General features: G+C 38.0%; 1 protein-coding gene, 1 non-coding gene and 1 pseudogene across 5 annotated transcripts; 2 read left to right on the forward strand and 1 right to left on the reverse strand.

Annotated features, from left to right (window-relative positions):
* Positions 1–21,480: 21,480 nt before the first annotated feature.
* Positions 21,481–84,094, reverse strand: LOC110292441 (small ribosomal subunit protein eS6 pseudogene; annotated as a pseudogene).
* LOC115031069 (U6 spliceosomal RNA) lies at positions 46,266–46,372 on the forward strand. Its single transcript, XR_003836634.1, has one exon. It is a non-coding gene; the product is annotated as a U6 spliceosomal RNA (small nuclear RNA).
* A 29,987-nt stretch (positions 84,095–114,081) lies between the features above and the next one.
* Manea (mannosidase endo-alpha) lies at positions 114,082–136,961 on the forward strand. Of its 4 annotated transcripts, none has more exons than XM_021160722.3 (5): positions 114,082–114,354; positions 120,310–120,891; positions 124,965–125,074; positions 132,179–132,255; positions 133,009–136,961. In XM_021160722.3, the coding sequence occupies exons 2-5, from the start codon at positions 120,348–120,350 to the stop codon at positions 133,664–133,666; spliced, it is 1,389 nt and encodes a 462-aa protein (XP_021016381.1). In that variant the 5' UTR covers positions 114,082–114,354; positions 120,310–120,347; the 3' UTR covers positions 133,667–136,961. The 4 variants fall into 4 exon arrangements, with proteins under 4 accessions (XP_021016381.1, XP_029332286.1, XP_085695574.1 ...); XM_029476426.2 differs by lacking the exon at positions 114,082–114,354 and adding an exon at positions 114,361–114,524; XM_085839448.1 differs by lacking the exon at positions 114,082–114,354 and adding an exon at positions 114,906–115,308.
* Positions 136,962–144,179: the final 7,218 nt, after the last annotated feature.

The raw sequence follows: 144,179 nt of genomic DNA on the forward strand, positions 1-144,179 counted from the left end.
TAGATATGGTAAATCTAATGTTTTACTAGTAGTAAAGAATTTTTGGAAAAACTATAGCATCATGGCGAACTGGCATTGGTTTAGGGAAAGCCAAGAGAATGGCCCATCTCTGTTCACCCATCATACTAGGAACCTGAGACAAGTTCAGCATTGTCAGGATCAGGAGCAGTCCTTGGGAGGTCAGCATCTTCTACACCATCCTTGATTACTATCTTGCAGGTGAGTTGTTCAGCAGCCAAAATGGGTTGTCTTCACTCTGTGGAAAAACACAAACAGCTCCCCTGGATCTTATCAAAATAGGATCCGGGCCTTTCCACAGACGAGATAAGTCATCCTTCCATTTCACCATTTCTTTTGGTCTATCAGGGTCTGAGATATGTCGATCTGCTGCAGAGCGGCCTTGCTCATCAAGATTCAAAAAATTAAGTGTAAAGAGTGCCATAGATAAAGCTACTCTTGGCACTGAGGGCAGAGTCTCATCAACTCCCCCCTTTTGTTTTATAAAATAAGACTTGAGTGTACGATGGGCACGTTCCACAATGTCTTGTCCTTGAGGACTATAAGGAAGGCCAGTCAGGTGAGTGACATCCATTTGATGACAAAATTGCTGAAATTTAGTAGAGGTATATGCTGGCCCATTATCAGTTTTAAGAATTGTGGGCTTGCCCCAAGCACTTCATGCTTCTAAACAGTGCTGTATAATATGAGAGGCTTTCTCCCCTGTTAAAGGTGTAGCAAACATAACACCAGAGCAGGTGTCAATGGAAACATGTAAATATTGATTTCTTCCAAAGGAGGAAATATGAGTGGCATCCATTTGCCAGACCTGTAATGGCCTGATGCCTCGGGGGTTTACCCCTACATGAGGAGTAGGCAGAAATTGACAACAGTTTTGACATTGGGTGACAATGTCACGAGCTTCCTTCCTGGTTAAAGTGAAACGGCAGCTTAATGCTTCAGTCGTCACATGGAAGCATTTATGAAACTCCCTTGCAGCCTCTGCCTGCAAGGACAGAGCAGCAGCCACGATTCTAGTGGCTTTGTCTGCCAAGTCATTTCCATGAGACATGGGGCCAGGAAGGCCAGAATGAGCCCTAACCCTGAGTAATATGCACAAGATGTCTTCTATGTAACAGGGCTGACTGAATTTGCTGAAAAATGTGAGCAAGCTTGCTAGAGGGTCTAATTAAGCCAGCAACTTCAAGCGTATTAACTGCATTAACCACATATAAGGAATCAGATACAATATTGAGCGGTCCCGGAAAAGTTTCAAGGACCTCTAGAACTACCAAACACTCTACAACCTGGGGTGATGTCTCATTATATTGTTTAGATGTTACTTGGCCATTTACTACATATGCACCTATGCCAGATTTGGATCCATCTGTATACACTACTACCCCATCCGGAAGTGGGTGTTTGGCTGTTATTACTGGAAACACTATGGCTTGGCTTAAGGCGAACTGTAAAATTGGATATTTTGGATAATGATTATCAATTTTTCCTGAATAGGAGGCAACCAAGACTGCCCGATCATTAGTTGTTGCTGCCAGGGTTTGAACTTGAGCAGAAGTATAAGTACAATTAGCATATGAGGTTCTTTCCCAAAATGAATAATGGCTGCTTTTATCCCCCGAAGTGCAAGTTGAGCAACTGCATTAGGATAACACTCAATGATTTTTGCAGGGGAAGCATTAGGGTGGATCCACAATAAGGGTCCATTTTGCCACAAGACTGCTGTTGGAAACTGTGCAGTTTTTAATATGCACAATTCAAATGACTCTGACTCATCAATGCGTTGTAATTGAGCATCTTGTAAGGCCATTTCTATCGTTTGTAAAGCTTGACATGCAGCTGGGGTAAGTACTCTGTGGGAGGAGATGTGGGTATCTCTCTCTAATATGTCAAATAAGGGCTTTAATTCTGCTGATGGAATTTTCAAAAATGGTCTTAGCCAATTAATATCTCCTAGCAATTTTTGGAAATCATTCAAGGTATGTAGTTGATCTTTGCGAATCTCTAACTTTTGAGGAACAATTTTGTCAGGATAAATGAGTGACCCTAGGAAGGCTCCCATTTGAGCAACTTGCACCTTTTCAGTGGCCACCTGCAATCCCCATTGCCCTAACGTTTTTATTAATATAGGGTATGCATCTTGCAATAACTGTGAATTTTTATGGCAAATTAGTTTCAGACTGACTCCGCAAGTTCTTTAATCTGTATATACTCCACCAGGACATGAAGGCGTCTGCCATCAGCGCCTTCAAAGACTGGGAATGCTTGCTGCACTTTTCTCTGTTCCTCTTTTGAAATGAATGAGTCTGATACCTCTCCACATAGGACAGAGGTGCACTAGGATCCAGAGGTCGAGGGCCCGGAGACCGCGCAGCGATTTGACATTTGTCTCTAGCTGCTTTTGCTTTCTCTATGTTATTCTGTGACTGATTAGCTCGTCTTTCATCTGATCTTTCTCCCTCATAGCGAGCCACTTCTTCCTCTAAGTCTGTTTCCTCAGAGGAGCTAAATTCCTTATCCGATTCTAAGCTACTGACAGCTAGTGCCTTGAACTCATCTAATGGTGAATAGAGGCTCCTTCCCTTATGTGCCTCCCCAGCTCGATCTCTCTTCTTCTCTCCCTTTCCATCCCTTTTTCTAAGCTCTCCCAGAGCGTTCTGTTCCTTATTTCTCTTTTCCTCGGGCTCAAGGCCCGTGGAAAGGCCTTTATTCTTCAGTGCACCTTGTTTCCTTTCAGCTCTTACTCTCTCTCCCCGCTCTGTCTCTGATAGACTGTCTTGAATTTCGTCCAAAACTTTCTGCCCCACTTCAACTATTTGCTGACAATCCTCATCTGTTAAGCACGATCTCACCAGTTTCCACAATGGCATGGTCCCTGCTTTAAGTTTGCCGTTCTGCTGTTCCCTAACTAGATCTCTTTTCAGTTTGTCCCATGAGGTGACAGTTAATGACCCTGAGCAAGTATACCATGGTGCCACACGGTCTATCTCCCTGACAAATCCCTCTATAGTTTTAGTGGCGATTTTCAGGCCACACTGCTTCAAGACTGGCCATAAGGCTGTTACTACAGAGTGGGAGATTCCCATACTGGTCGCTGTCCAGGCCTGACCGCGACTGAGAACCAGTCAGCAGTACTGGTTGCTGTCCAGGCCTGACTGTGACTGAGAACCAGTCAGCAGTTCCAGCAGTGGAAGCAAAAGGAAACCGAAAGAAAAAGAACAAGTGCTGTGAAAACAATCAAAAGGGCGTCTAACTCTGGAGAAATTTCAAGACTGTATGTACCTTATAGAGCCTTAATTTCCTGCAGTTCTGATTCTGCCCCACAAACGGGGGATCTCCCTTGCACTGGTGTGTTGGTATAAAGTTCCCAGGTTCATTGGCGCCACTTGTCCTGAACTATCATTCTCACCAGCAAGAACATACTCAGACAACCGGAATCTTCTGCAGCAAAAAGCTTTATTGCTTCTTAAGGAGGGAAGACCCAGACCCTGGAAAATGGCATTGCTTATATAGCCCTCAGCCATGGCGTTTCAGCACCTGATGTGGCATGTCAGCTCCTGATTCATTGCTCGCCCATCACCCCATTAGTACGCCCCGGGATGGGCCGTGACTAGGCGTGAGTTCACTCTCGCACCTGTGTACAAGGCTTGTTTACTAGTTAGGCACAGCGGAGGCCAGCGCCATCTTATAATGGTGATTGCTCGCGGCACGGCTCTCCACACTGCTAGATCCAGCAATCCCTCTTCTGGGCATATACCCAGAAGATGTTCCAACTGGTAATAAGGACACATGGTCCACTATGTTCATAGCAGCCCTATTTATAATAGCCAGAAGCTGGAAAGAACCCAGATGTCCCTCAACAGAGGAATGGATACAGAAAATATGATCCATTTACACAATGGAGTACTACTCAGCTATTAAAAACAATGAATTTATGAAATTCTTGGGCAAATGTATGTATCTGGAGGATATCACCCTGAGTGAGGTAACCAAATCACAAAAGAACTCACTTGATATGCACTCGCTGATAAATGGATATTAACCCAGAAACCTTGAATACCCAAGATACAACTTCCAAAACACAAGAAAATCAAGAAGGAATTCATCCTTATATTAAGGAATAAAATATCCATGGAAGGAGTTACAGAGACAAAGTTTGGAGCTAAGAAGAAAGTCTGGACCACCCAGAGACTTCCCCACCCAGGGGTCCATCCTATAATCAGCCACCAAACGCAGACACTATTGCATATGTCAGCAAGATTTGATGAAAGGACCCTGATATAGCAGTCTCCTGTGAGGCCTTGCCAGTGCCTGGCAAATACAGAAGTGGATGCTCACAATCCTCTATAGGATGGAACACAGGGTCCCTATTATAGTAGCTAGAGAAAGAACCCAAGACCTGAAGGGTTCTGCAACCCTATAGGTGGAACAACAATATGAACTAATCAGTACTCCCAGAGCTCATGTCTCTAGCTGCATATGTAGCAGAAGATGGCCCAGTCTGCCCTCCTTGGAAAGAGAGGCCCCTTGTTCTAGCAAACTTTATATGCCTCAGTACAGGGGAATTCCAGGGCCAAGAAATGGGGGTGAGTGTGTAGGGGAGCTGGGTGGGGGAAGGGTATAGGGACATTTGAGATAGCATTTGAAATGTAAATGAAGAAAATATCTAAAAAACAAAATAAATAAATAAATAAATAAAGCAGGCTGAACAATCCACAGAGAGCAAGAAAGTAAGCTCCATATGATCTCTTTATTAACCCCTGGCTCTAGGTTCCTGCTCCTGTAAGAGTTTCTGTCCTATTTTACTCTGAGGATTAACTGTGGTATGGAATTGTAAGCTAAGTTGCTTTGGTCATGGTGTTTTATCACAGTAACTAATAGTAACATTACTAGGATATACTTTGAGGTAAAAATTACTGTATCTTGTCATAACAGAAGAATTTCTAACTCAGTTCTCAGTAAGCAACTGTCAGTGAAGAGGAGAAGAGCTGGATATGGTGGGTCATGCACTTAACACCAGAACTCAAACTTGGTCTCACTTAGGAAAGTCATTGTAAGCTCAAGACCAACCTGGACCCAAGTCAGGCAAGTGAGAGAAATCCTGTTTCAAAGTCCAAGCTACCACAAAACAGTAAAAGTAAATAATTAATAAAAGCAAATAGAGAAAAAGAGAGAAAAAGTTTAAAAACACGCTAAATAAATATGCATTTCAAAGATGTGCAGATTGCTAAGAATTTCTTTCTTTTATTTTGTACACTCTTTTTTAAATATTTTTATTAGTTATTTTCCTCATTTACATTTCCAATGCTATCCCAAAAGTCCCCCATACCCTCCCCCCCCCACTCCCCTACCCACCCACTCCCACTTTTTGGCCCTGGCGTTCCCCTGTACTGGGGCATATAAAGTTTGCAAGTCCAATGGGCCTCTCTTTCCAGTGATGGCCGACTAGGCCATCTTTTGATACATATGCAGCTAGAGTCAAGAGCTCCGGGGTACTGGTTAGTCCATAATGGTGTTCCACCTATAGGGTTGCAGATCCATTTACCTCCTTGGGTACTTTCTCTAGCTCCTCCATTGAATTTCAATATACTAGCATGAGATTACAGATTCAAGTGTGGCACAGAGCTGAAGGAATTGTGTAACTCCATGAGAGAAGATCAAGTATGCTGTTTCCATTGCATCCATCTGCAATTGCATTTTTTTTTTAATGGAAAACCAAGGGAAAGAAATTTCTCAGACTAGTTAACTATGTCATTTATAATATTGGTAATCTTGGAGATGATAGTATACAAAAAACAAATCCATCTAAAATCACATGAAAATTGTTGTTATGGGGAATCAATTCAATAATAAATATTAAAGAAAATTGCTATGCTATTTTGTGTCATATGAAACCATATTATTCCTGTAATTTCTCATTAGGAAATCAGTCAATGTTGAATGTGTGTGTATGTGTGTGTTGGGGTGAGAGGTGAGAGAGAGACAGATGAGGGTTATACCAAACCTAATTTATCATGAACAACTCATTAATAATTGTTGAATGCACTGAACTAAAAGATCCATAGAAATGACTCTATCAGAGAGAATTTGGAGCTCACTTGAGAACGGTGATTAAACTTTCACTTGAAAAGAATCAAAGAAATATATTGAAATTTTCTTTGAAAAGTTTGTATTTTATAGAATAAATAAATGGAATTACTTCATTATATTTGGAAAGTAAGTGTATAAATACATATTATCATATACTTTCATTATCTCAAGAACATGAACAATTATAAGTGGTAAGCAAAATTTCCTTATAGTTTCTATTATATTATTAGTGAAATGAAATGTTTTGAATTCTTGAAAATAATTATGAGATTTAAGATATTGATGGAGAAATTCATTCAGAAATAATAAAAGAAATCTGAGTAATGATATATGCATATATATATAACACAATTATATACCTACATTACATACTATATAACAATTATATTTATAGTTACTATAATATATAATTAATATATTATCAATATATAAATACATAACATATACAATTATATGTATTATATAATAATATATAATTATATAGTATAATACTTTAGAGAAAATTTTTGTACCATATAGTATAGGACATATACTTTGCCATTAAGTAACCAGCAATTCAAGGACACAAATATATTGTTTCTACTTCAAATTGCTGTCTTTCCTGACACTAAGGGTTCATTATAGTCACTCACTCATTAGTGCTCATGGATATTTGCTCCTTCACATCTGTTCTCTATCCTTTAGTAACACATAGAGGGTGACCTGTGGGAACCATACTTATACTTTCTTATTAATTTGCCCTGCTCGATTGTTTTATTTAAAATATATTTTATGCAATATATTTTCATCATATTCTTTCCCACCACCACCATTCTTCCCATATCCTCACCACTATCTTACTAACCTGGCTTCATTTTCATTCTTGCTCTCTCACAAAAATATAAAAATAAAAATATAACAAATCAAAGTCAAAACAATAAAAACAAAACAAAAACACAAAAAGTAATACCATAAATAAAACTCCACGAAATGTGAAAAATATAATAATAATAATAGTAATAATAATAATAATAATAATAATGATAATGATAAAGCCCATGAGTAATGGCAAATTTCTCCTGAATATGAGACCTGCTCTGGAATGATGGCAATATTTCCATTGTTACTCTATTGGAGAAAATTTATTTTCTTTTTCCAGAAAGTATCAATTGTAAGTAGCCTTGGCTGGGGTTGGACTTAGTGTCCTGCCTACATCTTGTAACCTGTGCAGGCCATGTGAGGACAGTTTGATAATCACATCTTATTAAAGGCTGAATGAGCAAAATTCTCTCACTCTTGCATGTGGTCCATTCTCTCGCTGTGTTTAAGCAGCAGAGAACCAAGTGGGAGTTTAAAGAAAACAAAAAGATCAAAGTCAGGAAGGTTTGTGGTTTCTTCATCACTTTCAAAGCGATATCATGCTTGCTAATACTTGAACTACAAACTACTCATAAAAATGTCTTAACAGAGCATGGCAATTATTTTCAAGCTTCAGGTGCTACTGACACATGAAAATTGCTGTAAGCCCTTTATTTCTCTATCCCAAGATGTTTACCTACATTAAACACATCAAGAAATAGTCTATCTTCCAGCTTTTGTTGAAAGCATTTTCAGGTACTTTGAGCTGGGAATCTTTACCTCTATTCCAATTATTCTTAGATTTGGTCTTTTCATTGTGTCCTGAATTTCCTGGATGCTCTGGGATAGGAGTTTTTTACGTTTGAATTTTCTCTTACAGTTGTGTCACAGTATCTTCTACACGTGAGAATCTCTGATCTATCTCTTGTATTCTGTTGGTGGTGCTTACATTTGTAATTCTTGACCTCTTTTCTAGGTTTTCCATTTCCTCGTTTGACTCAATTTTGTTTTCTTTATTGTTTCTATATCCACTTTTAGGTTTTGGACTGCTTTATTCAATTCCTTTACCTGTTTGTGTTTTCCTGTATTTCTTTGCAGGATTTACTTGTTTCCTCTTTAAGGGCTTCTACCTCTTTACCTGTGCTTTTGTGTATTTCTTTCAGTGAGTTATGTATATCCTCCTTAAAGGACACCATTATCCTCATGAGAAAGCAATTTTAGGTCTGCTTCCTGATTTTTCAGGTGTATTGGTATACTCAGGGCTTGCTGTGGTGGGAGAACTAAATTCTGTTGATGCCCACATATGTTGGCTTCTGTTGCTTATGGTCTTGTGCTTGCCTCTCACCATCTGGTTATCTCTGGTGCTTGTTGGTCTGAGTGACTCTGTCTGGAGACTGCCTTTTTTGTCACTGGGTTGTTGCAGGTCTCCCTTTAAGCCTGTAGCCCTGGCTATAGCTATAGCAGAGCATGGGTCCTTCCAACTAGGGACTCTTCAGAGGGGCAGAGAATCTGCTGATCTATTGCCCTGGCTGCAGTAGATCTCCTAGGAAGCCTTCAGACTGTTGAGTCTTCAGAGGAGTAGTCAAGCTGTTGTTCTGTGAGAAGATGTTCTCCAGTGGGGTCTACTGACTTTGGTTTCTTTTACCCTTCTTCAGGAAGGCTTTCAGTCTGTCTGGTGAGTTGCCCTGTGTGCCAGGGCACAAGAGCCTGTAAGAGGTCTTAAGACTGTGGGATCTGTTGTCCAATTGCCTGGTGTACAGTGGAGCCCCTGAGATGCCTTCGAGCTGTAGTGTCTTCAGGAGAGCATACAAGCAGGTGATCGGTTGCTCAGTTGCCCTGTGTATGAAGGTGACCCTGTAGGTAGACCAGTAGCCTCAATTAACCTGGACACCAGAGATTTCTCAAACACTGGACTGCCACACCCACTCCAGTGAAGTCTGCGTGGAAAGCCCAAAAGCTTGGACACAGTCCTGAGGCAAAACGTTTCACAGAAATTTAGTCTCCTGGAGCCTTGGTATCCCATAGCATGAATGCTCCAAACTTGTCCTTGCATTAGTCAGTGAATGGATCTGTGTGCTTTCTTTCAGTATTGTATTATTATAGGTGCCTCTAAGGAATGATTTGTCAAATACCTAAATTAGGTTGAACTTTGCTTCCTGGCCTTCACCAATGTTCTAGGCAGTCCTTGAACTGCCCTTGAGCTTGGAATTTCTTAAGAATGTTACTCATGCAGACAGAATGCTTCCAGTGTTGATAGTTAGTAATCAGGCATCCTGCAGTTTGCTGGATAGGAGCTAGAAATCTCAGGGCTAGTTCAAAATAGTAAACTTAGAATTCTCATTACAGACATGAATGGCAGCCTACATTTCATAATAGTAGAAAGAAGGTGGGTTGTGGTTTAAGGAGGAACTGGAGGATTGTATTATTCATGAAAAGGTTAGTAGAATGGAACTCTCCTATTGCATGATTTTCACTAGGCCCAGAGGAATAGCATCATTAGGTATTTACTACGTGATCCCTGGTGGTGGGTTTAACAATAGACTAGTATTGCACCTGGGCATATCAGCACTTTTTTCTTCTGGCTCCTGTGAATAGCTGATTTTAGGGCTATCTTATCTTGGTTGTGAAATATTGCCTGGCTCCTGCCAGTTTTTATGTATGCATTTTCTCTGTTTTGTGTAAAGGACCATTATGCATCTCGATGTACCTTGGCTGATGTATTGCCTAGCTTTCTTGTTTTTCTTCTGTGTTATAAGTCTGATGCTCGCTTTGAGACATTACATTCAGATATAGCACCCTCTGTGTGTCAGTGTCTGTTTGTCACTTTTTGCCAACTTCTTGCCCACTTGAGTACTGAAACCCTGATTCTCCCTGACAGACTGAGTCCAGTCCATGACACTGGACCACCATACATGCAGCATACACCTGCTGATATGAGACCCCTCAACACATATACAGCACAGGACTGCCAGGTCTGGACTCAGCCAGAGAAGATACACCTAACCCTCAAGAGACTGGAGGCCCCAGGGAGTTTAAAAGTCTGGTGGGGTTAGGGGTTGGGAGTGGGAATATCCTCATGGAGACATGGGAGCTGGGAGGAGGTATGGGATGTGGAACAGTTGGAGGGTGGACTGGGAGGGAAATAAAATCTTGAGTGTAAAATAAAATAAATAAATGATAAAGAGAAAGAAAGAAAGTGTCTATTGTCAATTACACACAGCTTTTCTGCCCTGACAAAAGGAATATAGGAAACAGATATGATTCAACTTCTTGTTTAAGTTTTTTGTTGCATTTGTTTATTTTATTCATATATGTATGTGAAAGCACACATGCACACATAGCATGCATATACACAGGTACATAATTAGGCATGATTGTGGAGGTCAGGTCAGGGAATGACTTTTTTATATTTATCTTTAATATTTTTTACAGTCCAGTCATTAGGCCCATCCTTGTCCACCCTCTGATAGTTCCTCATCCCATTTCTCCTACCCTTGTCTCCAAGAGGATGTCCTCACACCCAACCCCATACCCCCACCAGCCCTCCTCTTTCCCAGGAGCCTCAAGTATCTCAAGGGTTAGTTGCATCTTCTCTCACTGAGGCCAGACAGGCAGTCTTCTGCTGTATATGTGTTGGGGGCCTTGGGCCAGCTAGTGTATGCTGCCTGGTTGTTGGCCCAGTGTCTGAAAGATCTCAGGGGTCCCGGGTAATGGAGACTGCTGATCTTCCTATGGTGAGACCCTCCCCTTCAGCTTCTTCTAGCCTTTACCTAATCCAATCACAGGGGTCTCCGACTTCAGTCCATTGGTTGGGTGTAAGTACCTGCATCTGCATCTGACTCTTTCAGGTGCTTCTTAGAACAACCATGCTAGACCTCTGTCTGTAAGCATACCATAGCATCAGTAATAGTTTCAGGCCTAGGAGCTTTGGCTTGAAATGGATCCCAAGTTTGGGATGACTTTGAGAGTTGACTTTTTTCCCTCTGCCTTATGGTTCCTGGGCATCAAACCAGGTCTGCAAGCAACACATTTCTTCGCAGCAAGCATCATCATTACCTCCTGTGCCACTCTACTGCCCCATACCTCAACTGTATTTTTAATGAATACCATTTTAAATATAAAATGCTTAGATGATTTCCTTCATAGTACTTTACTTATTTTCAGAAAATAAATCAAGAGTTTTACGTAGTCCTTATTAATGTAGAGTCAGGCTATGCATAGACTCTGGTTCACGGCATGCAAGAGTCATTCTTCTCTTGATTACCAATACGTTTCTAAAGCATCAATGCCACTGTTATTTTTGTTTACATTTCTCTTAATTTGAAACTTTTTTACAGACCATCCCACTTGAATTATTTTTTCTCTTTGATCAAATAATTCAAACCCTGCCCCACAATCTGTCATAAACTGGGCTACAATGTAGAATCTTAAATGGTCTTGTGAAGACAACTTTTGTCAGGTGGAGCAAGGCTTTTGATTCTGCACACATATAAAAATAGGAGCTAACCTGAGGAAAACTAATAGGAGACATGTGCACATATAATAAAATAGTTACATATTCTTGCTAAACACAAGGTAGAATAATTTGAAAAGAGGAACTCTCAACTTAGAAAGTGACTCAATAAGACTAACCTGAGGACCAGTCTATAGTACTTTTCCTTAGCTAGTGACTGATGTGGGAAGGACTAGTCCATTGTAGATGTACCATCCCTGGGCAGGTAAAGCTGAAGTACATAGGAAAATCAGCTTAGCAAGCCATCAGGAGCAAGTCAGTAAGCAATATTCTTCCATAGCCTGGGTATCAGCTCATGTCTCTAGGTTCCTTCCCACAGTTTCTGCCCTGACTTCTTTCAGGGATGAAGTATAACATAGGAATTATAAGATGAAATCATCCCTTTCATCTTCAATTTTCTTTTGGTCTTGGCATTTTATTATAGCAGTAAAAACCATAACTAAGACATTATGAAAATTGTTATTAATTACAAAATAAAATACTTAAAGCTGCTTAAATTGTTTATGAATACAACAAAATCCAATCAGAATATAATTTTAATAGAAGTAACTATATCAATGATACATTTTTCAACCTTTATAAAATACGTATCTTTTGAAGACCACTTTTATGATTTTCTAGTATTATGTGTTATTATAGAAATAGAAAAATTAACTCTGAGAAATGTGTTCTGTGTAATTTTCACTGCAAATGGATAAGTGAATGACCTATAAGAATATATTCTGCAATTAAGAATGTACCTAGATAAGAAGCATCTCCCGTTTTAGGAAGGTATACATGACAGTTGCATCCCAGGCTAAAAATTTGACTGATCTTACTCAAAGTGGTATGATAAAACCCCTCCTAAGGATACTGGCATAGTGCTTAAGCATTATTGAATAAATATTAATAAAGAAAACTGCAAAATTTTCGTTAGTTGTGTTGCAAAATGTCTGTTAATTTTCAAAATTTTCTTAAGTGATTTCCTAATCTTAGATGTAGTGGGTCAGTTGCTTGATTGACATCTGTTAGACAATTTCCAGAAAACACCAGTAATCATTTCACATTTCCCTGGTAATTAAGTCAGGACCTAAGTCTTTGGGATGGTATATATCTCAGGTGTTCTTAGGTGAACATTTCTGGAAATATCATCATAGGCATACCCAGAAAGCGTGTTTCTGTCTTTTCTTAGAATCCAGTTAAGTTGACAATAAAGGTTAATGACAGTTGTTCAGAGAGTTTTTGATCCACCAAGTGACACTGGGAAGACACACTATGCCAGAACGTCAATCCAATCACAGGAACTATTACAAACAGTAGCAGCTGCTGAAGCTACTGCTGCTGCCTGGGGAGAGATATTTCAATCAGCACAAAATCCTGACACCTTATAGTAGCTCCAAGGAGACTACAATTTTGTCATGAGAACTGAAGATGATCCTCAGGTCACCTTAACCTCAGAAACACTCCTCTTAATGTCTGTGTAGTTGTCCTAAAAGAAATTAAGGAGGATGTTCATGATTGCCAGTGATGGCTAAAAAAGACAGGTCTAGTCTTATTGGGGAGACTGAATGTTTAAGCAAAAAGGTTTTGGTCATCGACACAGAACAGTGCTTGCATACACATGGCTATAGCAGCAGCCTCCTCTTAGTCTTCTGAAATGACCAGTGCTGCTGCTGAAGCCCCAAGAAAGGATTATACCAATAGATAAAAGCCTGCTGTGGTTTTTATCAGTCAAAGAGAGATAAAATAGTAGTATCCATTCCCCATCATGTCAGCACCAGCATACACAGAATCATCAGCCTCAAAGCAACTCAAGAATCATAAAGAAGCTAGTAACAGAGATTATAGAGAACTGATATTAAAAGACATGTAGAAGGGTTCGTCAGACAAGGTATAGTAGAGAGCTGGGAATATGGGAGACAAAGAACTAAAACAGAACTGAAACTAAAACAAAGGAAGAAGAGGAACTAGGAGGAGAAAGAAGAAAAGGAGGAGGAGGTGTGTAGATGGCAGAGACTGAAGAACAACTCCAGGTACAAGCTGGAGAAGGATTTCGGAGAACAGCCACCAGTTACTTATTCTCTGCAGAGAAGCTCTTAGAGTTTTACAAATGTGGGCTGGGACATGCTCAGAACAGAGTTTAGGAACAGTGGTGAGTTCTGCCCCCTTAAAGTTGTAACAATTAGACCTGCCCAACACCCAAAGTGCAAAGCTACAAGACCAGCAGGTTGATATCCAAAACTCAGAGATGGTCCAGGAAAACTAAGCTCTAAGTTACTAAAAGAAAAGGAGATATATTTTGCCTGATTAACTTCTATCCAAATAAAACCCTGGTATTAGCAGATTATTCTGCACCCTTAGTTTAGTTTCCTTTTTGTTTGTTTTCATTTCAATTCTTTTTTTTTTTTCTGCAGTCACCATCCATACTCTTCTAGTGCTAAACCTGCCACAATATATTTGATACAATGATTCAACCTAACTGTGGTGGGCAGAATGCTAAATGGTTAACCAGGAAATAACTGTACCATTGCTGAGGCTAATGGCAGTAACTGCAGTTACATAAAAGTTTCTATATAACCGAGAAACCAAGGCCAACTCAAAATCCCTCATCAAGGTCCCACAAAAATGTTCAAAAGCCCTTGGCCATTTTCTGCAATGAGGGCAGTAAAGTGAATGTAAATCAAATTGTAAGACCACTGGAGTCGTAAGCAGATGCTAGTACAATAAATTTTTATTATAATTTTATCAGAAAAAGAAAGAAAAGATACAAAATAAAATATTAAGAGAATGTTAGAGCCTTAAAAAAAAACTGACTAATCCACAAAATAATTTCAACTCCTATGGCTCAGTGGGAAGACAGAAAGATTGTAAGAATTAAAGGACCAGTGAAGTTTATTGAAAAACAGGGTTTTCTATATGTAATAGAGAAGATACAACCATGACATCAGACCACTATGGCTACCTAATGAGACGAGAACAATGACAATACCAATTGGCATGCTAAAATGATGGGAAATTTTCTTATTACAGGTTATATACCTAAAGACCACTCAACAGAACCAATGTCTGATTTGAGAGACTGTATAAAGTCTGCCAGTGACAGAAACATTTCTCACAGAACATCGTCAAATGCATTTTACAGGGAGCTTTTAAAGGTAAACAAAACAGAAAAAATACATCCTGATTGGCAGTTTAAGAAAGTAAGGCAAGCATTTTTACCCTAAATTTCTGTGACAGGTTGGATGTTTTCTCAAGGGACATTTCACTGTGGGGAAATGGGAAAAAGCAAGGTCAGTTACAAATTAAACCAAAGATGGCAACAGATGAGACAGGATGGAGGGGCATTGGCCCTATCAGAATAACGCCCCATAATGAAGCTCATGTAGATAATGAATGCAGAGAGAGAAAGAGTTAATAGCAAGCTGAGTAATAATGAATAAGTCTGATGAAAAGAAAGCCAATCCCAGGTGGCCAGCCCAAAACATAGCCATGCAAATGACATTAAATGGACTTATCAGGATATTCTTAGGTGTGTGTGTGTGTGTGAGAGAGAGAGAGAGAGAGAGAGAGAGACAGAGACAGAGACAGAGACAGAGACACAGAGAGAGACAGAGACAGACAGAGACAGAGATAGTAATTAAAGAAGATTAAGTAATGAATTTGAGGAATGGGAGGTCATAGAAGGTGTTGGACAGGGAAAGAGTGAGACCAGAAATAATGGAAATACATTACTCAAGGATGAACTTTTTAAAAACATTAAATGGAAAAAAAAAAAACTGAGCTGTGTGATGGCTTGAGGTCTTATTATCTTTATAGGAAATCCAACTTCATTTTAGGAATGGTGCTCTCCTGAGGCTTGAGAGATTTATCATTTAAGTTAAAGGTAAAGTATGCTCACTACTATCCCTGATTTTGTAATACATTGTGCAATGATTATATGAAACGTATTTATCAGAAATGTTAAGAACCTAATTTTTTGTTATGTCTTTTGTAAGTTTTTGTTTCTAAGTAACATTTTTATCTTTTAGAATTATATAGAAGTTAATTTGATCTCCTCCCATGTCCACACTCACATCCCTCTGTCCAACTTTTAGGTTTTATTTTTCTTATAAAGTCCAGCATGTGAAACTCAAAAGGCCATGAGATAGAGCATGATCTACAATGTGGTAGGCATTAAAGAAAACTGACTTTCTCTCTCAATAGTTATCAAATGCCAATAGTTCCTCATCTAGTTATGAGATTTTATACCCACTTCATATCCTTCAGTGAGAGGGCTTTTTCTTCCTTAAGCTTGTGTAGGTCTCATGTATGTTGTTTTAATCACTTATGAATTTATAGGCATGAATTTTTAAGAGATATGTGTGTCCAGAAATTACTGTTTCTTAGAAGGTATGCCTTGCCTCTGGGCCTTAGAATTCTTCTGCACTCTCTGATTTAAAGACCCAAGTCTTTTGGAGATAAGTTATAATATATATGTTCCATTTATCCCTGAGAAATCTATTCTATTGAACAGTTGAGAATCTCTGGGTTGCGATCTACATCAAGAAGTTATTTTGATGAGGGTTGAGAGATGTGCTATTAGCCATTAGAATTCATTTTAGTACTTTGTCAATTTTAATTATATATATATATATATATATATATATATATATATATATATATATGTAAAATCTTCCCTAGGCCTATGGCCTGTTGAACCAAACCTTCTTGGGCTATTAATACTTCCAGGTAATAGTTCTATTTCATGAGCTCCATCTTCCTACAAATAGAGACTGGCTCAAGTCAGAGAGATAGCAAAGCTAGTTAACAACAGAGATAGCCAGAGGCAATTGCAAGAGAATAAGCAACAGAAACCAATGCCACTTGTCACCATCAGAACCCAGTACAGCTACTACAGCAAGCCCAGGATATACTAACACATCTGAAAAGCAAGATTCTGACCTAAAATCCTATCTCATCAAGATAATACAGAACATTAAGGAGGATATAAACAATTCTCCTAAAGAAATATCGGAGAACACAGGTAAACATGTGAAGGAATTGAACAAAATCATCCAGGATCTAAAAATGGAAATAGGAACAGTAAAGAATTCATAAATGAAGGCAGCCCTGTAAATAGAACACCTAGGAAAGATTTGGGAGTTACAGATTCAAGCATCACCAACAGAACAACAGAATACAGAGAGAGAGAGAGAGAGAGAGAGAGAGAGAGAGAGAGAGAGAGAGAGAGAGAGAGAGAATATCTCAGGCATAAAAGAATCCAAAGAAGATATAAAAACAACAGTCAAAGAAAATGCAAAGTACACAAATCAAAACATCCATAAATCATAAATCAAAACATCCAGCAAATTCAGGACATAGTGAAAAGAGCAAATGTAAGAATAAATAGGTATACAAGAGCGTGAAGAATCCCAATTCAAAGGAAGACAAAACATCATCAACAAAATCATAGAAGAAAACTTCCCTAACCTAAAGAAAACTTCCCTAACCTAAAGAAAGAGATGGCTGTAAATGTACAAGATGCCCATAAAGCAGTAAATAGATTGGACCAGAAAAGAAAATCCCACCACCACATAATAATCAAAACACTAAATACATAGAACAAAGAAAGAATATTAAAAGATGTAAGAGAAAAAGACAAAGTAACATATAAAGGCAGACCTATCAGAATAAGATCAGACTTCTCAACAGAGATGCTAAGAGCCAAAAGATCTTGGACAGATGTCATGCAGACAAAAAAAAAAAAAAAAAAAAAAAAAAAAGAAAAAGAAAAAAAAAAAAGAATGCAAGCCTAGGCTACTATACCCAGCAAAATTCCCAATCACCATAGATGGAGAAACCAAGATTGTCCATGTGAAATCAAATTTAAACAATACATTTCCACTAATCCAGCCATACAGAGGCTATGAGATGAAAAACTCCAATACAAGGAGGAAAACTCTACCCAAGAATAACAAGAAATTTATCATCTCACAACAAAGCCCAAAGAAGAGAATCACACAAATATAATACCAACTCTAACAAGAAAAATAACATTAGCCAACACTCACTGGACTTTAATTGTGCTGAAAACAAAATTACAGAAACAATGACCTTCAAAATAGTCACAAATAATATAAAATATCTTAGTGTAACTCTAACCAAGCAAGTGAAAGTTTTGTATGACAAGAACTTCAAGTTTCTGAAGAAAGGAAAGAAAACCTCAGAAGATGGAAATATCTCCCATAGTCCTGGACCAATAGGAATAATATGGTAAAAATGACTATCTTCTCAAAAGCAATCTGCAGATTCAATGCAATCACCATCAAAATTCCAACTCAATTCTTCACAGAGATAGAAAGAGCAATTCTCAACTTCATATGGAATAACAAAAAAGCCAGGATAGTGAAAATAATTCTCAAAATTAAAAGAACCATCCCTTTGGGTAAGCACTATAAAGTCCCAGATGGTAGGGAAGCAAGAGGTTTACAGGTCCCATTGAGGATGACATTAGCCAAAATAGCCAACAAAGGAGAGGAAAATCCTGTAGAGACCATCTCTAGTATATAAGCATGTTCTCCAGTTGAGGGATGGTGACACCCACCCATCTCAAAAATTTTAACCCAGAATTGTTCCTACCTAAAGGAAATTCAGGGACAAAAATGGAGCAGAGACTGAAGGAAAGGCCATCCAGAAACGGCCCCACCTAGGGATCCAGACAGACTATTATAAACCTTGGATCATTCAGTTCTAAAAGGGGTATCTTTATTGTTCCCCTCACTTTTCAGGAAACCTGATAGAAATGAAGCCAGAAAGAGTTGGAATGGAAGAGAACTGAGGACCCAGAAATAAACCCACACACCTATGGTCACTTGATCTTTGAGAAAGAAGACAAAATCATACAGTGGGGGAAAAAAAAGAAAGTATCCTCAACAAATAGTGCTGCTCTAACTGGCAATTTGCATGTAGAAGAATTCAAATTGATCCATATTTATCTCCTTGTACAAAGGTCAAGTTCAAGTGGATCAAGGATCTCTAAATAAAAGTAGATATACAGAATCTATTAGAATATAAAGTGGGATACAGCCATAAACACATTGGCACAGATTAAAAAAAAAAATCAGAGCTCAGGCTCTGAAATTAACAATTGACAAATGGCACCTCATGAAACTGAAAAGCTTCTGTAAGGCAAGGGATATTGTCAATAGGCAAAATGCAACCTACATATTTAGAAAAGATCTTTACCAACTGTATATCAGCTAGAGGGCTCATATCTAAAATATTTAAAGAACTCAAGAAATTAGACTACAAAATTCCAAATTACCCAATTAAAAAATGGAGTACAGAGCTAAACAGAGAATTCTCAACAGAGAAATCTCAAATGGCTGAGAAGCTTTTAAAGAAAAGCTCAGCATCCATAATCATCAGGGAAATTCAAATCAAAATGACCCTGAAATTCCACCTTACACCAGTCATAGTGGTTAAGATCAAAACATTTGAAAACAGATATTGGTGAGGATTTAGAGAAAAAGGAACACTTCTCATTGCTAATGGGACTGCAAGTTGGTACAACCTCTTTGGAAATCAATCTCATGGTTCCTCAGAAAATTGTTCATTTTTCTACCTGAAAACCTAGCTATACCACTCCTGGTGAATACTCAAAAGATGCTCTACTGTATCACAGGGGCATGTGCTCCACTATGTTCATAGCAGCCTTATTCAAAGTATCCAGAGACAGGAAACAACCCAGATGTCCCCCAATGGAAGAATGGGTACAGAAAATAGATTATATCTACAGAATGGAACACTCACTTTTTAGCTATTAAAAATGAAGACTTCATGAATTTTGCAGGCAAATTGATGGAACTAAAAAATATCGTTCTGAGTGAGGTAATACAAACCCAAAAGGACATAAAAAGGTTGTATTCACTAATAAGTGGATATTAGTCCAAAGGCTCAGAATACTCATGGTACAACTCATAGACCATATGAAGCTAACAAGAAAGAAGGCCAAAGTGTGGATTCTTTAATCCCACTTAGAATCAGGAAGAAAGTAATCTCTGGAGACAAAGGGAGGGAGGGGTCTGGGTGGGTGAGGGAAGGGGAAGTGAAAAAGGAGGAGCAGGATCTGGTATGGGAGACGACAAAAGAGAAGTCCAGAGGGCCAGGAGTATGAATAGAAATATTTAGCAATGGGGTTTGGGAATGTCCCAAATATCAGGGATGGGAGAGGCTCCTAGAACCCAACAGGAATGAAATTAGATGAAATGCCCAATAGTGGGGAGATAGAATCTGGTGAGACCACCTCCAGTGGATAGACATGGCCTTCAGTTGAGAGACGGGACCATCCACTCATCTCAATTTTTTTAACCTAGAATTGTTCCTGTCTACAGGAAATGCAGGGAAAAAATAATGGATGTAAGACTGAAGGAAAGGCCATCCAGAGAATTCTCCACTTAGGGATCCATGCCATTCACAGGCCATCCATGGACTACACCACCTTGGGATTCATCCCACCCACAGACACCAAACCCTGACATTACTGCTGGTGCCAAAATGTGGTTGCAGACAGTAGCCTGGTCTGCCTGTTCTCTGAGAGGCTCTGCCAGCATCAAAGACAGATTCAGACACTTACAGGCAGCTATTGGACTGAGCCCTGGGACCCCAATGCAAGAGTTAGGGGAGCGACTGAAGGAGCTGAAGGGGATTGCAACCTTGTAGGAAGAACACCAGTATCAACAAACCAGACCTCTCAAAGCTCCTAGAGACTAAACCACCAACCAAAGAGTATATATGTGCCAGTTCATATCTCCAACTCCCTATGTAGCAGGGGACGTCCTTATTTGGCAATAGTGGGATGGGAGGTACATGGTCCTCTGAAGTCTTGATGCCCCAGGGAAGGGGGATGCTACAGGAGTGAGACAGAATGGGTAGGTAGGTGGGAGAGCGTCCTCTTAGAGGCAAAGGAGAAGGTGATAGGGTGGGGGTTCATGGAAAGGAGACAACATTTGAAACATAAATAAATAAAATAATTTAAAAATACAGAATAAGTTTTTATTTCGATCCCAGGTGTAAGATATGGGGTTGCTTTAGATTGTCCACAGCAGCTGACTATGATTTTGTATTTCAGGGCCATGATTTTTCCAGATCAAGATAGTTTTTACAAGTGTATAATAATTAGAATTATGTGGATTCTGGAAAGGATATGTAAATGCTAGAGCCCCTAGAGAGGCACAGCTGCTGCTGCTGCTGCTGCTGCTGTTTGTGGTGGTTGTTAGTTGCTGTCGTTGTGACTTGTTTTGGTGTGTTAAGTGGTTATGTGTAAAGAAATGAGAAGTTGGATATCCTGGCTATGAAGATCAAACTTGCATCAAGGAACTTGGTGTCCCTAATCAGGAAGAAGTAGCCTGATGTTAATCGATACCCCCATTCCTCTTGAGCCTTCTTTCCCTTCTACCTAGTGTTAGAAGGTTGGAAGGGTGGAATAAGAGTGGAGAAGGGTAGAGGTAAAAGAAACTCACAAAGAAGCCAAAAATTCAATTACATTAGTGAGTCCACTGCTGGGTGAAATTGATCATTACTTTTCCCTCCCAGAATTGTGCCTAAACTGCCAGGAGCTAGCCCCAGAAGTGAACAGCTCCAGAGAGGAGGTAAGGATGAGGCAAGGCTAACTTTTGAGTGAGACAAGAGAACAGGGATGGATGCTTTGCAACACTGATTAGCAATCAAAAATTTCTTTATACATATTTCAAAAATATTCATGATTTCAAGAAATACAGATCATATTGTTTTGTCATGGGCATACTAGGAACATATGCCCAGAGTTACTGGTTAGGTACAGAGAGCTTAGATTTTTATTATCATCAACCCATTATCCCTATTCCTAAAATTCTACAAATCATTTCAGCTTAAGTAAGCTTAATATAATATAATAGCATATATTATAATAGGCTGGTAGCATTTTGTAGTTTCAGGATGTCTAGATAGAAAATAGATAAAATCTGAGTCAGTCCAGGTGAATCACCCTGATTTCTTTTCGAGATTATTTATTTGTTACTCTTAAAGACTTATTTTTGACTGAACTCAGAGTTAGAAGTAGAAGCTTTCACCCTCAGTCAGGACACCCAATGTCTCATGGCAATCTGGTTCTGACATTTTTCTTTGGCTTCCCTCATTCTCATGGCCAAACAGTTAGCATACTCTGCAGCTTCCTCCTGGTTTTTCTTACTATGTTGTTTCCTCAGAGCATTATGTCCACATTTGTGTTTCAGGGCATGTGGAGTAACAAGATGCTGAATATTGGGTGCTTTGGATCTGGGCTTCTTATCTTCTTTGTTTAATGGCATTCTGACAACATAATGGCCAAGATCATCTTCTTCAGAGAGAATTAAAACCTTTCAGATTTTACTAACTCTTTTAGGTCCCAACAGGCAAGGCACAGTAATAACTTTCAGTCCAGGAATATCCTGCTCTCCTTTTTTTTCCCACAATAACCAAGTTTAGAACACTCAGACTGGCACTCACAATGTATCCGTAAACAGAGTTGCACTTTCTCTCTCCAGTTCTCCTTGGAATATAACAAGAATGCACCTTACTCACCAGCAGGCACATGCTGCCATGGGTCAAAACGCCTTGCTTCATGGAAAAACCTTGTATGTTATTCCCACCACTGATCTGGACCACATAACTCTTCCACTCCTCACCCAGAGCATCAGTAGCTACTTCTACGGCCATGGACTTCTCATAGAATATATGGTGATGTATGGTACTTGCATTCATAGTCTACTTCAGTGAGTTTCTGACAGCCAGTAGCAATGAAAGAGATATTTAACTCCACAGTAAATCACCCCGATTTAAGCAGTATACTATTAACTTTTAATGGTCAATCATATTACTCAGAAACTAGCTTAGGCCTGAGAACTTTCTTGGGCTAAGGAGCCATTGTAAATGTTATTCAATGTAATATTTATATTTATAATCTTATGAAAATGTGTTTAAGAAAAGAATTAATTTTGTTCCTAAGGGAAATAATGTTATAACAATCTGATGTAAACCAATCTTTTCAAGAATGACAAATTCTAATACCTTATTATATTAATATAAAGATACATGTAATTATATTATTATAATCATTCTAGCTTTTGTTGCTGAGTTCTTATTAAGTGCTTAATAGGTATAACATTGTATCTTGTACTCTATAATTCTAAGAAATTCTAAATACACTATAAAAGGAACTCTGTGCTCTGATCTGCTGTCATTTCTCCTATTCTGCTGAATTTTATCAGCCTTCTCCTAGTTCATACTATTCTAATTATTTTGTTTCATGAATTTGTTTAGGGGCAGATAGTAATCTCCAAGGCACAGAGAAGACTTCCATGCAGGGTCAACTGAAATTACTTCCTTGAAAGCAGGAGTAGTACTTTCAGGACTTTCTCAGGGGAATACAGAAACAATTTTCTCAGAAAAGCCATGGGTTAATCATTATACTAACAGCCTCCCACCCCAAGAGTGTAACACACAGACACAAACTGGAAGTAAAGGGAATGATTGCATCATGTGACTCAGCTTTGCCACTACTTCATTAAACAGCTATGCTGGCTTCATGACTTTCATTTCCCTAGGAAATGGCTGTGTCATACAGCACCTTCCAGCACTGTGAAAGCTAACTGGTGAGAATGAAGCTTTCGGGTGGATGTCAGGTTGATTTCTTCATGTTTTGTGACTTATGTGTGACTTACCTTCAACAATTTGTCTTACCATTATGTTTTAGAAGGTAACGAAGAATGTTGGCAACAGCCTATGATGTTTGTGGGAGGGTTCTGTGGAAAGTCATTGGTCAACAACTCAAAAGGAGATGACTCATTCCCACCTCTATTTTTTGTTGTTGTTGTTGTTAGCTTATGGTATATCTGATGGCATGGTTGGAATATCACACCACTCCTCATTGTAGGGTAACACCTTAAAACTCATTTTATATGTGTTTATACATTTCTCAAAGGCTGGATAACATAACATTCTGTAAATGTACTTTATTTAAATTATCTGCTATCTTAGATACTTTTCTATTGCTCTGAAAAAAATCCCACCATATCCAAGGCAACATATTTAATAAAAAAGATAAAATGTTTATTGGACTTAAGAGTTCCAGAGTGTTAAAGTCTATAAAGACCAAATATTGTGACAGGAACAGCTGATAGTTCACATTTTAATTAGTAAGTAGAAAACACACTGAAAGTGGGACTCAAGTCTCTGGAGGGTTAGGGGCATCTTCTCTCACTGAAGCCAGACTAGGCAATCCTCTGCTGTATAAATGGTGGGGGTCTCATACAAGCTATTATATGCTGCCTGGTTGGTGGTCCAGTGTCTGAGAGATCTTGGGCGTCCAGTTTAATTGAGGCTGCTAGTCTGCCTATAGTGTTGCCCTCCTCTAGCCTTACCCTAATTCAGCCACAGGGATTCCAGACTTCAGTCCATTGGTTGGGTGTAAGTATCTGCATCTGTCTCAGTCAGCTGCTTCTTGAGCCTATCCTTGCTTTGTGTCCTAATATGTAGCTGATCTTGGAGAAAGTGTCATATGCTATAAAGCAGTGTAGTCTTCAGTGTTTGAGTGGAATGATCTGTAAATGTCTGTTAGATCCATTTGATTTATGGTGTTATTTAGCTACAGAGTCCTTCTATTTAGTTTATTTCAGGTTGACCTATCTATTAGTGAGTTTGGAGTATTTAAGTCACCTGACCTGTCAGGAATCTATGTGTTTAGAACTGAATATGTGTTTTGGTTTGGTTTTTATGAAATTGTGTGTTCATGTGTTTCTTCCATAAATGTTTATAATTGAAACATTCTAAAGCCAGGAGATATTGAGATGTATTACTTCAATAAGTGGCAATGTAGATGCATTTAGACATTAGAAAATGTCAATTTCTCATTAATTATGAAATATACTTTACCCACCATGGCTTATGGACAATTATGTTTGTGTGTCATATTACAAAATCTAGATAATAAAAAATAATATTAAAGTGATAGAGCAAAACATAGATTGACAAGGAAAATTACACTTTCTTTGACGTATAATCACATATGTTATTATAAATATAATTTTACATAAATTTATGAATGTTATGTGCACATTGTATGAGTTATCTTTGAATACCTGAGCGAATATTTTGAAGGGGAAAAACATTTATTTTGCCTCATGAGTTCAGCAATTTTAGCTTACCATGGTGAGGAAGTCCTAGAAAAGATGAGCTGCTCATCTTACATTAGTCAAGAGCAAGGGAAGCAATATGGGAAGGGATAGAGCAAGTTATAGCCCCAAGGACATGGCCCAGTGACCTATCACTTCCAACTAAGCTACCTCCAATCTTTTACGGCTCCTAATAATAAATCATAAATCCAATGAAGAATTGATCCACTGACTAGGTCAGAGCCTTTATGATCTGTTTCTTTCTCCTAAGCCCATCAGGTGATAATCAAGCCCCATGTGCATGAATCTGTGAGAGGTGTTTCAGATTTAAGTGGTAGTGAAAATGTAAAACCTTCATGAGAGAAGGGCTATCATCAAGCTGACATATTAGAACTGCTTCCAAAAGCCTTTAGATTCTCACAAGTCTTTTCCTAGGAAATATCATCTAATATACCTAAGGAATATTTTGCCTTCCTCATTTGTTCTGTGAATTACAACACCTGCCTTAGTGTGAGGGACTGTGATCTGGACTAGAAATAATGTTTACATGTGTTATTTTTACCATAAAATATTTATGGAAAGCAGAAGCTATGGTTCCCGTGTGTTGATATAACCTACACATCTGTTCTTTTATCTGTGGTGACCATAAATAAACAAACAGGTGTGGATGCCAAAAAAAAAAAAAAAAAAAAAAAAAAAAGCCTCCTCATTTCATAGCTATATCCTTGGGCAACTGCTAAGCTGAAGTGACAGTGAAATAAGAATGCTCTGCCTGCTACATTAATTCTCTTACTCCTTCCTTCCATCCTCAGAAAACATAATCCAGTTCTCTCTCTTTGTCCACTAGGAATGTGCTCTAGAGTATTCCTCCTCCACTATTGCACAGCATAGATGCATGCTGGTATAGTATTTGCATATAACTGGCACATCTCCTTACAACTTTTAAATATCTATAGATTAATTATTCACCTAATGCTCAGTTATGTATTGGATAGGAGATGTTAACAAAAGACAAAACAGACTGCTCATGTTCAGTGCAGGGCAGTAGTTTAGTAAAAAGTATTATTCACCACAGCATTCTATAGATCTGAAAGCTTTGGAGGTTTAAGAATTTTATGCCAAAACCTGTCTGAATTTGATTTCTAGAGCCATCATACTCTTAATCAAAGCATTGATGCTAGATAAAGGTTTCAATAATGGGCTTGGCTTTCAAACTCTGGAGCCAAACCCTGAGTTACAGGAAATTAAGCAGGATAAGGTTGAAGAAAGATTCTGATGAGAAAGGGATGCCTGGGTGACTGTGGTGCATGGATGAAGCCCCTAGGAAATTGACAAAATGCAGAATTTGAATTATATCTGAGGATGGCAACTAAAAATATAATTTTAAAAGAGTGAAATAGGTAGACTATTTCTAGGTGAGTATTAAGGCAAGGTCTAAAAAGAGAAGAAACAGTGTATTTTCTCAAAAGCTTTACTGGCTCATTCTCACGAGTTGGAAAACAGACAAGTCCTCCGTCTCTGCTGGCTTTGCCCTTAATAAATCTCATGAGATACACTTCTTTTTAACCAGCCTGAATGAGTTTAAACCATAATATTGTTAGAGAATGTTTTTAAGTGCTGCTTCAGTATTCTAAATTTATTCATTGTATAGGTTGAAGAAAATAGTGATTATTGAATTGAAAGCTAAGATATTTTGCCTTTTCTTCAAAGAAAGTTCTACAGCCATGTTGTTTGTTTAAAGACTATCCTAGGGTTAGTGAAAGGAAGGTTTGTTTATAAGTAGTGATATATAATGTGTGGAGAAAGTCAACAGTAGTAATAGGTTATAATTAGAGATAAATTGGAAAACGATCAAGGTCTGAATCAAGCTCCAAGTTGTAATATAATGAGAAGGGAGCACAGTGGTCCTCCAGTTTTTAGTAAATTCTTAAGTAGAAAGGATAGGAAATGAGAAACAAAGGCCCTGTCTTCATTGAATGTGGGCGACATCTGCCCCTCAGCAAGCTTTAGAGGGATGTTCTGACTAAGGTGGTTCTTTCAGTCCTCTTTGGCCAGTGAGAGAGTCAAACACAAGGTGTGATATTTCCTCTGATACTCAGCAGAGGAAATGTATCAGACTTGGCAAAACCCCACTAAATCTTTTTGCAGACTTTAAGTATGCTGGACCCTCAGAAGTAAAGCTGTTTGTATCCACACCCAGGTACATAAGAAACTGACTCCTCGTATCTTTAAAAACTTGGTTACTGCCCTCTGTGAGAATCTAATTTTTTATAATCTTTTACTGGTATAATCAAGAAATATGTCTGAGAAGTTTAAGAACTCAAGACAGGAAAATCCATCCATTAAAATATCAAAAGCTTCCTGAATTATAACAGAGACTCCTGGGGCATGTAGCTGATAGCTTCCTTCCTTGAAGCATGTAAACAGTAATTTAGGGGGAGGGACAATGACTTGTGGTTACTGAGCAGTAAGGAGCATGTTCCCTGCTCCAAGGTAAAGGCTTGTGTTTTTCATTAATGTATGCAAACCAGTGTCACTTAAAACCAATTCTACTATAGCTGTGGTGTTGTGAACCCCACAGGTGAGCAAGAATCCACAATTTCCCAGGAGCTTTAATAATCACTCTTGGCATTAAAAATGTATAGCATATGGGTAAAGAATGATTTAGTTAAGAAATTGTATTATAATAAAAATCAATATTATTGCAAGAAGACCTACCTTTATCTTAACATATTATGAATCCCTTATAATACTAACAAGTAGTTCATGTTACTAGCATTCCATTAATACCTCATACTAAAAGATGCAACAATGTATAGGCTAATAATATGATCCTCAAAATGAATACATTTTTTGGGCTGGAGAGATGGCTCAGTGGTTAAGAGCACTGACTGCTCTTCCAGAGATCCTGAGTTCAATTCCCAGTAACCACATGGTGGCTCACAGCCATCTGTAATGGGATCTGATGCCCTGTTCTGGTGTGTCTGAAGATGAATACATTTTTTTAATCCCAAATTGATTTTAACTTCAAGGAGATGGAAAAGCTTATAAAAATTAAACACATCTGCATAGCTCTAGTAACTTTAAAATATACAAGTGATAATTTCTCATGGGGAAAATGTGCTACTAATAAAAAAACACAAAAGTATGTGAAGTAGGGTGTGTAAAATTAAATTATTGGAGGAACAAACTACCTATGCTTCATTGAATAGGACATATTTGCCCTGAAACAATAATTGAGTTATTCTTCCCTGTTTATAATATATTAGCTATGTATCTGGAGTGAGGAGAATCATTGAATATTTTAGGAAAATTTCTTTTGAAAATAGTTACTTTAGATCGTGGGGTTGAAATTACAAGAAATAATTTGACATTAACTTCATCTGACATGGGCTTCTTAGAAAAATGCCCAGCTACCAAAAATACTCTTCCCTTAGAATAAAAGCTAAATAAGGTGAGGTTTTTCTGTAATGTTTAGTCAGCACCAAGTTAGGAAAGCTATAAATTGGCAATGAGATCATATCCCAGTGGACATATGGAGTAATAGAATTGCAAAAATGTGTAACCTGTACTGTGTCAAGGTGATCCATACACCTGAAAATCTCATTGATGCAAATCAAATGTGCATGTGGAAAGCCAAACAAAAAAGACTGTATACTTTACAGTTACTGAGAAAAAATATTTGCTTTCTGTGCATATCTTAGTGCTAAACAGATATTGGAACTCATTAAAACGTATCCTTGTCTCCTGAGTCACATTATCAGCTTCAATCTGGAATCATACTCAAACCAGAAAGTATTTCTAACACATTAAGAAGCACATTATTTAGTCATTTATAGCTTTTTACCTTAAAAGTTTTCTTAATGATATGCTAGGAGTAGTTTTCTAAAAATAAGTATGTTAGAGTTGAAGAGATGCTGATACACATCATTAATCACACAACTCGTGTCAGAGGCAGACAGGACTTTATGAATTCCAGGCCAGTCTACTTAGTGACACACTATCTCAAACATAAAATAAATAAAATACCCAGAAGGCTAGCCCCCGAGTACTGGTCAGCTTTGAATGGTCAGAATCTGTGCATTCCAAGTTCAAACATGTTTTATGACTTCACTGCTGTGAAACTGTGTTGAAGACCGAGTAAGTAGGCCCTTACTCTCCCAATGACATCATCTGTGTCTACCTAACATGTTTGTCTCCTTTGAATCCCCATGAAAGTTTTAAACTTTATTGTTTAAATATGCTTTAGTTTTTTATAAGTTTTAATTTCATTGCATTCTTTCCCACTTTACATGAAACACCCCACCAACTGGAGAATTTTATCCAAAGTTTTACAAATTCAGGTTACTCTCCTTGCACTGCATTTCCCATCTTCTCTCCATCATAGTATCTGCTTGATTATCACATTCTCTTCAAGTGTCACCTTTGAATAATGGACTCATTACGCTGTGGTTCCTGTAAGTAAAAGCTGGGTGCACATTTTTATTGCATGCAGCTGCTCAGAGTTTCTTCAAAGCACCTTATACCACTTTACATTATCACTCTCCCAAGATCAGGGGGAGTCTCTGGCAAGAGAGAAAAAAATCAGGTCTAGAAAAATATGCTACATACATGAATAAACTTATCTGTGCACTTCCAAAAAAATCATCTAGATGGACTTGAAGGGAGTGGTTAAGATATTTGATTCCAGATCCCAATTTCCAATTAAGAATTAAAATTTTTCATATCTATACCTATACTATATAGATTTTCATATCATATCTATAGCATAGTAGAGAGATTACAACATGATTTTCTAATCAATTTTTTTAAATAATAGGTTCCTGTTTTCTCAGGCTTAAACTTTAAAAATTTTAATGAAAATTTTGTAATCCTTAGATTGGGTTCAATAGTCAGTTGATATTGCAGAATTTTCAAAACGTATTCAGCATAAAGCCAGTAAAAGTAAAGTGTTTATGTGATCATTTAGTTAATATGTGTTTAGTGTGTTTGTGTGAGAAAGAGAGACAGATACAGAGAGAGAGAGAGAGAGAGAGAGAGAATCTTGCAAATGTTTACTTTAGGGATAGAACTTAGGGGCTTCAGGCATATTAGGCAATCATATCAACAGAGCAGTGTCCCGAGATTAATTTCTAAACGTGGATAAAGATCCTCATTTCAAATGCTAGATTCGGCTACCTCTGCTTGATCAGGTCCTTGTTCCATAAGTCTTGAGTATATTCCAACAAAATATTGTCTAATACTTAATTTTGAGGCTATATCAAACTTTTCCTGTTAGAGGCATTCTGTGGAGATATATCAGTGTCCTCTTTTCTCATAAAAGCATTGACTTTTCTCAGTGATGTCTCCTTTTTGTTTTTAATATAGCAAGTAATTCAATTGCCTTTATAGAGTTTCCCTGGACAAATATCTCAAGAGGGTCTTTGGTCTCCTCATCTACTGATTCTCACCATACCGCAAAATGAGATTTACCAACAACTCATCAGATAGCCAATAACAGCCGTACTTTCATTGCCTGTGCCTTAAATAGATTTTTTTTTCAGTTATGCTAAACTCACCCTTGGGAAGGTAGATGTTTTTCATTATGATGTCTATTTGAGAAATGTGTAGCTCTGTCTGAGACATTCAATTCAGACTACTGGTACTCTAAGGAATGGAGTTTCCCAACTAAAAACTAGAGATCATTGCTCTAAACTTTCTGTCTTATGGAACAATTTTAGAGTTGGTAATAGTAGACTTTTTTTCTATCAAAAAAGTTATTTCTTTTCTAATCTAACCCTTATTACTGGCCTTGGTGATATAAGGAGGGAGCTGGTATTTGACATTAGCTTCTATGTTCTGGCCTCTCTGTTAGTTTACAGCAATAGCAATATCTTGTTCTGTCTAACAGATTCTACAAGGAAGGTGTTATTTTCTTCACTTTGCAAAGAAAAGTCATTTACTGAAGACCACATTTCTGTTAAATGTCACAACTCAGGCTCCATCAGGCAGTCCTAAAGCTCATGCTTCCTCTAACAGAAAATTCCTCCTTCCGTATAGTACTATGCACAAATACCTCCTTCAATATGGTACTATGTATAAAAAGTAAAATATTCAGAAATAATTGACATATCATTTTTATGAGATATTTTTTGCATTTACATTTCAAATGCTATCCCAAAAGTCCCCTATTCCCTCCCCCCACCCTTCTCCCCTTCCCACTCACTCCCACTTCTTGGTCCTGGCATTACCCTATACTGGGCATATAAAGTTTGCTAGAACAAGGGGCCTCTCTTCCCAATGATGACTGACTAAGCCATCTTCTGCTACATATGCAGCTAGAGACACAAGCTCTGGGGGTACTAGTTAGTTCATATTGTTGTTCCACCTATAGGGTTGCAGACCCCTTTAGCTCTTGGGTTCTTTCTCTAACTCCTATATTGGGGGCCCTGTGTTCCATCCTATACATGACTGTGAGCATCCACTTTGGTATTTTCCAGACCCTGGCAAAGCCTCACAGGGGACAGCTATATCAGGGTCCCTTCAGCAAAATATTGCTGGCAGTGTTCTTCTGTATTTCTTCAAGTGAGTTATTAATTTCCTTCTTACAATCTTCTACCACCATTATGAGATATGATTTTAAATCCACATCTTGCTTTTCAGGTGTGTTGGGGTATCCAGGACTTGTTGTGCTGGGCATACTGAGTTCTGATGATGCCCAGTGTTCTTGGTTTCTGTTAGTAAGATTCTTATGTTTGCCTTTTGCCATCTGGAAATCTTTGGTGTTAATGTTCAAGCTGTCTCTGGTTGGAGCTTGATCCTCTTGTCATTCTGTTAGCCTCTGTCAGCACTCCTGGGAGTCCAACTCTCACCTGAGTTCCAGTGGTCAGAGCACTCTCTGCAGGCAAGCTCTCCTTGCAGGCAGGTGTCCAGCAGTCTGGAGTTCTAATCAACCTCCTGAGTTCTGGGGTCAGAACCCTCCCTGTAGGTCAACTCTCCTCTGGCAAGGAAGGTTTGCGTCTCAGCTCTACCTCCTGGCTGAGGATGAAGGCCCGATGGGACCCTGACCAAGAAGTTCTGTTGCTTCTATCGCCAATGTGCTCTCAGGTCATCAGGAGGTCCTGGGTGTGCTAGCGGTCCTGTGGAGTGGAGAGGCCTCTGGTGGCCTAGATGCTCTCGGCTGGGTTCATGAAGAAGATGGCGGGGCTGGTCCCCACCTGAATGGATCCCAGCCTCTGGTCCGGTGGGGTTCCCTTGTTCCTGTTCTTACTGGCACAAGACATTAAGGTCTGTATCTCCAATTGTTCACTCTGCAGAGTCCTAAATGCAGGATTTTGGTATTGTTATTTCTGTTGCCCATTACTGGATTGTCTAATTTGGTAATATTTGTCTTTCTTCTACTTCCTGAAGGCAATTTAAGAGATATATCAGGTGCTGTCTGACTGCTGATTGTTTGTAATAAAGATCTGACAGCCAGGAAGCTGGGGCAGGGAGTACAAAGGCAGACCTTCCAGACAGAGAGGAGAGTGAGACAAGGGAGGCAAGCTGAATGAGAAGCTTGAAGCTGACACTGAAGGGAACAGACATGGCCATAGCATAGTAGGGAGATAAGGAACTAGCCACGTGACAAGTCACAGTCTAAGATAATCCAGTTAAATTTAAAAGCTAGCAGGGAGAATGCCCTAGCCAAAGTCCTAAGCTGTAAACTATATTAGAAGTCTCCATGTCATTATTGAAACTTCTGGCAGTTCTGAGAATGTCCCAAAATACAGAACAGGCTTTTATAAAATATCATTCTATCTGCTTTTTTTCAGCACAGTGGAGAGACTTCAGGATGTTGTGGATGTCAGGACCCTCTGTCAGTATTCCTAGACCCATAAGCACTTCTTTTAAAATATTTTTTAAATCAAAGTAGGATTGCACTACTTTCCCCATTCCCTTTCCTGCCCCCAAACCCTCCCAGATACCTTTGCTTCACCTCCCCTGTGCCCCTAACTATCAAATTCATAGACTTTTTTTTTACTATGACTGTTACATAATAAACATATACATTCTTGTGTTTACACAGATATGAATATCCAATTTTCTGATTTTTTTTATATTTATCTGTATATACTTTCATGGCTGACAACCTTGTGTGGATAGGCAATGAGACATCCCTGGGAAAATTTCTTTCTCTAGGAGTGGGATACTGTGAAGTTTTCTCCTTTTCACATTAATGTGTCTATTAATATCACTACTAGCCCAGTCTTATTTGCATAAACATTTCCAGAAAAGGCTGTTTAATAGCAAAGGTCCAAGTATTCTGGCTCTTAAAGGTCTTTGTATTCCTGGAGAACCATTGATTTCTCTCTAACCTTGACTAACTTTAGTTAGGCTTTTAATTAACTACACATACCCCCCCCTTTTTTATTCTTCTTACTGCATTGACTGTAATAAACTTACAGAAGTTAAAATTTTCTCTTCTTCTAGAAATCTATGTAAATGCTGCTATTATATCCCAAGTATAAGTTTAAGGATCAGGGAGACATACCTTTGAAATGTAATCATGAAGACTACCTTCTGCCTCAGTACCTGTGGAAATATGAACCTATATTTTGTGGACAGCAATTAACAGGCAAAGGAAATCAATACAGCTATAATATAGCTTTTTAAGTGATAATACATATAAATGGCTGTTCATGAATTTGTGTGTGTGTGTGTGTGTGTGTGTGTGTATGTATGTGTGTGTGTGTGAGAGAGAGAGAGAGAGTAGATTGGGAGACTAGAAATGGTATCTTGAGAGCGAAGAATAGATATTTTTCAAGTTGTCTTCTTTTTTTAATTAAATTATTTTATGTATTTACATTTCAAAAGTTGCCCCCCTTCCTGTCCCTTCTCCCTAAGTTTTCACCATCTCCCCATCCTGCTTCTGGGAGAAAGCACTCCCCACTTGCTACTCCCACCTCACACCCACCAGCATCCTTCTTCCATGGGGTATCAAGTTTCCACAGGATTAAGTACATTCTCTACCACTGAGGTCATACAAGGCAGTCCCCTGCTACACAAGTGCCCAGGGCCATAAAGTAACCCATGTATGCTCCTTGGTTTTGGCTTAGTCTCTAGGAGCTCTGAAAGGTCCTGGTTAGTTAACACTGTTGTTCTTCCTATCGGGTTGCAATCCCCTTCTTCTCCTTCATCCTTCCCCTAACTCTTCTGACCTCAATCCAATTGTTGACTCGAATTATCTGCATTTGTCAAAGTGAGTTGCTTGTAGAGCCTCACAGAGGACAGCCATGCCGCGCTCCTGTTTGCCCTCACAATATAGCCTCAATAATAAATGTCAGGGTTTGGTGTGAATATCTGGGATGGATCCCTAGTTGAGCCAGTCACTTTCAGTCTCTGCTTCATTTTATCCCTGCATTTCCTTTAGACAGGGAAATTCTGGGTTAAAAAAATTGAAGATGAGTGAGTGGTTCAAAATAGGGGACTTGTTTATCCTCTGGGCATCTCTCCTGACCCATACCTGATTCTGCCCCTCATTTCCCCCCTCCTGTTTTCTACTTCCATTTGTCTTCCATTTTTATTTTGTTCTGCTTATAAGTGGGCTTTAGGTATCCACACTTGGACCTTCCTTCTTAACCTTCAAAAAGTCTCTGAGTTGTATCATGGATATTCTGAACTTTTTGGCCAATATCTACTTATCAATGAGTACATAGCATGCATGTCATTTTTTTTAAATTTTTAATATTTTTATTACATATTTTCCTCAATTACATTTCCAATGCTATCCCAAAAGTCCCCCATAGCGCCCCCCACTTCCCTACCCACCCATTCCCATTCTTTTGGCCCTGGCATTCCCCTATATTGGGGCATATAAAGTTTGCAAGTCCAATGGGCCTCTCTTTCCATTGATGGCCGACTAGGCCATCTTTCGATACATATGCAGCTAGAGACCAGAGCTCCGGGGTTCTGGTTAGTACATCATGTTGTTCCAACAATAGGGTTGCAGATCCCTTTAGCTCCTTGGTTACTTTCTCTAGCTTCTCCATTGGGAGCCCTGTGATACATCCAATAGCTGACTGTGAACATCCACTCCTGTGTTTGCTAGGCCCCAGCATCGTCTCACAAGAGACAGCTATATTTGGGTCCTTTCAGCAAAATCTTGCTAGTGTATGCAATGGTGTCAGCGTTTAGAAGTTGATTATGGGATGGATCCCTGGATACAGCAGTCTCTAAATGGTCCATCCTTTCATCACAGCTACGAACTTTGTCTCTGTAACTCCTTCCCTGGGTGTTTTGTTCCCAATTCTAAGAAGGGGCACAGTGTCCACACTTTGGTCTTCATTCTTCTTGAGTTTCATGCATTTAGCAAATTGTATCTTATATCTTGGGTATCCTAAGTTTTGGGCTAATATCCACTTATCAGTGAATACATATTGTGTGAGTTCCTTTGTGATTGTGTTACTTCACTCAAGATGATGCCCTCCAGGTCCATCCATTTGGCTAGGAATTTCATAAATTCATTCTTTTTAATAGCTGAGTAGTACTCCATTGTGTAAATGTACCATAATTTCGGTATCCATTCCTCTGTTGAGGGACATCTGGGTTCTTTCCAGCTTCTGGCTATTATAAATAGGGCTGCTATGAACATAGTGGAGCATGTGTCCTTTTTACCGGTTGGGACATCTTCTGGATATATGCCCAGGAGAGGTATTGCTGGATCCTCCGGTAGTACTATGTCCAATTTTCTGAGGAACCGCCAGAATGATTTCCAGAGTGGTTGTACAAGCTTGCAATCCCACCAACAATGGAGGAGTGTTCCTCTTTCTCCACATCCTCGCCAGCATCTGCTGTCACCTGAATTTTTGATCTTAGCCATTCTGACTGGTGTGAGGTGGAATCTCAGGGTTGTTTTGATTTGCATTTCCCTGATGATTAAGGATGTTGAACATTTTTTCAGGTGCTTCTCTGCCATTCGGTATTCCTCAGGTGAGAATTCTTTGTTCAGTTCTGAGCCCCATTTTTTAATGGGGTTATTTGACTTTCTGGAGTCCACCTTCTTGAGTTCTTTATATATATTGGATATTAGTCCCTTATCTGATTTAGGATAGGTGAAGATCCTTTCCCAATCTGTTGGTGGTTTTTTTGTCTTATTGATGGTGTCTTTAGCCTTGCAGAAGCTTTGCAGTTTCATGAGGTCCCACTTGTCAATTCTCGATCTTACACCACAAGCCATTACTGTTCTATTCAGGAATTTTTCCCCTGTGCCCATATCTTCAAGGCTTTTCCCCACTTTCTCCTCTATAAGTTTTAGTGTCTCTGGTTTTATGTGAAGTTCCTTGATCCACTTAGACTTGACCTTAGTACAAGGAGATAGGAATGGATCAATTTGCATTCTTCTACATGTTAACAACCAGTTGTGCCAGCACCATTTGTTGAAAATGCTGTCTTTCTTCCACTGGATGTTTTTAGCTCCTTTGTCGAAGATCAAGTGACCGTAGGTGTGTGGGTTCATTTCTGGGTCTTCCATTCTATTCCATTGGTCTATTTGTCTGTAACTATACCAGTACCATGCAGTTTTTATCACAATTGCTCTGTAGTAGAGCTTTAGGTCTGGCATGGTGATTCCACCAGAGGTTCTTTTATCCTTGAGAAGAGTTTTTGCTATCCTAGGTTTTTTTGTTATTCCAGATGAATTTGCAGATTGCACTTTCTAATTCGTTGAAGAATTGAGTTGGAATTTTGATGGGGATTGCATTGAATCTGTAGATTGCTTTTGGCAAGATACCCATTTTTACAATGTTGATCCTGCCAATCCATGAGCATGGGAGATCTTTCCATCTTCTGAGATCTTCTATAATTTCTTTCTTCAGAGACTTGAAGTTTTTATTATACAGATCTTTCACTTCCTTAGTTAGAGTCACGCCAAGATATTTTATATTATTTGTGACTATTGAGAAGGGTGTTGTTTCCCTAATTTCTTTCTCAGCCTGTTTATTCTTTGTGTAGAGAAAGGCCATTGATTTGTTTGAGTTAATTTTATATCCACCTACTTCACCGAAGCTGTTTATCAGGCTTAGGAGTTCTCTGGTGGAATTTTTAGGGTCACTTATATATACTATCATATCATCTGCAAAAAGTGATATTTTGACTTCATCTTTTCCAATTTGTATCCCTTTGATCTCCTTTTGTTGTCGAATTGCTCTGGCTAGGACTTCAAGTACAATGTTGAATAGGTATGGAGAAAGTGGACAGCCTTTTCTAGACCCTGATTTTAGAGGGATTGCTTCAAGCTTCTCACCATTTACTTAGATGTTGGCTACTGGTTTGCTGTAGATTGCTTTTATCATGATTAGGTATGGGCCTTGAATTCCTGATCTTTCCAAGACTTTTATCATGATTGGGTGTTGGATCTTGTCAAATGCTTTTTCCACATCTAACGAGATGACCATGTGGTTTTTGTCTTTGAGTTTGTTTATAAACTGGATTACGTTGATGGATTTCCATATATTGAACCATCCCTGCATCACTGGGATGAAACCTACTTGGTCAGGATGGATGATTGTTTTGATGTGTTCTTGGATTCGGTTAGCAAGAACTTTATTGAGGATTTTTGCATCAATATTCATAAGGGATATTGGTCTGAAGTTTTCTATCTTTGTTGGGTCTTTTTGTGGTTTAGGTATCAGAGTAATTGTGGCTTCATAGAATGAGTTGGGTAGAGTGCCTTCTGTTTCTATTTTGTGGAATAGTTTGTGAAGAACTGGGATTAGATCTTCTTTGAAGGTCTGATAGAACTCTGCACTAAACCCATCTGGTCCTGGGCTTTTTTTAGTTGGGAGACTATTAATGACTGCTTCTATTTCTTTGGGGGATATAGGGCTGTTTAGATCATTAACCTGATCTTGATTCAACTTTGGTACCTGGTATCTGTCTAGGAACTTCTCCATTTCATCCAGGTTCTCCAGTTTTGTTGAGTATAGCCTTTGGTAGAAGGATCTGATGGTGTTTTGGATGTCTTCAGGATCTGTTGTTATGTCTCCTTTTTAATTTCTGATTTTGTTAATTAGGATGCTTTCCCTGTGCCCACTAGTGAGTCTGGCTATGGGTTTATCTAACTTGTTGATTTTCTCAAATAACCAGCTCCTTGATTGGTTGATTCTTTGAATAGTTCTTCTTGTTTCCACTTGGTTGATTTCGCCCCTGAGTTTGATTATTTCCTGCCATCTACTCCTCTTGGGTGAATATGCTTCCTTTTGTTCTAGTGCTTTTAGGTGTGTTGTCAAGCAGCTAATGTGTGCTCTCTCTAGTTTCCTTTTGGAGGCACTCAGAGCTATGAGTTTTCCTCTTAGAAATGCTTTCATTGCGTCCCATAAGTTTGGGTATGTTGTGGCTTCCTTTTCATTGAATTCTAAAAAGTCCTTAATTTCTTTCTTTATTCCTACCTTGACCAAGGTATCATTGAGAAGAGTGTTGTTCAGTTTCCACGTGAAGGTTGGCTTTCTATTATTTATTTTGTTATTGAAGATCAGCCTTAGTCCATGGTGATCTGATAGGATGCATTGGACAATATCAATATTTTTGTATCTGTTGAGGCCTGTTTTGTGACCAATTATGTGGTCAATTTTGGAGAAGGTACCATGAGGTGCTGAGAAGAAGGTATATCCTTTTGTTTTAGGATAGAATGTTCTGTAGATATCTGCCAGATCCATTTGATTCATAATTTCTCTTAGTTTCTCTGTGTCCCTGTTTAGTTTCTGTTTCCATGATCTGTCCATTGGTGAAAGTAGTGTGTTGAAGTCTCCCACTATTATTGTATGAGGTGCAATGTGTGCTTTGAGATTTACTAAAGTTTCTTTAATGAATGTGGCTGCCTTTGTATTTGGAGCATAGATATTCAGGATTGATAGTTCCTCTTGGAGGATTTTACATTTGATGAGTATGAAGTGTCCCTCCCTGTCTTTTTTAATGACTTTGGGTTGGAAGTCAATCTTATCAGATATTAGAATGGCTACTCCAGCTTGTTTCTTCATACCATTTGCTTGGAAAATTGTTTTCCAGCCTTTCATTCTGAGGTAGTGTCTATCTTTTTCTCTGAGATGTGTTTCCTGTAAGCAGCAAAATGTTGGGTCTTGTTTGTGTAGCCAGTTTGTTAGTCTATGTCTTTTTATCGGGGAGTTGAGTCCATTGATATTAAGAGATATTAAGGAAAAGTAATTGTTGTTTCCTGTTATTTTTGTTGTTAAAGTTGGCATTCTGTTCTTGTGGCTGTCTTCTTTTAGGTTTGTTGAGGGATTACCTTCTTGTTGTTTCTAGGGTGTGGTTCCTGTCCTTGTATTGGTTTTTTTCTGTTATTATCCTTTGAAGGGCTGGATTCTTGGAGAGATAATGTGTGAATTTGGTTTTGTCGTGGAATACTTTGGTTTCTCCATCTATGTTAATTGAGAGTTTGGCTGGGTATAGTAGCCTGGGCTGGAGTTTGTGTTCTTTTAGTGTCTGTATAACATCCGTCCAGGATCTTCTGGCTTTCATAGTCTCTGGTGAGAAATCTGGTGTAATTCTGATAGGCTTGCCTTTATATGTTACTTGGCCTTTTTCTCTTACTGCTTTTAGTATTCTGTCTTTATTTAGAGCATTTGTTGTTCTGATTATTATGTGTCGGGAGGTATTTCTTTTCTGGTCCAGTCTATTTGGAGTTCTGTAGGCTTCTTGTATGTTCATGGGCATCTCTTTCTTTAGATTTGGGAAGTTTTCTTCTATAATTTTGTTGAAGATGTTTGCTAGTCCTTTGAGTTGAAAATCTTCATTCTCATCCACTCCTATTATCCGTAGGTTTGGTCTTCTCATTGTGTCCTGTATTTCTTGGATGTTTTGAGTTAGGATCTTTTTGCATTTTACATTTTCCTTGATTGTTGTGCCGATATTCTCTATGGAATCTTCTGCACCTGAGATTCTCTCTTCCATCTCTTGTATTCTGTTGCTGATGCTCGTATCTATGGTTCCAGATTTCTTTCCTAGGGTTTCTATCTCCAGTGTTGCCTCATTTTGGGTTTTCTTTATTGTGTCTACTTACCTTTTTAGGTTTAGTATGGTTTTGTTCATTTCCATCATCTGTTTGGATGTGTTTTCCTGTTTTTCATTAAGGACTTCTACCTGTTTGATTATGTTATCCTGTTTTTCTTTAAGGATTTGTAACTCTTTAGCAGTGTTCTCCTGCAATTCTTTAAGGGATTTTTGTGCTTCCTGTTTACCAGTGTTCCTTTGTATTTCTTTAAGTGTGTTATTAAAGTCCTTCTTGAAGTCCTCTACCATCATCAGGAGATATGCTTTTAGATCCGTGTCTAGCTTTTCCGGTGTGTTGGGGTGCCCTGGACTGGGCGAAGTGGGAGTGCTGGGTTCTGATGATGGTGAGTGGTCTTGGTTTCTGTTAGTAAGATTCTTATGTTTACCTTTCGCCATCTGGTAATCTCTGGGGTTAGTTGTTGTCGTTGTCACTGTTTAAAGATTGGAGCAGAAGCTGTGTTCCACTCACCAGCAGTCTCAAAATCCTGTGGCGGGGGTCGTGGGTAGCTGGCGGGTGTCAGCTGACCCTGCGCTCTAGCTACGCTGGTGCTGGTCCGGCCGGATGAGGCCTGTGGCCCTACTCAGGCCGGTTTCTGCTTCCCTAACTAATGCAGTCTCAGGTCCCACGCGCAATTGGATTGGAGCAGAAGCTGTGTTCCACTCACCAGAAGTCTTAAGATCCTGTGGCGGGTGTTGTGGGTAGCTGGCGTGTGTCAGCCGACCCTGCGCCCTAGCTACCCCGGTGCTTTTCTGCATGTCATTTTGGATCGAGGTTACCTCACTCAGCATGACATTTTCTACATCCATACATCTACCTGTAAACTTCATGATGTCCTTGTTCTTAATAGTATCACACTGTGTAAATGAACAATATTTTCTGTATCCATTCTTAGGTTGAGGAACATCTGGATTGTTTCCAGCTTTTGACTATCACAGATAGGGCCACTAAGAAAATAGTAGAGTACATGTCTTTGTGGTGTGGTGGGGCATCTTTTGGGTATATTCCCAGGCATAGTATATCTGGGTCTTCAGGTAAGGCTATTTCCAATTTTCTGAGAAATGTCCAGATTGACTTTCAGAGTGGTTGTACCAGTATGTAATCCCACCAACAATGGAGGATTTCTCCACATCCTTGCCAGCATGTACCGTCTTCTGAGTTTTTGATCTTAGCCATTCTGATGAGTATAAGGTGGGATCTCGGTTTCATTTTGATTTGCATTTCCCTGATGATTAAGGGCTTCTCAGTCATTCAAGATTCCTCTGTTGAAAATTCTGTGTTTAGCTCTAGACCCCATTTTTTTTAATTGGGTAATTTGTTTTTTTTTTCTTATTTCATAAATTCTCTATACATTTTGGATATTATCCCTCTATAGAATGCAAAGTTAGTGAATATCTTTTCCCAACCTGTAGAGTGACATTTTATCCTATTGACAGTGTCCTTTGTCTTATAGAAGCTTTTCAGTTCATGAGGTCCCATTTGTCAAATGTTGATCTTAGTAGCTGAGATACTGGTGTTCTGTTCAGGAAATTTTCCTCTGTGGCAATATGTTCAGGCTATTTCTCACTTTCTCTTCCTTGGATTCTGTTCATCTGGTCTTATGTGGAGGTCCTTGATCCATTTGGACTTGAGCTTTGTATAAGAAGATAAATATGGATCAATCTGCATCCTTCTACATGCAGACCTTCAGTTAGACCATCACCATTTGTTGAAGATGCTTTCTTTTTTCCACTGGATGTTTTTAGCTCTTTATCAAAGATCAAGTGTCAATATATATTTGTGAGTTTATTTCTGGTTCTTGAATTCTATCCCATTGATCAACCTGTCTGTCTCTGTATCAATACCATGCAATTCTTATCACTCTTGATTTATTGTAAAGTGTGAGTTCAGGGATGCTGCTTTCCCAGAAGTTCCTCTATTGTTAAGAATTGTTTTTGGTACCCTGGGCTTTTTTTGTTTTTTCCATATAAAGTTGAGAATTGCTCTTAGTAAGTGTATGAATAATTGTGTTGAAATTTTGATTGAATTAAATCTGTAGATTGCTTTTGGCATGATGACCATTTTTCTATGTTAATCCTACCAATCCATGAGCATGAGAGATCTTTCCATCTTCTGAGGTCTTCTTTGATTTCTTTCTTCATAGACTTGAAGTTCTTGTCATACACATCATTCATTTGTTTAGTTAGAGTTACACGAATATATTTTATATTATTTGTGACTATTTTGATGGGTGTTGTCTCCCTATTTTTTCTCAGCCCATTTATATAAAGAAAGGCCACTGATTTGTTTAATATATACTGAACATTTTACCCTAAAACAAAAGAATATGCAATCTTTCCAGCACCTCATGGTACCTTCTCAAAAATTGACCATATAATTGATCATAAAACAAGCCTCAAAAGATACAAGAAGATTGAAATAACCCCGTGCATCCTATTAGATCACCACTGACTATGGCCAGGCTTCAATATCATCAAAACAACAGAAATTCCACCTACTCTGGAAACTGAACAACTCTCTACTCAATGATAACTTGGTCAGGAAAGAAACAAAGTAAAAAATTAAAGACTTCCAATTCATTCAGTGAAAATGAAGACACAGTGTCTAAACTTATGGGACATACTGGAAGTAGTGTTAAGAGGAAAATGTATAGCACTAAGTGCCCTCATAAAGAAATTGGACAGATGACTCTAGAAACTTAAAAGCAAACGTGAAAGTTCTAGAACACAAAGAACCAAACACACCCAAGAGGAGTAGGTGGAAGGAAATAATCAAACTCAAGGTGGAAATCAGTCATTTTGAAACAAAGGGAGTGACATAAAAAATCAACAAAACAAAGGGCTGGTTCATTGAGAAAATCAGCAAGATAGATAAACTCTTAGCCAAGCTAACTAAAGAACACAGAGACAGTGTGATGGTTTGTATATGCTTGTCCCAGGGAGTAGAACTACTAGGAGGTATGTCCTTCTTGGAATAGGTGTGTCATTGTGGATGTGGGCCTTAAGACCCTCACCTTAGATGCCTGGAAGTGAGTCTTCCACTAGCTGCCTTCAGACCAATATGTAGAACTCTCAGCACGTCCTGTACCATGCCTGCTTGGATGCTTCCATGTTCCCACCTTGATGATACTGTACTGAACCTCTAAACCTGTAAGCCAGCCCTAATTAAATGTTGTTCTTTATAAGATTTGTCTTGGTCATAGTGTCTGTTCACAGCAGAAAACCCTAACTAAGACAGACAGTATACAAATTAACAAAATCAGAAATGAAAAGGGAGGTACAACAAGAGAAAACACATCAAGAAATCATCAGATCTTACTACAAGCACCTATACCCAACCAAAGTGGAAAATCTAGATGAAATTGATGGTTTCCTAGACATAGACATGGTATCAAAGTTAAACAAAGATCAGGTAAAATATTTAAACAGTAGCATACCTGCTGAGAAAATAGCAGTCATTAAAAACCTCCCAACAATAAATAAAGTCAAGGCCAGATGGCTTTTGTTCAGAATTCTACCATACCTTCAAAGAAGAGCTAGTACCAATGCTCCTTAAACTGTTCCACAAAATAGAAACAGAAGGAACACTCTCTAATTCATTCTATGAAGTGACAGTTACTCTGATACCTAAACCACAAAAGACCCAAAAAAGAAAGAGAACTTTAGATCAATTTCACTTATGAACATTAGTGAAAAATACACAATAAAATTCTAACAAAACCAATTAAAGAACACATTGAAACCATCATTAACTACAATCAAGTAGGCTTCATCTGAAAGATGCAGTGATGGTTCAATATATGGAAATTCATCAACTTAATTCATTGTATAAACAAACTCAAAGATAAAAATCACATAGTCTTCTCATTAGATGAGAAAAATCCAACACCCCTTCATGTTAAAAGTCTGGGAGAAATCAGGAATTCAATGCTCAGACCTACACATAATAAAAGCAATATATAGCAAACCAACAGCCAATATCAAACTAAATGGAGAGAAACTTGAAGCACTAAAATCAGGTACAAGACAAGTCTGCCCCCTTTCTCATTATCTATTCGATGTAGTACTCAAATATCTTCCCAGAGCAATTAGACAACAAAAGGAGGACAGATTGGAAAAGAAGAAGTCAAAATATTACTATTTGTAGATGATATGATGGTATACATACACAGTATACATACACGTCCCAAAAATGTACCAGAGAACATCTACAGCTGAAAATTGGCTGGATATAAAATTAACTAATACAAATGAAGAACAGATCTTAAGGGAGGATAAAAGTGAGATTAATACAATATCTATGATATACAAGGAGGAACTAACATCCAGAGGGAGACAGAGAATACCGTAAAGCAGTCCAGGACAGGGATGCATCAGCACAGAGTACACTGAATGAGAATATCAGAGTGAAGCCCATTACCTTCTATCATGACATGATGTTCTTCTTCATAAGTGTGTAGAAAACAGATCTAATTACAGAAGAGAAAGGAGACACAAGAGTTAGCCAGCTTGCTGAAATCATTTCAAGGATTATTAGTAAGTATATCTCCAATGTACTTCACAACATTTTTTTGCTAACACCAGTGCTGAAAACCCTCTCTTCCCCTTCCTCTTTGGAACTGGATATCTAGACATGTTTTTCCATTATGTCGCTATTGATCCTATAGAAGTATTATTGCTTTTCTCCCCATTAATTACTTTATTTATAGCCTGATCACTGACCTCCTCCCTGTTCTCTTCCCAGTCCAACCTTTACACCGCATTTCCTCATTCCCTCCTACTCTTCAGAGAAGAGGAGTCCCCCCAGGGGTATTCATCCACCCTGGTACATCAAGTTACAGCAGAACTGAATTCATCCTTTAAAAATTCAATTAAAATATTCTTGCATTCTTTCTGTGCATTATTCAGGTTTACTTAATATACTGTCTCCAGTTTAATGGGCACTTTGGAGATTTGTTTATTAGTGAGAGGTAACATTTAAAAAATCATATTTCTTTTTTCTTTGTGCCTATTAGATACATTTGTGAACATACTATATCTATTTCTATTTCATTGGAATAGTATTAATAGGTTTCAAACAAATGCAGTTTAGGTAAGATTGCATTTCTGCTGAGATAATATAAAATGCTTAATTATTGTTGAATTATGGTTACCCAGTTTATGTCATACAAAATTAAATTAATGTGTCTACAAATGTATATGAATATAGATTTGAGCACGGGATCCACAATGTAGGAGTTAGAGAAAGGACTGAAGGAGCTGGAGGGGTTTGTAACGCCATACAAACAACATCAATATCAACCAACCAGACACAGCAGAGATCACAGGGACTAAACAGCCAAGCAAAGAGTATACATGGAGCAACCCATGACCCCAGCCACATGTGCAACAGAGGATGCCCTTGTCAGGCATCAATGAGAGGAGAGGCCCTAGGTCCTCTGAAGGCAACATACCCCAGTGTAGGGGAATGCCAGGATGGGGAGGCAAGAGTGGGTGAATGGGTTGGTGGGTGGGAAAGCACCCTCATAGAAGCAGGTGGAGGGGGAATGGGATAAGGGGTTTCTGAAGGAGAAACTGGCACTTGAAAGGTAAATAAAAAATAAATTAAAAATATATTTGATGAAAATATTTTCATTAACATTTTCTCCCCACCCTAGTTCTGGCTTCGTTTTCTTTCTTTTTGTTCTACTGACATTTTACAGCCTTGACCCTTGTATCACAGTAAAACTTATCAGTTTCAGAACTTAATGATGCTTGAATAAAACCTCTATATAAGAGTATCTGTGGCCATCATTTTACATTGATGCAAATGAATTGAAGTTAATCGAGTCTAATCGCTGAACTCAATATAAAGCAATATTTAAAATGTTGAACATAGACTTCTTTTTGGTATGATAGTGTCTTGGAACAGTGCAAATTTTGGTCATGTAAAGAGAATTTTAGTGCTTGTGAGAAAACTTCTAGAAAGAAGATAAGAGTTTTGTGACCTCAGTTGCTTCAAAAACACAAAACTGTTCTTGGAGTGGTCTTTCATTTTCCTCCCAGGTATGGTGCATAGTTTACTTTGTATTATTTCTTCAAACTGGCTATTTTCATTTGTTTATATGCCTCTATGGAAAACATGGTTTTGTTACATGCAATGTCTCTTTGTGGTGATATGCAGCTTGAATTCATGAGAACTTTTCTCAGGTAATCTTTCTTAATCATCAGAGTATACATTGTCTAATATTCTGAATAAAGTTGACTATTTCAAGGAACTTTTGTTCACCTCAATTTTAGGCTCCATTCTCCCAGCTCCAGCTACTTCAAGACCAGTAAACATTACTAAGATTTAGTTTCAAATAAAAAATAATAAAAGCAGATAATATTCTTGATTTATTATCATAGACTACAGAAACATTTTACTTCAGATTAAATATACTTATATTTAATAGCAAAATGAATTTTTAAACATGCATACTAAAACCTAAGATATGACTTCCCATAAAAAATTTAATAGCAATATCATCTAGCTGTTTTAAGAAATTAAACAAATAGTATTCATTATTCTAGAGCTATAAAATGACAGGATTTATTCATTATTTCAAAATTCAGATAATTTTTTCTAAATTTAGAAATCCCTTTTTATTTAAGAATGCTTTCCTGTGCTCGCTTCAGCAGCACATATACTAAAATTGGAACGATACAGAGAAGATTAGCATGGCCCCTGCGCAAGGATGACACGCAAATTCGTGAAGCGTTCCATATTTTTCAAAGTTCGTAGCTGTGATGAAAGGATGGACCATTTAGAGACTGCCGTATCCAGGGATCCATCCCATAATCAACTTCTAAACGCTGACACCATTGCATACACTAGCAAGATTTTGCTGAAAGGACCCAAATATAGCTGTCTCTTGTGAGACGATGCCGGGGCCTAGCAAACACAGGAGTGGATGTTCACAGTCAGCTATTGGATGTATCACAGGGCTCCCAATGGAGAAGCTAGAGAAAGTACCCAAGGAGCTAAAGGGATCTGCAACCCTATTGTTGGAACAACATGATGTACTAACCAGAACCCCGGAGCTCTTGTCTCTAGCTGCATATGTATCGAAAGATGGCCTAGTTGGCCATCAATGGAAAGAGAGGCCCATTGGACTTGCAAACTTTATATGCCCCAATATAGGGGAATGCCAGGGCCAAAAGAATGGGAATGGGTGGGTAGGGAAGTGGGGGGCGCTATGGGGGACTTTTGGGATAGCATTGGAAATGTAATTGAGGAAAATATGTAATAAAAATATTAAAAAAAAAAGAATGCTTTCTTTCCTTTATTCCTCTTCCAACCCTTGCCACAAATTGCTAGTCTCTTGTGATCTACTAAATGCCTTGTATCAAGTGAATTCAAAGATTGATCTTCAAGATGGAGGAAATGCTCCCATTAGATATGGTCCAAAGGCTGTTATGAGAGTATACCGTCCCCTCCCATTAAATGTCCTCTGCATCTAATACAATACCTTCAAAAGGTTTTACATCATTTCATTTTCCTCCTCATTACTTTTTGATAATTTCCCATCTATCTTTAAATGAAGTCAAACTCTTCCCCAAAGAGTTTGTCAAGGCTAACTCACATCTGAGGGCATAAGGATAAGGAGAACCCCTTCCCTGGGGATAGGAGTAGCTCTGGAGAAACAGAATTATAAGGATGATGTTTTTCTACTAAGATTGGCGATATTCGGAGCTGATTCTCTGACTGGATGGATCCTCCTGTTATTCCCTAAAGACTCTGCAGGTAGCATGGAGAATACTAAAATTCCAACACAGAGAGAACTATTTAAAGAACTTATGTAAGATTCAACTTAGAATCATTTATTGCCTCTAGGTCACCTTTTGTGAGGTGTAGAGAATTTGATGAGTCTATAAATCCTGTGAACATTTGTGAAAAAATAACAATGCTGATCGGTTTCTTTTAACATCTTTGAACAAAGTTGAATTTCTGGAGAGATTACAGGAAGCAGTGCCACCATTAAGGACTTGAATAATTCAAAGTGGTGGTCTTCACTGTAGGTTCCATTAACTCTTATTTGGCCTATATAGAAGACATAGGGAGCTTGACTATTGGAAAGTTAATGAAGTAGTGACTCTGATTTTAGTTGATATACCAGATGTGTCCTTTTTTTTTAAATTTTAATATTTTTATTACATATTTTCCTCAATTACATTTCCAATGCTATCCCAAAAGTCCCCCATAGCGCCCCCCACTTCCCTACCCACCCATTCCCATTCTTTTGGCCCTGGCATTCCCCTATATTGGGGCATATAAAGTTTGCAAGTCCAATGGGCCTCTCTTTCCATTGATGGCCGACTAGGCCATCTTTCGATACATATGCAGCTAGAGACAAGAGCTCCGGGGTTCTGGTTAGTACATCATGTTGTTCCAACAATAGGGTTGCAGATCCCTTTAGCTCCTTGGGTACTTTCTCTAGCTTCTCCATAGGGAGCCCTGTGATACATCCAATAGCTGACTGTGAACATCCACTTAATTTGTCGGATTGGGGCTGGCGAGATGGCTCAGTGGTTAAGAGCACTGACCGCTCTTCCAAAGGTCCTGAGTTCAAATCCCAGTAACCACATGGTGGCGCACAGATGGTTATCTGTAGTGGGATATGATGCCCTCTTCTAGTATGTCTGAGGAGAGCAACAATGTACTCATAAGCATAAAAATTTGTCGGATTAGCACATCATTTGGAACATGGATGATATACTGCTATTTACCTAATAAATGTTCTTTTCTCCATACTTTTCCATAAGAAAGAACAGGAAAATATTTTCTTTAATTTGGAAGGTCAGCAGTACATCTTTACAGTACGCCTCCACGATATCTTACTATAAAGCCCTGTGTCATAACTTAGACCAAAATGGATCTTGACTGCTTTCCTCTTTCACAAGGTATTGTACTGTGCACACTCCACCACATTGATAACATTACATTGACAGGCCAAGTGAGTAGGAAATCACAAACAGTTTTTTACTTGTTGATAAGGCATATTCTCATTAGAGGATGGGAAACAATTAGAACCAAACTCAAGGACCTTATTCAGGGAAATTTCTATGCATCTCAAAGTATGAGACATGCAAAGATGTTCCCTCTATGGTGAAAGATAAGTTGCTGCACCTGGCCACTCCTACTACCATGAAATGAGCACAGTGTCCTTATTTACATTTTGGAGGTATCACATTGCTCACTTGGGTATGATATCCAGACCTATATACCCTATGAGTCAGAAAGCTGTTAGTTTTGAGTAGGGTCTTGAACAGGACACAGCTCTTGAATAGGTCCATGATGCTGTACAGGCTGCTCTACCACTTAGACTACACAGTCCAGTAGACCCTATGATACTTGAGGTGTTGGTAGTAGACAAGTATGTTGTCTGGTGTATTTTCCATACACCATAAATGAATTATAGTGAAATCCCTTGGTATTATATGGCAAAGCCTATCATCTCAGAGAACTATTCTTCTTTTCAGAGATTGTTCTTAGGCATTTGGAGTTCTTTAGTGCAAAGTGAACATTTGAGAATGTACCAACAGTATACCATTTGACCAGAGTGGCTCCTTATAATCCAAGTCTTTGTTTTCTAATTCACCCAGACAAAATTTCGATGTACAGGACAGCAAACAATATATCATCAAGTGAAAGTGGTATATATGCATTTGGCCTGAGGAGGTCCTGAGGTCACAAGCAAATTACATAAAGAAGTTGCCCACACTTCTTTCATTCCCACACACATTAAAATCTCTTCTGTTCCCAAGCCTCTGTATCTATTGCCTTATGGCATGCATCCTCTGATGGATTGAATGAGGAAGAGAAAACAAAGATCAGGTTTATAGCTTCTTCTTTGTGCTGTGCAGACTCCACAGAGAAAGTTGACAGCTGAAGTATTTTAACTGACAGAACTGTGAAGGATACTGGGGAGTCAAAGTCACAACAGGGAGGATTTCAGGCAGTGCTTATAGTCATAAGTTTTGCTTAGAAGGAAAAATGGCCATATTTACCATTGTTTACTGGCTCATAGGTTATATCCAGTGTTTTGGATGGATGATCATGCATTCAGAAGTAGTGTGATTATAAAGTTGGTAAGAAATACATCTGGAGACGGAGTATGTGTCTAGATCTCTCTGAATGGCCACAACTCTTGAAGATAATTCTATTTAATGTAATTTCATATCAAAAAGCAACTTTAGAAGAGGAAGAGTTTAATAATCAAGCAGATAGGATGAACCATCTTAGATAGGAACAGCCATCTTCTTTCTCCAGCTATACCTGTCATTGCCCAGTGGCCCATACAGATGGAGGATATGCCCATTTCCCTATAGATGACTTGGGTATGGCTTCATCTAAAAGCCACTGTTCCAGCATCAGAGACTTATACTGAACTGTTCATATTACTCTCTTCCTCATGGTAACCAACCATGACTGGTGACTGGTTGATTTCATTGATCCCATTCAATTGTGGAAGGGACAGGACTTTGTTCTTACTGGAATAGATACTTATTTTAGTTATATAGTTGAATTTCCCTAATATATTTTTCTGACAAAAATTACTGTTACAGAATGTCATATCCACCATTGTGGTATTCCACACAGAATTACTTCTAACCAGTAAAAGCAGATAAGGAAAATCAGGAGTGGCTCATGCTCATGGAATCCACTGGTTGTATCATGTTCTGTAGCATCTTGAAACAGCTAGTTTGATAGAATGGTAGAATTGCCTTTTAAAAGAAACAGCTAAAGCACCTGCTTGGCTGGGGTGTGATTCTCTAGAAAGGTATATATTATTTGAATCAGTGTCCAAAATATGTTACTGTTTTTCCAAAAGGCAGTATTCTCTAGTCCAGAAACCAAGGAGTTGGAATGGGATAATACAAGTCATTATTACCTGTGGTCCTAAATAACGCACTGGCCAAAATTGTCTTTCTTTTGCTAAAATTTTCTGTGCTTCTCATGCCTTGAAGTTTTGGTGCCAGGGGAAAGAATGATTTTGCCTAGAGGCCCAACAAACATTTTGTTGAGTTAGAAGTCAGGACCTCTTCCTGGACTTTTTGGAGTCCTAATACTCTTGAGTCAATTAGCATAAAAGGAGTGACAATGATGGTGTTATATAAACAATACATTATCACAGTGAGAAGTTATTGGGCACACTAACAAATTAATAAAGAAAAAACTTTTTCTGGAAAAACAGACAAAAATAATGAAACAAACAAACAAACAAAAAAACCCCACATGGTTAACTGTGTCTAGTGCACAGTTTATTTGAGATGATAACTCAAATAAAAGATTTTACTAACTTATATATACATTAAGCTCAAGCATTATACGTATTTTTTCATCCTTAAAGCTCATTTAGTTCCAGTCCCAGGTTATACTTTTAACAATTTAAAGAATAAAGATCAAAGAATATCAGTGTGGTCACTTGAGCAGATGAGAGGCTTGCACACCAAAGACTACCAGAAATATTTCTTAAGTACACCAGGTCTTTGAAGGTTTTACCAAGGTTCATGTAACCCACCTACATGATATGCCTTTCTTAATAAAAGCACAGGGAACTTAATAACAAACAGTACTTAATGGTGATTATGACTGTATAAGGGTATGACTGTATACTATTTAAAGTGTTGTTTTGGTGTGTCAAGTTGAAAACAGGTAAATTATTATGGCAAGTTTTAATGTTAACTTCATAGAAATTAGAATCAACTGAGCTGGGCTCCTCTCCTGAAGATCTGTCCTTTTTGTCTTTATTGATATTGATATAGGAAGTCCACCTTGGTTGCTGGCACATCTCTTGGTAGCAGTCCAGATACAAAGCACTTGGCAGAAGGAGGAGCATCTCCCTTGATTATATTTTAATAATTCTAGAGTTCCCATGCAATTACTACCAAGGAGTGATAAAGGAGGATTTCTTTGGATTTAATCTGTCCCCTAAAGCAGTTATTCTTTTCCAAATTGAAACAAAGTCGGTTGGTAACTGACACGATGGTTTAAAACAAGACTACAGCATCTAATTGTTGCTGAAACATAAAGCACATGGATTCATAGTCAATTTAAAAATCAGTCTGTTCACACACTGTGTGGACACATGATTCTATGCATGGATTTAACTGTATGAAGTATCATATGTATTTAACTAGAAGGGATGAATTTGTTTTTAATTTCATGCATGTCAGGTTTTTTTTTTTTTTTTGGTTTCTCGAGACAGGGTTTCTCTGTATAGCCCTGGAACTCACTTTTGTAGACCAGGATGGCCTCAAACTCAGAAATCTGCCTGCCTTTGCCTCCAGAGTGCTGCGATTAAAGGTGTGCACTACCACGCCCAGCTGCATCTCAGCTTTTAGGAAACACTAAGCCAATGAACTTGTGAAATATAATTCCTTTCAACCTTAAGATGGAGTCAGAAGAGTTATTATGGGAGATTCTATCAGGATAATGCAGGCACACATATGTCTCACAGAGTGTCTGCTCTATCTAGACAGCACCTATAGGTACTAATCACTAAAAATGCTGACCTCTCTTGCTTTTGTTTCTCTCAGTGCTTGACAGCAGTGAGCACCAGAGGCACGTGGGTAGAAGAACAAATACCACACTGTATTGCTATACCCCCACACCAGCCAACCTCAGGCATTGCATTCCCTGTATAAATCTTGAATAGCTGGCAGTAGCAGGCACAACAGCACTCAGTGTTGTGTCGGAAACTCATGAATTTGAAGTTGTGACAACACTCTGAAACTGCTGATGACCTAATGTTTTTCATTATTTCACAATTCCATCTGTCCCACTAACCCTCACACTGTTCTCTCAGTTGTTGGTGGGTGCTGCCAGGATGACTCCTGATACTTCCTGCCATTAGGACAGAGCCTCAGCATGACAGAGAACCATTTCATACCTGATCTCTGGTCATGACTGGTATCACAGAAGACAAACGGGATCCTGGATAGAATCAGAAGTGGGGCTGGGAAAAGGCATTTGTAGATCCTTGCTAATGGTCAGATATGACACCTTCCTAACAGTTATGTCTTCAGTTGTCAAGCAGTGCTTGACAGAGATTTGCACTAGAAAGTGGGGTCTCACACCATGCATATTCTGAGACTCCACGTGATAAGCAGAGCTGTCTAGGTTACCATTGTCAGTTGTCCTCAGAAGATCTCCAGGATCATGGGGACCCTTTCAGATTTCAAGCAGAAAATACTCAAATTCACAGACCAGTAATACCCAGTGTTGGGAGCTCAGAAGTCTTATGAGGCTTAAGTGTATTGCCAAAGGGAAATAGATTTAGTTTGAACTTGTGGTTCTTCTTCTGTAAACCTGTTAGGCAATGTTCAAGACATTCTGGAGATCAAATCCTCATAGAAATCAATGTATCTTCAAAACCTCTGGGTGATCACCCTACTTGCTGCTAGAGCAAGCATCTGCTGAGATTGCTGTTGTTGCCTAAGGAGGCACTTGATAAGCTTTGCAGCCTCAATCTGTTCCATCTAGTGCTGTTTCATATTCTTAGCTCAAAAAACACTAGTGAATGTATGTAAGAAAAGATCACTCTAGAGATACCTCTATCAGTCTAGATGTTACAATACCAGAAAAGGTAGCACAAAGGAGCGTCTCCCAGCCAGTTCATTTGAAGAAGCTGAGCAGCCTACTTTAATTACCCAAAAAGAGGTATTTAAAATTTCCCAGATACTTGTTTGGTCAAATATTTTCTATCACTCTCAGTCTTTAAGCCTTGAATTTTGGACTACCAATGCATATGTTCTATCAGTTTTAGGAGTTCCTCTATCAGAGAAGTGCTTCTCTGGTATAGATAGAAATGGTTCATCAACATATGTGATTGAAAAAAGGTCTAGCACAAATGGTTATAATCAGCTCTAAATGAGGCTGTGCCTTTGGAAACAAGGTCAATCAACTCCAATCTTCCCCTACTTGTTTCATATTCTCAGTAAAGTGCTCACGATGGCTGGGTATATTCTAAGAATAGTCTGATTATTGTTGGACTGGTAGTTCTAAAGCTAAGGCAGTTTGAACAACAAGACAGGATATAAGAATTTCCAATTAGATAGATAAAATACCCCAATGTCAAAAGCTCTGGTTATTTACATGAAAATGAATAGGAGAATCACTTACAATATAAACTTTCAGAACATGTTATAACCCTGACAGTGATTTTTAACATTTTAACACCACTTTAATGATGTTTAAAATTTTCCCCCTGACCAAGGAGAGGTGACACATACCTTCTTTTCCCAGATAGGGAGTCCAGGACAGATAAAAGTATAGTTAACACCAAACTCTTGTTTGGTGAATCAATGAGTTTTAGTGGAGATACAGGAATATGGGTGAGAGGTTACTTGCAGGAGCAAAAAAGACTCAGGACATCCGCATCTCCAAATCCCACTCAGGCACTGATGACAGCTCACAAAGCTTGGAACCTGGAGCACACTGCACAGCATACAGGCAGCTCAACAGATTGAAGCCTGTCCTTTCAAAGTGGTTCACTTGATCTTGGCCTTTTCCAGGCAGTTCAGCTAGTTTTGTATCCTCAAGGCAGTTTGCCTGGTTTCTGCTTCCCCTCCACCTCCCACCCTGCCAGTAGCTGGAATTACCTAAAAGCCTTCTTCCTAGTTTGGCTAGCCTGCTTATCTGAGAGTGACTTTCCCTAGTCTTTACTATTTGCATACTCTTTTATTTTTAATTGGATATTTTCTTTATTTATATTTCAAATGTTCACCCACCCAACAACCACTCACTCACTCCCACCTCACTACCCTGGCATACCGCTACACTGGGGCATCGAGCCTTCACAGGACCAAGGGCCTCTCCTCCCAATGATGCCAGATAAGAAGATCCTCTGCTACATATGTAGCTGGAACCATGGGTCCCTCCATGTATATTTTTTGATTGGTGGTTTATTCCCTGGAAACTCTGGGGCGGGGGTCTTGTTGGTTGATATTGCTGTTCTTCTTATGGGATGAAACTCCTTCAGCTCCTTCAGTCCTTTCTTTAAGTCTCCCATTGGGGTCCCCATGCTCAGTCCAATGGTTGGCTGCGAGCATTCACATCTGTTTTTGTCAGGCTCTAGCAGAGCCTCTAAGAAGACCACTATATCAGGCTCCTGTCAGCAAATACTTCTTGACATCCGCAATAGTGTCTGGGTTTGGTGTCTGTATATTGGATGGATCTGGAGGCAAGGGTCAGTTTCAGGAACTTTCCAAAAGTTATTTTGAGTTATTTTGTTTCTTTTCTTAATGATCTTCCAAATAGTATTCACCACTCAAGCTCAATCTCTCTCTCTCTCTCTCTCTCTCTCTCTCTCTCTCTCTCTCTCTCTCTCTCTCTCTCTCTCTCTCTCTCTCTCTCTCTTTCTCTCTCTCTCTCTCTCTCTCTCTCTCTCTCTAAATTTTCTTCCATTTTTCTTTTGTCTTTATATCATCTATTTTCCAAAATAAAGTTAGATATAAGTGTTGCTTTTTTGTTTACCTAACTTTGTACTAAAAGTATTGTGGGTCAAACTCGGGACTTTAAAAGCAGGATAGGCAAATGTTTTACCACTAATCCACAAACCTCTTGTCTTGGTTGGTTTTTGACAGTGATAACATTATATATCAATATAGTTTTAATATTCACATTTAGAAACCACAGAAAATGTTGGAAAAAAATAGAGCTTTATTTACCTAGAAACCTGGAATTTCTTCTCTTAAAAAGAAAAATACACACTTCAGGACTAGAAAAGATGACTCATCAGATAAACATGCTTACTACTCTTCCAGAGGACTCAAGCTTAAATTCAACCACACACATCAGGTGACTCAAAATCACCTGTAATTGCAGCTTTGGAAGATCTTACATCCTCTTCTGACCTCTGTGGGTACTCAGACACAGGACATAAATTTACACAGACATATATAATTACACATAAATAAATATAAGGTATATCTTTCAAAGCACACAGTTCTATTTTTCCCTGAGTTTGTAGTCCTTTTATTTATAACACATACCTTCAGTGTCAGACATGTGCTGTCTGTTTTGTACTAGGTCACTCTACCTGGCCCACTCACTTATATCACTTCTTTATCCCATATAACAGCAAGTTTTTGCCATCAAGTTATCCCAGGGAAATCTTGAGCTCTTTGGGTGCCATGAAATGGTGAGGCTACGAGTGACAGCCCATGACAAGAAGCTGTACAGTATGAGTAATATTATTATACACCAGTTATTAAGGTCATTTTACATTTTTAAGCAGGAAGGTTTAAGGCAGAAGTTGTTTCAAAATGTGCCCTAAATTCAAATTATCTCCTGGAGTGTTGCTATTCTGGGTGCTTTTAAAATCTAATTAAATTAAAGAAACATTGGGAAATTGCCTAAAGTACTTGCACAGCAGTTTTTTGTAAAAACAAGAAAAAGTAAATAGCTATTTTAATGGGAAAAACATCCAGGCATGAAGTCAATTTTTCTTGTTTTTGACTATAGTAAAGAAGCCTTGGCTGGGGTCTATTCACATGTCAGACAGCAAAACGATAATGTCTGTTTAAATTCATTGAAACATTTCCATTTTAATGGGGGGAGGGAAAGGGTAAGAAAATGATTTCTGGGATATGTTGTATTCTGTTTCTTTACTGATCTGCCTTTCCACACTAACTCAGAGGAAATGTGTGGAGCCCTTTGGGGAGAAATCAGAACTGCATTAGAAACAAAGAAGCAGTGTGTAAAATTGAGGAGTGTGGTGGATTGTGTTCCTGTTGTCCTTTTCTTTTTTTTTTTTTTTTTTTAAGTACACTGTAGCTGTCTTAGACACACCAGAAGAGGGCGTCAGATCTTGTTACAGATGGTTGTGAGCCACCATGTGGTTGGTGGGATTTGAACTCCGGACCTTTGGAACAGCAGTCGGGTACTCTTACCCACTGAGCCATCTCACCAGCCCTGTTGTTCTTGTTGGGGTTTATTTGTTTATTTGTTTGTTCGTTTGTTTTGGCTTTGAGATGTAATGTGGAAATTTACTTGGCAAGTTAAAAACTTTGACAATGCAGAGAGATAATAAGCTTGGAATTAATTATTGATTTCATAATGTTTTAACAATGTTGAGGTTAGTGAGTTTAATGAGAAGAGAGAGAGAATGGGCAGTTAAAAGAGTAGAATAAAGAAAAATGGTACCCAGTGATTATGAATGACATATGGATCCATCACATCTGAAACCTCCAGGTAGCTGGAATTATCTTTGCATTTTCGCTTATCTGTGAGTGATTCTTCGGTAGCCTTTACTGTTTACCTGCTCTTAAGGAGGCAAGGCTCTACTGAATCTGGTCAGTTTCAGGGATTTCCAGAAGCTGATGAATATGGCTGGTGGGAGAAACCTGAATGGTTCCTTGATCAATAGATTCTCATTGATCTTTGTCATCAAGATTTTGAAAAGAAAAATTACAAATATTTGCAAAATTATTTTTTAGCATGACTTAAAAATGTCCTCTTTTGACTTGACAGAAAATAATCCATAACTTAAAATGATTAAACAGGGGATCATGGTAGTCAACTGTGCAGCCATTACCAGAGGAAGTGAAGTCCTCACATCTGAAGTTTTCTGGGTCCTCCACTTCCCTAAAAGAAAGGTGAAGGCTGAGGAAACTCATAGCCATTCCAGAAAGAAGACAGGGGATATTTCCTGAGCTCTTGACTGATCTCCATTTGCATGGACCTGGCAGGATTGAGTAAAATGCTTGATCCTGAGAACACAGTGTTAGAGGAACCGAGATTTTCTTCACCCTCTCTAAGCACTGCCATTCTCAGGCATTCTTTCATTTATGTTTGTTAGGATGTAATCTCAATCCTAACAAGGCCTGACTCTGTGCTGCTCAGGCTGTCCTCCAACTCTCCCAATCCTCCAGCCTCAGCCCTCAAGTACTGCAGCTACTTAGGACTAAATTTGTTCTTCAGAATGGTTCTCTGGGACTCCAGAGAACTGAATAACTCTACTAAAAAGTAGAGTACAGAGCTAAATAGAGAATGCTCAACCAAGGAATTTCAAATGGCTGTGAAACACTTAAAGAAATGTTCAACATCCTTAGTCATCAGGGAAATACAAATCAAAATGATCCGGAGATTCCAGCTCATACCAGTTAGAATGGGTAAGATGCAGGTGACATCAGATGTTGGAGAGGGGGGACTGGTGAGATGGCTCAGTGGGTAAGAGCACCCGACTACTCTTCCGAAGGTCCAGAGTTCAAATCCCAGCAATCACATGGTGGCTCACAACCATCCGTAACGAGATCTGGCGCCCTCTTCTGGAGTGTCTGAAGACAGCTACAGTGTACTTACATATAATAAATAAATTAAAAAAAAAAGATGTTGGAGAGGATGTGGAGAAAGAGGAACACTCCTCCATTGCTGGTAGAATTGCAAGTTTGTACAACCACTTTGGAAATGAGTCTGGTGATTCCGGAGAATATTGGAAATAGTTCTATCTAAAGACTCAGCTATACCCCTCCTGAGCATATACCCAAAAGACACTCCACTATATCACAAAAACACATGCTCCACTATGTCCACAGCAGCCTTACTTATAACAGCCAGAAGCTGGAAAGAACCCAGATGTCTGTCAACAGAAGAATGGATACAGAAAATGTGGTCCATTTACACAATGGAGTACTATGAAGTGATTAAAATCAATGACTTCATGAAATCCACAGGCAAATGGATGGGACTAGAAAATATCATATGAGTGAGGTAACCCAGACACAAAAGAACGCACACATGTTATGTACTCACTAATAAGTGCATACTAACCCCAAAATAATATCTCAATTTCCTTAAGCTATTTTTACTTCACTTGTCAGGCTGAAACTCCTGCTCATCCACTGCACAAATTGGGAAAACCTTTCTGCCCTCCTTCCCCCAAACCCACCAACAGAGAAAAAACTAGGCCAACATGTCATCACTTCTCATTTCTTTGTTTCTGGCAGCCTACTCAAGTGTACCAGCCCAGAGGCTCAGGTTTTTTGGTTAGTTTTTTTTTTTTTTTCTTTCCACTATGTTTTGGAATCATTCTGGCTCCTAGCTGGCATGTCATCATTCCTCCACTAGGCTCTATAAAATCCCCTTAGTGTAGCCTGATTGAGTGACTTCACTGACCTCCATCTATGAGATAAGTGATCTACCCAAAAACTGCCTTCTAAGAAAGCTGCTTTTATCTATTTTATCTGGTCTAATCTGGCCTATATCTGTGTCACCAAGGGAGAGAAAATGACCACCACTGATTTTGCGTTATTACTTGGGGGAGTTGGTATTTTTTCAGCTCTATTTATTGATTTTACCTATTAAAATTATTATAAGAATATAGCTATCAAAATATAAGGGTAGTAATCTCTCTAGAGAATAGGGTCAGAGAGAGAAAAAGAAATTTGGTGATTTTGAAGGAGTGGAGTGATAATTTATACTATATGGTTGTCGAATGTTTTCCTGGATTGGATTAAGTTGAAAATAAGTAATATTCCAATTCCTTATTTTAAAATCAAAACTTTCACATGAATAGCAATAATAACAGATTATTGCTGCTCTTTTTGGAGCAACAAGCATTTAACTTAAAATAGATTCATATTAATTGATAGTCTCATTTAGTAAAGGCATTGATTTCCTGAGATTTATCTTTAATATTGACATCTATCCTAGTATTACATTTATATGTTTCATTAGTTAAAGAATGTCTAAACTCATTACAAATGTTAAAAAGGAATCACAAAATGTAACAACTGTACCCTGGTATGAAATACTTTTTATACTTGTGCAAAAACAATTGAGAACATAGGTAAGCCAGAGATTTCTTTCTTCATACTGTACCACAACTTGTTCTAGCATGTAATTGATATATGCACAAAGAGACACAGCTTGAATAGTGAATGTGTACAGAGAAAATACCCTGTGACAGAATCCGTCAGAGCAGATTTTCTGCTAAAGGCAAGATGAAAAGACGGCCTGGAAAGCTAGAAGATGCTGAATAAATATCAAGGCAAGAAAAATTGATCTTGCTGTTAGGAGGAATGAAAGAAAATTTATCAGCAGCATCATATGAAGTTGAATCTTAAGACAAGCGTGGAACTTCTAGGATGCAAAGTGTAGCTTCAGAAGCTTACTGACAGATCAGATCTTACTCACAGTTCATTTGCTAGAAACAGTTGTTTGGGAGATATGTCCAATATTTCTCTTTCGGAAACCTCCAACCTGCTCTGTAGATGCTTCAGAAAGTAACAAATATCTGTGCTAACTGCTAATGTCTGACTAGAAGAGATATGGTCCTAACCGGCCTACCAGAAAATCCGTGGTTTTGTAGGTGACTTCTTAATTTCAAGGATATTACATTTCACACTATTGTAGTACACCTAATTATTTTCTCTTTCTTTTGAAATCAAGAGTGAGCACCTTTATATATACGGTTTCCTAGCAGTTCAATGTAATTTCTAGATAGCATGATAAATTCTTTAAACTATTGATGCTACTGTTGTGTCCAGGTCATCACATGGGCCCCAGGAGAATTCTTAGAACTACAGATGTGATGTAGTGAAAGAAGAAAGTCTTTTATTTATTTGAGTCAGACTGGGTCACAAACCTTCACACTGCACAGGACAGGAATGCAACCCAATGTCCAGGGGGTTTGCGTTTTTTTTTTTTTTTTTTTTTTTTTATACAAGCATAATCAGGGATTCTTTGGATTTTAGGATGACAGGGGAAGGTGACAAGGGAAGTCATCTTTCAAACAAGATATCATTTGTTCGGGCAGGAGGCAGAATCATACAACTGGGAGAGGGGACTCTTCTGACCTGAAAAGTAACTTTATGGTGTTATCAGGAACTAGTGTGGTTTTACAACGAGTCACAGTTGTCTGTGAAAGCTTGATTACTCTCCTCTCAGGGCCCAAATGTGGGACACTTATTTCTTCAAGGATGCTTGGTCTTAGCTCTTCCCAAGGACAGGCACCAGCTGCACTGGGAAGTGCTTAGCCATCTATCAGTGAGAGTGCCAGCCTAGGTGACACAGGGATGGGGGAGGGAGGGTTGGCCTAGGCGGAGGGAGGTTGTTCCTTGTCTATTCTCAAGCTGGCATCTGTTCCTCCCAGGCAGGGGGTAGGGGTGAGTTTACTAGGGGTGCCTCCATGAAATCTGGGATAGCAATATTCCAGTGCCAGATCAAGTCCTCTCTGAAAGGCCAGGAATGGGAGGGGGAGCCCTGTGTTAGCAGCTAGAAAGAACAGGGGCAGGAGGGGAAGTTCTGCAAGCAGGGAGAAAGTGCTGAGGCAGGCTGGCTGCTTCTCTTCAGCCACAATCAAGTAAGTCTTCACCATGACTTGCAGCCTACAGTTTTTCTGACAGCTGTATTGTAAAAGGTACCAAAAATACACAATTGCAGTTTTCTCAAAAGATGTTAAATGTCTATTGTTTAATTCTTTCAATATTTTATATTTTGTTATCCTTATTTCTCTAAATGTGATAAATGCACACTAATAATTTTCCCCTCTATAATGTATTTCTATGTTTGAACTATTTGAATTTAAAATTCAAAACCAGGGCCTTGAGAGAGGACTCAACAATTAAGAGCTCACACCATAATTACAAAGGGCCTGAGTTTAGTTCCAAGTACCCATATAATGCAGCTCATAGACTCCTATAAGATCAGATTTTTTTTTATCTCCGAAGGTACCTACACACATTCAGCATATACTCACATAGCCCTACACATGTATATAAAAAAATCTTAAATGAATAAGTTTGATTCCCAAAATGAAACACTCTTATCAGAAATATCTATACACACACACACACACACACACACACACACACAGAGAGAGAGAGAGAGAGAGAGAGAGAACCAAAATAAGGAATTTCGCACTAGAAGTAGTTCATAAACAGCTTCATATTTTCAGTACTAACGTAAATGCTGGCATTACTTTGGGAAATGTACTACAAAACTTGATATCAATCTACAGTTCTCTGGTTGTAATATGGATAATGCATTGAATGCACATAAGACTCTTTGATCATTAAATTAAAACTTCCTCCTTGATAGTTTCAAAATTTCCCAACTCAAGTGCACTGTGAGTCCTACAATTTTGACATAGTAACATTAATATTATGTTTAGAAGCATGTAAAATATTTAAAATTGTGTTTTATGATTAAAAACTTTATATAATGATAATCCATTGTTTTACTATTTTTTAATTAGATATTTTCTTCATTTACATTAAAATGCTACCCCCTTTCCTAGTTTCCTCTCCGAAAGTCCCTTATACCCTTCCCCCACCCTGCTCCCCAACCAACCTACTCCTGCTTCCTGGCCCTATTATACCCCTGTACTGGGGCATATAATCTTCCCAAGACAAAGGGCCTAACCTCCCATTGATGGCCAACTAGGTCAACCACTGCTACATTTGCAACTAGAGACACAAGCTCTGGGGGGTGGGGGGGAGTACCAGTTAGTTCATAATGTTGTTCCATCTATAGGGTTGCAGACCCCTTTAGCTCCTTGGGTACTTTCTCTAGCTCCTTCATTGGGGGACCCTGTGCTCCATTCAATAGATGACTGTGAGCATCCACTTGTATTTGCCAGGCACTGGCATAGTCTCACAAGAGATAGCTATATCAGTGTCCTGTCAGCAAAATCTTGCTGGCATATGCAATAGTGTCTGGGTTTGGTGGTTATATATGGGATGGATCCCAAGGTGGGGTAGTCTCTGGATGGTTCTTTTTTCTTTCTCAGCTCTGAACTTTGTCCCTGAACTCCTTCCGTGGGTATTTTATTCCCCATTCTAAGAAGGAAAGAAGTATCCACACTTTGATCTTTCTCCTTCTTGAGTTTCATGTGTTTTGTGAATTGTATCTTGGGTATTTTAAGTTTCTGGGCTAATATCCACTTATCAGTGAGTGCATATCAAGTGAGTTCTTTTGTGATTGGGTTACCTCACTCAGGATGATATCCTCCAGATACATCCACTTGCCTAAGGATTTCATAAATTCGTTGTTTTTAATAGCTGAGTAGTACTCCATTGTGTAAATGTACCACATTTTGTGTCTCCAAACCTCTGTTGAGGGACATCTGGGTTCATTCCAGCTTCTGGCTATTATAAATAAGGCTGAACTTAGTGGAGCATGTGTCCTTATTACCAGGTGGAACATCTTCTGGGTATATGCCTAGGAGAGGTATTGTTGGATCTTCCTGAATTACTATGTCCAATTTTCTGAGGAACTGCCAGACTGATTTCCAGAGTGGTTTTACAAGCTTGCAATCCCACCAACAATGGAGGAGTGTTCCTCTTTCTCCACATCCTCGCCAGCATCTGCTGTCACCTGAATTTTTGATCTTAGCCATTCTGATTGGTGTGAGGTGGAATCTCAGGGTTGTTTTGATTTGCATTTCCCTGATGATTAAGGATATTGAACATTTTTTCAGGTGCTTCTCAGCCATTCAGTTTTCCTTAGTTGAGAATGCTTTGTTTAGCTCTGTATCCCATTTTTAAATAGGGTTATGTGCTTCTCTGTAGTCCAGCTTTTTGAGCTTTTTGTATATATTGGATATTAATCCCCTATCAGATTTAGGATTGGTAAAGCAACTTTCCCAATCTGTTGGTGGCTTTTTTGTTTTATTGACAATTTCTTTTATCATACAGATACTTTATACTTTTATGAGGTCCCATTTGTTGATTCTCAGTCTTACAGCAAAAGCCATTGTGTTCTGTTCAGGAATTTTTCCCCTGTGCCCATATCTTCGAGGCTTTTCCCTACTTTCTCGTCTGTAAGTTTCAGTATCTCTGGTTTTATGTGCAGTTCCTTGATCCACTTAGACTTGAGCTTTGTACAAGGAGATAACAATGGATCAATTCACATTCTTCTACATGATAACTGCCAGTTGAGCCAGCACCAATTGTTGAAAATGCTTTTTTTCCACTGGATGGTTTTAGCTCTCTTGTTAAAGATCAAGTAACCATAGATGTGGGGGTTCATTTCTGGATCTTCATTTCTATTCCATTGATCTACCTGTCTGTCATTGTACCAATACCATGCAGTTTTTATCATAATTGCTCTATAGTACAGCTTGAGGTCAGGCATGGTGATTACCCCAGAGGTTCTTTTATTGTTGAGAATAGTTTTTGTAATCCTAGATTTTATGTTTTTCCAGATGAATTTTCAAATTGCCCTTTCTAACTAATTGAAGAATTAAGTTGGAATTTTGATGGCGATTACATTGAATCTGTAGATTGCTTTCAACAAGATAGCCAATTTTATTATATTAATCCTGCCAATCCAAGCACAGGGCAGATCTTTCCATCTTCTGAGATCTTAGATTTCTTTCTATAGAGACTTAAAGTTATTATCATACAGATCTTTCACTTACTTAGTTAGAGTCACACAAAGGTATTTTATATTGTTTGTGACTATTGTGAAGGGTATTTTTTCCCCTAATTTCTCTCTCAGCCTGTTTATCCTTTGTATAGAGATTGGCCACTGATTTGTTTGAGTTAAATTTATATCCAGCTACTGCGCTGAAGCTGTTTATGAGGTTTAGGAGTTCTCTGGTGGAATTTTTAGGGTCATATACATATACTATCATATCATCTGATAATAGTGATATTTTGAATTCTTCCTTTCCAATTTGTATCCCATTGACCTCCTTTTGTTCTCTAATTGCTATAGCTAGAACTTCAATACTACATTGAATAGGTAAGGAGAGAGTGGATAGCTTTGTCTAGTCCCTGATATTCATGGGATTGCTTCAAGTGTCTCTCCATTTAGTTTGATGTGGGCTACTGGTTTGCAGTCATTATTTTTGTTATGTTTAGGTATGGGCCTTGATCTTTCCAAGACTTTTATCATGAATGAGTGTTGGATTTTGTCGAATGCTTTCTCATCATCTAATGAGATGACCATGTGGTTTTTGTCTTTGAGTTTGTTTATAGAGTGGATTATGTAGATGGATTTCCATACATTAAACTGTCTCTGCATCCCTGGGATGAAGCCTACTTGATTATGATGGATGATCCTTTTGATGTGTTCTTGGATTCAGGTAGTAAGAATTTTATTTTGTGTTTTTGAATTGATATTCACAAGGGAAATTGGTCTTAATTTCTCTTTCTTTGTTGGGTCTTTATGTGGCTTAGGTATCAGAGTAATTATGGCTTCATAGAATGATTTGGGTAGAGTACCTTCTGTTTCTATTTTGTGGAATGATTTGAGGAGATTTGGAATTAGGGCTTCTTTGAAAGTCTGATAGAACTCAGCATTAAACCCATCTGGTCCTGGGCATTTTTTCGGTTGGGAGACTATTAATGATTGCTTCTATTTCTTTAGGGGATATGGGACTGTTTAGATTGTTAATCTGATCCTGATTATCTTTGATAGCTAGTATCTTTCAAGAAAATTGTCCATTTCATCCAGGTTTTCCAGTTTTATTGAATATAGCCTTTTGTAGTAGGATCTGATGATATTTTGGATTTGCTCAGGTTCTGTAGTTATGTCTGCCTTTTCATTTCTGATTTTGTTAATTATGATATTGTCCCTGTGCTCTCTAGTGAGTCTGGCTAAGGGTTTATATATCTTGTTGATTTTCCCAAAGAACCAGCTCTTGGTTCGGTTGATTCTTTTATAGTTTTTTTTGTTCCCACTTGGTTGATTTCAGTCATGCGTTAGGTTATTTCTTGCCTTCTACTGCTCTTGGATGAATTTGCTTCCTTTTCTTCTACAGCTTTTAGGTGTGCTGTCAATCTGCTAGTGTATGCTATCTCTAGTTTCCTTTGATGGCACTCAGAGCTATGTGTTTTCCTCTTAGGACTGCTTTCATTGTGCTCCATAAGTTTGGGTATGCTGTGGCTTCATTTTCATTAAACTCTAAAAAGTCTTTAATTTCTTTATTTCTTCATTGACCAAGATATCATTGAGTAGAGTGTTTTTCAGCTTCCATGTGAATGTTGGCTTTCTATTTTTTTATGTTTTTATTGAAGATCAGCCTTAGTCCCTGGTGATCTAATAGGATGCATGGGATAATTTCAATATTTTTGTATCTGTTTTGTGACCAATTATATGGTCAATTTTGGAGAAGGTACCATGAGTTGCTGAGAAGAAGGTATATCCTTTTGTTTTAAGATAAAATGTTCTGTAGATATCTTTTAAATCCATTTGTTTCAAAACTTGTGTTAGTTTCACTGTGTCTCTGTTTAGTTTCTATATCCAGGTTCTGTCCATTGATGACAGTGAGGTATTGTGTGCTTTCAGCTTTAGTATACTTTCTTTAATGAATGTGGATGTCCTTGCATTTGGAGAATAGATATTCAGAATTGAGAGTTCATGGTGAAAGATTTTATTTTTGGTGAGTATGTAGTGCCCGTTCTTGTCTTTTTTGATAACTTTGGGTGGGAATTCAATTTTATACAATATTAGAATGGCTACTCCAGCTTATTTCTTCAGAGCATTTGCTTGGAAAATTGTTTTCCAGCCTTTTACTCTGAGGTAGTGTCTGTCTTTTTCCCTGAGGTGAGTTTCCTGTATGCAGCAAAATATTGGGTCGTGTTTATGTAGCCAGTCTGTTAGTCTTTGTCTTTTTATTTGGGAATTGATTCTATTGCTATTAAGAGATGTTAAGGAAAAGTAATTGTTGCTTCCTGTTATTTTTGTTGTTAGAGTTGGTGTTCTGCTCTGTGGCTATCTTCTTTAAGGTTTGTTGAAGGATTATTTTCTTGCTTTTTCTAGGGCGTAATTTCATTTCTTGTGTTAGAGTTGTCCCTTTATTATCCTTTGAAGGGCTGGATTCGTGGAAAGATATTGTGTAAATTTGGTTTTGTCATGGAATACTTTGGTTTCTCCATCTATAGTCATTGAGAGTTTTTCTGGGTATAGTAGCCTGGGCTGCATTTGTTTTTCTTTAGGGTCTGTATAACATCTGTCCAGGATCTTCTGGCTTTCATACTCTCTGGTGAGAAGTCTGGAGTAATTCTAATAGGTATGCCTTTATATGTTGCTTGACCTTTTTCCCTTACTGCTTTTAATATTCTATCTTTATTTAGTGTGTTTGTTTTTCTGATAATCATGTGTTGGGAGGAATTTCTGTAGGCTTCTTGTATGTCCATGGGCATCTCTTTCTTTAGTTTAGGGGGGTTTTCTTCTATAATTTTGTTGAAGATATTTACTGGCCCTTCAAGTTGAAAATCTTTCTTCTCATCTATGTCTATTATCCTTAGCTTTGGTCTTCTCATTGTTTCCTTGATTTCCTGTATGTTTTGAGTTAGGATCTTTTTGAATTTTGCATTTTCTTTGATTGTTGTGTCCAGGTTTTCTATGGGATCTTCTGCACCTGAGATTCTTTCTTCCATCTCTTGTATTCTGTTGCTGATGCTTGCATCTATGTTTCCTGATTTGTTTCCTAAGATTTCTATCTCCAGATTTGTCTCCCTTTGGGTTTTCTTCATTGTTTCTATTTCCATTTTTAGATCTTGGATGGTTTTGTTCAATTCCATCACCAGTTTGATTGTGTTTTCCTGTAATTCTTTAAGTGACTTTTGTGTTTCCTCTTTAAGGACTTCTACCTGTTTAGCAGTGTTTTCCTGTAATTCCTTGAGGGATTTTTATGCTTCCTCTTCAAGGAATTCTACCTGCTTAGCAGTGTTCTCCTGTGTTTCTTTAAGTGAGTTATTAATGCATCTCTATTAGCACTCCTGGGCATCCAACTTTCTCTTGAGTCCCAGTGGTCAGAGCACTATCTACAGGCAAGCTCTCCTCTTGCAGGGAAGGAGCACAGAGGTCTGGAGCTCAGCTCTTCCTCCTGGCTGAAGATGAAGGGCCAAAGAGACCCTGTCCAAGAAGCTCTGTTGCTTCTGTGGCCTGTGCACTCTTCTGCATGGAGAAGTCTCTGAGATACCCAGGATACACGATCAACCCATTTATTTTTAATAGCAAAATTATACCATTTACTATAAATGATAGACTAGTCTACATGAGTGAAAAAGTAAATAAGAGGTAATTTCTCTAATGAAATGTGTATACAGAAAAACACATGCTCATTGTCTTTGTAAATTTCTCAATAATTTCAGCATGTCATTTGTCTCTATTGTTATAAAAACTATTTTTGTCCCCCTCCTCTTTCCCTCCCATGTATCCCATCCTTCCACTTCCCATGATCATCCTGTTTCCCCCTCAATGCAGGACTATAGCACCCATACCCTGGTCTTCCTTCATCCTAAGCTCCATATGGTCTGTGGGTTGTATTGTGGGTATTCTGAGCTTTTGGGCTACTATCCAATTATCAGTGAGTACATACCACGTGTGTCCTTTGTTTCAGGGTTGTCTCATTATCAATAATGACATTTTCTAGTTTAATCCATTTGCCTACGAATTTCATGAGGTCATTGTTTCTAATAGTTGAGTAGTACCCAATTGTGTAAATGTATGACATTTTCTGTATCCATTCTTCTGTTGAGGGAAATCTGGGTTGTACTGCAGGGGATGGGAGAGAGGTAGAGAGGGTCAGGAAATTGAATAAAAATATGGAGCAGTGGGGATGAGGAACTAGGGATAGCCACTGGAAGGCTCCAGATGCCAGGGAAGCGAAGAGCTCCCAGGACCCAACTGGAATGACATTAGCTGAAATACACAGCAAAAGATAGATACAACCTGTAGAGACCACCTCCAGTAAATAGGCAAGACCACTAATGAAGGAATGGGGCCACCTACCCATCTCACAATTTCTAACCCAGAAAATGTTCCTGTCCAAAGGAAAGACAGGGACAAAAAAAAATGGAACAGAGACTGAAGGACAGGCCATCCAGGGATTCCCCTACCTGGGGATCCATCCTATCTGCAGACACCCAACTCAGACACTGTTGCCAAAAGTCACTTGCTGACAAGAACCTGGTGTGGATGCTTCTTGGGAGGTTCTACCAGCAACTGACCAATGAAGATGTGAATGCTTGGAACCAACCATCAGACTGAGCTCAGAGACCCCAATGGGGGAGCTGGAAGAAGGAGTGAAGGAAATGAGGGGGATTGAAACCCCACAGGAAGAACAATGGCAAGTGGCTGGACCACACAATGCTCCCAAGGACTAGACCACCAAATAAGGAGTGTTCAAGGAAGGATCCATGGCTCCAGATACATATGTAGCAGAGGATGGCCTTGTCTGACACCAATGGGAGGGGAAGCCCTTGGTCCTATGGAGGTTTCATGCCCCAGCATACGGGGATGCTATAGCAGTAGGGTAGAAGAGGGTGGGTGGGTAGGGAAGCACCCTCAATAAGGCAAAGATGATCAGAGCAGCAGGAAGAGGGCAGAAGTGGCATAGGAGGTTTGTGGAGGGGTAACCAGGAAGTGGGATATCAGTTGAGATGTAAACAAATGGAATGATTAATTTAAACAAAACTATTTTTGGAAACAGTTTGCTGTTGCACCACCCTATTGGTTAACTTCAGTGACCAGTGTGCTTTTCATCTCATTCCAATAGTGGTCCTGAGTATTCCCCACTCACTGAATCCTTGTTGTCCTTGGAAACTTGAAGTAGCTGAGAATTATGAGGAAGTTATAGCTAGATAATCCTAGGCTGTAAGAGGCCTTGTAATTTCAGAATTTACATTTTTAGAGCATTCTTCTTAAAATTCCACGAAGGAAATCTAGTTAGGTTTATTGGAGCCTAAAAAGATATTTAAGAAAAATTGGTAAGCCTAAGCAGAGAGCCATCAGACAGTTTGGCATGTGAGTATTGGACATTGTGTTCAATTCCACTCAAAGTGGATAGACCTGATGTTATATCATAAGTGAATTTAGTTGAGCTCATATTTGTGTGTTTAGATAATGTAGCTATTTTGTAAAACACATAGCAAATAAATAGCTTGTAAAATCACTCATGTTTTGAAGATAAAATAGATGGTAGAAGTAAGCACACACACACACATTTGATGTTCAGTGTATAATCATCTCCATTGCCTCTACAATTAGTAATTGTTTGGAATTCTTTTATTCTAGTCCTAGTATCTGTATATTTACAAATCGTCAATGGGACTCTTTTTATATGTAAGATGTTTCTACATACATATGATTTTATTGTATTCATTCAGACCTCCTTATGAAGAAAAATACCACTGTTATGTGTCAGGCCAACCTGATGAAGAACAGTATTAAGTTATTTATAAACAGGACAATAGACAGAAGGAATGTTGTTCTCTAGCATTCAGGGGTGACCTCAATAATTTATCACAGCATTTTATTTTGGTGAAGCATTGCCAAGCTAAGAACATTTAAATACCTAGTTCCCTAGGAATGAGTTAATAACTGATCTATACAGCCATTTCTGTTTTCTAGTTCTTCTTGGAAGGACAGTGTTATCTTAATGGAATTGTTCAAAATCCTTTTGTAGGCACCACACCTGTAGGTTGGAATGCACCTAGCTTGAGTAAGGCAACAACAACAAAACATTATTGTTTGCATAAAAACAAAATGTTAATAACATTATTCCAATTGTGATTTCAAAATTCCTCTTTTACAGAACTGCATTTAATTTATATCTTGCATTCTGACATGCTTCTAGAATCCAGCTTATCTGCAAACTGTTTGAAGAAATGTTTTTCTCTCATTTGCTTACAAATTTTTGAGTTTAGTATTCCAAGATTCTTAGACAAAATAATTATGTGACAAATGAAGTACTGTAAATGACTAGTAGTGGAGAACTCAGAATCCACTAAGTTTTATAATAACAAAATTAAATGAAAATAGTAACTAGAAGTGAAAAGTTTATTCTGCTCAGAGACTCTTAGGAACACAGAATTTTCTGAATATATTTTTGCAATATTTATGTTGAAGACTAACTAGAACTGGTTATTTAAGATTGTTAGAACTTGGGGATGTAGAGTTTTCTCAGTGGTTAAGAGCACTGGTTGATCTTCTAGAGGACCTGAGTTGGGTTTACAGCACCCACAGGTAACACTAGCACCTGTAACTTCAGTGCCAGCAGATTCAACACCTTTTTCTGTTCTCTGTAGTGCAAACCTTTAAGCGGGAAAAACACACATATACATTAAATGAAAAACAGAAAGAGTTATGTTAATGTGAAGACTATTTAAGAATGAAAACATGAATACAAGTTTTGGATACAAGTTTTTTCTAGAAATAAAAGGATCTGAAGTATTTGGTTCACATTAATATTAATCACATCTATTAAAAAGTTCATCTTAATAACATATTTCTAGGTCCCAGGTTTACACCATTGAATAGAAGAGTAATCTATGTAAAGATAGCTCAAAGTTTTCAAAAACAAAAATAGAAACTTCATGGCAGTAGAAAGCAAAATGAGAGAATATTTGGAGAAATTAGAATTAAAAAATAAGTGAGGAGTATTTTTTCTTCTTAGAAATGCAGTAGAATTAATACCCCACTCCAAGCTATGGCATACGTGGTTTACAGAACAACAGATGGAGACTAAATATAAATAAAAAACAATGTACTTAAAAATCATGCATGTAGTAATACAACTCTTCATCAGAAACCATATTTATTTAGGAAAAGTTTATTTAGTAAGAAATAAACAGAGGTATAGGGGAATTCAATGGCATTGTTCCTGATCAAGGAAAGCAATCATTCTCTCAGAATGGATTCTTTCATTTCTTTTACAATGAAGTTCTAAGTGCAAGAGATATTTTGACAGTGATTCTGATATTTTCCAAATCAGAAAAAAAAATAGCATTGAGCTATTTTATGACTCAGAAGAGTATGAAATGAGATCCCAATACAGAGAAATTGAATTTATAAACTCTCATTTTACGGCAACATTTAATCAGTAAAGCATTGACATAGGAAAATAATACAGTACTGTTGTTTGAAAAGAAAATAGATCCTGGGCTCTAGTAAGGAATATGTTTTAAACCAAGTATGCGTGCTAGTTAGTATAATTTCACTGGAGGCAGTTGCTAACATTTTGAAAACCTCAAACAGCGATGTAAATTTTTACTGTTAAATTTTCTACATTTTCACAAAAACTATGCATCATTGAAACATAAGAAACTAAGGCAACAAATTTCAAATCACTAGGAAAAATAAAGTCTCACACACACATTTTTACCACCCAAGCATGCAAAGCAAACACTGTTTTGTGGCTACATTTTATGTGTTTGCTTTCCCAAGGGTGCTGCTTTATGGTATTTCCAGTCTCAGGCTTTTGTTTTGGAGTTGTGGGTGTTAGGAGTTTTGCCTTTTTGTGTTCTAAGACAAGGTTCGGAGGGTGAAAGATTTGCTACAGTGGTCTAGGGTTAAGATGTGCTATTTAGTTTCCCAGAACTAATTGTACCACTCAACTTTTGTATTCATTAGCTAATATGTTAGAGGTGTATGTAGTTTTCTCTTGTGCAGCTGTATCAGAAAACAATAGGAAAACAACATTGCTAGGCAGTTATTACCTTACTGCTGCTGCATTCAGTATCCAAGCTCTCTTAGAAGTTTCTTTTCCATGAACATACCTAGGGATCCTTGTACTGACTCTTGGCAATATTAATGAGCCTGGCGCTGTTTTCTTTGGTACATCCTCCACAATGCACATTTATTTTTATCAAATTTTGGTATTGGAAATTTGATATATTTCATAGTGGTAAAATATTAGCTCTATTTTGGGACTTTATATTTACATTTATTCAAAAGCATAGGAATATATTCTTGTGATTACCAGGACCTCTTAATATTTATCTCATTTTTTTTAAACTAATGGAAATTATTTAACTATTTTAAAGCATATATTCTTGTAAGTATGTCATGTCTGAAGTGTCAACAGTTACTTTGCTTACCATAATATTTGCTTCATTATTCTGCGTATATAATGTATCTCCTTTCAGAACAGGAATGTGCCTCCCAATGTTTACTGTTACACTTTGTATGTCCAGTTAGTTAAACACTGCAATGACTTAAAATTAAACTGCTCAGAATTCAAAAAGAAGAAAAATAAGGAGGAGGAGGAGGAGCAGCAGCAGAAGAAGAAGAAGAAGAAGAAGAAGAAGAAGAAGAAGAAGAAGAAGAAGAAGAAGAAGAAGAAGAAGAAGCAGCTAAGGCGAGTTTGTTTTTGCTGCTGATCTTGACAGTGAGTATACTGGGCATTCCCTTACCCTTGTCTAATCTCATACTGACCAGCTACTAATTACTCTTTTGTTGGTGAGATTCCTCTATAATCTTTTCTCTCCCAATGATAAAAAGAAATAGTTAATGATCTATGTTATGTGGACTCCTTTCCTGTACCTGTTATAGAAAGTTCTCTTTGTTTGTATTATTTTTGTTCTTTTATTCCAAGCTCCTCTTCTGATTTGTGAGACATTTCCACTTTCCTCCATAAGCATTAAATTTTTTGTTCCATATGATATAGGAGTCCCTCAACAGAGGAATGGATACAGAGAATGCGGTACATTTACACAATGGAGTACTACTCAGCTATTAAAAACAATGAATTTATAAAATTTTTGGGCAAATGGGTGTATCTGGAAGATATCATTCTGAGTGAGGTAACCCAATCACAAAAGACGTCACTTGATAGGCACTCACTGATAAGTGGATATTATCCCAGAAACTTAGAATGCCCAAGATATAATTTGCAAAACACAAGAAAATCAAGAAGGAAGACTAACGTGTGGATACTTCATTCCTCCTTAGAATAGGGAATAAAAACCCCAAGGAAGGAGTTACAAAGTTTGGAGCTAAGATGAAAGGATGGACCATCCAGAGATTACCCCACCCGGGTATCCATCCCATAAGCAGCCACCAAACCCAGACATTATTGAACATGCCAGGAAGATTTTGCTGAAAGGACCCTGATATAGCTGTCTTATGTGAGGCTATGCCAGTGCCTGGCAAATACAGAAGTGGATGCTCGCAGTCATCTATTGGATGGAACACAGGGCCCCCAATGGAGCAGCTAGAGAAAGTACCCAAGGAGCTGAAGGGGTCTGTAATCCTATAGGTGGAACAACAATATGAATTATCCAGTATCCCCAGAGCTCATGTCTCTAACTGCATATGTAGCAGAAGATGGCCTGATTGGCCATCATTGGGAAGAGAGGCCCCTTGGTCATACAAACTTTATATGCCCCAGTACAGGGGAATGCCAGAGCCAAGAAGTGGGAGTGGGTGGGTAGGCGAGCAGGGTGGGTGGAGGGTATAGGGAACTTTCAGGATCGCATTTGAAATGTAAATGAAGAAAATATCTAATAAAAATTTGAAGAAAATGAATTTGGTTAATGACTAATTTTTTCATGGATATTTTGCCTCATTTTATGAACTATGTTCAGCCTGTGTGTGTGTGTGTGTGTGTGTGTGTGTGTGCATGCGTGTGTGCACCGATGTGATTGCATATGTGTCTTTCTGTTTTTTTTCTGTTGCTGAGGGAAACACCATAACTAAAAGAAGTTCTGGAAGAAATGAGTCCATGGTTCCAGCCAGAACCACTGGCACTACCTCCACTGGGCTTGCTGTCCTACATCAATCATTAATTGAGAAAATGTCCACACAAACATCCCCAGAGGTGACTCTAATAGAAGCAATTCTTCAGTTGAGGTTGCCTTTTCCCAGAACACTACAGTTTTTATCAAGTTGGCCAAATGTAACCAGCATAATCCATCACTTGTCAGCTGCACACACACACACACACACACACACACACACACACACACACACACCCCAGTATTAAAGTATAACCTATCCTTTTTGGTTTTATTTCCAAGAGCTCACATTATTATCATACTATACATCATAATATAACTTTTTAAAGTGCCACAATCTTTAGAATAGCCAGTGGTTTAAAATTTAATCTTTCTTCCAAATAATCCAGGTCTCTAAGCAATGAAATTCTGTGAATTTCAAAACAGGTTATATACCTTCTTTTTTCCAAGGAAGAACCAGGGTATTAAAACAATGTGGGGGGCTAGGGAGGAGTTGTGGGGAACATTATCAAAACATACTATATGAAAACTATTTTCTTACAATAACATGTCTTACTTAATTCAAATTCCAGCAGTGCACTTTCAAAACTTGTAGTAACTCAATATCTGATACCCAGGACTCATTGACAATATTCTGGTTTCTAAAAGGTTAGGGCAGCTCCACTCCTCCAGCTCTTTCATCCAAAACATCACAGCTTGTCATCACAGGCTCAGGTTGGATGCGTGCCACACTCACTGCTAGTTTTGGTGTTCACCAAACAGTCCTGGCATCTCCATTATGCTGGGGTCTTCACTGAAACTGAGGTTCCACATCACTACTGGCCTGTGACAGTCCTCAGTTTCTCATTAAGAACACTTCAGTCCTTCAGCTTTCATCCTGCTAAATCATGTGATAGACTCTCTGATGCATTATACATTACCATGTTCATCAGCCAACTTGAGACTCCATCTGGACCACAGTGCTGAGTGTTGATCAGCAGAAAATACTTTCTGGAATATTTCACTGCAATGATATTGTTCTCCTGTTAATCACACTTGGTTCTTCAGCACCAGATAACCATCTACAGGTACTTAATCTATAATAGCACATGAATAGCCCTGAGAGAGTTTTCCTTCCTTCTGAGATGTCAGAAGCCAGACCTCCATTGTCTGCACTTCTCTCAATATATTCCTATGCTCCAAACTTTCATAGCAGTTCAATATATACGAAATAGTCATTGTCTTTTTATAGCCCAAAGCTCCAAAATTCTTCCATAATACTCAAAAAACAGTTTGGTTGAATTCATCACAGGAATTCCACAGTCAATTATCAACTAACTCCAGTTATGTTACAGTTGTAGTGATAAACAGCTCAATGAAATGAAGCTTGGAAAAGAAAGGGTCTAATTTAGCTTACTGTCTATCATCATTGGAAGCCAAGCCAAGAACCTGAGGCAAGAAACTGGAGGCAGACACAGATCCAGAGAGGTCACAATGGTGTTCTATTGGCTATTTTTCATGCCTTGTTCTGCTTGCTTTCCTAAACTGCTCTGAAGTCTCCTAAAAGAAGTCCAGGAAGCCACTGGTGAAGATATATCCTCAAATGCAGTGTGGAACCTATAATTTTGCATATGCTAGGACTGTGCATCAGTCATATATCAGTTCCCACAGTAGACTGTGACCTCTCACATCAATCATTGATCATTAATTTAAAAAAGAAGGAAAAGGTCCTACAGACATGGAAGGCAAGTCCTCAACTAGTAATCTTTTTTCCTAGATGACTCTAGTTTTTATCAAAATGACAAAAATTAACCTGTACAAACAGTAGCAAGGTCAATGTGGCAAAGTTCATTGATAAATCTTTTTTTTTTTCAAATCAATTGTGTTTATAGTTCATAGGCTAAAGTACAGACAAATAAGGATTTTTTTTTAACAACAGGTTGTAACCATTATCCTTAGGCAAGAGTCTAGGACTAGATGCATTTTTTTTTTTTGTAATAGGCCTGCATCCATGAAAATAAATTTATACCAGTGCATGTGTGGCAGTGCTTCCCTGTTAAAGGTTTCTGCATTTACTCAGGGATATTTGTAACATTCTGAAACATTTGGGGGAATGCAGGAATATTGCCAGGACTGAAGATGGTTTTAAGGGTTTTGTTTTGGGGGTGGTGTGTTGCTAGGACTGAATGTGTGTATTAACCGCATGTTGGAGCTGAGGCTAAGAATGCTGTAAAGCATCTTGCAGCAACAATTTTTTCTGTCCAAAGTGTTAGTAACACAAAGGCTGCAAAACATTGTTGTATAGAAGTGAGTCATTAACGGAAGGCTCCCGTGTGAAGGGAAAGAAACTCAGAAGAGGAACCTCTTCAGCTATGTCAGACGACAGCTCTTGCAGCTTGGTTAATATGTTGTTTTTCTTACCTAGGAATATAACAGTGTGTGAAAGCATCTGCCATGCTTCTGGAAAGACTTGGAAAGAACAGCAAGTGTTCCTAATTAAAGCCACCTACTAGGATTGCGTCTGCACTAATCACTACTGTTCATTTTCTGTAGCTAAAACACTCTATAATCTAGGGCCTTCTCCGACCCTGGAGAGACAATTCCTCCTCAGGCTAGCTGTTTGCCAACAATAGAAAATAACCCTCCCAGGAGTGTGCTTTTCATAAGTAAAAAAAAAAAAAAAAAATCAGAGCTCTCATATTTCCTCACCATCAGTAAGGGTCATACTCTGGAGTCAAGACATCTGGGGATGGTTCTTCTACGTACTTGCTGAAATTATGAAAACTGGCCAACCCTAAGCCTGCTTACTCTAACTAAACAAACAATAAAGCCATGTCTGTTTTTCATAAGTTGCTCTGGCTGCCTTCCGACTCACCTGAGCTCTTTTCTTATACGGCTCTACGTGAATGACCTGCATGCCAAGTGCTTTAAAGAATGATTTGTCTTTTCCCTTGTGATTTTCTCCTGTCTTCAGAATATATTCAAAACTATTAGACCTATAGGTGACAAGCGGTTAAAGAAGTGACTTCTTTGCTCATGCCTTTGGGCTACAGAGTGGTACATTTTCTTACTCCATAAATACACATTTGGATGTTCTTTATGTCCATTTATCCCCCATGATTAGTCTATTTTTGATAGTGTTTCTCATAAATATTACAGGTCAATTTTCTTAGTGTTTATTCCTCTCCACCGATTGAAAATGCATCCCAAGCCCTGATTTGAGGTCACAAGGTGTATGAACACAAAGATTCTATGAAATGTTTACTGAAGCATTGTCATTTATAGTTCTCTGTAAATTCTCAGTAATCTCTTGATCCATGTTAATGAGCCACACATTGTTTACTTCCAAATAATTAATGTTCTACTTGTTTTATAACAACATATCATGTTCAGGTTCAGTGTTTATTAATTTATTTGACTTTTGCAGCATTTATATGGCCACATTTTACAAGTGATTTGTTCGTTTTGGAAAGGTGATGACTATGATATTTGTTTAGAATACATGAAACTTCTTTATTAAGCATATTATAAATTAAGAGTATTATATAGCCTCTATATTTACTTCACACACAATTTTATAAAATCTGGGAAATATATTATTTCAAAACTTCAGTTTTAAAAATGATGTGCGTGTCTGTGTGTGTGTGTGTGTGTGTGCAACTCTATGTGTCACATGAGTGCAGTGTCCAAGGAAACCAGATATATCAGATCCTCAGAAACTGGAGTTAGCTGCAGTTGTGAGACACCAAACTTGGATACTGGGAAATGAACCTAAATCCTCAGGAGGAGCAAGCAAGTCCTCTTAACTTCTGAGCTCTTAGCTGTCATCTACACTTGACCCCCCCCCCCCGTTTTTACTTTTCGTAATGAAATTTTAGGACATATTTTTATTTATATATTTTGTGTTTTTTCTTATATAAATGTTTATACCTCCAGTAACTTTATGTGAATATATTTTTCAGTGTAAAATATGTGTATGAATTTTTTTGATTTTTTTGTTGGGGCCAACTTGCAGCTCTCATGTCTGGGTTCGAGCCTGGGAGGCATCTTGGAACTGAAAGAAAAGAGGGAATCTAGGCAGGTAGAGAGAGAAATGGAGCCAAGACAGTATTCTGATGAAGACTCAAAGTTTTAATGGCGGACACACTTTATAAAGGAGAGGGGAAAGCCCATTCCTACCAAATCATCCTTGGAGCCCAGCTGCAGATGACCACATGTAGGATCAGATGTAGACCAGCTAGGCCAACTCCCAGCAGGTAGCAGCAGCAGCAGTGGCTGAACAAGAGAGTGATATAGGGAGGCAGGCTCCACCCTAGGTGATCTCCTTAGTGGCAACAAAGTCAAGGTCTGGCTCAGCCCACTTCAGGCTTGGGAGGTGGGGGGAGAGTTTACAATTTTTCTTATAGCACTTGTTATATTTTCTCAGTAAATTCTCAAATAACTGATTGCAATGTACACCTTTTTGATCAAATTTACATATTATATTTCTGCCAGAATTCCTTCTTTCTTTTCTTTTTTTCAAGGTCATATGCACTTAGGTATTCCTCTTAAAGCAAACAACATATTAGACAGACTCTGTTTGCTGAGAAAAAAAAACAAAAAAACAAAACAAAAAAAAACAACTAACTGTAATTCTGTAATTTACTCTAATAGTTTGTTAATTTGTTCATTTTGTTTCAAATTATTTTTGAATCTTCTTGGTATTCTCTTGTTTTCATGTCTGGTTCTTTTAATGAACTATAGCTTCATCAGCACCTTTTGCTTGTGAATTAATTTTCAGGTGTTAAGGATTGGTGGAAGATGACTTGGTGGCTAAAAGCAGTAGCAGCCCTTCATTGGAATGCACACTCAATTCCCAGCAACTGCATGGCAGCTCACAACAATCTGTACCTCTAGTCCTGTATGATCTGACAACCATTTCATGGCCTCCATGGGCACCAGACATTCATGTCATGCATAGGCATATATTCAGGCAAAAGAACCATATAAAAAATTAATAAAAAACACAAATTTTTAAAAAATTAAAGAATTATACAAATTAATAATGAATTACAATGGATTAAACAACATTGTAATAACACCTTATACAATTATGATATTGTTGTCAAATAGTTATGCACCTTTCTTCTTTGAACACTTTTCTGTTGAACATTAAAAAGTTATAACTGGAATCTGAGACCCAGAATATTATTTTCATTTTTGTATTATCACTAATTCAAGTACTGTGGGTTTATTTTTGTGCAGACATATCTGTGCTAGAGTGGAGATTAGAGGAAAGCTTGACAGAGACAGTTCTCATCATCCACAACGTGAGATCTCTGACAAACTCAGGTCTTTAGGCTCCTTTTCCTGAGCTCTTATGCTGGGACTTCATGTTGGCCCATAATTATACTTTACATACATTGTATTCTATCTTAAAAATTAATTTTGGATTTAGTTTCAAAGTCTGTCTATGATATTTAACTCAACTTCTATTACACCACTTTTAACAGCTCTCAATATGCATTCATTAGTCTTTAGCTTAATTCCTTACATTGTTTAATTTATTAAAGCTTTTGAGTAATATTATTTTGCAGTGTTGTTGCTGTAGTTTTTAATTTTTAACTTCTATTTAACAAACTTCCTTTACTTGACAATTTATTGATGTTTTACCTCAGATTTTTTTCTTTTGCAATAAACTGCTTATTTTCTTAAATTATAAACGGATGCAGTAAAAGACTTGTTTCACGGTTCTAATAGTGAACTTTTCTCAAAAGTCTGTCCTTGCAGCTTAGGTGTTATTGTTTCATTTAACATCTATTAATATACCCATTCATCATTTACCTACCATCACAAAGATGGTAATAAAAATAAAAAATAAAAAAAATAAAAATAAAAAAATAAAAACCAAGCTGGTTGTATTTACACTAATTGCAAAGTATGCATGAACTACCTGGCCATGTTTGAACCTCTCCTCAGATGAATTTTGAGCTTAAGTGTAATGGCTGTGCAGTGACTCAATCAATCTTTCTCATATACAGACGGCATTCATCATGTTGTCCGTTCAGCCTTTTAATACAATTACTTTTTATCTTTATTATTAGGAATATATTTTTTTTGCTCTTTCCTCATAGACAGAATAAAAGGAAAATAAAAGCCTTGAATACATTGACCTGTGATGCTTACAATAACAGTTGTCTCTTAGTGTGACTCTCTCCATCCTTGAAGAGAGCATCCAGTAGCAATTTTATATCCTAGGTGAATATAGAAAATGCAAATGGAATACTGGGGATTCTTTCACCTCGCAGAGAAGAGAAGAGAAGAGAAGAGAAGAGAAGAGAAGAGAAGGGAAGGGAAGGGAAGGGAAGGGAAGGGAAGGGAAGGGAAGGGAAGGGAAGGGAAGGGAAGGGAAGGGAAGGGAAGGGAAGGGAAGGGAAGGGAAGGGAAGGGAAGGGAAATGTGTCCCTCTCAGTAGGCACCCCTGACAGTCATCTATTACCTTGCAGTTGTTTATTCTATATTCCCAAATGCAACTCTTCTAACTCCTAGAAGCAAGTTCTGTTCCAACATTACAATGAAACCTAACTCACTGTCAAGTTTCAATCACTTTAGTTAAACCCCAATTTTCCATGTCTTATCTAGTGTGTGAAAATGAGAAATATCTGATAGGATTTGTCTTAGTCAGGTTTACTATTGCTAAGATGAAACACCATGACGAAAATGCAAGTTGAGGAGGATACATTTAATCAGCTTATGATTCCATATCACAGTTCACCATCAAAAGGAATCAGAACAGGAATTCAAGAAGGGCAGGAAACTGCAAGCAGGAGCTAATGCAGAGGCCATGGAGGAGTGCGATTTACTTGCTTGGTTCTCATTACCAGTGTGCTTTCTTATAAAATCCAGGTCCTCAAACACAGATATAGCATCATTCACAATGGGGAAAGCCTTCCTACATCAATCACTGATTTAAAAAAATATATATATGCTTGCCATATTGAGCTTGCCTAAAGCTCAATATGATAGAGACGCTTTTTATTTTTCCAACTGAGTCTCCATCTCTCTAATGACCCTAGCTTGTGTCATGCAGACACAACACTACATAATACAGTTATGTTGTTTTATTTGTGAAATGTACCTGTTAAGGCCTTGAAAAAATATTAAGGCATAGATAAATGTTAAGACCTAGGTATCTATTACCTGGCTTACCTGCCATTATAAGGAAACTTTCTCATATATTTCTATTGTTACTAAAAAAATTTCTAAAGACAAGTTGCTTACATATTCTGCTCTATTTTGTGTCCTTGGAAAGCAATCATAATATAGGTAAGGAATACTGCTTTGTATAGTGACCTATAATATGCTTGGACCTGAACCAACCACCCACTAGCACTTCCTACACCTGTGTATAAGCTTTTAGTATAAGTTGCCACTAGGATGAACCTCAAAATAAGATAGACACCTTCTCCAGTAAAAGAAACTATTTGAAATACGACTTCCATTTGAGTAGTCTTCCAGTAAAGTTTATGTTCACAACACCTCCCTGGAGACTGACATCCTACTTGGCAGAAAGAGGCATGTAATTGGGTAAACTGACATCCAGGTTGGCAAGTTATGAAATAGATAGTTAGACAAGTCCCATCCTGGTAGACAAGTTAGGGCATGAATATTAGACAAGGCAAGCCACTGCCACAGTTGAATACACCAAACAATGCAGGCAGGAAAAATGTACAACAAAGACATGTTCATAAGGAAATTCCCTACCTCTAAATTCCAATTAGTGGAATAACTTGGCACAGATGTTTGTAGGTCTCAGGCTTAAAAAGCCATGTAGGTCCTTAACTCAGGGTCACAGGTCAGTTCCTGTTCATGGCCCTTGTCAACGAGTCCTGGGGCATATACTCAATAAACTGTCCCTATTGGACTGAGATTGGTGTTTGTGAGGCAATTCCTGGACCATAACACGGGGTGGGGGGGTGTTTTTTTTCTCATTTTAGCTATTCCTACAATCAATCTGTCAACAATTGAAGTGGGTTTACATTAAAAATACAATTTAAAGCTAATTTTCTCTGATGAATTTCACTAGAAAATCCCAAGCAAGTCATTATCTTTTACATAGTATGAATTTATGTCTTATTTCTCCCCATTGTTGACTCTGGCTTTTCCATGGGACAGCCAAGAGAACCTTCTCATTCTCTTATATGTCTTCCTCCTTTCTACCACTCCTTCCTTTTTTCTCCTCCTTCCCTCTTTTCCTTCTTCCTCTCCCTTCCCTTTCTTTCCATTCCCATTCCCATCCCTTCCTTTCCCTTCCCACTTTACAAACCTGGGTATGTAATTCAGGGCCTTGGACATGTGACAAACATTCTTTACCACCTTCCATCTCTACCATGGCCTAGTATCTAAGTTTATACCAGACTCAGGCTTCTACCTTCATCTTCACTGACAACTGCCATTCTCTCATCTCTCTCATTTATTATGCCCCACTCTGACTGACCTGCATTCAGATTTTTGAAGGCACTATACACTTGACTTTCTCATAATCTAGAACTTTTTTTCTCTTTACTATGTGGATAAAAATACAAAGATGTAGACAAATGCAATCGTATGAGTTATGTGAATATATACATATATTAGTTTATGAGAAATTATTAATATTTAACTTAGATACTGACAAGTGACTGAGATGGATTGCAGTTCAGTAAACAAAAGATTAAGTGTCTGGCAGGAGACTCACTGAACAATGTATCAGTTGTGAATATATACAGAAATTATTGAAGGCTTCTTGTTATTAAAAATTGATGGGATTAGAGAGCTGACTCTGTGGGTAAGAGTACTTGCTGCTCTTGCAGAAGACCTGGCTTCATTTCCCACCATACACATGGATGTTCACAACCATCTGGAATTGCAGATCCATCCAAAGGATCTAGGGTCCTCTTCTGGCCTCTGTAGACACCATGCATGAACATGATAAACATATATATATGGTAGCAAACACTCATGTATATAAAATGAAAATAAAGCTTTAAAGATTAAGTCTGAGAACTTGTAAAAAGATTAAACAATCATAAATAAGATAGTATAAAATATATATAACATAAAATAATTAAATGGTTGCCATTTCTCTTAGCCATTTTATTTATTAGGTGAGAATTGTATACAATACATTTTGGTCATCTCTCATCTCAACTTCAGGCTTTTTCTCTCTATTACACACACACACACACACACATACACACACAACCATAGACTCTGATTTGAGTTGGCCAACTACTCTAGAGCATGAACCATGAACTGGGCCATGGTTGATTTATGCAGTGTCGCTTCACTGAAGAACACTGATTTTCCCTGTTGTAGCAACTATTATTTGCAAATTCTTTCTTGTCTAAGAGTGAGATTTGTGTCCATGTTCCCTCTGCCCATTCTGGGCATTTATCTGTCTTAAGCTTGTATCGGTCTCATGCATGCTCTCAGTGTGAATTCATATGGCATGGCTGTGTCCTTGAAAAGGAAATTTTAAGTCATGTGCCACCACTGCCTCTTACAATCTTACACCTCTCACAATCTTCTCACCTCTTCTTCTGCATAGACCATTGAGTATTTCAGGGAGGAGTGAATTAGAGACAACCCAATTAGAGATGAGCACTATGAAGTTTCTCACATTCTTTCCATTTTCCAGCTGTGGTACTCTGCACCAATTACCATCTACTACAAGAAGTCTCTCTGTTTGGTTTTGAGTGTATGCGTCTCCATGTGGGGACTGGAAGTCAAATAGGTCCTTTTGAAGACACCCAAGTGAACTTTGAGTGAAACTAGCAATATGTCATTAGCAGTAGTGTATTAATATTCTCATGTAGTGTCAAACGTACAGATAAAGTTGCCTTGTGGTACCTTTCCATATAACTGTCACATCTTCCTGGATTACCTTCAAGAAGCCATTTCCAATCAGTGGTGATGACACAAATGTGATGCATTGCATCAGACACTTGACTAAAATGTCTCTAATCATCAGCCTTAAAGAGTCAAGCTGCAGGTGGCTCCGAACATACTTCAGATGGCTCTTATTTTTCTCCATTTAGCATCTCTTTCAAGTAAAACAGCTTAAAGGGGTATCAGGAAGCAATTTATTGGAGGTTATATGTTTATTTTAATCAGCATGGAGAATTGCCTCAATGACTGAAATCCATCATCTGGATTCAGCTATATTCTGTGTGTTCTTATTTTAGGTGAAAGACTAAAATCTTTTGCAGTTCATTAACTGTGGTACAATTTCCTCTCATTTTAATTAAGTATGATTTCAAATAGCTTATTTTTCACAGTATTATTCTTCACTCTGTCTCCAGACATAGTAACTAAAATATCTATTCTATGGTGCCATGCAACTTGACATATTTTTTTTGTTTCTCAAAATCTTTATATATTATACTCCCTTTATAATTTTCAAAAACAAAATTTAATCCATTTTCCTAAGTGTCTGCATTAGAATTGGTTTTATTTTGTGCAGTACTGGGGATTGAACTCATTGCCCTGTGAATCCTAGAGTAGCCATCTATATCAAAATACACACTTTTTGTATAAAATTTTAGTTGTTTGTTTAAAAAAAGTATTTATTTTGTGTGTTAAAGTGTTTGAATATATGTTTGCTGTACTATACATGCATAAATTCTTGTGGAACTCAAAGGAGGGTATTAGATTTCATAAGACTAGAGTTCTGATGGTTACAAGCCACCATGTCCCTGCTGGAGGACCACCAAGTGTTTTTAACAGGCAAGTCATTTTGACAGCCATTCTTCATATTTTGAAACACGGTCTTGGGCCAAAAGGATGGATCAGCTATCAAAAGCACATGCTTCTCTTCCAGAGGACCCAAGTTTGGTTCCTGTCACCTGTCAGGAGGCTCTTAATCACTTCCATGGACACCTATACACATGTAGCATATTCTTACACAGAACTCACACACACACACATACACACACACACACACACACACACACACACACACTACAAAAGGATGGAAGGAAGGAAGGAAGGAAGGTCTTGGTAAGTTATCAAGGCTAGCTTGGAACATAGGATCCCTCTGCCCTACTCTCCTAAGTAACTACAATTGCCACTATTCTGCTTATTTGTGGGGTCAGTGTGTCTTTCCTTCCCACTTTGTCATTTTGAATTACATAGATAGCACATGTTCAGTAACATGACATTTTAGTTTTGTTTATAAAACTTTTAAAGCCGGGCGTGGTGGCGCACACCTTTAATCCCAGCACTCGGGAGGCGGAGGCAGGTGGATTTCTGAGTTCGAGGCCAGCCTGGTCTACAAAGTGAGCTCCAGGACAGCCAGGGCTATACAGAGAAACCCTGTCTCGAAAAACCAAAAAAAAAAAAAAATAATAAAATAAATAAAACTTTTAAAGAAAAATTACATTTGTTTTATACAATATTAAAATTATATTACCTAATTATTTATTTCCCTCTTTACGATTATAATAGAAGTAAAAGTACATTATTAACAACTGTGAAAATATAACAACAAAGTTGAAAACTGCCTCTAGTTTCAGAAAAAAACATGTCTTTGTGTTTTCTATTAAGGCCTAAGAAAATTTTTAGGGCTTAGACAGTGTTAAAATCTAGTAAAATAATAAGGCCTAGATGGAATGTTAAGGCCTAGGTACAATGTTAAGGCCTAGGTAACAGTTACTTAGCTAGCCTGCCATTATAAGGAAACTTTCTCTTATGTTTCTGTTGTCACTAGGAAGCTTTCTAATGTCAAGATTGATTACATATTCTGTTACATTCTGTGCTTCTGGAAACCAATAACAGTCACATGGAACTGTTCTGTATAGTTACTGACAATGAGGTTGGACCTGACCTAGCCACTCAACAGCATGACATGTGTGTAAGCTTTTATGGTATAAGCTGCTCCTGGGATAAACCCCAATATAAGGACATGAATATTAGAAAAGGCAAGTCCCCTGCCACAATTGAGTACCCCAACCAATGGGAACAGGAAAAATGTATAACAATAACATGTTCCTAAGGAAATCCCCTTTTCCTAAATCCTGACTGGTGAAATAACTTGGCACAAACATTTGTGGATTTGGTGTTTAAAAACCCAGTAGGATCCTAATTAAGGGTCATGGTTCAGTTCCCGAATCTAGACTATGGCCTAGTCTACCAGTCTTGTAGAAAATGTTTTCTGGAAGGCTTTAAACATTTCATCAACTTGATGTTAGCTCACTTTTCACTAAAATATCAATTATGGGTATTTTTTCATATAAGTTACATTGCATATTAGGTAAATGTACTTCCAGACAGAAGAAACATATGTAATGTTTCATATTTAATGATAACATAGAGTATGTAAATATGCCCTGCAATTGGTAATCAAGTTTTATTGTCCATGATTGTACTTTTACCATTATGAGCAAAGTTGTCATTAGCATCCTTAATTTTCCTTCTGAGTTCAATAACTACCTACATGTAGACGCCCGACTCGACAGCAAGAAAGACGCCACAACAGGATCCTTCTACAACACGTTTATTGGAAGAGCATTTACTGCGAATGTGAAAGACCCCGAGACTCCAGAACTGGTGCTGCTTATATAAGCCTAGGAGAGGCGTGTCTACACCTGATTGGTTATGCTTTCAGTACCTCATTAACATGCCTCAGGCCAGGCAGTGACTTGGCAAAAAACTCTATTGCACATGAGCACATTGGTTGTTTATCCAAACTTATGGGTGGTGGCCAGCAGTAGCCAGCGCCATCTCGTAATGGCGTATGTGGCTTCCCATACCTACACATCTATTCTTCAAAAGTTCTAGATGTAAGAAACTGGTTAACTTTTGATAACTGATGTCAACGTGTTTGAAACTAGTTAAATCATACTATATCACTGGCATTTTGATTTTTCTAAGTTTTAATTTGTATTTTATAGTATATATGAAAGACTGAAACTGATTATATCATTTGCAGATTTAAGTTCAAATGAAAACCAAGATGTGCTTGGTTCAAAAACCATCGTACATTGGTCAAACATGGGGCCTTCATTGTTTCAGAGTCCTGAGTTATTGGACATATACTTCTGAAGCTGACTACAAATTTAGCATGTTTAATGCCTATTAGCTATTTGTATTTAGTTTTTATGGCTTTAAGGAGTTTTGAAATTTAAAATCATATGTTAGCTGCATTTCCTTTTTTCAAACCCGATATGCAATTTAACTAACATGATTTATTTTGTAATCTATGTTTTCCTCCAGTGAACTGAAATGCCACATTTTTCATGTGCCCATGAGAGCTTAGAAATCAATATCTGTGTTCCCTATTCTATGACATTAATCTACTTGATTGGTCAGTCCTCCAAAACCAGACTGTTTGTTTGTGTGTGGAGGCATGGTATCTCTATGTAATACTGGATGTCCCAAAGCCTGGTCTGAAAGTCACAGAGATTCACCTGCCTTTGCCATTCAAGTGCTAGGATAGCATATATTACTATGCCTGCTCTCAAACCAGACTTCAATACATTTACATCATTTTTCCCTTTGATAACATTTGGAGTAATATATGCATGTGCATGTGCCTGTGCATGTGTGTATGTCTCTAATATGTGAACTTCAGAGGACAATATTATACTTGGGAATTTGCTTTCTCTTTCTACAATTTGGTCTCTAAGAACTGATCACAGCTTGTCTGGCTTGGTGGCAAGCATCTTTACTGTGTAAAATCTTACCCTTCAGCTAGTTTGCCTTCCCAGTTTGTTTGGTTTTTTTTTGTTTGTTTGTTTGTTTGTTTTTGATTATTTTATTTACATTTCAAGTGTTATCCCCCTTCCTGGTTTCCCCTCCAAAAACCCTTATCTCATGCCCCTGCTTCTATGAGAGTGCTCCCCCCACCCACCCATCCACTTTTGCCTCACCTCCCCAGCATTCCCTACACTGGAACATCAAGCCTCCATGGGACCAAGGGACTCCCTTCCCATTGATGACAGATAAGGCAATCCTCTGCTACATATGCAGCTCCTCCATGTGTACTCTTTGGTTGATGGTTTACTCCCTGGGAGTTCTGGGGCGAGGGGGGAGGTGGGGAGGTACTGGTTGGTTGATATTGCTGTTTTTCCTCTGGGGTTGCAAACCTCTTCAGCTCCTTCAATCCTTTCCCTAACTCCTTCATTGGGGTCCCAGTGCTCAGTCTGATAGTTTGCTGCAAGCACTTGCATCTGTATTGGCTTCACATTTTAAGACGCTAAATACATCTTGAGACCCATTTTTCTCCTTCCAAACCATGCCTCTTGTATGCTCTGTGTTTTGTGCTCTATTATTATTACAGCCATTTTTCTTATTTTTTGTTATCAACTAATGTTACTTGTTCTTTTTAATTGTTTTATCAAGATGTAAAAAGGAATCCTGGAGATTTTGATGAAGAGGAGAAAGTGTCTCAAGAAGAAAACTAGTGTTTGTTCAAGGGTTCTCAAGCAGCTGTGCTGTTCCCAACCACACCCTCCAAAAATTCTCAGGATGCTCAATCACATGGAATGTAAGTTGAAGACCTTGAAAATGTCAGTTTGGTTACCTGTTCAATTGATAGGGATTGAAGAGAGGAAAGGGAAACTTGTTATCTCGTACCATAAAAGCAAAGATATTTTTATTATGAAAATCACATAATAATGTGACCAAGAATGGGCAAAACCAATTGTTCTTTCATTTACATTCAGTCTTTATCTTATATAGTACACCGATTGTTGGTTAGGAAAAAGTCATACCGTACTTACAATTTAAGGTCCATCCTACACAGTGTTTATTTGAGAAAATTTCCCTTTCATTTTTCTTAAAGCTTGTAAGACTTCATAACAATTAGAATATACATAACTGCAAGCATTATGGCTGAATCCATATAACTCTGACCTTTCCTTCTATAAACTTTTCATTCTACAGAAATATGAAGCATTTACATGTTATCCAGAACACAAGCTATGTATAATTTGTGCATAATTTTGAGCTATTGGACCTAAATATTTCTCTGTTTAAAGCTATGGAAATTTTATATTTTTCTGTTCACTTGGTATTTTAGTAGTTTGGTTTGGAGTAGTTAAATAGTAATATAGCTGAAACAGCCCCTCTTTTTTTTTTTTCTTGTTATGTAACCCAGGCTAGCCTTGAACTCTCTATCCTCCAGAACTCAGTCTCTTGAGTGCTAGGATTAAAGGCATGAACCACCATGTCCATCTTATAAATATAACTCAAAATTCGTTGAAAATAATAAAATATAAATCACCCAAATATAAAATAAGTTATTACTTATATTTTTATTATAGTTAAAGAAGTTTCTTTATTAATGAATATATTTTCAATTAATCTGTAAGTTAACACAAGGAGGGTGAGGAAGGACCTTGGTGATATAGTGCTTACTTGGTAAGCATGAGGACTGGACTTTGATACTCAGAACATGCAAAAAGCCATATGGGATGATAGATACTTGTAATGCCAGTACTGTGAAGAGAGACAAAAGATTATCCCTCAGGCTCATTGGCCAACTAGATTAATCTGTTCACCAAGTTCCAACCTAATGGGAGGCCCTTCTTTAAAGCCTCATGAGTAATGTCATGCAAAGTTGCCCTCTGTTTTCTTTACACATGTAATACTTATGTAACTGCACCTAAACAGACAACCCTCAACACACACAGCACATACAAATACACACACAAGTTAATATACAACATAATGTATTTCATGAATGAGATGTTTTTACATAGATGCCATTATATTTTGTTCTATTTGTCTCCCTCACCAAGAGACTTTTTTTGCACCACCCATACATAATTTTCAATCTAGTTTCATCATGTGATATAATAAAGATAATAAAGTTCTACTACTAAACACCTGCCAATGTCCACAGTTTTAACATTTCCATCGAATCTTAGGCTATACCTTCACTAATGTCCTTTTTAAACCTCTTCCCAGAGACTCAGACTTTGCTATAGGTACCAGGCCCTAGCTGCTGTCTGTAGCACTTATGTGTCATCAATAGCAGTACCACTTGACCAACTTTTATGTACTGATTACAAAGTTTGGACAAGATTTAAATGCAACCTGCCCTCTCCCTCCTGAATTAACTCTGTTCATTGATTTTGAAGAAACACTACTGCCTCAGAGAATCATAGAAGCTTTCCTTCAGAGAGTCTGTCATTGAAGGAGTACAAAGTAGCTAATACCACCTGCTTTTCTGGTGGTAGTAGCTACCACCAATCATCATACTGTTGTTAATATAGTGGACACATTGTGGAAGAAGTAAGTAAGCCAAAATCCTTTATACATGCTTTAATGGTTTTGGTTTGCTCTTCTCACTGACAAAGGCAATTCCAGTGGCTTTCATTTGGCTGTTCCAAGAAAAATGGCCCTTGTTAGACCTGCAATTGAACCAATGTGGGAATTTGCTAACTGCTGAGCATATCTATCCCAACTACACATTCAAGGACTGGAAGAATAAACGTAAGATGAGATCCAAGATCCACTGGCTCCATTGTAAGTCAGACTTTAGCAAAAACATCATCAATCACCTAAAATTCATAAGCCTGTACTATAATTGGAATGTCTTTTGCCTTTTGTGGTCCCTCAGAGTCAGTGCCAATTTGGAACCAGTGTCCAGTACTCTTATTAATCATGCTTTACTATTTAGCCTTAGATGATAAGCATGGATTACTAATCCAAAATAACAAAAATGGCCACAATCCTAAATGTCAACGAAGTATTTGTTTTCTTCTGGAACTCCACAGTTCAAGCTTCTATTCTGTCTACTTCCTCCAGAATTCTTACCTTTTTTCCCCCACTGAAATGGTCCTTTATTGTACTGACCAGGTAATTAGAAAGATAAAAGTTAATGTGTAAAGGATGTGAGGTACTTGTCTTAAATAAATATACCTGGGCCACCAACACAAACATTCACACTTGAGCATCTGTCTGATAATTGCTAACATGGAGCTGAAGATAATGACAATCATGAATTATCTATTATGTATGAACTGGCTTTCTTAGTAAGTCTCCCTGGATCTGTGTGGTGTGGCCAGGATCTTACATAGGACACATCTCAGTATCTCTGAAGGGTATAGATAGATAGTGGCAAAGATAAATTTGGGAAATACTCAGATAAGCAAAGTTAACAAGACTTCCACTTGATTCAGAACTTCTAATATGAGAATGTAAATTCTTAGTTCTAGAGGGAAGATCTTATATCAATGAGGTAATGGGAGGCTTTCATGTTTCATGTCTTTTTTTTTTTTTTAGCATAACATCTTTGTAAAGTTTTTCATTCTTGGGGATATAGTTCAGGAATTTTTTATCAAAATAAATGTTTTTACCTACTACTGAGAATAACATAAATTAAAACTCACACAGGGTAGACAAATCTATATACCCTGCATGAGTTTTAATTTATGTTATTCTCAGAATTCTTATCTTCTAAGCTCCTAAAAAAATGGCCATTTAGCCCTGAGCACTTAATGGCTTTGACAGATCAAAGTTCCAAAACATTCCACAATCATCCCCCTCACCAGAAAGAAAGAAGAAGAAAAAAAAACAAGGGTCAGGTACTTCTAACAGCGTTCTACTTCTGTATCCAGTTGTTAAAGGTATATCTCTGTTGCTGTGATAGCAGAATCTGGCCTGTTAAATGGCTTAGTGATGGAAAGGATTTATTTGGCTTAAGTATTCAGATTCCAGGTCATCACTGAAGGCTGATGTAGGAACTCAAACAGGAACTTGAAGCAAAAAAACATGGAAAAATACATTGCTGACTCACTTACAGGCCCATGCTTAGCTGGATGTCTTTTTATTATTATTTTAAAATCTTTTTAAATACTACAGTCATTTCCCCCTCCCTTTCTGCACTCTTGCTGTTCCTCATCCCATTCCTACTCCCTTGTCTCGAAGAGGATGTCCCTATCTCCACACCCCCATTCCTATTCACCAGACCTTCCTATTCTCTGGGGCCTCAAGTATCTCAAGAGTTGGGTGCATCTTCTCTTGCTGTGGCTACTTATGTGTTGGGGGCCTCATATCAGCTGCTGTATGTTACCTAATCGGTGGCTCAGTGTCTGAGGAATCTCAGAGGTCCAGATTTAGTTGACACTGCTTGTCTTCCTATGGGTTTGTCCTCCTCCTCAGCTTCTTCCAGCTCTTCCATAATTCAACCACAGGGGTCTCCAGCTTCTGTCCGATGGTTGGGTGTAAGTGTCTGTATCTGACTCTTTGAGCTGCTTGTTGGGCCTCTTGAAGGGCGGCCATGCTAGGCTTCGGTCTGTAAGCACACCATAACAGTAATACTGTTAGGCCTGGGAGCCTTCCGTTGAGCTGACTCCCAGTTTGGTCCTGTCAGTGGACCTCCTTTCTCTCAGGCTCTTCTTTTTTTGTTCCCTGCAGTTCTTTTAGACAAGAACGATTCTGGGTCATAGTACTTGAGTGTGGGATGGCAACCCCACCACTCCAATTGATGCCCTGTCTATCTGCTGAAGGTGGGGTCTAAAAGTTCCCTCTCCCTACTGTAGGGCATTTCATGTAAAGTACCTCCCTTTGAGTCCCGAGAGTCTCTCACCTCCCAGGACTCTAGTACATTCTAGACTGCTCCCTGTCCCCCGCGTCCCTCCCCCCACCCCCGCCTCGAGGTTGCCTGTCTCTGTTCTTTCAAATGGTCATTAGGGCTTCAATCCTGTTCCCCCACACATACTCAATACCTGATCATGTTCCCCTTTTCCCCTCCCTGTTCTCTCATCCACCCAGGTCCCCACTACCTATGCCACTTTCCCCCCATCCCCTGATTACTTTCTTCTCCCTCCCAACCTGGATTGAGGCATGCTCACTTGGGCTCTTCAGCTTGTTAACCTTCTTGAATTCTGTGGATTGTATCCTGGGTATTCTGGGATTTGGGGGCTTTTTATTTATTTGTTTGTTTGTTTGTTTGTTTTTGTTTTTGCTTTTTTTTTTTTTTTTTTTTTTTTTTTGCTAATATCCACTTACTAGTGAGTTCATAACTAATGCATGTCCTTTTGAGTCTGGATTGCCTCACTTGGGATGAAATTTTCTAGTTCCATCCATTTGCCTGCAAAACTTATGATGTCCTTGAAAGACTCTAAGACTCCCAAAGGGAGACACCCACTCAAGCCTCGGGACAGCCGCGCACCCAAGAAGACACTGAGACCGAACTTAAGATGTATAGAGAGTAAGATTTAATACAGCAACGACAAGAAAGCACATAAAAAAGCACATATACCAGATATCTGGGGTCGAAACTCATGCAGCCAGCAAGGTGCAGAGGAGATTCGGCGACCAGCCCAAATTTCCACAGGCTTTTATAGGAGAAGGGTAAGGGGAAAAGTACAAGTTTTACGTCACCAAGGGGTCGTGTCCTACATTTTGGCAATGTACTCGATCTATTGGAACATTCTGGGGTAGTACCAGGAGGCCCCTATCTCAAAAATGTTCTTGGCATAGTCTTTAGTTGGGAGGGGTTGGACTGAGTTCGCTCCAGGAGACCCTTATCTCAGAAATGCTCCTGGAACCGTTCTCATTTGGGAGGGGGTCGGACTCTGGGGTGAAGAGTTCAAGAATGTACTCTGAGGTAAAAAGTTCAGGTGTGTTCCGGGAACAATCTCTAGATGGGAGGGGTAAGAGAACTCTGAGTTGGAGAGTTCAGTAATTTTCCTCTTTCATCCTCACTTTTATTAGCCGAGTAATATTCCATTTTGTAAGTGAACCACATTTTCTTTATCTACTCTTCTGTCAAGGAACATATGGGTTATTTCCAGATTCTGGCTATCACAAATAAGGCTACTATAAACATAGTGGAGCATATGCCCTGTAGTATGGTGGGGCATCTTTTGTGTATATGTCCAAGAGTGGTATAGCTTATAGCCAAAACCAACTGACCAGGGAATTGTTGTGAGAGAATCCAGAGTAGCTTGGACTCTCTCACAACAATTAGCAGTCAAGACACTGACCCACAGGAATTTGTACAGATCATTTGATCTGGGCAATCTCTCAATTGTGACTCCCTTTTTTAGTGAATTCAGGCTGTATTAACTTGACAGTTAATAGTAACTAGGACACATACACACATACACATTCACACATAGTGATTTGTTCCTTAATTAGGCAATAAAGAATAAATTTCTTGCTACTAGATGAATTCAGTTAATCAAAAATTTCTGAAGAGTTCCTATGTGCAAGAAATTATTCTACCTGTCATAAAATATACATATAAATGAATAAACACTTTTCCTACAGTAACTCTTTTAATATAGAGACATGTACAATTATAATTAAATGAACAAAACATTGCCATATAGATTATTAATAACAACAGTTAATCTTTATAGGTTGAAGAGAATGGCAAGCTCCTAGAATACATAAATTTATTCTAATCTAATAAAGGATAACAGTAGGATGCCCTCAAATTAAAAAAAATAATCAAAAGAAACCAATAACCATGAAGATATCTTAATTTATCTTAAGGGTAGAAAGATAGGAAATTTGGATAATATGGGCAAAAAGCATGCTGAGATGCTGAGTGGCAAATGATTCTACTCTCTAGATGTATCCTGCTTGTCCTACTAAGAAAGGCAAAATATTTTTATAGTGCTAATTAATCCTAAATTGCTCATGGAGACAATCTATGTTTTTACAAAGGAAATCTTATGCTTACTCAGGACCAAAATGATGTATACACTTGAGTTCCTAGCACTTCTTTCTCATTCCCAGACTTAAGCAATACCTCCCATAAATATACTATATAACCTCATACACAGAAGAAAGGTTCTCAATATAACTTTCTTGTAACCTAGATCTTTTCTATGTTAAAAAGCATAAGGATTATTCTTATCCATCTCATATCTCATATATCCTCAGAACTTCCAAGGAATAAACCACCAACCAAAAAGTAAGTACAGATTGGCTGGCAGCCAGAGCATGTGGGAGAACCATCTTGTGCCCCGGGTCCCTCAGATACCAGTCTGCTCAGGAGAGCCTGCTGAGTGCAGAAGCAACATAGCTTCTGGGACAGACCCCGGTTCTGGCCTTCATCTGAAGCCAGGAAGTAGATCTAAGCTCCAGACACCTACTCTCCTTCCCCACCAGAGGAGGGGTGGCAGCCAGGATGGGCTCAGGTGCTAGAGCCATCTTGTGTCCAGGTCCATCAGAGACCAGTCTGCTCAGGAGAGCCTGCTGAGTGCAGAAGCAACATAGCTTCTGGGGCAGGCCCCTGTTCAGACATTCATCTTCAGCCAGGAGGCAGACCTGAGCTCCAGACATCTGTGTTCCTTTCCCTTCAGAGGAGAGGAGGCCTGCAGAGAGTGCTCTGACCTCTGAGACTCAGGAGAGAGTTGGACTCCCAGGAGTGCTGACAGAGGCTAACAGAATCACAGGAAGAACAAGCTCCAGCCAGAGACAGCTATAACAACTAACCCCAGAGATTACCAGTTGGCAAAAGGCAAATGTAAGAATCTTACTAACATAAACCAAGACCACTCACCATCATCAGAACCCAGCAATCCCACCTGAGTGAGTCCTGGATATCCCAACACACCTGAAAAGCAAGATTTGGATTTAAAATCATATCTCATGATGCTGGTAGAGGATTTTAAGAAGGAAATTAAGGGCTGGTGAGATGGCTCAGTGGGTAAGAGCACTCGACTGCTCTTCCGAAGGTCCAGAGTTCTAATCCCAGCAACCACATGGTGGCTCACAACCATCCGTAACGAGATCTGGCGCCCTCTTCTGGAGTGTCTGAAGACAGCTACAGTGTACTTACATGTAATAAATAAATAAATCTTAAAAAAAAGAAGGAAATTAATAATTCACTTAAAGAAATACAGGAGAACACAGCTAAACAGATAGAAGGCTTTAATGAGCAAGCAAAAAAATCCCTTAAAGAATTACAGGAAAACACAACCAAACAGATGATGGAATTGAACAAAACCATCCAAGATCTAAAAATGGATTTAGAAACAATCAAGAAAGCCCAAAGAGGGACAACTCTGGAGATAGAAAACTTAGGAAAGAAATCAGGAACCATAGATGCGAGCATCAGAAACAGAATAAAAGAGATGGAAGAGAGAATCTCAGATGCAGAACATTCCATAGAAAACATGGACACAACAATCAAAGAAAATGAAAAATGCAAAAAGTTCCTAACTCAAAACATCCAAGAAATCCAGGACACAATGAAAAGACCAAATCTATGGATAATAGGAGTAGATGAGAATGAAGATTTTCAACTTAAAGGGCCAGCAAATATCTTCAACAAAATTATAGAAGAAAACTTCCCTGACCTAAAGAAAGAGATGCCCATGAACATACAAGAAGCCTACAGAATTACAAAAAGGCTGGACCAGAAAAGAAATTCCTCCCAAAACATAATAATCAGAACAACAAATGCACTAAATAAAGACAGAATATTAAAAGCAGTAAGGGTAAAAGGTAAAGTAACATATAAAGGTAGGCCTATTAGAATTACACCAGATTTCTCAACAGAGACTATGAAAGCAAAAAGATCCTGGACAGATGTTATACAAACCCTAAGAGAACACAATTGCTAGCCAAGGCTACTATACCCAGCAAAATTCTAAATTGCCATAAATGGAAAACCAAAGTATTCCATGACAAAACAAAATTCACACAATATCTTTCTAGGACAGCTGCAAGAAGAGAATGCCAAATTTAACAACAAAAATAACAGGAGGCAACAATTACTCTTCTTTAATATCTCTTAATATCAATGGACTCAATTACCCAATCAAAAGACATAGACTAACAGACTGCCTACACAAACAGGACCCAACATTTTGCTGTTTACAGGAAACCCACTTCCGGGAAAAAGACAGACACTACCTGAGAGTAAAAGGCTGGAAAACAGTTTTCCAAGCAAGTGGTACGAAGAAACAAGCTGGAGTATCCATTCTAATATTGAATAAAATTGACTTCCAACCCAAAGTTATCAAAAAAGACAAGGAGGGACATTTCATACTCATCAAAGGTAAAATATACCAGGATAAACTCTCAATTCTGAATATCTATGCTCCAAATACAAGGGCAGCCACATTCATTAAAGAAACTTTAGTAAAGCTCAAAGCGTGCATTGTACCTCACACAATAAGTGGACTTCAACACCCACTCCCATCTATGGACAGATCCTGGAAACAGAAACTAAACAGAGACACATGGAAAATAACAGAAGTTATGAAAGAAATGGATTTAACAGATATCTAAAGAACATTTTATCCTAACACAAAAGGATATACCTTCTACTCAGTACCTCATAGTACCTCTTCCAAAATTGACCGTATAATTGGTCACAAAACAGGTCTCAACAGATACAAAAATATTGAAATTATCCCATGCATTCTATCAGAACACCATGGACTAAGGCTGATCTTCAATAACAGCGTAAATAATAGAAAGCCAACACGCATGTTGAAACTGAGCAACACTATACTATCTCGGTCAAGGAAGAAATAAAGAAAGAAATTAATGACTTTTTAGAGTTTAAGGCAAAAGAAGCCACAACATACCCAAACTTATGGGACACAATAAAGGGAGTCCTAAGAGGAAAACTCATAGCCTTGAGTGCCTCCAAAAAGAAACTAGAGAGAACATACACTAGCAGCCTGACAGTACACCTAGAAGTTCTAGAACAAAAGGAAGCAAATTCACCCAAGAGGGGTAGAAGGCAGGAAATAACCAAACTTAGATCTGAAATCAACCAAGTGGAAACAAAAAGAACTATTCAGAGAATCAACCAAACCAGGAGCTGGCTCTTTGAGAAAATCAACAAGATAGATAAACCCTCAGCCAGACTAACTAGAGGGTACAGGGACAGTATCCTAATTAACGAATTCAGAAATAAAAAAGGAGACATAACAATAGAAACAAAGGAAATCCAAAACATCATCAGATCCTACTACACAAGGCTATACTCAAAAAAACTGGAAAACCTAGACAAAATGGACAATTTCCTAGACAGATACCAGGTACCAAAGTTAAACCAGGATCAGATTAATGACGTAAACAGTCCCATATCCCCTAAAGAAAAAGAAGCAGTCATTAATAGTCTCCCAACCAAAACAAGCCCAGGACCAGATGGGTTTAGTTCAGAGTTCAATCAGACCTAATCCCAATTCTCCTCAAACTCTTCCACAAAATAGAAATAAAAAGTACTCTATCCAAATCATTCTATGAAGCCACAATTACTCTCATACCTAAACCACATAAAGATCCAAAAAAGAAAGAGAACTTCAGACCAATTTCCCTTATGAACATCAATGCAAAAATACTCAATACAATCCTCGCAAACCGAATCTAAGAACAAATTAAAATGATCATCCATCATGAACAAGTAGGCTTCATCCCAGGGATAAAGGGATGGTTTAATATATGGAAATCCATCGACATAATCCACTATATAAACAAGCTCAAAGAAAAAATCACATGATCATCTCTTTAGATGCTGAGAAAGCATTTGACAAAATCCAACACCCCTTCATGATAGAAGTCATGGAAAGATCAGTACTTCAAAGCCCATACCTAAACATAATAAAAGGAATCTACAGCAAATCAGTAGCCAACATCAAACTAAATGGAGAGAAGCTGGAAACAATCCCACTAAAATCAGGGCCTAGACAAGGCTGCCCACTTTCTCCCTACCTATTCAATATGGTACTTGAAGTCCTAGCCAGAGCAATTCGACAACAAAAGGAAACCAAAGGGATACAAATTGGAAAGGAAAAAGTCAAAATATCATTATTTGCAGATGATATGATAGTATACATAAGTGACCCTAAAAATTCTACCAGAGAACTCCTAAACCTGATAAACAGCTTCAGTGCAGTAGCTGGATATAAAATTAACTCAAACAAATCAGTGGCCTTTCTCTACACAAAGGATAAACAGGCTGAGAAAGGAACTAGAGAAACAACACCCTTCACAATGTTCACAAATAATAAAAAATACCTTGGTGTGGCTCTAACTAAGGAAGTGAGAGACCTGTATAATAAGAACTTCAAGTCTCTGAAAAAAGTAATTTAACAAGTTCTCGGGAGATGGAAAGATCTGCCATTCTCTTAATGGCAGGATTAATATAGTCAAAATGGCTATCTTGTTGAAAGCAATCTACATATTTAATGCAATCCCCATCAAAATTCCAACCAAATTCTTCACTGAGGTAGAAAGGGCAATTTGCAAATTCATCTGGAATAACAAAAAAAACCTAGGATAGCAAAAACTCTTCTCAACAATAAAAGAACCTCTGCTGGAATCACCATGTCTGACCTCAAGCTGTACTACAGAACAATTTTGATAAAAACTGCTTGGTACGTGTTGCGGCCTGCCAGCAGTCCACAACACGAACGAACGGTTCAACTGAGAATGGCAGTTCGCTGAAAAGAGAGGAATCTAGACGGGGCAGAAGAAACAATGGAGCTAAGACAACATCCTGATCAAAGCTCAATTTTACTATTTCCAGACACTCAGTTATAAAGGAAGGGGGAGGGAACCCAATATCCCGCCAAGTAACTCAGGGTCCAGTAGCAGGACAAACACGTGTGTGCCTCCAGGCGGCAAAGGCAGGTTCCAGCAGTGGGCGTGGCAGGACGAATGAGCTGGTAGCTCCACCCTTGAGCAAGCAGGTTCCAGGCTGGGGGAAGGGAGGCCACAGGTACGGGTACAGCTACAGAAAGGTAGACCAATGGAATAGAATTAAAGACCCAGAAATGAACCCACACACCTATGGTCACTTGATCTTTGACAAGGTAGCTAAAACTATCCAGTGGAAAAAAGAGAGCATTTTCAACAAAAAGTTCTGGCACAACTGGCAGTTATCATGTAGAAGAATGCGAATTGATCCATTCTTATCTCCTTGTACAAAGCTCAAGTTTAAGTGGATCTTAGAACACCATATAAATCCAGAGATACTGAAACTTACAGAGGAGAAAGCAGGGGAAAGCCTCAAAGACATAGGAACAGGGGAAAATTTTCTGAACAGAACAGCCATGGCTTGTGCTGTAAGATCAAGAATCAATAAATGGGACCTCATAAAATTGCAAAGCTTCTGTACAGCAAAAGATACTGTCAATAAGACAAAAAGGCCACCAACAGAGTGGGAAAGGATTTTTACCAATCCTAAATCTGATAGGGGACTAATATTCAATATATAAAATAGCTCAAAAAGCTGGACTTCAGAAATTCAAATAACCCCATTAAAAAATGGGGTACAGAGCTAAACAAAGCATTCTCAAGTGAGGAATTCCGAAGGGCTGAGAAACACCTGAAAAATGTTCAACATCCTTAATCATCAGGGAAATGTAAATCAAAACAACCCTGAGATTCTACCTCACACCAGTCAGAATGGCTAGCATCAAAAATTCATGTGATAGAAGTTGCTGGAGAGGATGTGGAGAAAGAGGAACACTCCTCCATTGCTGGTGGGATTGCAAGCTTGTACAACCACTCTGGAAATCAATCTGGTGCTTCCTCAGAAAATTGGACATAGTACTACCAGAAGATTCAGCTATACCTCTCCTGGGCTTATACCCAGAAGATATTCCAACTGGTAATAAGGACACATGCTCCACTATGTTCATAGCAGCCTTATTTATAATAGCCAGAAGCTGGAATGAACCCAGATGTTCCCCAACAGAGGAATGGATACACAAAAAATGGTACATTTACACAATGGAGTACTGCTCAGCTATTAAAAGCAATGAATTTATGAAATCCTTAGGCAAATGGAAGTATTTGGAGGATATCATCCTGAATGATGCAACACAATCACAAAAGAACTCACTTGATATGCACTCACTGATAGGTGGATATTAGCCCAGAAACTTAAAATACCCAAGATAGAATTTGCAAAACACAAAACATCAATAAGGAAGACCAACGTATGGATACTTCATTTCTCCTTAGAATAGGGTACAAAATTGCCATGAACGGAGTTACAGAGACAAAGTTTGTAGCTGAGACCAAAGGATGGACCATCCAGAGACTGCCTGGGGGTTCATCCCATAATGAGCCACCAAACCCAGACACTATTGCATATGCCAGTAAGATTTTACTGAAATAACCCTGTTATAGCTGTCTCTTGTGAGGCTACACCAGTGCCTGGCAAATACAGAAGTGGATGCTCACAGTTATCTATCGGATGGAACACAGGGCCCCCAATGGAGGAGCTAGAAAATATACCCAAGGAGCTGAAGGGATCTGCAACCCTATAGGTCGAACAACAATATGAACTAAGCAGTACCCCCAGAGCGCGTGTCTCTAGCTGCATATGTAGCAGAAGATGGCCTAGTCAGCCATCTGTGGGAAGATTGGCCCCTTGGTCTTGTGTCTTAGTCAGGGTTTCTATTCCTTCACAAACATCATGACCAAGAAACAAGTTGGGGAGAAAAGGGTTTATTCAGCTTACACTTTCCACATTGCTGTTCATCACCTAAGGATGCAGGACTGGAACTCAAGCAGGTCAGCAAGCAGGAGCTGATGCAGAGGCCATGGAGGGATGTTCTTTACTCGCTTGCTTCCCCTGGGTTGCTAGCCTGCTCTCTTATAGAACCCAAGACTACCAGCCCAGAGATGGCACCATGCACAAGGGGACCTCCGATTTCATCACTAATTGAGAAAATGCCTTACAGCTGGATCTCGTGGAGGCATTTCCCCAACTGAAGCTCCTTTCTCTGTGATAAATCCAGCCTGTGTCAAGTTGACACAAAACTAGCCAGTACAGTCTTGCATACTTTATATGCCCCAGTACAGGGAACACCACGGCCAAGATGTGGGAGTGGGTGGGTAGGGGAGCAGGGCACGGGGAGGGTATAGGGGATCTTTGGGATAGCATTTGAAATGTAAATGAGGAAAATCTCTAATAAAATAAAAGATTTTTAAAAAGTACAGATGGAGGGACCCATATCTCCAGCTGCATATGTAACAGAGGATGCCCTTATCTGTCATCAATAGGAGGGGAAGCCTTTGGTCCGGTGAAGGGTCAATATCCCAGTGCTGGACAGTGCTGGGACAGGTAGGTGGGAATGTATGAGTGGATATGGGAGCACCCTCATAGAAGCAGGGGGAGAGAGAAGGGGAGAGGAGTTTTGTGGAGGGGAAACCAAGAAGTGGGATAACATTTGAAATGTAAATAAATAGAACAACCAATAAAATAATCTCCTATCTACTTATGAGTATTGTAGTGGCTATTTCTGGTTGTCAACTACACTATATCTGAAATGAACTACAATTCAGAATTGGAAGGTTCACCTGTGATCCTAATCTGGAGGCTGGGAGATACAAGTTTCTGACCTGGATCTTGGCATGGAGACCTTGAGGCATAATGTCTATGAATCCCAGAAGATTAAGACAGGGAGATCTCTGAGTTCAGTGTCACCTGGGACAAAGCAAATCCCAGATCCAGGTGTGCTGGCACACACCTTTAATCTGGACCACACCTTCAGACCTACATAAGGACTTTGGAAGAAGGACGATTCACTTTCTCTTCCTTGCCTGCTTGCCTGCTTGTGGAATTGAGCAAATGCTATATCCTTGGACTTCCATCCTCAACTGTTGCTGACCATTGTTGGGAGTTGGACTACAGACTGTAAGTCATCAACAAATTCCCTTGCTATATAGAGACTACCCATAAGTTCTGTGACTCTAGAGAACCCTGACTAATACATGTATATATTATTCTTTGCTTGGGTTGTGCTTTATTAGACTCTTTGCTTAAGGTCTATATTTAAAATGTCTTTAAAATTCCAACTCTTTATATTGGTTCTTCCTGAAATTATTTTCTGTCATGAAGCCTCCCATCTTATTTTTGCCTGGAGAGAGATCCTAAGGGAAAAGAGAACTCTTCAGCCTTCTTTAGGGAATGAAATTGAGCTGTGCCTCTGTTGCTCAGGGTAACAATGTTTACCAACAAAAAGCAAATGAAACAACCTAAATAGATACCAATAAAATCCCTGGTTATATAAAGGCAATCATTATTAACATGTTAAGATATATTTTTTTTCTCTCCAATAGCAGCTTTTAAGGAATTAGGAAGATAGTTTTGTGAAGACCAACACTTGCTGCTTACAAAGGACCTAGTTTCAGTTCCCAGAATCCATATAATTCCTAGTCTATAATTCCAGTTTCAGAGGAATCAGATGTTCTCCTCTGACCTTTGAGGACCTAAAGTACACACATGACACACATATGTACTCTCGGGAAAATTACTCATGCACATAAAATGAATGAATAAATTTTAAAGTTCCTTTTAATTTTTTAATGGGACAAATATACAGTACAATGATATTCTTTCTCATGTACTTTTACATGAACCTCAGCATATTACAGTGCTTAAAGTATTTAGTGGGTTATTACTGCTTTTTTATTATTTCAAGATATATTTATTTAATTTTTTGATTTCTTGTGATACTGAATATTAATGAAACATTTATATCATAAATGTTACTTGATTTATTATGATGCTGGGTGCCAGAAACATGGTCTGTTTTGTTGGACTGTAACTGGAGTGCCTCCTGGAACACTCTCTTCAGAAGCCCAGAGTCTAATCTATTCCCTTCTTCTCCAGCTTCTAGAGCTCAGAATAAATTTTTGCATCACTTTCTAAAGCAAAAGATTGATAAATATTTTTATTAATTCCTCTATAATCTCATATATTATATTTTAATCTACACCACTTCAATTCTTCTCATATCTGCTTGTCATTCCACTCCTGTTTGTGTCCCCACTTTTAATATTTTTAGTATTTGTTTGAGATGTTCACATATATTTTGATCATACTCACTTTCCTGCACCAACTCTTTCCAAGTTCACAGCATTCCCTACCTACCTGACTTTGAACTTGTTTTTAAACCCATCCTATCAAATTTGTGCTGACCAAATGCTTTTGTATGTACACATTCATTAGAGCTCATTGCAATTCTACCTACAAGTCTCCACACCCTTAATTAAAACCCCCTCCCTATCCTGGCAACTATTCATTACCAATGGCTCCTCAGCTAGGGCTGTGACTTCAAAAACACTTCCCCAGTTTGTGTTGGGATGTTGTCTCATTTGGGTTTGTATGGTTTTTCTTTGTTTGTTTTTGTTTTGTTTTTTGCATGCTATTACAAACACTAACTTCCTTTGAGCAACTTCCTCTCTCTCTTGTTTCTAAAAAAAACTGTTCTGTTGTAATCTACCTATGCTGGTGCTTAATATCATTCTGTTCTAATGCCATAATCCCTGAGCCTTTGGAGCAGAACATATTACAAATGTTCCATTTAGCACTCTGCAGTCCATTATTCTCTGCATCTTGAACAGATGTGGGTCTCTGTGTTAACTACTTCCTATTTACTTAAAAACGAAGCTTCTCTGATGTGGATTAAGAGACACATTAATTTACGGTATGATCATGAGTCATTGGGATTTGGTTTTAGTTTAGCACTCTGTCCCATTAGCATAGGAGCAATAGTAGTTTGTTTCCTAGAATCTATGAGCTGTCCAGCCACAAGTTCTTGGCTTGGCCTTGATGCCAGGTATGGACTCTATGGACTCTATCTTGTAGAGCAGACCTTCATTTCATTAGAATGTGACTGGTTAATCCCACAAAAGTCATGCCACAAGTACAGCAGTGGAATTGTTAGGTTGGCCACTATCGTAGTTCATAGGGTTCGACAGGTGTATTAAGAGAGACAAACTTAATGCATCCCTCATCTGTGTGCATAGTTTTATCACTGCCTATTAAGTGCTACTTAACAAGTACTATTTATCCTCAGTGGAGTGCATAGCTCTATTACTATGAAAGGTCGTCAATAAGGATAAAGGTTCCAGATTAGTACTTGCTTGATTTTTTTTTCAATGCTTTATGAGGAAAGTGTGTGATAGCTCCAGAAACAAGCTCTTGCTTATCAAGTTCTGAGGTGTAACCAAAAGCAAGTGCAAAAATTTAGAGCATTTATGACTCTGTGGGACCTCACCAATCGACAACTGAAAAAGAGGTAGCCATTTAATAGTTTTATTAGTGTCTTATGGTGTTATTGCCACTTTGTTATAGGGCAACTCCATTAAAATCTTTTTATATGTTTTTATGAATAGATATTTAAGAAGTTTTTTCAGTAGTAGTTTTTAGAATTCCCTCTAAACTCCCACTCCATTCAAATTTCCTGCTCGATTATTCTATTCCCCTCTTTTTATGATTATTCTATTCCCCTCTGCCTTGTTTGTATACTTTCAATCCCCTCATTAGTTCATACTAGTTTCCTGACCTACATGGATATTATACGTTTATATATATATATATATATATATATATATACATATATGTATATATATATATGTGTGTGTGTGTGTGGTGTGTGAAAGTTTATATATATATATGTGTATATATATATGTATATATATATATGTGTGTGTATATATATATGTGTATATATATATGTATATATATACATACATACATACACATTGGACACTTCATATATACTTAAGGTTAATATCTACAAATTATAGCAACCATTTGAATGTCTTTCTGGGTCTGAGTTACGTCATTCAGGATGATTGTTTCTAGTTCTATCCATTTACACGATATTTTCAACTTAATTTTTTCTTCATAGCTGAAAAAATACTTCCTATTTGTATGTGAATGTGCCACATTTTCATTATCAATTCATCAGTTGATCAGCATCAAGGCTGTTTCCAATTCCTACTATTGTGAAATGGGCAGCAACAACAAACATCAATGAGCAAGTAATTTAGAGAAGTTTTGCTGTGTGCCCAAGAGTTCTAGGGCTCGATCATGTGGTAAATACATTCCTAGCTTTTTGAGAAACTTACAAAGTGATTTCCACAATGGCTGTGCCCATTTTTCTTTTCATCACCAATGAAGAAATGGTTCACTTTCCCCAAAGCCATATCAGCACTTGCCATATCTAGCATGTCCCCAGGGACAGACCTGAGTAAGTAGGGCAGCAAGGTAAGGAATAGAAAGACAAATGTACAAATAATCTGGGATTGAGGGAATTCCTCTGCAGAACTCCTGACTACTGGCATGCAGTGGCTGCTGCACTGCAGCCACAGTGGTGAGGAGAAAGCACAAGCAACAGGGTAGTCCTCCTGCCTGCACAGGTCCCCACCACCTTCCTGTTCTCAGCCTAAGTTCTGGAGAGTCTACTTCCTAGGAAAGGCCTCTGAAAATGCCAATTGGAGGAGCTGGCACATAGCTTACATAGTCACGCAGTCCAGACCTTCACCATGCCTTTGCCATCTGTGTACTGCTTGGCTTTTGCCAAATGTAATGAGAAAGCAGTTAAATTGAAAGCAAATATAGCATCCCTACATTTTTCTCTTATTGTCTGTTTTTCAAGTAGCCTAATTCCTATCAACTTCCTTGAAAATCACAGGCATGCTTCCTGAACACAGTCCAGAAATCTATGAAGCTGAAGAGCCTTCACAGCACTTCTGGGGTTTCTTCCCACTTTCTCCCAAAGCACCAACACATTTCGACCTATCTCAGAATTTCATTTGTCCCATGTTTTACACCTAATGCTTTAAACTTTATTCCCTCTATCCCTTTATTAGTACCTTCTTCCTTCTTTCTTTCTCTGCCTTTGTTTCTTCCTTTCCCTGTATTTCTTCCCTTTCCTATATTGGTTCTTTATCCTGTGTAACCATGCTACTCTCAAGAACATTCCTTCCTCTGACCAATGAGAACACCCCATAGAGGTGTTGAAGGTCTCTGTTGTTATTTGGGCACCATTTGCCAAATACTTACATTACTCCCAGGGACTCAGTCTGAATAAGAAGGATATGAGGGAATTAGTAAAGGGCAAACAGAGGGACACATGGACAGAAAGCTGGGTTGAGAGGACTGGACACTTCTGATGGGGGAGGCCCCCCTCCCCTGTCTAGGAAGTTTACTTGTAATTTCTGGTGGCTCACACCCCTGCCAGGGGAGTGTTTTGGATTGCCCTGGTGCTATTGGTATTTTGATGCTAATTTCGCTTCAAGAGGGACCGCCCTGCTTGTCAACTTTCTCCCCATCTTAACTTGTCAAATAAAAGCTAGAGCCTGAGATTGGGCAGTGGGAGGGAAAGGTGAGGTTGGAAGTTTTAGAGAGGGGAGAGAAGGAGGAGGGGGAGACAAAGAGTCTGAGGAGAAAGAGGAAGCCTGAGGAACAGTAGGTAGAAGAAAGATGGAACAGAACCACGTGGTCTGGAGGAGCCACAAGTAGCAAGGGATCTCATAGCTAGGGAATAGAGTGGTGTAGTGGTATATCTGCCCAATCTAGGCATGCAGTTTATAAACATTATAACTGAGTTGTGTGTTCTTTGAATGGGTTTATTGGTGTTGGATACTTACCACAACAGGAGAGACTGCATTTTTCACATTCCTTGTCTGTTCCCAGTTCTCAAAGCAGGGTCTTAGTGTTTCACTGCAGTGGTTACCTTATTTCCTCTTTAAATTATCCTTTGGTTGGGGTTGAGAGAGATGGCTCTGGCTCTGTGATTTTACTGCTAACAACCATCTGTAACTCCATTTCCAGTGTATCCAGTGCTTTTCTCTAGTTTCTGCAGGCACCAGCCATGCACAGACATGCATGCAGGCAAAACACTTATGCACATAAAAGAGGTCTCTCTGTTAAGAGTTTACGCTGAGTATCTGAACGTTAACAATCGTGTGGACAATGCTCCTTTGAAAACTAAACATTTATAGGCTCAGGTGATTATGAGCTGTGTATATTTGGGAATCACTGTTCACCTTACTGTAAACACTTACTAGGGACTGGCGTTTGGAGACCCAGCCATGAATCAGTTTCTATACATGTATTCATGGAGCTTATCGTCATACAGTCTTTTTAAATGCACACAATTCAGGCATAAGTGAATTTTGACAATATTCTTTAACAAAGAAGTTCCAGCAAATACATCTACATTCTTTTTCTATTTTAATAGAAAGAATTATAAACTACCTCTTAAAATGAATAGACCCAGAAAATAATCTTGAAGGAGCTGTGAGTTCCTGATATAGAAAGAGAGCACAGGAGCTCATCTATTTTGAGATATAATGAAGCTTATGTTAGTTTTCTGTCTTTATGAACTTATTTTCTTTCATAATAGAAGATATATTTTCTTTCCTAATAGAAGATATGGTAAGGTCATTTGACTCTAATGCATGGTCCCTTGGAAAGGAAGAAACTCTAGTCCTTAAAAGGACAAAGTCTGCATTTTAAGTGGTACAGCATTTGCAACTTGGTTGAATGTGGCAGGACACTTTTGCAGGATCATAGTACCTGAAGCTTCATTCCTTCAAATGCAGAGAGGCTCTGCATGGATGTTTGCATTAACTTCCCCCTCAGAGCATGCAATCTCCCTGCTGGCTCAGCTTTCTACTCTAGGCATGCACCTACTCAGCAGTCATTATCCCTGAGTGGAACAATCTCCATTGGAGAAATTGCCTCTGCTTACTCATTAGTACATTCCCTTCTACCAGCACCTATTATCTAGCCAGGAGCTTTGTATCATTCATCAATGTGGACAAAAGGGTGATACAGCTACCTCCATCCCTCACAATTACCCTGACCTGATAAAATGCAGGAGTCACAGAATGTCTATACTTAGAAAAGCCTAACACTTTGGTCAAAAATTATTTTATGGTGAGCACTATAAAATCTGAGAATTTATCTCACTTATAGATTCAGGAATCTATGTTTAAAAGCCAACATCTTTGATCCCAGTAGCAATTGTGAGTAGATTTATTTGAGTTAAACTGGATTCCTGGTGGCCAGAATAGTGGTCATCCTCAAGATTTCATAGTACATTTAACAAAAGACTAGAATAGTAGAAAGAGCTACGTTGTCATTCAGTAGGAAGTGTAGAACTCTACTCAGGGATTTCTTAGAGTTATATGTGCCAAATTCTATCATATAACACTCTAAACATGTATGCAGCCAAATAGGACATAAAGAGCAGAACAAAAATATAATTGATGCCAAAATTGTAAGTGAAACTGGGATTGAAGGACTCAAAAATTTGTAGCAGGACACACATGGACAAAACAGAACAAGACATGACATTAAGAAGCACACTGTGATTTATTTTTTAAAGGCTTTTCCTTGGGGATTTCCTGTTTTGTTCTGTTTTGTTTTGTTGCTACTTATTAGCAAGAATGTCCTAAGTGGCTTTTACTTGGGGAAAACTGAAGACATAATGGTTAATAGGTTAGATAGAGAGAGTCATCAGTAAATAGAATTCTGAAGAATACAGAATATGCAGATGGAGTTAATAAGAGCAATGTCTAATGGTGAGCCATAAAAGAGAAGAACTCAAACTGTACTCTTCTGTATAGGCCTTTTGGTTCCTAGCAGTTATCACTGCCTAGAACACTATCCTTCACCAGCACCCTGTACTTCAGGATACAGGCTTCCCTTGATCTGTGAGTTTGCTTTCCAGATGAGAGGAACAATGACATTTAAAGTTATTAAATGACACTTTGTGGCCAGGTTTGGGAAACCGCAGTGGAGGAGAGGCATGTGATATTCAGGAAACAGAGGAAGACCCATTAAAATAGAGATGAGAAAATGCTGGCTGAAAATGCAAGCATTTGGCTAGGTATAGGAAACAAGAAGACCATTCATTGCTGATAATCAAATGCAAACATTGCTGGTATTTTCATAATGGGATAAGAGAAACCTTAAGTACTTTATGGTATTTGGAACTGTTATAGTAATAAAATGACAGTAGAAAGCACCAAAGGCACTCTTGGGTTACTGAGTTAGGCCAGTTCATGAAAAAATTTATGAGAAAAAGTATGGATTGTTCCTCTTCACTCTCCACACTTTATACCATTGGCCATCTCTGCCTAATTGGCAATCTCAATGACTGATCACTCTTGGTATATTCCCCTAAAGTTAAGGTGCATGCAACTGTTTTCTTCAAGTAATTCACCCACTAAACGTATGACACATTCTTTTAATTCTGTAGTTTAAATTAACAAAATATGTGATGACAAAAGAAAAATAGATGGAAGGAAAAAAGGGCAAATGAGCAAGAGTCACAATAGGGCAAAATCAACAGATCCTAACAGATGTTATGTATGTGCTTACATGACCACACACATAAACTTAAAATGGATGCATCCTCTCAGATATTCTGGATATATTTACATGAACACATGCACATAAACGTTCTACAAAAGAACTTTCATTAATTTACTCATTACTAGTTATTTGTTTACTTTAGAGATTGATATAATTAATGTTTAGAAATGTACCCAAGTAATTATGTAGTGTTTAGAATTATGTGATACAGAAAATGAGACTTTGCAGTAACTATGATGACAGCATATTTGAAATATGTTAAAATCTGGCATATAAGATTACTTCATATATGGTAATAAAAACAAATGAGGGGTTCAGAAAGGAAAGTAAATACATCATCTACATGAAAAGTGTTGAAAAGTGATGGGGAATAAAAAAGACTACTGGCAACACTGGCTCCACCCACCTCAACCTTTCTAGAATGGCAGGGGAGGAGCAGAGTGCTCAGAGTTGCAGGATAGGACATTACCCACAATTCTAACTTGCCACACCCACTCCAGTAGTGACTCACATGACAGGCCCAAAAGCTTGGACACAGTCCTGAGGCGAAAAGTTCATGGAAACAGTCTCCTGAAACCCAAAACTGTCCTTGCTTTAGTCAGTGAATGGATCTGTGTGAAAGAAATTTCAGTATTGTTTTATAATAGGTGCCTCCAAGCAATGACTTGCCAAATACCTAAGCAAAATTGAACTTTGCTTCCTGGCCTTCACCAATGCCCTAGGTAGTCCTTGAGGCGACCCTGGGCTTGGAATTTAGTAGGAATGTTGCCTATTCAGTAACATTCAAAATTACCTATAGTATTGTGGGAGAAACCATGAAAGAAATCAGGCATTAAAATTTACTTGAATAGAGCTAGAAATCTCAGGGCTAGTCTACATAGTAAATACAAAAAGCTGAGTCACTCCCATATACTGGGATTTATAATGGTTTAGGAAGTAGATCGGGTTGTGGCTTAAGGAGGAACTAGAGTATTGCATTATTCATGAGAAGGTTAGCTAGAGTGGAACTCCCTAATTAGAACTATGGCTTGGGCATGAAAGCCCTTGCCCCAGGAATGTAAATACTTCACACCTGGCTTCTAAGACTATAGCTGACCTTAGATAGAGCTGACTTTGTCTCAGTTGTTTTATTGCCTAGTTCCTGCCAGTCTTTATGTTCGCATTCCTCTGTTTTGTGTAAGAGCCATTAAGCATCCAGTAACCTCATTGTACCTTACTGATGTGTCACCTAACTTCCCTATTTTCTTCCGTATTAAAAGTCTGGTGCTTTCTTTGAAAAATTACATTCAGATACAGCACACTCCCTTGTGTCTGTGTCTGTTTGTCACCTTTTTGCCAACTCCTGCCCACCTGTATCGGGACCTTAATTTCTCCCACGGATTGAGGGGGGCTGACTGAGGCAAGTCTGTGGCACTAACACCTTTTACAAGAGTATTGCACAAATCTGAAAACTACAGGGTGATGCAATGTGAATCAACTTTAATTGAATTGCTCTGGCAGTAATAAAAGATATTTTTTAAAGCAAGTGGGCATACATATAAATATTTATGGAATAAAGTCCTTCCCTTGGATTCAACATCAGGAAAATCTATTAATAACCATAAATGTACTAGAACAGGACATTATGATTATTTTAATAGATAGTAAAAATTAATTTGATCAACTAAGCAAATTTTCATGCTAAAAAAACTGGAAATGGGGTACTTAGTATGGTAATTGCTTAGAAGCAGTCAATTGTATAATGAAAAACGCATTCTACACCTCAAAATTCATGATAAAATTTAAATGGTATTGAATTATACTTGGAATAGTATAGCAGTCTGTCACTAGGGCCATAGGACATGATGCTGAATGTCTGGTGAATGTGTTTTAAAGACAAAGAGATGATTTAGATAGAAAAATCACATTTACAATGTGAACAAGTATTCATAGGTAACAGCAAGTACAGCAAACACACCACCATGCTAGCCCACTCTATGGATATGAAATACACATAAGATCAAGGCTCCTTTGGGCTAATGAGGATAATAATCTGCTGGAATTTTATTTTCAGTGCTCAAAATTAATCTCAGGGTCATATGCATTTTACCATTGACCATAGAGCATCAGACTATGCAATATGTAATTTAAAGAAAGTTATCTTTAAATTTAGCAAGAAACATGAGGAATCTATGTAATAAAAGCCTGCAAAAACTTAAGTAACATGAACTAAGACTCACTGGGGAACACACCAGCCTCAAATATAAATCTATAAACATGTTCCCAGAGAATATATCTCTAAACTGTACATTTCTATACACTTAACTCTAAAATTTTATTGAAATACAGTCAATATCCAGCGTCTTTTAATGCATGTTGGCTCGTTTATTCTAAAATTTGTAAAAAATGTATAAAAACCCAATTTTAGCTAACATAATTGAAATAACATCAATAAGAAAAATGATGTTACAAATTTTATATGTACATACAGTCTGGTACATAGGTGCTCTAACTGATTGTCAATATTGTTCATTCATTTCTATTGAAGTTGTACTATTCATTCAACTGTTCATTCAACTATTGAAGTTGTACCACAAATTTTTGTGTTGATTGTAAAATTTTGATGTCTGATGCAAGGTTACACAATTGTAATATTCTTAAATGCAACAAGAAATATCCTAAACTTTAAGGATTTTGATTATCAAGATACCACAGAAGTGAAGACATTGCACAAAGTGAAGGTATTTGTAACCCATAAGGTACATTTGTTTCTTCACATAGAAATTAATAAAAAAAAATAAAATGAACTTAGATTGAAAGCAGGCATTTTTCCAGTAAGCCTAATAGCCAGAGGGATGTGAACCGGTGGATATCTTCAGGATGGAGGGGAACACATAAATTAAAGAAAATTCAATTTGATAATATTTTGGGGTAAATATTAAAAGACAGTTTTTATAATGAAGCAAACTAGTTGATGCAAAATAGATTTGTATGTTTAGGAATTTCAAATCATAAATGCGTAGCAAACATGTTTGCATGCAAAATCAGAAAATATTTCACTTATTTAATACGCAATGCCAGGAAGATAGGATGTTTAGGAAACTACATATTTTCAAAAACCTATTTTTCAAAAGAGCAAGGTGTTTAACACAACATACTGCTTAATGGTAATAGTGAAACAAGACTTTTTGGCTTAAGCTTTTGCAGTCAGCACTAGGGTATTTTCTCTCATTATTTACATGTATATTTCAAATCTCTTTTATAATCCGGTAGTTTTTTAAAGGGAAGCCTTTACAATACTGTTCACAACATTACATCTGAAAGTTCTACCCCTTGAGTCAAGATTGCCTTGTTACCATGTAACAAAAACAAAACATAGAATTCTCTTGGTATGTGAGGCTGATGTAAGATGGAAACCCCAGATGCCGCCTCTGCTGCATTTTTTTTTTTTTTTTGCTTCTGACTTATTCTCTTTCTACTGTAATTGTACAATTACACAATTGTATTGTACAATTGTACTGATTTCTAGTATACTTGTGGAAGTTTAATATATCTGTCTGTCTACTTCTGACTTGCCAATAACTATTTGATAAACTAAAACACGTTTTCAACTTTCAAACTTTGGAAATACCCAATGTATTATAAATCTGAATAACATTTAAAAGGATTTTTTAAAAGTGAAAACCAAAACACATATGATCTCTATCAGAGATTCTTGGCTTATCCTACGAGGCAAAAGTGTAAAAGAACTTCCATTTCTCCTTGGAGCAATTAAGGGATACTGTCTGACTTAATATAGCTTCCTCCACCATGACCCTGCAGTAGACTCCAGGACAAGCTAGAGGACTCGGAGCCCCGCCCCGAAAGCCCCGCCCCCTTAGGTCCGCCCAGAAGCCCCGCCTTCTCGGAGATTCAACCCTTGGAGCCACGCCCCGCGCTGTCCTTTAGGAGGCGGGACCTGGGGCGGGGGTGGGGGCGGTGCGGCGGTAAGAACTGTCACCCCTGGTAGAATTCGCGGTTCTTTCTCTTAGCTGGTGGGTCCCCGCGGAGGCAGGGTCCCAGACTCCGGTGAGCAATTGTGAGGCCCCAGAGCTGAGACCCACAGGGACTCCGCAGCTAACCCCTGCGCGCTCGCCCGCCAGCCAATCGTGGGCCGCCTGCCTGCGACGCCCTTTGACCCCGCGTCCCGGGACTCTAGGAATCCGGTCGCGCTCAGCCCAGCAGCCCGGTTCCGCGCCGGTCCCCGCCGCTAGGTTAGTGTCCGCACCGCGCCTGAGCCTGTCCTTGTCTGCCTGGATGCCCGAGTGGCCCTGAGGTGGTTCATCACCACTCGGTCCTGAGCCCCGAACCTGCGAGCGGAGGCCCCTGGCGGTCGCCGGCCGTCTCCTAGCCCAGCTTAAGACCCCGAAGGCCGCCAGGACAAGTGCGTCCTCCTCCGGGGTCTTTGTTCTGTTCTCCTTTAACTGGCTGGGCTCTGCCTTTTCCACTGTCCCTCCAGGGTGGCCGCTTTCTTTTCTGTCTGCAGAGGAACAAGTTGGCGAGGACCGGAGCTTAAAACTTTTGTTTTGTTGTTGACAAAGACATAAACGGATAATAGAGTGGGAGAAGTACTGAAAATGGATTACAAGGAGGCTTTCGTGAGCGTTGTTGTGAGTCTGGAATGAGCTTAGAAAAACAAATGAGACTGGTTGGTCTGATCGCATTGCAATGTGTGGGCTGCAGCTTGAAAGAAAAAAAAAAGCAAAATTATTCTAGGTTTTGGTGAAACTATTTCACGTTAGTTACACTTACAAAACTGCTGCTCTTATTCCTATAATAAGTAATGAGTGTGTGGTCAGAAAATAAACACAATGAGCTAGCTGCCTTCTCCTTAAGTGTGAGCTACAGTGGAAGGTGAGGGAACCATTGTTAAGTCACCTGCCTCAGAGAAAAAATGTCATTGTAGTATGCCTTCTATACTTGAGGCCGCTCAGGGCAGGCTGGAGACAGGAACCTCAGGTCCAGTACGGTATTTTGCCTTTGCAGGGTGCTCAGCTGTTTACTAGCCCAAAAGCTTGGAACAAGTTCTCTGCTCAGTTTCAACACCTGTAAGTTCTGCTTCATAGACGGTTGTGAAGATAAAAATGGAAAATGAGATTATGCCGGACAGAACTTGTGTACAAAAGATTACCCGCACTTTGACCTGAGCAAGATTCTGAAAGTTTCAGGTGTGTGTTCTGAGCATTAGCTGTATCTAACTGTAGGTACTTCCTCTAGCATAAAATTAGAAGAAAATAGCATCAACAGAAAGAAAAAAACAGGAGGAATCTTTATCATTTAATTATAACTTTAAAATGGAATCTGACTTTTCCTGAGTTATATAATATGAGCAAATGCATTAAAAATAATACACAACATTCGGCTTTTGGGTTATTTAGATCTCTTAGCTGCCTGAGTATGTAATCCTATTCATTCGAAATCACTTGACTTTCACATTAACTATCATTTTAAAAGATTAAAAATCAACAAACATAAAATTAGCATGGTTTCAGAAGAACTAGTTTTCTAACTGGGATACTGCAAACTTCCCTTTGAGTGAGGATACGTTGTCAGTAGTCAGGACCCTGAGCTTCTTGCTTTAAGAACCTACACACCTGCGGTTAACTTGAAGTTTGGTAGTTGTTTTTTTCACAGGTAACTTATGAAACCTCTCTCTTTAGTTAGAGCTAAGTAAAGTAGTTCCTTTGCCTGTCTCCTGCAAGAGCACTGCATGTTTTAGGCTTCAGGGGCAATGTGTTGTCACAAATTTTAAGATGCTCTATTGTTGAGATGGTCTTCAAAATTATTGAATCTTCATGAATTTTCCTTTACAGTGTTGTTTATACACCTCACACAAATCTGGTCTGCATATGTATAGTAGAATATGTTACAGATATATTTGCTGAATACATACCATTGTAAGAAAAAGGAGGGCCAAAACTTAAGTAAGCTGAATAATGATCAGGGGTATATAATATTTGTTGGGATCTAGTAGAGTATAAATATACTAGGATATATATATATATATATATATATATATATATATATATACCCTATACACACACAATCACACACACACACACACACACACACATATATATATATATATATATGCTGTAGTATATTTATATTCAAAATCTTGTACACAGATAAGTTGGTGCAGTGTACAGTGTAAGAATTGCCAGCATTAAAGAAGAGCAGGGTTGCTTCAATAGAGTTTTATACTCAGGAGTCTTTAGAAGAGACATGAGGAGAGAATCCAGACTTTTGCTTTGACTTGAAACTTGAAAGGTATTTTAGAGAATATGACATGCTGTATTTGTTTGTTTGCTTTGTGCAGGTAGGACGAAGGGTCAAACCTAGAACCCAAGGAATTGTTCATGCTATACATATGTTCTAACTACTGAATTGCATGCTCAATCCCATATGCTGGATTGGTTGTATTTCATCTATCAATCAATTAATTGATAGGCAGAGCCACAATATGTATCCCTGGCTAGCCTGGAAGTTCCAGAGTGGCCTGGAAACTCAGAGATCTGCCAGCCTCTGTCTCACAGATTCTGGGATTAAAGTGTGTCATCACATACACCACCACCATCCCACCCCCCTGCTAGTTCTGGATTATTGTCCTGCTACCCATATTTTCCTCATGAATAATTGCTCATGGCTCATCACTACTTAGTAGTACATTGTCAGATGTGAAATATGCCTTCATCCTGACAGGAACCCTATGAGTGAGATAACTGGAGCAGATAAAAGAAATATAGATATGTTAGGCTAGACAAGGAAAAATAGAAATGTGGACTTCTTGTAACTATAGAGCTCAAGAAATGTTTAAATAATATTTTTTACTTATTTGAAAATTTCATGTGTATTTATATCTCAGTCTTACCTACCCACTACTCACCACTCCAACATTGTCCAGAATTTGGCCATCACATATCCCAACTTTATGTCCTGTATAATTAATTGATTGATTTCTATTTACTGCTGCATGATGACTCATGGGTATGGGGTCATCTCCTGTGGTATGAGCAACCTAAGGGTGGCCACATTCCCAAGGATATGTGACTATCCCTGTCTGCAAGCAGTCATCAACTACTGGTAGTACTCAGCTGGATGTGGGGCCTTGAGAACACTGCTCCATGCTTATTCTTGTGTAGTTTGTCACAGTTACTATGAGTTCATGTGTACACCAGCCTGGTCATGCCCAGGTCATTTCACAGCACCCCTTTCCACCTCCAGCTCTTAAGTTCCCACTGTTCTTCTTCAGCAGCGCTCCATATTCCAGTGTTGTAGGGGCATGGTGGTGGTACAGACAAGCCATCTACAGCCAAGTGCTCTCAGTTGCTGATTCACAGCAACTTGAACAATAAGGAATCTCATTAACTACTATCAACTGCAATAGGAAGCTTCTCTGACTTAGAGCAGCATAAATCAATGGATAAAAAAATATTTAGAAGTATATACATACACACATACATACACTCACACACACTCACACACCTTCCTTTAGTGTTTTTTATGTTTCTTTCCTCATTTGTTTTAAATCTTGAATAATATTTGGTAATTAATTTAAATACTTCTCTCTTTTATTTTCTATTGCCAACATTACCTTGCATTGCCCACACAGCAAGTTTTATCTGAAAACAAAAATGTTCACATTAATAAAGGATCTTGGTGAGTTATCCAGCCTCACATAAGTGTATCATTAGCATGTTTCTCAAATGCCAACCTCAATTGTTTTTCTGTTGCATAACCAGTCCATTTCACACCAGCCTACTGAGTTAGTATTTCTAAAGTTAATCCTATAGTTACATCTAAATCTATAGCTCTCCCTTATTTATTCATTCACCCATTCTCTCTATGTGTGTTTATTCAGCATTCAATAGCAGTGCTTAATTGCTTATAAAATACTTATAAAATACTTAACCTCAGACAGTTTAGAAGACCGAGAAGAGATTACTATGGTTTTTTTTTTTTTTTTTGTTTTTTGTTTTCACTTAGAGATAGCAACTGTACATGCGTCAAGCATATTTCCAGTTTGTGTTTGATTAAAATAGTCAAGGTCATATCTTAAAATATATATATATATTTTTTTTTGCTTCATGGCTCATCAAAATTATCATCATCTTTAATCAAAGGGAAGGAAGGATATGGTATTACATTTACAGTTTGGAAAATTCAGGACAGCAAGTTACAGCAGCAAACCAAAGTGGTTATGTTCTTCTGTCACAACTTCCATCACAACTGGTGTGCAATGACTAGCTCTGTCATATTCGCACAGCAGAGCATTCACTTCCTGTTGTTATGCAGTGCTGAGCTTGAAGGACTATATAGAATTTGTCCTTCCTGAAATAAGCAGAGGTTATGTTCAGGTCTCATATGCACTCTATACTTGCCTAATGGCATTCTTTTTTTTTTTTCTTCCATTAAAAGAATTTTTCACCATTAAAAAATAAAGTTGCCAAAATAGTAAAAACAATTCAAGTCCTATATTCTTTCTTGAGTTTTAATCACATCTACAATGTAATTACATTGTGTTATTATATATGTGCACAGTCATCTCTAAGCAAGTTGGATAGATTGGTTAGGAATTTCCTGGGAACCCAAGTTCATCGATGTTTAAGTTTATATGAGAAATTGAATACAACTTACATGTTTCCTCCAGTGAATTTTTAATCATCTTTAGATGGTAATAATCACTATCAATATTGTCAAAATAGTCAATATTCTGTGTTTAGAGATTAATGATATGAAAAAAATCTGTACATCATTGCCACAGATACATATATATATGATATATATATGTATATATATACACATATATATATATGTGTATATATATACATATATACACACACACACACACACATATATATATATATATATATACATATATATACACACACACACAGACACACACATGTATGTGCATGTGTCAGCTTCCCTCTCTGGTGGTGTCTAGATGCTGTATGCTCTGAGTGGGTAGAGCTCAGGGGAGCAAACCAACCCACAGCACCATTCATTCATCATCTGGTATATGTATATAGTTGAATTTTCATATGCCTTTAAGAAACATGAAATGAGGAAATTTGCAGGAAAATTGAGGCATTTGGAGAGTATTAAATGATGTAACTCAACTCAGAAATCATGCCTTCTGTCTCATATGCATATCTTTAAGGTGTGCTTGTTTGTATATATATGTATGTAAAGAGGTGGGAAAATGGATATAAGTTATGGAACTTCAGAGAAAAATTCAGGAGTGGGAAAGGTGTTGAAGAAGGAGGTAAGGATAGAAGGACTCAGGAAACATGACAGTGGAAAGGAAGCTGGGGTGTCAGGGATGCAAGTGGTTTGATCAGAGGCTGGGGGACAAGAAAGGAGGAGACTCACCAAAACCAAATCTGCTTGAAAGGGCCATCAGGAAACCTAAGACATTTAAAATGTAACATTTAAAACTTTGAAAAAAATATTCATGATGATGAATGGAGAGAGATCTCATCTCCATCTGAGTCTGTAACTTAGCTGTGTTGAACTAGGGGCTACGTTTCTGACTCATGGGTTTTGGGGGACACAGTCATTCAGTGGTAAATCTTTGTTGCCAGAATATCTAACTTATTTTTCCCCCATTACTGTCACTAATTTTTTTCCTGATTCTATTCCATTCACAAATAAAATTTAAAATGTATAAATTATCCCCTTGTAATATTTGTCTTTTTTTATATTAAGGTTCATTTTTTAAAAATTTTGTCACTGGACTTTTGTTTTTATTTAAATGACTCAAAAGTATTTTCTTTCATTAATTGCTATTTAAAAATTATCCATATATACTAATTATTCACTTTGTATATTCTCTATACATAATATTTATTCACACGATGAAAATATATTTCATTTTATCAAATGGAATTCTAGTTTTATCTAACTAAATATTATTGGCATGTACATATGATATTTCCCAGTCAGTAGTTCTTGTATATATGTATTTGCTGTGTTTGTGTATGTGTGTGTGTGCGTGTGTGCATCTGTGAGTGTCTGCATGCATGTTTTTTTATTTGACAGTATTTAATAATGATTATAATACATTTTATTTTTTAATTGTAATGATTTTATTTTAGATATCATTTTAAATACCTTAGAAAACGTTGATATCAATTACTAATGATCCTTTTCTCAATGAATTACAGAAAAACATTTACTAGTTTGGAGTTTAAAGTATGTCATCATGGCAAAATTTCGAAGAAGGACCTGCATCCTTTTGTCACTTTTTATTCTATTTATTTTTTCTCTGATGATGGGCTTAAAGATGCTGTGGCCAAACGCAGCATCCTTTGGACCTCCTTTTGGACTTGACCTCCTTCCAGAACTTCATCCACTAAATGCGCATTCGGGAAACAAAGCTGACTTCCAAAGGAGTGATAGAATCAACATGGAAACAAATACCAAGGATTTAAAAGGCACTGGCATGACTGTGCTGCCAGCCAAAGCCTCTGAGGTGAACCTGGAAGAACTACCTCCTCTGAATTACTTTTTACATGCATTTTATTACAGCTGGTATGGAAATCCACAGTTTGATGGTAAATATATACACTGGAATCATCCGGTTCTGGAACACTGGGACCCTAGAATAGCCAAGAACTATCCACAAGGACAACATAGTCCTCCAGATGACATTGGCTCCAGTTTTTATCCTGAGTTAGGAAGTTACAGCTCTCGAGATCCTTCTGTCATAGAAACTCACATGAAACAAATGCGCTCAGCCTCAATTGGTTGGTAATTATTTTTTTTTATTTATTTATATGTATATAAATAATTCTGGTGGACAATTAAATCATTAATAAATATCATTCTTTTATTAATTACAGTTGTAGGTAATACCCCTTGATTAAACTGCATGTGTGTCCTTTCCAAGTTTTTTATGTTCTGCTGTTTGTCGTTTTGTTTTCGTTGATTATTTTGGGGGGGGGGTACCAGGAATTGAACTGATGAATTCACATGTACTAGGGCAACCCCTCCACACCTGACCTATAGCTTCTTTTGTGCTGTATTGTGAGGAAGGGTCTTTAAGATTGAAGCCTGGTCTTCCTGTTTTAGCCCTTCAAGTAGCTGAGGATATGGCCCTACTCTATCAGATCTATGTTATGGGTGTTTTTAAGATAACTACTTTTTAATTGCCTTTAACATATTTTGTTTAATTGATAAATTTTGACATATTTTTGAATATGCAAATTTATTCTCAGTTGAATTCCCAATTTTCTTATTAATGACTTACATACAATATAAAGAATTATCTTATCTTTTACACTCATGAAATAAGATATCTCCAAAAGGCTTCATCCTTGATCATACCTGCCATTCTAGTGCTTGGAAGGCTGAAGGCTGAAGGTCATGAGTTCAGTGCAGGGGACGTTTGTCCCCTGCCTTCAGTTTGTCATCATCTTCATTTCCTTATTTACTGCTGACCCTGACCCCACTCTAGCAACTGGATCTGATTTCTGTCCCTGGGAAGTGCTTGTGATTGTTCCTTTATGACAGCAGAATGAGTTAGCTATCCTGTTTGTTTGTCTTAGTTTGCATAGCACAGTATTTTGTGATTCACCTGTGTGGTAAGAATATCAGTTTTGGTCATTTTTACAAGGGATTACATTTCATCGTATGATTAAGGGTGTTTGCTTCTTCAGCCATGCATTGGACATTCCACCGTGTTTTTGCTTTTCTGTAGCCTGTGACTAGGCTTTGTGACTTGAGCTCCCCCTCCCCAATTGCAAATCCTTTGTCAGTTTCATTTTTATTTAATGCAATATGGTTTTTAATGTTCCATTTTACCTTTCCATTTGTTCTGTTTATGCTCCTCTCCTAACTTTTTATATGCCTTATCTGACATTGAATATCTGAATTATTTCTTCCTGTAGCCTCTTTTGGCCTAGTATATATACAGTCCTTGTTCTTACTTACTGTTTAATATGCTGGAACATTGCAGTGTGTACCTTTAACATAACTGGTGAAAAGTGATCAGTTATTCTCTTCTCACCAATGCCCCTCATTCATCTCTGCCTATTGTGTGATATCCAGGTACAGGGCTTTAGATAATCATGAAATCCTACAATGACAATATATAATCTGGTGCCTGAGAAATGGTTTAGAATCTCTAAGGGCCAGTGTCAGAAGATTTCACATAGCCAGGGCTGTTGTCTTTTTGAGTTCCACTAATAAAGCCTGAAACTTTATTTCTTGTGTTCTTTTCATTGTGCTTGCATGTATTTTATTCATTGTTCTTTGATACATGCTGTTTGAGCTCAGGAAGGTAGTTTCTTGAGTGACATTGCTTTGTCTTGGCTGTTGAGAATGCTGATGCTGGCTCACTTAAGTATCTGCATAAAGTGCAGCAGAGACACATGAGCATTGAGAACCAGGGCTTGAGAGTGCTGCTTCCTGGAGCTGCTTCACTCCCTCAGGCATTCCCAAGGAAACTGGCTTCCAGGAATACTTTTATTACTAGCTCAATCATCCTTCTGCTACGACCTCCCTTCTTAAGGAGTAGGTCTTTGCCTTCATGACATTACTTTTTGCCTATACTTGATGTTGGTCGGCTATGACGTCAGTAGCTGTTAGAAATGTTTGCATAATTATTATAAATAGAATCTCGGTTTGAACTGTGGAAGAATGCTACTTTTAATATTCACATGCTTTGTGGCTTTTGACACGTACTGTTTCCCTTGTGTGTGATTATATTCACTGGTTTTTCTGAGAGGAAAATTTCTTTCCTGGGCTATATGCTGAGAACCTGTTTATTGTTGCTCTTGATGCTGTCACAGTTGGGCTAGTGGGCTACTTAAATGTTGATCACTTCTCTCCCAGCATTTCTTTTCACCAACATCCTTATCTAGGTGCAGCTCATTTATTCAATAGCCATTGTTTCCCTGGATCCCTAACCACCATCAGTTCTTTATTCTGTGCTACATCCTTTTGCTGTTTGGATGGAGGACAAAGACGGCCTTTTCCACATCAGCTCTAATGAAATGTTGCCTTGGTCCTCTATTTAGAATTCGTCTGTACATAGTCTCACTATGACAAAATATAAGTGTTAAATTCTGGCTCTCAGGCAATTTCGTTCTCTTTATTGGCTGAGTATTCCACCTGTGCATTTAATGTGTATTAGTCAAATGTATTCCCCATCCCCTCCCTTCTAATTCCTTCCCTATCCTCTGAACCACCACCACTTTTTGTTTTCAACCTTATGTATGTACTCTGTTTCTAAACTAAATCCTTGTGTCCAATTAGGGCTGCTCATATATGCTTTCTAGGACTATCTACTGGAACATGGGTAACCTCTTCGGGACAACATCCCTCTAGAAAACTTATACTCCTCCAACAGCCTTAACATTGCCTCAGCTAATGGTTCTGGATTTTAGCTGACTTGATTTTAAGCCATTTCTTATCTTGATTTCTTAATTTGCATAAACTTTCCTTTATACTACATTATTATTTCTTCCCCTAACTTAAAATATGTGTTAGTTCATTGAGATATCCATGCTGTCTCTCTACTACACCATTTTTTATATTTGAAGCTTTGAAGTATTTATCTTTAAGTATTTTCTCCATAGTTAGTGATTTCTCTGTAGACTGGTGTTTCTCATACCTATATTGTAATTTCTTAGCATAGAAATAGATACTATAGGAAAACACTCCAATCATGTTGCTTTTATAAAATCTTATAAATGATATTTATGTATAAAAACAGCATATGGATGGTTATAGAAGTATTATTCATAATTGCCAAAAATTAAAAAGCTACTAGTGTGACCTTTAGTAGGAAAGTGGATAAACATCCACACAATGGCTATGCAGCAGTAAAAATCTATGAGTTACTGAGTCATAAAAAACAAGGAAGACCTAAAATACAAGCAGTTTCCCAAATGAGTCCAGTTAGAGAGAGCTCTGTACCTTGAGATTCAAGCTATATGACATCCTGGCAAAGAGAGAATTATAGAGAGTGAAAAATCAGTTATTGCTGGGGGGCAGTAAATCGAAGGGAGAAGGGGTAAATAGGCAGAAGGACTAGTGTTTATAGGAAACTAATCTGTCTGATACTATAGTGGTTAGCTTATAACCTTATGCTTTTCTCTTTCTTTCTTTCTTTCTTTCTTTCTTTCTTTCTTTCTTTCTTTCTTTCTTTCTTTCTTTCTTTCTTTCTTTCTTTCTTTCTTCCTTCCTTCCTTCCTTCCTTCCTTTCTTTCTTTCTTTCTTTCTTTCTTTCTTTGTGTGTGTGTGTGTGTGTGTGTGTGTGTGTGTGTATGTGTGTGTTTCGATACAGGGTTTCTCTGTGTATCCTTGGCTGTCCTGGACCTCACTTTGTAGACCAGGCTGGCCTCAAACTCAGAAATCCTCCTGCCTCTACCTCCCGAGTGCTGGGATTAAAGGCGTGTGCCACCACACCCGGCAACCTTATGCTTTTCTTAAAATCCACCAAACTTCACAGCACTAATAAAAGCTGCGGTAAATAGTAATCATAATATTATGATACTGTTCATCAAATATAGTAAATACTACATATGAATGAAAGGTGTGAATGTGGAGAACTGGGGAAGATGGTTGGAACTGTAGGAGATACTATATAGGGACTACATGCTTTCTTGCTGAGAGCCTTCATTATTCTAAAATGTGTACTACATTAATATCAGAAGATACCAATTGCTTAAAATAGTTCATAAATATTAGATACAGTAACCAAATAACTGCATCATTCTTTTGAATATACTTAGTCATGTCGCCAGCTTTCTACACCGCCATCATTGTTGATAATGCCCTGCTGCTTTTGTTCTTTGTTATGCTTTTCTATTAGGAGTTCTGGCCCTGTCTTGGTACCCACCTGATTCAAGTGATGAGAATGGAGAAGCTACTGATCACTTGGTTCCAACCATTTTGGATAAAGCTCATAAATATAATCTGAAGGTATATAATTTACTTTAAAAGTATATGTGTCATTGCTAGTCCTCTTATCCTCATGATAGTAATACTATTTTATGCCTCATTTTAATTAAAATTTGATATATGTAGAATGTTTTAAAATAATACTGCATCTTAAAGGTTTGTTTTAATAATTTAAATTTCAGAACCTATATAAGATACTCCTTACTATTTTACTGACCATGTTTTATACTCATTTATTAGATTTTGTTTTATTTTTAAACAGGAACTTCCAATGTAGCTCTTGCTTGGATCCTATAGATCAGGTTGACGTGGAACTCAGAGTAATCCTGCCTTCTCCCTCTCAAGTGCTATGACTAAAGACATGTACTAATTTGTCTACCCTGTACTATGTGGTTTAATAAGAAAAGAGGGGTTTCTTTGTGAACAGAGTATAGAAATTAGTGAAATTAATGTCTGAGTATCCCCTAAATTCCAAAAACTACTATGCCTAACAGTATAACCTTACATCTTTATAAATTGGGTAGAAAATTTCTGACAATTTTTTGAATTTTAAATTTTATATAATTCATTCTGTTAATGTTCATCCTATTGTCTATCAGATCCATCCCCTCCCCCCCCAACACACACACACACACACACACACACACACACACACACACACACACGCGCGCGCCCTGTTTAATTATCCTGGCAAGTCCACTTCTTAGTGTTCTTTGATGTTTGGCCTTCAACTGGAGTTTGATTGGCCTACTTGGGTGCATACTCTTAATGAAAACTGATCGCACCTCTCCCAGAAGCTAACAGTTTATGTGTAGGACTTGATGTCCAGCCCCCCTCTCCATGCCTCAATTGTACTCAGTTAGAGCTTGCACAGATCTCATGGATGCTGACATAACTGCTATGCATTCATATTTGTACCTTTCCTGTTGTAGCCAGAAAGTACTGTTTCCTTTAGTCATCTGTGCTTCTGATTCTTAGAGTTTTCTATCTCTTCTTCTACATTGATTCTTTCTTCTAGTAGAGAGATGTGTGATATTGATGTCCCATGGAAGGCTAAGCATTTTACAGCTTCTTATTCTCTGGATCTTGACCAGTTCACATATACTGCAGAAACAATGGTCTCTAAGGGTTACAGATGAACTAATCTATGGGTATAATGATACATCATTAGGAGATGGCTTAATATTATATCTACTTAGCAAAATAATAGTAGTAAGTTCTCCTTCAGAGACTATGGTTTATTTAGCCATAAATTCTTGGCCCTATAAAGGTTCTAGTATGGGTTTCATCTAAAAGAGTGGGCCTTAAATCTGAAGCTAGTTGGTTCTCTCAATCTTTTTTTTTTTTTTTTTTTGTATCATTCTTTTGAATTCCTTGTCTGGTATTATATTCTGGTTTCTCATTTTGAAAATATAACACTGTATAACTGAATATTTGAGAGGAGTCATGTTGCCTTAACTTTTCCTGGTCCTTGTTTCTTTGTCAGTATTTGTATATCTGGTTTTAGGCCATTGTGAGTGTTTATTATATCTCCTTTATTGTTTGCATTGAAATTTGAAATTCCTTTGGAAAGTCTTGGACTAGCTTTTAGCAGGGTTAAGGTGCCTTTCCCCCAATAGCTCCTGTATTGGGCATGCAATACAGCTCATGTGCACAGGGAGCATCAGTTATAATATCCAGCACAGCTTCAATAACAGAACATTGCAGGAAAAACTCCACTGATGGGTAGACCTACTAGGAAAACTCATTAAGTTTAAGGACCATAGAGAATAAAGGCACAAGGATAGTGTTTGCTAGGATATTACCTACTAAGGGGAGGAATGGAAAGATAATAAGTTGAGTATGAACAAGAATTCATGTAAAATAGGAAGTAGCAGGGAGGAATTAGGAAATTTGTTAGGGAAAACATACCCTAAAGATTACTGACATTAGAAAATTGAAATTCAAATTAGAGGAAGTGGTAGGGAAAGAGAAGAAAATAAAATGAAGTGGAAATGAGAGAGAAAGTATGTGGGCTGTAGGTTAGAAAAATACATAAGCGGAGACAATAGAAATAGGTGTTAAATCAAATAAATAAGAGCAAATATCTATGTAAGAGTGAAATTTTTTTAAAAATTAAATTTTAAAAAACTCTCCAATTAAAATTTCTTCCTTGATTAGAAAACATCAAGGAAAGCCCTCTTCTGCCCAAGAAGTCTTGTGCATTTGAATTTGCTGGTGGGAGAGCTGCTTACCTTTGTGTGCAGTTCAAACCTGATAATGCAGGGGTTACCCAATGAGACCCTGAATAATGGCTGTACCAGCCCATTCCTGGCTCTCTTTGCAAATAAAACTCTTAGTCCTACTGAGGGTCAGCCTGCCCGTGCCAGTGCTCTTAATCTGACATTCCTTGTTTCCGAGTTTTAGTTCAAAGAAACTCCCATGAGGGGTTCTGGGATTCTCCTCTCTTGGGGTTGGATTTTGGAGACATGAGTATGTACTGTTTTCTATGCTTCCCAGCACCGGATTTGCTTGCAGTTTCCCCTTGTACCAACAAAATATGTGATATTTTAGGTTAGAGGCAGTGGGTAACTTCCCAGTACCGGCTTCACACTTTGTTGGTCTACCTTTTTTGTTTCTCCTTTCTTTCTTTTTATTTTTCCAGCTTTTTGTTCTAGAAGTTTACCTTTTCTGTCATTTATAGATCCAAACTAGGGTCAAGGAAGGGTTTTTTATTTTACCTTATAATCATTTATATTGAAGTCCAGCATAGATTTCTGTAGCCCTAAAGAAAGCCTTGAGGTAGTATCTCTCAATCAACTGTCATTTGGCGCCTGCAGCTAGTCAAGTCATCAAGTTCTGGAACTACAACTGAGGCTGAATAAGTCATTGATTTATTTCATGCAAAGTAAATCCAGGGCTCCTGATCTGTCCAGTCAGTGCCCCAATTCTGTGGGGAGAGGTAATAAAATTGGACATTTTAGCTTTAATGAAGTTTTTAACGGTAAAGTTGTAAAATCTGACGATACATGAAAATAGACCCCTTTTATTTCTACTGAAAGCTCTTACATGGAAGAAGAATGTAATGAAGACCTCAGTAATAGTCTCTGTAAACATCAACTACATCAGATTTGATATGTAATAATCAGGAAGAGATTACATTTGATAAAAAGTTTTTTGCTGATATTCAGATTTTGTTAATGCTTAATACTAATTGCTCACCTCAGTAGCTTTTCAACTTACCAATCGTACTTTGAAAATAGCTTGTTGATTATCCTGTATTGATTATTTCTGATTTGGGGGTTGGATTGATTTTAAAGTTCTCTATTTGGAAGGTTAAGAAACGTTGTCCTTCTCGTTTGTTAATACTTGATTAGAAACAGAGTTTCTAGGCATGGCTTTGCCTTATGTTTAAGCTATTAATTCTAATTATATAATATGCTAATAGCATTAGTTACTAAATGCTTTGTAATGGCAATTTTGATTATTTAAACTAAAAGTCATTCTAGTTGAGTGTTTTTAATTATAAATAAGCAAAGCTAATAAAAATGTTTGAGGAATTAGTGACTTGTTTTGCATTACTGTTGGTGCAAATATAATCTTAAGTGGTGAATTGTTTTTTCCACAGATGAAATTTTAATATATAAATTTGTATTATTTACTAGAGCATACATTTGTAACACTTGGAACTGTCATTCCATTAGGGTAGGTATGTCACAGTTATAAAAGTCAAAGCTGGATCCTTTCTGCTCACTGTGTCTTCTCTGTGTAACATCCTAATATAAAAAAACAAAACTGTGAAACAACTGCTTTTAGCAGACATGGTGGAGCCAACTGGAAGACTCTACCAGTTCTCGAATTGGGAGTTTCTTCTCCAGTTGATGTTAGGTTTTCTGCTGGCCTTTTTTGCCTCATGAATCATGAGTAAAATAGAAATGTCATGTGCTTTCATGCTAGTGCTTCTATTTTGTTTGTTTGCTGTTTTAATATGAGAAGACACCTACCCTTCTCTACGACCCTAGTGACAAAAACCATGAAACTTACTTAAACCTCATTCACAGCCTAGACCAATGTCATCACACTAATACAGACTTTATTTGCATTGAATAAATAAAATGTACAGTTAAAAATTGTGGGGATATTTGTTATACAGCATCATCACATCAGATCTCAAAGAAACCAAAGACCCTATCACAATAAATTCAGCTGGAGGGATCAATTTGTTTCCCCAGGAGTATAAGGAAAATATTCCCCAGGAGTATAAGGAAAACTTCAGTTGTTGATTTTCTTGTATTGCAATAAATTTAGCATTTTATTTTAAAGTAATAGGTTTCTTTTTAACGTTTATATAAACCATGTTTTATACTAATGGTTTATAAGCAGCCATGGTTCTTGATGAGTAGTATAAATTCATAGTGAGAAATTAGCAAATTTTATCTAAATGAGATCTAAGCAGTGGTATAGAGTTTAATTTAGCTGTTATTTCATTTTGCATTGAAATCATTAATATATGCTTGCATATATTCATACAGTAGCTATTATGCACCAGAATCTGTTTTTTGTTTGTTTGTTTGTTTTGCTCTTTTTTTTTGTTTTGTTTTTTTTATATGAACAGTACTCATCCACACTTACAGTCTTTTTTTTTTTAATTAGGTATTTTCCTCATTTACATTTCCAAAAGTCCCCCATACCCTCCCCCCCCCACTCCCCTACCCACCCACTCCCACTTTTTGGCTCTGGTGTTCCCCTGTACTGGGGCATATAAAGTTTGCAAGTCCAATGGGCCTCTCTTTCCAGTGATGGCCGACTAGGCCATCTTTTGATACATATGCAGCTAGAGTCAAGAGCTCCGGGTTACTGGTTAGTTCATATTGTTGTTCCACCTATAGGGTTGCAGATCCCTTTAGCTCCTTACACTTACAGTCTTAGGTGTAAGATAGAGGCAAGTGGATGGGGGCTCCAAACCCAACCATATCTAAATAAAACATAAACGAAATAGATTTTGCATCTTATGTTAAGAGAATTTGCAGTCTTCTAAGAGACAAAACAAAACACAAGTAAGTTGTTGAAAGAGAAAATTACAAAATATTTGCTACTACCAGTTGTAGGAGGACTTAGCATCACTCGTGACATAATGGGTGCTACCAGGTGAAGGCAGGGGGTGGCAGAATTAAGGAAGAAGAAGTATACAGTTAGATGCTCACATGGGAAAGTACTTTAGCTAAGGGCTCAAAAGAGTTTCGTAAAGACAAAATCAGTAGTGTGGAATCAAGTTCTTACATGTTTTACATTCTCTAAAAGTAATGTAAACATTGAATTTTATAAGTGAAATTCTGTTATTTTAGATTTTATTTTAATGCTAGTATAATATATTTTTCTGAATGGAGGAGAAAAACTGTGACCAAATCCTGTTATTAATTCAAAATATATAATTAATAGTTGAGAAGTTATAAGTGTATAACAATTTACTGAAGTGCCTTGATCTGCACTTAGTGGAAGAAGGTGATCTTTTATGGTCTGCAGCTCCAAAAGCAAATTGCAAGGATGGCTTGGCCTGAGTTCATTACTGACAGACCCATCCATCAGTGTGGTCTCCTAAGGACAGAATGGTTGATTTACTAAATACCTTGACTTTAAAATTAATTCTATGAAAATTAATTAATGAAAACTACATTTGCTTTAATTACACAATTGAAAAAAAAAAAAAAGGAAGATTTAAGCTACAGTAACGTGGCTTTTCTCCATCAGGCATTGTGACACTTATAATGTAAAATTCAAACAATAATTTCATTTGATTGGCAACAAAATGTATTTGCTCTGGATAAATCATTGAATTTCAGAATAATTTTTATGATTATCATTTAAAGTACTTTATTCCTTATACCATATATATCTTACTAGTTAGAGATAATATAACAACATTGCTTATTAGTTAACATAATTTCATAAAGTTGATTTTGTACAGCTGATAATTTTAGGCAGAAATCTTAAGTATCTGGTTGTGATATTTGAAAGAAAGCTTTCGTTTCTGCTTTCTACTATGACAATAGTGACTTATGGACCTTAGCAGTAGCAATATGAAAATTGCTGTGCTCTGTGTAATTGTCTAAGTGTTTTTTTTTATAAACTATCCTTTGAATAATAAAAGAATAAATGCATATTCACAGGATGCCTTTTTAAGGATATTAAACTATGATTTAATCGAATGCTCTATTGTTTCTCCTTAGGTATAAATGTAATGGTCAAATACCAAAGAAAACAATTCATGTTATTATGGGGGAGGAGGTACGGGATGTGAAACAGTCAGAGGACAGACCGAGATGGGGGAAAAGACTAGACTTTAAAAAAAAAAGATTAAAGAATTAAAAAAAACACATAAATAAATAAATAAATAAATAAATAAGGAGTATAGTCTTTTACAATCTACTTCAAAAGAATGCCATCTTAGAAAAGCTTTCAGTCAGCTACCTCACATTGTAGCCAACAAATGCAGGGCTATTGGCAACTTGCTCCTCCTAAGCCAACTTACTTTTTTATTAAGAAACAGGAAGAGCAGCAATATCAACCAACCAGACCCCCCAGAGCTCCCAGGGACTAAGCCACCAACCAAAAATTACACATGGAGGGACCTGTGGCTTCAGCTGCATATGTAGCAGAGGATGGCCTTATCTGGCATCAGTGGGAGGGGAGTCCCTTGGTCCTGTGGAGGCTGGCTGAACCAGTGTAAAGGAATGCTAGGGTGCTGTGGGAGGAGAGGGTGGAATGTGGGGGAGCACCCTCATAGAAGCAGGGGAATGGTGGAGAGGATAGAAGGTTTAACTGGGAAGGTGGATAACACTTGAAATGTAAATAAATAAATAACGAATAAAATAAAAAATGCATTCTTAATAAAAAAGAAGGAAAAGAAAATGGATTCAATGAGTACCCAATGCAGTAATGAAGGCTAAGTGAGCCCATGTGTATGACATGCTTCACTTACATATACTCATAGAAACTTTCAGTAAGTTTTATCTAGTAAGATATAGTTGGTATCCTCTGGCTTCAGTAAATATTCACCTTAATGTTGTTGACTTGATAACTTATTAATTATGTAAAATGTACTATCATAGATAATGCTTTAAAATTGATATTGTTTTTCTTTTTTAGGTCACTTTTCACATAGAGCCATATAGCAATCGAGATGATCAAAGCATGCATCAAAATGTCAAGTATATTATAGACAAGTGAGTTTCTTCAACGTTCATAGTTATACTGTGTGATCTGGTGGTAGTTACTGTTCTGAGTACATTTAAATGATAACAACTGAGAATTGGTTTATGAGCTGTCATTTCTGATAATTTTACCACAGGTAAACTGAAGATAACTCACAAGGTTCTTATAGTTCACTTTTTGATAAATGAAGGGTGGTGCATTCACTATTTTGTATGCTTTTCAGGCTGTTTATGATTTCCATTTATACTTATTTTAGGTTTCTATTTTTAAAATCTTATGAATATATATTTTGTCTTTTAAAAGAAGGTTCTGATGAGCTGTGAAGTGAGTTTATACAGCAGTGTTTGCATATATGTCTCCATTTGCATATGCAGAGATTAAGAATTTTGTAATTAGTTTCATTCTGGTAAAGTATTTTTCCGATAAGATTCTCTAAGGTATGTTATGGTCTTATAAAGAATCATCTCAACAACAAATGGACACCTGTCACAGATAAGATAACCCAGTTTCTTTGTTCCTGCAGATCAGTGTAGTTTCTCTATGGATTTAGTCACCATTTGCTTTCTTTGAGAGATAATTGAGATAATTAACTTCCGGTCTGGTAATATAGCGAGGGTTTGCATTATTATACTTATAAACCTGACTCACCGAAGATTGGTAACCATATGCTCAAACTTCATAGATCAGTTTCACTTTGGTGAATAGTTTTATTGTGACATATTCTATGAATGTTTATCTTACTTTTTAATGTATCTTTATTGCAGATATGGAAACCACCCAGCCTTTTATAGATACAAGACCAGGACTGGGCATTCTCTGCCCTTGTTTTATGTCTATGATTCTTACATCACAAAGCCTACAATATGGGCCAATCTTTTAACACCCTCCGGATCTAAGAGCATTCGCAGTTCTCCTTATGATGGATTGTTTATTGCACTTCTAGTAGAAGAAAAGCATAAAAATGATATTCTTCAGAGTGGTTTTGATGGTATTTACACATATTTCGCCACAAATGGCTTTACATATGGCTCATCTCATCAGAATTGGAATAACCTGAAGTCATTTTGTGAAAAGAACAACTTGATATTTATCCCAAGTGTAGGCCCAGGATACATAGATACGAGCATCCGACCGTGGAACACTCAGAATACCCGCAACAGAGTCAATGGGAAGTATTATGAAGTTGCTCTAAGTGCTGCACTCCAGACCCACCCCAGTTTAATTTCCATCACCTCTTTCAATGAGTGGCATGAAGGAACTCAAATTGAAAAGGCTGTCCCCAAAAGAACTGCTAACACAGTATACCTGGATTACCGGCCTCATAAGCCAAGTCTTTATCTAGAACTAACTCGAAAGTGGTCTGAAAAATTCAGTAAGGAAAGAATGACGTATGCATTGGATCAACAGCAGCCTGCTTCATAATGTATCCCTTACAGTTTATCACGTCTACTAGCTTAAGTCAACACGCTGTGTTTTTGTTATGGAAAGAAAACTCAAAATCAATCTGTGTTTGTAATTATAACCTTTATCAGTTATTTCATTTTTACTTTTTAAAAGATTCATTTTCTTACAATGGATAATACCATACAGAGAAAACATCTGACAAGAAAGATTGTGTCTGTAACATTCCTGATGATATAGGTTTCTGAATTTCTAGCTACATTGAAATCTTAATGGGATGGCCCTTTAGTTTTTTGTTTCACAGTAGAAAAAAATGATTATATTACCATCACAAAAAGTAGCTAACATTCAAGTAAGTCATAGTTATATACTGGGTCCAAAGACATAGAAGTATGTACATGCTAAGGACATCTGGCAACAAAAGTTCAGGCCTAAAGATCAGTAAACAGATGTGCTTCATTTCTGCTCTCTTCAGGGAAGTTTGTTAATAATATTCAGATTCTGGCTGGCTTCCCCTGGTGATCAAACTCACTTCTCAAGTTTCTTGTGAACACAAACTTGTTTAAGTTACAAGCTATTTTATTACATTTCTCTATTTCTGTTAGCCATGGTCTATTCTCAAATGGCTTTGTGCAGAGCATCCATCAGTGTCATCATTTGAAGACTTGGGTGCCTGTGGTGCTAAGTGCTTTTCTATGTTTAATGCCCTGCCTGGTGTGTCCTGCTGAATTAAAGACTAGAAACAATAGGTAGTTTAATAAATGTTAATGACTGGCACATGCCTTTAATCCCAGCACTTGGGTGGCAGAGGCAGGTAGATTTCTGAGTTCGAGGCCAACTTAGTCTACAAAGTGAGTTCCCGGACAGCCAGAGCTATACAGAGAAACCCTGTCTCAAAAAACCAGAAAAACAAACAAACAAATGTTAATGACTGCTCTTATCTATGAGGAAAACCATTGTTTCTCAGTGGTTAAAATAAATGTTCACCAGAAACTACTGAACTGACTGAAAAATGATAACATTAATACTCAAAAGTGTTTTCCTTTTAATATTTTCATTTAATTTTACTGTAAGACAGAAAATTTGCTTATCACTTCAAAACTAGAGATAAATATTTTTAAAGTAACATATTTTTCAGTTATGTCCTTATTTTTGGATGTCTTACACTTTTGGTTTAAAAAGAAACTGTTAGTGATGTAGTTACAAATTGAAAAGTTCTATGCTAAAAGTAAATTTTTGTAAAAGTGAAAATAGGAGAAATTGACTGAATTCAATATTTATAATTAAAATAGAAAAACCATCCAGTCTATATAATTTTACACAACTGTTATTTCTTAGTACTACAGAGAGGATCAGTTGAATAACACTAACAGATATTGCATGCCAGTCTTCATAGCATAAAGACATTTAGAAACAAGTAAGTTCTGGAATGTATTTTAAAATACAGAGCAGAGAGGAAACAGTTTTAGGGTAAGAGTGACTGCTATGTGAGGAAAGTTCTTTCTCTGCAAGCCTGAGGACCTGAGTCTGAACACCTAGAACTCAAACAGATACGAGCTCATGAGCATGCATGTTCTATTCCACAGCTTCTCCAGTGAGCGAGAGAAAGTGTAGACAGTACAGAGCCCAGAAGATCATGAGCCAGGTAGCCTGCTGTACACAACAGCAAATAAGGCATATGTCTCAAACATGGTGGGAAGCAAAGGTCAGCAGGCAAAGTTACTCTGACATTCAGACCCACCTCATGTCATATTCAGTCTCCCTCTTACTCTGGAATGTTTGAAGATACTTACAGAGCTTTTTTAAAACGCATGTTTAAAATAATTCTTTTAGCATAAAATCTTTTTCAAGAGATATACTAACCTTATTAAATTAAAAATTTCTATTTATCAGAATTATTATTGGGCCATAAAAATTGTGAAAATAATAGTCTGATTTTTCCAGATAAATTGTAAGAATAATTTAATATAGTAGTATTTTAATATTACACATCTCCATTGGGATGAGGAGAAATAAAACCTATAGATTTTTTTATTGCTTTGCTACTAGATTAAAGCTGAATTATTAATACATAGAGTTTTACAGCATATGCTGTTTTCTTCATACCTTACGTTTCATTTTATATTTGAGTCCACCATGACAAAAAGTGAATGTTATGAAGCAATTCTGAGACAAAGAAAGTCTACTCAAATAAGGTCTAGCAACTTTCCATAAGAGTTCAACTTTCACAGTGGACAGCTCACTCTAGCTCTTGCTGTTCCTAGTACATCTACCCGATCAATAGTCAGTCAGGACTTAAAATTAGACAAATGTTATCTTTATTTTTAAAGAATTGCTGTCTAGGAAATGACTGAAATATCTTTTCATAAGACTTATTAGTTAGCCGGGCGCGGTGGCGCACGCCTTTAATCCCAGCACTCGGGAGGCAGAGGCAGGTGGATTTCTGAGTTCGAGGCCAGCCTGGTCTACAAAGTGAGTTCCAGGAGAGCCAGGGCTATACAGAGAAACCCTGTCTCGAAAAACAAACAAACAAACAAACAAACAAACAAAAAAAGACTTATTAGTTGATAATTATATAAAGGACCATAGCCACCCCTCTGGTTTCAACAACCAAATATTCAGCCAACTAAGGATCAAAATACTTGGGAACAAAACTCTACTTGTATATATCAAGCATGTTTAGTGTGTCTCCATCCCTTAAGCCATACAGTATAACCACCACTTAAATTTTTCTAGGTATTATAAATAAGTTGAGAGGGTTTAAAGTGTACCTGAAGGTCATTGTGGAATTATATTCAAATCCTGTTCCACTTTTTAAAACAACCTAAGCATATTCAGCCATTTTTACCTCTGGGTCCTGAAGCCAGTTCTACACAGATACCAAGGAATGGCTATATTCACAATATTGCTAGTGGTTGTTAGAGGAGCCTCTTTTTCCAGGTGTCTCTGCTGTCTGACTGGAAACACATCTGGAATTGCAATGATCACAAGTCAATTTGATCAAATGATCCCGTTCTTATTTTTATAAATCTGAATATTAGAATTCAGTAAACTTAAAGAGGTACAGTATATGTAATGCATGAATTAAATCAGTTTTTAAATAAGCCTTTTGTTTTGTGGCTTAACCCATCTAATTGTTTAGAATGTAGAGAAGAACTAAATCCTTATTTCTTTTTTCAAGATGTAATTATAAAAGACTGCCCTTATTAGTGTTTGAGTTGTATATTAACTTGCTTATTTATGTGTGTAAATTGGAAAATGGTTTATTTTATTATATGGTGTTAATTTTGTCTAATAAAAGCATAAATGAATAATGTTCATAACTGGAAATCTATTCATTGTTATGATCAGTTTTCTTTAATAGTAATAGAAGAAAGGTAATAGCATGAGATGGAGTATGATAAGGTGAACATCTTTAACTTTGCTTCATATTCACATAAATGCCAATTTTTGTCTAAACCTGGAACTGTTTTTTCATATCACTTTTGCTTCAATATAACTATACATTACTTCTGGTGAAAATTAATCTAAAATAGTGAAGTAACAAGCCTCAAGAGAATAACTGCACTCATACATGGGCTTTCTAAACTGGTGACATTTACTCGGTTTAAGAATAATGACTTCCCAGCTCAATAACAGCTGCAGAAACAGTCAAAATAACGTAGCTGGAGTAAACCAACTTGCTTTATTAATTTCTCTGCAGATATTTCATTACTGCCTCATAGAAACTGTGTTGGGTTTGTATGTAACTATCATATGTCACAGTTTTACTGAATTTATGCCTTCTCGCAGTTCTGAGTAGAGTTGGGAGGAAAGGAGTCATCTCTGCATGTAAGATCATCTCATGCACCCTGCTTGGCAGTTTGACTTCCCATTTGTACATAGTCTTGGTTTTCTGACTTGCTAGATAGGATTACCTTTCTTTAATAAATATAGAGATGTTGGAGTATTTTAACTGACAATCAAATGCTTGAATATCATTATACAGAAAAGCAACATTTTACTTCAATCTTGCAAAAATGTATTTATATAAATCTTTACCAGTTCAGAATAAAAAAAAAAAAATGACTTAGGTGTAGGTGAAAGGTCTTTATGTTTTAGAGCATCCCTTTGAAAGAGAAACATACTTCAAATTAATTTTAAAACCACTTTGTTCTATAACTATTTAAAAACTAAATGTTTTTTCTGGCCTTAATCTTTTTTTTTTTTTTTTTTTGTTAAGAATGCAGGTACTGCTTCCCTTTACTAATGTATAGAGAATCAGCTTAGTCAAATTAGTAAGCTGAACACCACTCCTTTCTGTTCCAACAATGAAGGGAGTGGCTTCTTTCAGTACAACTGAGATTTTTCTTGTTACATAATCACTCTTTATCTTATGATATAAAAATAATCAAAAGCAAAGCATGAGTCTAAAATTTACTGAAATCAAAATGTATATTTCTAGTGTATATCCTACATTTTATTTTTAAATAATTACAAACTTCAAGTTCCACAGATTACATAAAATTAGTTATAAGTCCACTATAGAGGTAAATAACCTTTAGAAAATTCTTTGAAATAAACACGCCCCAGTTCAAAACAAGGTTTGCCAAGTGAAGAGGACACATATAATTCAATTTATGTTATATATTCTGTAACATAAATGTGTGTGCCTGCTGCTTTTGAAGTGAATTAAGTGAAAAGTCTAAGCAAAAATTGTAAGTTTGTAATTTTTATTCTTCAATAACGATCACTTCACTAGCACTAATTATTTGGCTAGGTCCCTCTCTCTTTGAGCAAATCTTAAAATTTGATTAGAGAACTGTTGGTTACCAAGAAGGTGTGTGACATTAGTGAAGGCTTAGGTTACTGTGCCATCCTTGTCGTTAAAACAACAACAAAAAAAAAATCATCCATACAAAATACTCTCACAAATACCCAAGTTAGGTTTGAAGTAACATTTACAATTTAGCCATAACAATAGAAGACAAGTCCACAACTCAGGAATGGCTCTGCATTTATTATAGCTTGTCACAATGCTTACCTGATATATATTAAAAAAAAAAAATAGAACAACAACAACAACAAAACCTTAAAACAAATTAGCAACTCAATTATGTAAAAAGTTCAGTGCCAGACTTGGGGATATAAGACCCTAACAAATGAGTGTGAAGCCAAAAAGATACATGACAATGTGGATGAACCATAGGTGTTTGCAAAGTGGAAAAGGGTAATACCTGCCTCTGCCTCCTGAATGCTTGGATTAAAGGTGAGATACCACCACCCAATGGTGTTGAATTTCTCAAAGGCCTTTTTTGCATCTAATGAGCTAATCCTGTAGTTTCTACCCACTGGTCTATTTATATAGTAGATAATATTTATTGATTTGTTCAGGTTAACCTGTCCCTGCATCACGGGATTCAAGATGATGTGATCATGGTCAATAATATTTTGTTGATTTTTAATTTAAAAAATCCATTGAAAATAGGTTCTTCTCTCATATGATACATCTCAACCACTCTATGCCCTTCCCCTACTCCTCCCAACTCTTCCTCACCAACACCCTTTCCCAGATCCACTCCCCCTACACTTCTTCTTCAGAAAACTGCAGGCCTTCAACAGATAGCTGCCTAACTAGATAAAGCAAGATACAATAAGACAAGTCAAAAAACCCTCCTATCAAGGCTGGACATAGCAATCCAAAAGGAGGAAATAGCTTAAAGAGCAGGCAAAAGAGTCAGAGAAACACCTACTCCTACTGTTAGAAGTCTCACAAAACACCAAACAGTCATTACATATGAAGAGGACCTGTTGTAGACCAATGCAAGTCCCATGTTTGTCACTTCAGTCTCTGTGGGTCCATGTGAACTCTACTTAGTTCATTCAGTGGGCCATGTTCTCCTGGTATTCTCTATCTCCTCTGACTCCTAAAGTCTTTACCCTGTCTTCTATGTGGTTTCATGATCTCCAAGGGGAGGAACCCATTGGAGACCTCCAATTTAGACCTTCTTTCTGTACAATGTCTGGCCATGGGTCTCGGCACCCACTACCTCTGCTTCCTGAGGAAGCCTCTCTGATGATGACTGGATAAGGCCCCAGACTATGAACATAGCAGAATATCATTAGGAATCATTCCACTTGCGTTTTGTTTTTTGATTTTTGTTTGTTGTTGGTTTGGTTTGGTTTGGTTTGGGGGGGGGTTGCCAGTCATGTTTGATTCTACCATAGATATGTGGATTATGGTTTCTTATCAACTTAGCAATGTTGGACATGGGCTCCCTCTCCTGACATGGGCCTCATGTTGAAACAAACATTGGTTTGCTACTCCCACAAGTTCTGTATCAGCTTCACCCCAACAGTTTAGACAGCAGGGAAAATGGTAGTTTGAGTGTTTTGTGGCTAAGGTTCTGTCTAGGGTTTTTTGTTGTTGTTTTTTTGTAACTTGCTGAGTACCTTCTTGGGCCAAAGAGGATAAAATGTAGAAGTGAAGGTGACATACCTCACCAGTTCAACCTCTCTATAGTGTAAAGATATTCTTGTGTTCCCTTTGCAAGTGTTTTGTTGAGAAGTTTTTTAAAAAAAAATTATTAGATACTTTATTTACATTTCAAATGTCATTCCCTTTCCTCATTTCTCCTCTGAAAACCCACTATCCTATCCCACCTACTCCTGATCACCAACCTACCCACTCCCACTTCCCTGTCCTGGCATTTCCCTACACTGGGGCATTGAACCTTCACAAGACCAAGGGCCTCTCCTCCCATTTATTTCTGACAAGGCCATCCACTCTGACATATGTGGCTGGATCCATGGATCCCTCCATGTGTACACTCTGGTAGGTAGTTTAGTCCCTGGGAGCTCTGGGGTTACAGGTTGGTTCATATTGTTGTTCCTCGTATGGGGCTGCAAACCCCTTCAGCTCCTTGGGTCATTTCTCTAGATTCTCCATTGGGGATCTTATGCTCACTCCAACGGTTGGCTAAGAGCATATACCTCTTTATTTGTCAGGCTCTGGCACAGTTCTCAGAAGACAACTATATTAGGCTGCTGTCAGCAAGCACTTGTTGACATCCACAATACTGTCTGGGTTTGGTAACTGTATATGGGATGGGTCCCTGTATATAGGTAGGGCAGTATCTGGGTGGACTTTCCTTTGGTCTCTGCTCCACACTTTGTCTCTGTATCTCCTTCCATGGGTATTTTGTTCCACCTTCTAAGAAGGACCAAAGTATCCATACTTTGATCTTCCTTCTCCTAGAGCTTTATGTGGTCTGTGAATTGTATCTTGGGTATTCCAAGTTTCTGGGCTAGTCTCCACTTATCAGGTATGTATCATGTACATACCACATGTGTTCTTTTGTTGGTTACCTCACTCAGGATGATATCCTCCAGATCCATCCATTTGCCTAAGAATTTCACAAATTCATTGTTTTTAATAGCTGAGTAGTGTTCCATTGTGTCAATGTACCACATGTTCTGTATCCAATCCTCTGTTGGAGGACATTTGGTTTCTTTCCAGCTTCTGGCTATTACAAATAAGGCTTCTATGAACATAGTAGAACATGTGTCCTTATTACATGTTGGAGCATCTTCTGGGATTATACCCAGGAGTGATATAGCTGGGTACTCAGGTAGTACTATGTCCAGTTTTCTGAGGAACCATCAAAGTGATTTCCAGAGTAGTTGTACCAGCTTGCAATCCCAGCAATGTTCCTCTTTCCCCCCATCCTTGACAGCATCAGCTGTCACCTGAGTTTTTGATCATAGTCATGCTGACTGGTATGAGGTGTAATTTCAGGGTTGAATTGGGATCAGATAAACAATCTAAACACTCCTATAACCCCTAAAGGAAAAAACAAAACAAAACAAAAAATAAAAAACAGGACCAGGTGGGTTTAGTGCAAAGTTCTATCAGACCTTCAAAAAAGATCTAATACCAATACTCTTCAAACTATTCCACTAAATAAGAACAGAAGGAACACTACCCAATTTGTTCTATGAAGCTACAATTACTCTGATACCTAAACTATACAAGGGCCTAACAAATAAAGAGTACTTCAGACCAATTTCTCTTATGAATATCGATTTATCGATTTAAAAATGCTCAATAAAATTCTTGCAAACCAAATCCAAGAACACATCAAAATGATCATCCATCATGATCAAGTAGGCTTCATCCTAGGGATGCAGGGATAGTTCAATATGCTGAAATCCATCAACGTAATCTACTGTATAAACAAACTCAAAGAAAATGACTACATGATCATTTCACTACATGGGAGTGGGTGGGTAAGGCAGTGGGGGGAGGAGGGTTTGGGGGACTTTTGGAATAGCAATGAAAATGTAAATGAAGAAAATACCTAATAAAAAATATTTCATCTAAAAGAAGCCCACAGATAATGCTGAGAAAGCATTTGACAAAATCCACCAACCCTTCATAATAAAAGTCTTGGAAAGATCAAGAATAAAAGGCCCATACCTAAACATAGTAAAAGCAATGTATAGCAAACCAGAAGCCAACATAAAACAAAATGGAGAGAAACTTGAAACAATCCCACTAAAATCAGGTACTAGAGAAGTCTGCCCACTCTATCCCTACTTATTCAATATAGTACTCAAACTCCTAGTCAGAGCAATTATACAACAAAGGGAGGTTAGAGGAATACATATTTTGAGCTTCTTTGTCTTTCTTTTTCATAAATATTGACTGATAATTCCATTCTGTTTTAAGTCTTTACCTGGTTTATGTACCATGGTAATACTAGCTTAATTTTTAAAAAGAATTATTTTTCTATTTTTTGAGACTATTTTGTGGATTACTAGTGTTCTTCCTTGATAGCTTGGTAGAATTCAACTTTGCTTCCGCCTATCTGTGGGCTTCTTTTAGATGAAATATTTTTTATTAGGTATTTTCTTCATTTACATTTTCATTGCTATTCCAAAAGTCCCCCAAACCCTCCTCCCCCCACTGCCTTACCCACCCACTCCCACTTCTTGGCCCTGGTGTTCCCTGTTACTGAGGCATATAAAGTTTACAAGACCAATAGGCCTCTCTTTCCACTGATGTCTGACTAGGCCAACTTCTGATACATATGCAGCTAGAGACATGAACTCCAAGGGGTACTGGTTAGTTCATATTGCCATTCCACCTACAGGGTTGCAGATTTAGCTCCTTGGGTACTTTCTCTTCCTCCTCCATTGGGGGCCCTGTGATCCATCCAATAGCTGACTGTGAGCATCCACTTCTATGTTTGCTAGGCCCTGGCATAGCCTCACAAGAGACAGCCATATCAGGGTCCTTTCAGCAAAATCTTGCTAGTGTATGCAATGGTGTCTGCATTTTGAGGCTGATTATAAGATGGATCCCCGGGTATGGCAACTTCTAGATGGTCCATCCTTTCATCTCAGCTCCAAACTTTGTCTCTGCAACTCCTTCCATGGGTGTTTTGTTCCCAAGTCTAAAAAGAGGCAAAGTGTCCACACGTTGGTCTTCGTTCTTCTTGAGTTTCATGTGTTTTGCAAATTGTATCTTGTATCTTGAGTATTCTAAGTTTCTGGGCCCTTGGTCTTGTTCAATGCCCCAGTGTAGGGAAATGCCAGGACAGGGAAGTGGGAGTGGGTAGGTTGGTGATCAGGAGTAGGTGGGAGAGGATAGTGGGTTTTCAGAGGAGAAATGAGGAAAGGGAATGACATTTGAAATGTAAATAAAGTATCTAATAAAAATATCCACTTATCAGTGAGTATATATCATGTGAGTTCTTTTGTGATTGGGTTACCTCACTCAGGATAATGCCTTCCAGGTCCATCAATTTGCATAGGAATTTCATAAATTCATTCTTTTTAATAGCTGAGTAGTATTCCATTGTGTAAATGTACCACATTTTCTGTATCAATTCCTCTGTTGAGGGGCATCTGGGTTCTTTCCAGCTTCTGGCTAGTATAAATAAGGTTGCTATGAATGTAGTGGAGGAGGTGTCCTTCTTACCAGTTGGAACATCTTCTGGATATATGCCCAGGAGAGGTATTCCTGGATCCTCCAGTAGTACTATGTCCAAATTATTGAGGAACCACCAGACTGATTTCCAGAGTAGTTGTACAAGCTTGCAAAATCACACCAACAATGGAGGAGTGTTCCCCTTTCTCCACATTGTCGCCAGCATCTGCTGTCACCTGAATTTTTGAACTTAGTCATTCTGACTGGTGTGAGGTAGAATCTCAGGGTTGTTTGATTTGCATTTCCCTGATTATTACAGATGCTGAACATTTTTTCAGGTGCTTCTCAGCCATTCTGGGTTCCTCAGGTGAGAATTCTTTGTTTAACTCTGAGCTCCATTTTTTAATGGAGTTATTTGATTTTCTGGAGTCTACCGTCTTGAGTTCTTTATATATATTCAATATTAGTCCCTTATCTGATTTAGGATAGGTAAAGATCCTTTCCCAATCTGTTGGTGGCCTTTTTGTCTTATTGACAGTGTCCTTTACCTTACAGAAGCTTTGCAATTTTATGAGGTCCCATTTGTTGATTCTTGATCTTACAGCACAAGCCATTGCTGTT

This window comes from Mus caroli, unplaced genomic scaffold (assembly GCF_978045245.1).
Source record: "Mus caroli unplaced genomic scaffold, Mus_caroli_1 scaffold_6, whole genome shotgun sequence".
Classification (NCBI taxonomy): Eukaryota; Metazoa; Chordata; class Mammalia; order Rodentia; family Muridae; genus Mus; species Mus caroli.

Coding starts and splice junctions, on each gene's coding strand:
- Manea (XM_021160722.3), top strand. CDS start 120,348: ATGGCAAAATTTCGAAGAAGGACCTGCATCCTTTTGTCACTTTTTATT. Junction 120,892..124,964: donor AATGCGCTCAGCCTCAATTG/GTTGGTAATTAT, acceptor CTTTTCTATTAG/GAGTTCTGGCCCTGTCTTGG. Junction 132,256..133,008: donor GTCAAGTATATTATAGACAA/GTGAGTTTCTTC, acceptor TCTTTATTGCAG/ATATGGAAACCACCCAGCCT.